Genomic DNA, 120542 nt, shown 5'->3' with positions numbered 1-120542 from the left:
AGGGCTCCAACTGAGCCCTCTAGTGGGCTTCAAAAATTCCACAAAACACCAGAGCCTTAATTTAATTAACACTCGGCCAGAGGCCTCTAAACCCTAATCCTCTCAACAAAAGGATCATTAAATAAATGAAGAGATTCAAGAGAGCAACGGTGCTCCCAGCCGCGGCAAGGCTGGCTGTGTGCTCCGGTGGGCACAGACCAGGGCCTGAAATTCAGCCAGATCCCCAGACCATGCAACAGCCCACTGAGGGTACAGGGACCTGCCTCACATAAGCACACAGTCGAGCACTCATGGCACAAGTTGGACTCAACAGTCACCCTGCCATGCCAGAGAATCACAGAATCATGGAATGGTTTGTGTTGGAAGAGACCTTAAAGCTCATCTCATTCCAACCCACTGCCCCAGGCAGGGACACTTTTCACTAGACCAGGTGGAAATTTGGGCACAAGCCCATACCCATCCTTTGGGATGCACCGTGATGCCAACAGTCCTGGTGCCATTATCTCCATCAAGACTAAAAACCCAAACTACTGAACCAAGAGAGCAGATGGAGCACCATTTATTTTTTAAGTGTTATTATCCAGCCTGGATGCAGGTAGAGAGCAGCTCTCCTTTCAAGCGGCAGCCTCAGTCCCTCAGCTCAAGGCTGGGAAAACACCTTCATCTTGCCCAGCCTTGCAAGCATGAACAGCAGGAGGGGCTCTCCTCACCAAGAAGTGAGGGTGTACCTTGGCAGAGGAATTCACAGCACACAGGGTGTAGTCAGGGAAAAGCCTTCACAGTCAAAGGCTCCCAGCCCACATACCTCACCCCAACATGACAGTAATGGAGATCTTGCCCTTTGCAGGTGGCTCTCTGGGAAAGTCACCTTCAGCTTCAGGGCCACACAGAGGATCCAGAGCCGCTCTGAGGAGCACATCCATGAGACAGCTCATTAGTGTGGTGAACAGGAGCAGAAGAGCTTAATTACAGGGCAGGAATCATTCCCACATAACCTACCCAAGAAAGGCAGGGTTTCTCCAGGGTTTGGATGCCAGCAGCAGCCTCCGCAGGGCTGTGCTGCCCCACAGGTCAGGTGTTCCTCAAAAGCGCCTGCAGCTAGTGTCACCTCTGCCCATGGTGAGCGGGATCCCAGCTGGGGCCGGAAATGGTCTGCAGAGCCTCAGGCTCCAAATGTGAGAAAACAAAATCAGGAAGAATTCAGGTGTTGCTCACCTATAGGCACCAGTCCCCTTATTTTGGTGCTGCATGTGAGCACCCCAGTCTCCAAAGCAGCTTTTGAGGCTCAAATCAAGCAGTTCACCAGGACAGACACAGCAGTAGCTGCTGGTGGGATACACCCCAGAGGCTGCCAAAACCTGGCAGGGTTTTTTGGATGACCAGGAGATGCTTTAGTGTACTATCTTTCCTCAGACCAACACAGCCTTCCCTGGTACCTCAGCCCTCTAGGGTGCCAGCCAAACTGGTCACAGACCCTCCATGTTTGGGACTGAATGCTGGACAGCATTCACAGAGGTTTCCATTTTTAGTCTTTGCCCCCATCTCCTCCGTGCATCTCCTCGAGATGCGCCTTCAGGGTAGAGTTGACACGTCATGCCTCCTTGCCCAAAGGTGCAGAACAACTGCTCCCAGAGCTAATGAGGATGTCTTGCTCAGACCCTGGGCAGTTTTCAGCATACCCAGAATAAGCAGTTCTCTCTATGTTCACCTCCTGGGAAAATCCGAAGAGCTCCCATCTCCCCAGCCTGGTAAAGAACACAGATGGTCACGGAGATTAAAGCATACAGAGAATTAACCACCCTATGCAAATGAGCTTCTTCATCCAGCCCAGCACTGCCAGGTGGTTTGAGGTCCAGCACTTGGATGTGATCATCATGGCTTGCTGAGCTCCAATAACAGCCTTGTATTTACTAGGACAGGGGTAAGGAAGCTGAGCAGGATGAAGACAATTTGTAGGGAGGGAAGGATGCAAACTGCCAGAGCCAGGCAGCTGCCAAAATCACATTCACTTCATGCTACAGCAGAAGAAAAAGCAGCAGCACCAAAAACAACCCTGATCAGCAGCACAGATCAATTCTGCACTTGTGTATCTTGTGTGCTCCCACTTAAAGGCAGCTTGGATGGACCAAGCAGCGCTGCAACCACAACGTGAGCCATCTGTAACTCTGGACGCTGCTCACACAGCACCAGGTGCCCACGGGATGGCAGAAGAAAAGCCATACCGGCTCCTGCTGCCTTTCCTAGAAGGCTGAAGTCTTGGCACCAGTTGAGGCATGGGATCTGTCAGCACAGCACTCTGGGATGGGGCCACATAACCTACCCAAGCAAGGCAGGGTTTCTCCAGGCTACCTCTCTGTGCTGCTACCAGCTGCACTTCAAACCCACCAGCAACAGGTTTAGGTCTTATTTCATTTTTACTCAAAACCATTTTACTTTAACACTTTAAAAAAATTCCAACGGGCGTGGACATATTGCTCAGCCAGTGCCCAGCTGCCAATGGATCCTCAGGGCCAAGTTTCAGGCCATGTCATGATACACATGACTGTGTTTGCTATTAAAAGCCTCCACTCTGCACCCAAGGAAATTCTTGAGCAGTGCTGACCCCATCTGCCAGCCTGTGAGCCTCTGAGCAGCCACGGATTGGCCGAGGCCAATCCCGGCCATATGGGAGGGGTTCACCTCCACGTCAGACACAGCACCTCCAGCACAACATCAACACAGACGCACAAAGTCACGTTATGGCTCAACGTGGCTCTGTGCTGGGCTAACATCTGCCCTTCCTCATTCCCACACTCAACGTTTGAGTTCACCCAGGGGCAGGGAGGCAACTCATGCTGTCCTGTCCAATACAAACCCTCAGCACAGACAGAGAGCTCCCTTCAAGTTCTGAAGCGCCTACAAGCAGCTTATCCATCTCCAAGGGGTTTTGGAGAGTGGATACAAAAATACAAGCCCTTGGATGGCTGGTACTATCCACTGAGCACCTAAACCACCACAGCAATCAGAGATCAGGTCACGGAGGTCACACACAACATGATACACAGCTGCCTTAACACCCCGGTGATGCTTTGAGGCAACAGTCCACCCCACCTCCCCCCACAAAGTTGAAATCAGTGCCAACACCAAGTTTTCCAGGCCCTAAGGCTCAGAGCTTCCCTGTAGCTTCCCTGCACTGCCTTGTTAGCAACACCTACCAGATTGCTATAAAGCCACTGCTGTCAACTCTGAAGGCCCCCAGCACGTGCCAAGCCTTATGTCCTCTCCTTAAATACAGCTCTGGTCAACTGTGGCCAGATGTAATTACCTACATAAAAGGCACTCAAAGCCACTTCTAATAAGAGGATGTATTCATACTGTTAGGCTGAGGTTCCACCTCCTCTGCTGCTTTCCAGGGCTCAAAAACTTGCCTCACAGTAAGTGGACCAGCAAGAACTTCACCCACTCCTTGTTACAAAATCTTCCTTTCCCAGGAATGGAAAGAAAAGTTAAGTTTCTCAATCATTTATACACAAACGAGCAGAGAACATTTTAACAGGATTTCTTCATTTAATTGAATAGTACATGGGGGCTTTATTTGTGTTGGCAAAGGGCTTTGGGGTGAGCAAATAGAGGAGCAAGGGCAGGCCCCATACACCAAAACACTTCTCAGGGGCCAGGAAACACATCCAGGTCAAGCCCACAGCCTTACACAGGCTGGGATGGGCCTGGGGTGGCTCCCACAGCATCAGTATCTTCCCAGAGGGGTTCCCAGCTGCCACAAATCACCAGGAAGTCTCCACCAGGGTTGACACAGCACAACAAGACACCCCAAGTTCTCATCACGTCTCTTCTCCTAAAATCTGCCAACGAGTGGCAATTTTAGAGCCTTCCCAGAGCCTCAGGGTCTGAGGGGTTGAGACAGCAAAAAGCTGTCCCGACGTGGCATTTGTGTCCTGACACAGGCTCCGAGCTGGGAGCCCAGATGGTGGTTGTGTGAGCCCTGCCCATGGCGCCCCATCCTCATCTGATAGTCCAGGCTTTCCTCGGGGGGAGGGGAGGCATCAGGAGGGGACTAGACAAAAACCATACTAATTGGATAGACAGAGAGTCCTGCAGCCCTACAAAGCTGCAAGCAGCTGCTCAGAACCTCTTGTGAACCACAAAAATAGTTTCATCTACAGAGAATGGATTAAATGCCACAAACACCCTTTTCTTCCCTCTGTGCAAAGAGCATTTTCCCCCACTGTGGTCCCAAAGCAAAATCCAGCCCTGCAGATCAAACCAGGAAATTTAGCAAACTTTGAGCATGAACAATAGCACAAGGATTTTCCAGACATTCAAGCTTGTTTGGCAAGTCCCAGATTATGTAAAGCGCTGCTCTGCCATTGTAGGGGGAAGCTGTGCCCTGTGCCAGAGCCAGCTGGCACCACATTGCCCACCCAGCACTGCCTGCATCAACAAGGGCAGCAGGGCTTTTGTGACTCCACAGACTCCTTCCCTGCACTTTCACTGCAGCAGCCACTGCCTTTCATTTTACACTGCATTGTTTTGTGATGAACCGTCTTCCCAGGGTCTCAGTTTTCCAACCCATCCTACCCAGCTGTTTGGTGGCCTGCACTAAGACTCCTGTTTGTGTCTACAGGGTGGCTTTAACATGGCTGTGCCCAGAGGTGAAGGATCCTTTCCATGGCTTAACTAATCCTTGGCTTTTCTGCCAACTGATTTATGCCAGAGGGCTGAAGCTCTTATCGCTGTGCACACATCCTCTGGGAAGACAATACAAGAGCCTGAACCCATTCCACATTCAGCACCCAGCTGGAAAAACCCCTGAGGCAGGAGGCAGGCAGGATGGTAGCCAGCATCCCTGGTACCGGCTCCAGGCAGGATCCATGTCCCCTGGCAATGGCCTCCCCGTGGTCCCAGTGCATTTACCTAATTAAGACTTAATGAAGTAGGGAGATCTATTGTGAGCCTGGCAGGGGAGCAGATGTGCCCCCTGAACCCAACCATTGTCAAGGAAAGTGCACTGCTGTCTCCAAGGTGAATCAGCAGGAAAAGCTCAGGGATGCTCAGCCCTGCAAATTCCAGACCCTGGAGCTTTCTCAGAGCAGGAATGGAAAATGCTCTGGTCATCAGCAGCCTCTAGTGGGGAGAGATGGGCAGCCGTGGCGGCTGCTTTGGCCAGACCCCACAGCCCCAGCCAGCCCACCCTGGCTGTTCCCACCAGCTCAGAATGGGATGGCATGACAAAGTCCCAATATGAGGGACCCAAACCATCATGGCCTCATTGGGATAACTGCTGTGTGAGACTGCTCATCCGCCGGGTGCTAGTCCCAGGCTAAATAGGGACAACCAACTGCAGGCCTTCCTGGGGAATCCCAGCTCAGAGCTCACTCAAATCACTGCATGAAGCAAAAGTCATAAAAAGGACAACCAAGACATCCCCTTCTTTCCTGGGCAGCTCAGTGAGAGACACCTCTGGGCTAATGATGGGCAAGTCTGCCCCCTTCCCAAATCACACCTCCAACCACAGCATGCAGCATGGCCAAGAGCCAATTATGACTCTAAACTTCCAGCCACAACAGCCTCAAACCTCTTCCTGCAGCTGTAAACACAAAGGTGAAACACTGCTCAGCAGAGACAGGATAATTCCTGCCCTCTGGGACAGGGATCACCTGCAACTTGCCTTCCCCTCTGGAGAATAGATGGGGAGGGAGCTCAGAAAAACCTTGCTATATATTAAATCAGTGACATAACTCCAAAGTGCCCTCCTTGGAAAATAGCTGATGTTTTGCCTTTTCTCTGAGAAATCATTTCCCCGCCATTGGCTCGGAAAGGACCATGCCAGCCTGGGGGGACATGCAGTGTGGAGCACTGCGGCTGCAGGCAATTCCAGCAGCTGCCAGGCTGCGCGTCAGGAAGAGGAAGCCTCATCCCAGCAGCACTGCTGCTGATGAGAAGGCACTTTCTCTCCTCAACAGGCCTCTTGGAAAGGCCTGAAATTGCTCCTAAGCACGAGGAAAAGCAAAGTGAAAAGACAGGAGAGGCCCACATCCACAGAAAATGTTGAGCACAACCATGGGAAGCAGTTTGATGCACAGATCAACTTTTAGCTTCTGCTGATTTGCCATAATCATCACCACAAGCAGAAGCAGCACATGCCTCACTTTGTCAGAGAAACTGAGGGGCTGCCAGCACCATGAACTGGAGGAGACCCACGTCTACACAGGCCCCAGAACTGGGAGAGGAACTGTACTCGTGGGGGGATGCAAATTGTTCCACAAGTTTCAGCTGCCTCCTCTCAGAGACAGGCATGGTACAGCTGCACCACCACAGGCACAGTGGCCATGAGCAGGGCAATGGCTCAGAGGCCAAACATAGAGCCTCGGTTCCATGTCACCCCAACTCTGGTGCAAGTTATTCCCACGGACTAACCAGGTTACTCTGGCAGAAACAGGACTCAAAAGAGACCTGACTCTGGCTCTCTCCTACAGCTGCCTTTGTGCTTCCACTAAGCCTCAGGAAGCGAGCACAGGGATGGGAACGTTCTGGGATGCACCTTGCAAGAACCCATCTTGCTCCCGTGCTCCAGGGCAACTTCTCTCCCAGGATGCAGCAGAGAATCCCTCCACCATCAACCTTTCCCAAGCTGGCCGTTTGCTCCAGCTCAGGTGTTCCCACTGCCAGGCAGTGGCAGAGCACGTGTGACACATGACAGTGCCGGGGCCGACGGTGCACCCCAAACCTCGGCCCTGCACACCTCACACAGCCTGACCTCAGGCAGGGCATGTGTGACTGACACCAGCCCCCATACTGTCCGACCCCTGGCTCAGCCTCACAGCCCCGCAACAGCCCGCCCCCCCACCCCGCTCACACAAACCGCAGAGCAAGTGCTGGTTTTCCCCATGCGGGAGCCTCGGCGTAAGTCAATCCTCGGGCGAGGAGGTGGCTGCCGGCAGCGCCGAGCCAAGGCACACCCCTCCATTGCAACACAGCCCTAAAGATAGTCACTGTCCCCCGCTGTCCCCTGCCATCCCAGCAGCCGCTCGGACCCGTCACCGGCACAGCCAACGGCACGGACTAACGAGCAGGTTCACCAGAGCAGGTTCACCAGCCTCTCGTCCCACCACGACTGCAGGAGGGCGAAATTAAGGAGAGGAAGAGATTGCAGGAACGTCCGGGCACGCCGCACACGCCTGTGGTTGCAACATCAGCGCAAAGTGTCCCCATCGAGGAGGGGACGTGAAGACATCGACACCCCCCCCCCCCCGGCATGGGGAAGTCGAAGGGAAGCTTCAGCGTGGCCCCGACCGGCGCCGGGACTGGGATCGACGGCAGGAGCAGCCCCCGCCGCCCCGCAGCTCGGCCACTGCCGCCGGCTTTGGGAACCGTCCCGGCGGGCGCAGACGGTATCTCGGGAAGAGATCGCGGCCACCCCGAAGCCACCGGCTGAGCTGCTGCATCTCTGGCACAGCCCCAGCAACACCGAATGCTCCAAGAAACAGAGCTGGACCCAAATGCCAAAGCGGGAGCTGCCACCTCCCAGAAAGGGACACCAGTGCTGCCGCCGTGAGTGTGGGGTGCAGGGGGGACCCCACTCCCTGAGGCTGCACCTGCCTTTTCCCCTCCACTGCACCAGAGGAAACAACAGTATGGGGGGAAACATCCCAGGGCTGGCCACTCCCCGTGAGGCAGGGCCCCATCCACATCCTGAGCATGAATCCACTGTGGGTGGCCCTCCAGCCCACATCCTCCCGGCAGCCCCAACTCAGAGTCTCTAGGACAGCCTTAGTACACCCCATTCCCCCCAGACCCAGCCTGACCCTACTGGAGATCTCCCCACTCCAGAGCACCTTACTTCTCTTCTGCCCCATGGGCTTCCAGAGAGGGCTGCAGGTGCTTCCCCAGTCTCCTCCAGCCCCTGAACATCCCCCATTTCTCCACCACCCCCTGCTTCACACCTCAGTCACCGCGGGTCCCCCACATCTAGACTGACATCCCCAGCCCCCCCAAACCCTTGAGCACCCTAAACTACCTCACATCCAGCTTGACCTCTACGCGTGCCCCTGGTTCCCGCAGCCTCAGATCCCCCCACATCCAGCCTGACCCTACCGGAGACCCCCTGCTTCATAGCACCCCATGCCCTCTGGCCCTCTGGCAAGCCCTCCACTCCATAAACAGCCTAAGCCCCCATGTGCCCCCACAGCACCACAACTCTTCCTACAACCCCGCAGCCCACGACCAGACTGACCCACCATGGGTCCCTCTAGGGAGCCCCAAATCCTCCAGAAACTACCTGAGCCCTATACCCCCCAAAGCACCCCAGGACTCCCGCACCCCATAACTTGCCTGACCCCTACAGCCCTCACCCTCCCCTCAAAACCTCTCTCGCCCCATAACAGGCTTGACACCCAAGGAACTTCACCTGCCCCCGCTCACCGGGGCCGCCACTCCGCTCCGCGCTGCCTCCACCTGCACCACCGGCCCCGCCCCCGCCCCTTGACGTCACCACAAGAGCCCCGCCCCCCTTTGGCCACGCCCGCTGGCTGCCGCCCCCGCCCGTCAGAGCGCGGAGTGGGCGGGGCCAGCGTGCGCCGCTGCAGTGGGCGGGGCTCGCAGGTGACAGACGGGGGGTGGGGCCAAGAGATTGCCTCCCTGCTCCCCCGTGACGTCATAGGCCCAAATAAGGAGAAGTTTTCCCCTCCCCCGGTTCCCCTCACGTCGTGGCAGAGGCCCAAACCCCCCAAAACCGGCAGAATGAGGGCTTTTGTAGATTTTTTGCTTATTTTCACAATTTCCCGAAGTTTTCTTAGGGAAAACTCCGTCCTTGCTGGGGGCTGGAGTAGCCGGGGGTGTCCCCATCCTGAGCCCACCGAAGGAGGCTGCAGCGTGGCCGGAGCCGGTAAGGGCGTCAGGGTCACTGCAGCGCCCCCAAACCCGACCCCATCCCTAGGGCCACGCCCGGGTTATCGGTGCCGCGCAGGCGGCGGCTGCGGAGATAAGGCGGAATAGGGCCCCCGCGAGGACGGGGACGGAGGTGGCGGAGATGGAACTCGGCCCCAGCACCGAAGGCCTTGCTGTCGTTTCGGTTGGCTTGGCGGTGGTGGCCTTGCGGTGGCACTGGGTGCTGGGACTGGGCCGGGGTACCCAGCGGGCACTCCTGGCGGGTGCTACCCGGGGTCACGCTCAGCACCCCAAGGGCACGCTACTGTACCCTGCCCTGGGGACGGGGTGTCCCCATGGGGCGGTTCCTAGTGCCATCTAATGGTCACCGCCCTGGAGACACTGGCGGGGACCGTCACTGTGTGTCCCCTGCTGCCTCTGCCAGGCCCTTTGCAGCCCCCAGAGCTGCACGGGCCGGATCCTGCCCCGAGCTCAGAACGGCTCAAGCGGGACAGGGGTTTGTTCCCCCTTTTGCACCCCTCCCTGGAAGTGCTAAGCCTTCCCCAGTGAGGCTGAAGATTTGGGAGCAGGAAGAACCTCTAGGCCCTGCAGAGTGGCAGAGGGGGGAGTCCCTGCTAATGTGATGAGAGGGGGATGAATCCATAAGCTGTTAAGCCACTGCAAAGCCCCTCGCGTTCTGGCCCTGTTATCACCGACTTCTGTTCGCATCTGCTCCCGGAGTTATTTTTAATCTGGTATTAAGGACTTGTGGGTCCTTCGGCAGGCAGAGGGGGGCTCTGCTTGTCCCCCCCTCCAAGCCGTGGAGGGAGGAGCTGTGTTTTGTGGGCTGCAGAGGTGTCTGTGAAACACTAACATCAATCCTGCTGCTCTTTGGGAACAGGAAGAAAAAAACCTGTCACCCCCTCCCCTCCAGTACCCAGGCATCAACTCTACAGAAGGTCCCAGTGCTGGGGAAAGGTCAGCAGAGGAACCAGGCAGGAGCCTCATACAAAGGGATCAGTTCAGAAATAAAAATAAATATTTATTAGCGTTGAGTAAAGTGCAACATCAGGATGGTTTGAGACTCAGCAACTGTACGAATGGCAGGAGAGAAGCCCAGAGAGGGGTAAAAGCCTGAGCAGGGCTGTGCCAACAGCATCCTGGGACTGTACAAAGGCCTTAAAAACAGAAACAATATCAGATAAATTACAGTTCAAATTGATTACAGGAGGGTGAAGACTCATGAGCTGCTGCAGGCTGAGAGAAAGAACAGAGGCTGAGATGGAACATGGGCCCTGAGTGTGTCAGCAGTCTGGAAATTCAGGGCAGCAGTTGGGGACAGCTGGGAATGTCCTTGGCATCAGGCTCTAATTTGGGGTAGGAAGATATGGTGAGGTGAAGCCTTGAGGCTATTGCTCCTCCCTGGCTGGAACAGAAATTCTTCATGATTTCCAATGGTGATAGGCAAGGATGACCTAAGAACCAGTATCAGGTGCTGTACCTGGATATTTCTGTTAAAAATCAGATTTTTTTTCCACACCTGACAAGACCTTCGCAGTCCCACAAAGTTGCCAACGTGCTGCTGAACATACCACTGGCACTGGCTGCTGGTGGCCTTTCCTGGAGATATGGGCTGGCAATGGGGTCCTCTCCTGGCAGAGAGACTCTGCCAGGTCTGTGGCCAGGAGGAAATCCCACTGCTGGAGACACCAGTGCCAACAGCTCGCCATGGCACTGCCCCAGTAACTCTAGATGGGATCTGCTCCATTTACAAATAGGAGGATTTCTCTTGCCAGTACCTTAAAATCGCCAGGGAGACTGGAGCTGAACAGTGTTCCTCCTACTTAGAAACATCCAGAGTAAAGACTCCAGAGCTGAAACAGTTGCAGTCTCACTGTGCATGTGTAAGTTTGTGGGGTCCAGTCCCTCTCCCACCCCAGAGCCATTTCTGACAAGATTAGGAAGAAATTCCTCCCTGTAAGGCTGGTGAGGCCCTGGCATACATTGCCCAGAGAAGCTGTGGCTGCCCCATCCCCATCCCTGGAAGTGTCTAAGGCCAGGTTGTACGGAGCTTGGGGCAGGCCTGGGTTAGTGGAAGGTGCCCCTATCCATGACAGGGGGTTGAAACAAGATGAGCTTAAAAGTGCCTTTCAACCCAAACCACTCCATGGTTCTATGAATGTTCATCAAGGCACTAAAAGCTGCCCAGAGCAGCACCTTCAGGGGACACACCTTGGTCTGGCAGCCTGGTCCACCCCCAGTTAATGCTGGAAGAATTCTCGGGGTCTGAATCAGGAATTGTGCTCTGGGCTGGAGACAGGTGGGAGCCACATGACTTTGAACCACCCTCTCTTCTGGCCAGCAGGAATATGGATCAAGTTTGCAGTTCAAGCCTGTTTCTGGTTTCTTCACTGACCTTTGCACCACTGTGGGTGGGGGTCAGGGGGCTGGAGCAGCTGCAGCTCCTCCCTCAGCTCGCTGGAAAAACCACAGGGACCACTGGTGTGAATGGTGCGGCTGTGGAAGGCACAGCCCCTCACAGAAGGGGAAGAGGCTGCATTGGCCAGGATGCAGCCACGAAAGCACTGCAGAGCCGTCCTGCACACCTCAGATCTGGCAAGGCAGAGCTATTGCTGTTCAATCTTGACGTGGTCTCCGATCATCCAATGGTGATACGTGGCCAGGAAGATGTCGTTGTCTCGGGGACAGTCGTAGTGGCAGGAGTACATCTTGATGAACATCATCTTCCTCTGGAAGAAGTCCCCCTCAGGGCAGCGGAACTCCACGTCCATAGTGCTGGTCAGGAATGGGGTGCAGCAGCGCTCGTCTGAGCAGCTGCCACAGAACCGGGGCCGGTAGGAGCGGGTGCTGGTGCATCCTGAAAACTCAAAGTGGAGACTCTGGCGCTTCTTTGGGGTCTGCACACACTTCTTCCCCTTCTAGGGAGAGAGCAGATTAATTACTATGGACATGACAGGAAAGATGTTCTGAGACCTGTGCTCTGACCCCATCACTGATCAATGGGACACAGAGGAGATGGTAGCACAGAGCCAGGATCCTATGAGCCAGGATCATTCCCAAGGCTGCCCCCAGAATTTGGGGTACTGTGTCCCCTCTCTTCCAGCACCATACCTCACCATACCTTGGTTTTCTCCATGGAGAAGTCACAGGGCCGGACCATGCAGAGCCGGGTCTCCTCCTCCAGGCGGCACTGGGGGTTGTTGTTGGTCACACGGGTGGAGATGCCCATTCCACAGCTCCGGGAGCATGTGCTTCACTCTGTGGTCTGCACCAGGCAGCTCTCCTGCAGGTTGTTCAGCTCTGGCCTGTGAGCTGGATCCTCCCTGAAAACTGAGCCATGGGGAAGAGACATAAGGTAAGGCTCAGGACTTTGGACAAAGAGTGTCAGCTCCATGGCTGCTCCCAACTCAGTTTAACACTTCAGGAACATCAGCAAAGGTCTGGCCCATCTCATGAGATGCTTGGCCTCTCAGCAGAAAGGGGATGCAGGTGGGCAGGGACCATTTCCTACATAGCCCAGCTCCAGACAGGTCTGCTGTGACACTTCAGGACACAGGAGCTTCCCCATAGCACCACTGAGGTTTCACTTTGTATTGGGTCTGGCTGAACTGGAGTTGATGTACCCAGAGCAGCCATTCCAACGCTGTGCTCTGCAGTGGGAGCTGGAAAGGTGGTGGTAACACACCAGTGTTTTTGGCTACTGCTGGGCAGGGTTGGCACACTATCAGTGATGTCTCTCCAACATTCCCCCCCCGATCAAGGGGATGGGAGTGGGCAAGATCCTGGGAGTGGACACAGCCAAGACAGCTGACCCAAATTCACCACAGGGATAATTACAGACTGTATGATGTCAGGTCAGATATAAAAGCTAAGAAAAGAGGAGGAAGAGGGGGAGGGGGAAATTGCTATTCACAATGTTTGCCTTCTGGTGCAACTGCTCCATGTGCTGAAGTCCTGCTTCCCAGGAAGTGGCTGGACACCACTTGATGATGGGAAGTAAAGAATAAAAGTATTTTTTTTCTCTTTGCTTGTGCACATGCAAACTTTCACTTTTGCTGTAGTAAACTGCCTTATCTCAACCTACAAGTCACTTTCCATTTATTTTCTCCCTCTTGTCCAGCTGGGAAGGGGAGTGATAGAGCAGCTGGGTGGGCTGGACCTAGTGTTTAGCTCTGGAACTCAACACTTGGTACTCACACCCATCATGATGATGTACAAAGCCACCCCCAGCCCCAAACCAGTCAGTGCTCCCCTCTTCCCCAGGAAACAGCTCCTGGCCCCATTCCACATGCCCCACTGACCTGTGGTGGCTGTTCCAAAGCGGTTATCCTCGCGGCCCTCCTCCTCACACACCCACTCCTCACAGCACTTGTTGTGGAATTTCACCCTCCGGGACGTGGGGCACTCTGGGGTCGGCAGGCGCAGGTCATCGGAGCAGAGCGGGATGCAGCCGATGGCCCCGTCCATGCAGATGCACTGCAGCTTGCATATAGGCTGGAAGCTCTCCCCGTTGAGGTAGATCTTGCCCAAGTCACACCCTCATGAGCTGGGAGAGGAAGAGGAGGAGAAGGCTGAAGCCCTGCCCTGGGGACACAGCTCCTGAGGAGGGACAGGACAAAGTCCATCCTCCCCTGCTTTACCATCCCAGTGCTGGATATGTCATATTTGCCTCCCTGGACCCAAGGCTATTCCTGACACTGATTTTTCAGAAGTGCTGGTCCTCCCAAAATTCTCTAGAAAAATTTCTTTTCCACCTGGATGAGCTACTAAGTATGATTTTTGTCTTTGGTTCCTCTAAAGAACCTGTTTCTCTGTCATAGTTCTTCCCAACCAGCTCAGAGTGACCGGTCAGTGGTGCTGTGCAAGACACATTCCTGACATGGCATGTGAGCATGGCTTTGCTCCTCAGTACTCCTGGGATACCAGTAGGCAACGCTCTTCTAAGAACAGCTGGTTCCCCCATGCAAGTTGTACCTACAAATGAACATGACACTTTGGGCTGATGACCTGTTTGGCCCCTCTATGATGCACAAATCTCTTCCTCCTCCCAGCCCCAATTTTTTCCAGTTCTCTCCCTTCTGATCTCTGGATCTCTCATCTCCAGACCTCCTACCAGTCTCTGCCTCCTTCCCAATAAAATTTTAATGGGCAAAAAAAAGGAAACGCAACAATATCTCACACAGAGCAGCAACCTTTACTCTGCAGACACAACAATGCTCCCAAGTTCTTATGACTGCATTAGCCAGAACTTTCCCAATGGAAGCTTTCCAACAGAGATCTCTGACCTGATTAAGATCAAGAATGTTTTCAAGAACAACCAACTGAACCATTTGATATGGAAGATTTCCTTTATGCTCAACCAAAATACTCATGGGATGGTATCCACAGAAGGAAGCATTTTGCTCTGGTAATTATTTTGATACTATAAAGATGAAGATGAAATATTTTGATACAATGTAAAGGGAAAGTTTTGGCAAATGAGTATTCTAAATAAGTAATGGAAAATTTTGAGGTTTTAAAAAAAGATACTTTTATATATATATATTTAATAATTTTTTTTCTCTCAGCCTGAAATTAAATGTTGACATCTCAAAATTTTCATGGGACAGAAACCTTGATTTTGGACAGTTTTCAGCAGCTGCTGTTTTCTGCAATCCTCAACCTTAAAAAAAAAAAAAAAATTAAAAATCCATGCAAACCTCTATGGGGAAGTTACCAAAAGGAAGGATTTTTGACTGCTTGTGAAGGCTTCCCAGGAAACCTCATCTGTTTTTCCCTAAGTCCTGCTTGCTCAGGGACACTGTTTCGGATAGAAAGTGTTTGAATCAAACAAGGAGTAAGAATCTCTTTCCATCTCATACCTATCCCTTGAGGAGAGACAAATCCTTCTGGACTGTTCCTATCAAGGCCTGCATCTCATCTTGCAACTCTTTACGATGTCATTGGGATAAAAATACTCCTGTTTCAAACTCTGACATTTCAAAATCCTCACTTTTTCCATCAAAGTGAAAGCCATCCATCCACCCTCCCTCTATACAACCATTCATACTTATTTTTAAATACTCTCTTTCATCCTGGTGAGGGTGAGCAGATCATGCTGTTCCCTCTCCTCCCTCCCCTCCCAAAGAATAGCAGCCGGCTCCAGGGGTTGATTGTGTTTTCCAAACTCAATCACTCTGTTGTGCCCTTCATTACCCTCCATGACCTCCCTTTCCCACTGACCCGGTCCCATTAAGGCTCCAAAAAGACAGCACCCGTTAAGTGATCCAGCTCTTTATTCCCTGGCTCTGCCTGGCACCACCCACGCCCAAACACCAAGCCCAGCCAAGGAGACTTTTGCCCTTTTCCTCAGAGGATATGGCACCACCGAAAGAGCTGCTCTGTAAAGCTCTACCAGCTCCCTGCACCCCCTATCACCTGTAGGACCCCTACTCTACAGTTACTACAGGACCCTCTCTACCTTTCTGATACTCTGAGGTCAGGAAGGAAAGGATCCCTCTGAAATATGTGGAATGTGATAATATTACAAAAATAAAAAATAAGTTTCCCTCTGATGGTCCCTTCCCATCTCTCCCAATATAGCCTACAGACTGGTCTCAACTGAGACACTTTTCCCTTGATACCTCAGCTCCTTTCTCCTTCTAGCATATCTGCTTATTTGGGTAAGTTTAAGTCAAAACATTGATCCTTCCTTTCCTCTGACTCACTCCTCCAGCTTCCTTCACTGCCTCAAAAATCCCTCCAAATCTTCCAACAGATCCATGTGGACATCATAAAAACATCACCCAAGGATGTTATGGCCTAAATCCTAAGCCCATTTTAGAAATAAATCCTGGCCTGTGTTCACTGCAGTTTTTGCTGTGAAAAGCTTAAGTTCTTATTAAATCAGGAAGGACAGTTGTGTTTGTAAGTCTGATTTCCTCCACAGCAGGATCTGGGACTCCCACTCCAAAATGTTTGGATCAAACCTGGATGTCTGGTGAATACAAAGCACCTTTATTAGAATGATTTCAAAGCTTCATGGAGAGATTTTGAAAGGGTGTCACCCACACTTCTGAGGAAATTGTTTCTGTGATTTTGATACCTTTCCTCCACAAACAGACACCTCATTCCCATTTGGAATGAGGCAGCATGCAGCTCACACCTGCTGGATGTCATCACACTTGTGTTTGCCTTATTAAGCTTCAATCCTCAGGTATCTCAATGTCTGCAAAAAGTACCAGGAGCTCACATGGCTTCCAAAAATCCCCAAAATTGGGGAATGAAAATGAAGCAACTTGTAAAAACGTCTTGAAGGAGTAAACATCAACAAGTTAGACTCAGTTAGACAAGGGGTAGTGATAAATGGGATATTGAGAAGAAATTCTTCCCTTTGAGGCTGTTGAGGCCCTGGCACAGGGTGCCCAGAAAAGCTGTGGCTACCACAATCCTAGAAGTGTCCAAGGCCAGGCTGGATGAGGCTTGGAGCAAACTGGGATAGTGGAAGGTGTCCCCACTCATGGCAGGGGGTGGCTCAAGAAGAGCTTTAAGATCCTTTCCAAACTAAACCATTCCATGATACTATGATTCTGTCTGGTGCTGGATCATTTCCAGAGACATCCAGTGCTGTGGCCAAACATTTCCCTAAGTACTCACAATAAACAACCAACTTTTAGGTCTTCCTGACTATTCTGAAAAGCTTGAATTTAAGAAAAAATTGTTGGCTCCTGTCAGAGATGGGGCAGAGGAGTCTTATTCTTAAACAAAGACCAAGGGGTTGCAGAAATACTTTATTTTCCTCTAGACCAAAATAATTTCTACTTGCTTCAGAGGAAACAACAAAAAAAAATTTTTTTTTCTCTTCTAGCTGAAAAGAGGAGTCAGGAGAGAAAGCAGTTTCTGTGTTTGCATTACCTGGCTCTGGAATTCTCATGTTCCACAGAGACAGAATGTGGTGAAGGATCTATTCAGCTCTTCCCACCCACATCTGGCTATGGCCAGAAATACACTTTGCCTCTTGCATGGAAGCAGCCAAGTGTAGAACACCCATCCCTGGCACAAGGCAGAGGGATTTGGGGTAGGATATTCCAAGGAAAAATATTTTCAGTAAGAGCTCAGACTGCCGATATTTGTCCAAAGGGTAGAAAATGCCCCCTGAGGATGTCACAGGACACAGGAGAGTCCCACAGCCTCACTCGTGCCTCACTGGAGCTGTGAGAAGCCAGCTGTGTGTGCCAGGGGATCTGCTGTTCCCAGGGCTGGCACTCATCTCCCAGCATGACACTGGGTGAAGTGCCAAGGAAATTCTGATGGGTTTTCTGGGGAGGCATCACGGAAAAAACACACAAGGACAGAACCTGCAGCTCTCACCTAAGCAGATCCCACTGCCTCTGTGGATTTTTGAGAAGTCACAGTAGAGTCCCTTGTGATGGTCACAGGGCCTGTGCAAGGAGCAGAGCTCACCCAGCTGCTGGGCGCACACCTTGCAGCAGCCGCAGGCATCCCACACGTGGCTGGTACCTGCGGGGCACTGCAGAGGTTGGGAGGGACACTGGCATGGGAACATGCACGCCTGTGGTTCTACCTGGAAGGCAACAAGCCATGGAGAGAATGAGTCTATTGCAAGGCAGCCAGACAGGGAGAGGGAAAACATGGCTCTGCTGAAAGCACAGATACTCCAGAAGAGAAGGGGAACAGCTCTGCTGCAGAGGGGTGTATGCAGCTCCCAAGTTCTCACAGGACTCATGTTTTCCTCATCCCTATTTCATCTGGAGCTCAAGGAAGGGAAAAAAAAATATGCCTCTTGGAAGCAGATCCAAAACAAACAGGACAAACAGTAGCTTAGAGTCCCCTGCATAGCTGACCCTCCCTGGAAGCAATAAAGTAGTAATCATTAACAGCAAGGAATTCCAGCTTTTACACGACAACCATCAAAGCCTCTGCACCAGCGTTAGACCCTGTGGAAGCTGAAAAAGCAATGCGCACAGCAACAGGACTTGCCCAAAGCCAGGCAGTGGGACTGTGGGGATGCTGAAAACCAGCCCAGAAGCTCACAAGTTTCATTTTGTCCCCTGCATCTCACACTTTCTTTCTTATTACGTGTGCCCTCTCCTTTCCATTTTCCAAGGAAAGCAGCATAACCAACCTTCCTTGGGACCTTGTGAGTGCACAGATGCCCCTCTTTGGCAGCACTTCACTGGACAGCCCTTGAAACCCACACTTGGCTTCATGACACTTCAGACACCGAACAGAGACCAGGCTACAGCTGAAGTAGGATTACCTGCTCTGGAAAACCCAGATGGGTCCAGCATCCCAGTCACTGAGTGTGTGCCATCCCTGTCCTGCACCAGCTCAGAGCAGGAACACCAGCTCAGCTCTGACTGTGCCCAGATTAGGGCAAGATGTAACACCCTGACTGTGAACAGTACAGAACGTGTGGTCTCTAGAGATCCCCTGAAACCTCCTCAGAAACATGAGTACCAGCTCCAGCCTGATTCACTGTTCAGATCCCACCCATCCAAATTCCCCCTTGCCTCATTCCATGTACTACTCCACTATTCTGGACATGGCTCAGCTCCCACCAAGGGCTGACACAACCCTGGCACATTGATGATGCCACCAAAACACTCTGGGATCCTTCACTGCTATGAGCAGGGTGGAGAGGGAAGCATACAATGACATTAGACCCCTCACAGCTCTGCTGTCACTCCAGGAAAGCAGCAGCTGAGCTGGTAATAGCCTTGATGGCAGCAGGGAAGGGGACACAAACCTGGAATAGGTTCAAAAAATATATCTTGTTATGGCTCTGTTTGCACTTGTCAGATCCCATCCAGCTGTCACTTGTGAAATAGCTTCCTTGAATATTGTGTCTGTCACCAATCAGAGTAGGAAAACCTTTCCAGCTGTTTTTACTGTTGCTCAGACTTTAGTTCACGTGGGGTCAGAATGTGCAACCTTCTTTGTACAGCTGTGTCACCAACACAGCACTGTGGGACTGGGATTGGGCTAAATATTCCCTCAAAGTCATGGAATATCTCAAGTCGGAAGGGACCCACAAGGATCATGAAGTATCGCCCCTGTCCCTGCACAGATACCCCAACAATCCCACCCTGTACCTGAGAGTGTTGTCCAAAGGCTCCTGGAGCTTTGGCAGCCTCGGGGCCATGCCCATTCCCTGGGGAGCCTGGGCAGTGCCAGCACCCTCCGGGGGAAGAACCTTCTAACATCCATCTAAACCACTCCTGAAAGTGCTCCAGCCATTCCCTCTGGTGGTCCCAAGGGGCGAGTCTCCCTGCTCAGCAGGAATCAGCATAATTCTCCTGGATAACTCCTAGCACTAAGTATTTTGGAAACAAGCCTCTCCAGCCTGCAGCCCAGCTGTTCCCAGCCGACTGTCCTGGAGCCACTCACCAGAACCTGCCATGTCCCAGGAATCAATTCCTAACTGCTGAAGTGCATTAAAAGAACTAAAAATACAGAAATCTTCCCTACTTTCTTCCAGCTCCAGCTGCTGGAGCTGCCAAGGAACGTGTTATTCAGTCCCAGATGAGTTGGAGTGGTGCGTGAGATCGCACAAGAGACAAATCATTCCTAACGTGGGATCTATATTAAGATGTAATCCATGCACTTAAGAAAAAATAACAATAACAAGCATTTTCCAATGCAGTGTCAGCCACAGGCCATAGAAAGAAACACTCCCAAAATAGTTCTCCTGCTGAAATGCAAACCAAACCAAGCTCTTTGGGGATAAGAGACTATAACAGCTTTAAACCCAACTGAGTTGTCTCATCCCTGGAAATGTCCCAAGACCAGGCTGGACAGGGCTTGGAGCAGCCTGGTCTAGTGGAAGGTGTCCCGGCCCATGACAAGGGGATAGAACTGGATGATCTTCCAGATCCCTTCCGACCCAAACCATTCCATGATTCTACAATTCTGTGTTTTTCTTTCCCACCCTCATTAATCATTGCTGGCACTAGTTATTTCCTTAATAACTCACCCACATAAACCAGCCCACCTGGTTTTACCTTCTGTTCACAGCAGCTTCACTTCCTCATTGTATCACAGCTGCTTTTCAGGAGGAGAACATCTGTTGTATCAAAGACCAGCTTGTGACCCTGCACCCACCTATGCTGTACCTCAGCTCCCCCAGCCATCAACTCAAAAACCCAATTCACCATGATTTTCAGAACCCTTTAAATACTCCCAGGTGCTCCCACCAGTCGGCTCAGATGTGTCTCCCTCCATTGCTCAGGAGGTGTTGGGGCTCCTGCTTGCTGGTTTTATTGCTGAGCAAAGTCAGCCCAAGCTGTTCATAACTTCTGCTGCTCTCCAAGGCCTGGAAGAGGAGGGAGTGAGCTGGAATGGGGTTTGGCTCACACACACCCAACAGCCAGAGCACTGAAAAACTGCCTGGCCAGGGAGGCTCTCAAGTGGGAAGAAGTCAATGTTCAACCAACTTCCTTGAGCCCTCCATTACTGAATATTCTTTTCAGAGAGGCTGAATAGTGGATTATATTGGTTTTGCATGGAGCACCCTTCACCCTGCATTCTTTCCAAGGACTGCTTCTTGTTCTTCTGCCCAAAGAACTACTGTAAAACTGCCCCAAATAACTCCACAAACTGTTCCCAAGAACTGTCAAGATTGGAATTCAGGGCTTTGTTGCAGACCCAAAGGTAACACAAAGCCCAACATTTCCACAAAACCTGCCACTGACCTGGGTCCAGAGGGATCCAACTCAGAGAATATTTCATTTTCTTCCGTCTGTGTCACTGTCAAGTAAGAAATGACACAGACTCACCAGAAGGTTGGTTTGCACAGCACCTCACTTTACTTTGAATTCTCTCTTTTTATACACTGTTCCAATACAGATAGATTAGATTGGTCAATAATCAATACATTACACCTGATTGGCTGATTAACAAAACACCTTTCTTATAAACAATCTTTGAGAAAAACAGGAAAACAGAGAGCAGGAAAACACCACCTACAGGTTGTTTATAATAATAAGCCATCACTGTTTATTTTCAACTCCCTAAAGTCTCACAGGCTGATTCTGGAAAAACTTATCTAGCTTTCTCACTCTCTGACCAGGCTGTCACATCTGTGCCTCTGCAGAAAGAGTTGCCCCAAAACTCACTTCTGCCTTCACTGGGCATACTCCCGACTTCAAGTTCACAACCTTGACCTGGCTTCTGTTGAGGTTTGCAGAGCATTTCTGTGAACTCTGAGAGCAGCAGAACAGAACCAGAGATCAAGGCCATGGATTTAAGAAGGTTCTAAAGCCTGGAATGTTGGCTCTCCTTGCTCCTGGCTTTTCTGACAGCTCTTGCATCCATCACAAACACTGTGTGTGAAGCTGTGGGACCTCCAGACCCCTGAGTGATGGCCAAGCCATGCCAGAAGTGTCAACACTCAGACCAGAGGATTCCCCTGCTCTGTTCCACTCCATTGTGTTCTCCACCTCTGACTCCCCAGAGCTGTCTGCTCAGCTGACAAGCCAGAACAAGCTCCCTCCCAACTGCCAGAACCAAACCCAGTTACCTGCAGGTAAGAAAAACTGAGAATGTTCTTCCTGCTTCAAATTTACATAAAACCTCTTCCCCTGCACCCTTTGGAAGGCATGAGTGCTGCAACATGAGCTCCCACCACTGCAACAGGTCTAGGGCACTGTCTGGATTTCTCATTCCTGACCAATGTCCACAGGAGCCCAGGGAACCAGCTAAGGGTTCCCTGGGAGCAAAACCAAAGAGGATGTTTTAAAATGTGTTTGGGCTCATGACTGCACTCAGAGGGCAGGAAAAGGTGAATTTTGAGCTGAGCTGGGTGTTTGCAAAGAGCTTCGGGAGCCAGGGGTTAATGCTGCAAGGCAGAAGTGATATAATAAACACTCAACTGGTTCTTTTAGTGCTCCAAGACTAAGCAGCCAAAACACAGCTATTCATCTTTCAAACTCCAAATTACTGCGGATAACCCCTGCTCTCCCTACATCTCAGGCTCTAAAGATGCCTTCCTACAGCTGCTGCAGTGCATTGTATAACAGCTCCTTTGGAGAGACAAGAACCAGGGACCCCCTTCACAGACAGGGCACAGGGATACAGACACCTGCCCAGGATAAACCTAAACACAACTCACAGTAATCCTGGAGCTATTCCCACCTCTGAACAACACAGGAGAGAGATTCAGGAGCAACAGGTCTCATTTTCTGTCTTAATCCACAAAGCATCACAGAATCATTAAGGTTGGAAAAGACATCAAAGGTCACTGAATCCAACCTAATGCTTAAAGAAAGTCAAAACTCACATTTCTGAGCATTTGACATTGAGGTTTAGGGAAAATCACCTGTCTCAGAGTGGTAACCAAGAGTCACAGCGGTGGGAGTACTTGTTATTGTTTATATGAGCTACGTGGTGCTGCCACAGCTGAGCCAGAGTAAGAATCAAGATGCCCACCCTAAATGGCAGCTGTTTCCCTTAGACTGCAGCCCAGTTCACATTCTTGGCAGGAAAAGGGCGGGCACACACTAAGTACTGCTAGGAGCAATCCAACAGACCTCACCAACCAGGAACTGATTGCCTCTCTCACCTCAACAAGCCCTGCAAGGGGCTCTGTGAACCCAGTTTCACTGAGCCAAAAAGGACTTACAGCAATTTAATGATGGCAGTGACATTCCTGATGCTGCTGACATGAGAACAGCACTCAAATGTCCTAAGATGAATCAGCTGCTCTCTCAAGAACTTGTATTAACAGGAAAATAGGCACAAATCCTGCTCTGGAGATGATGCAGTCTAATTTTCCCCTTGGGATCACTGCTTTTGGGAGCACATGGGTAGAGTCAGTGACAGCTGAGGAAGGATGGTGATGGTAAGGAATTGGGATATGAGACTGTTACTCTTTGCAATGACAAACTCACTGACTTCCCCTCTCTCTGCTCTCTTCTCTCACTTGTAGACCAGGGCCGATTTCTGGCTTCCAGGAGTAGGAGGAAACAAAACCCATTCCCATGTGCCAGGAGCACTGAGACCCGTGGATGACACATGTTACGGGGCAGCCCCCATGTGGTTTAGGTACCCCGGACGTTTGCATCACTCTGCTCCCAGCCCAGCTTCCCTCGGAAACTCGGGAGCAGGTGCCAGCTGGGAAGAATCTCTCAGCCCAAAGCCCTCGCATGCATTGAAGCAAGAAGCTGCAGTGCCGAGGCAGAGCTGCTGCAGGGCCGTACCTACCCAGCCAGGGGCGAGGAGGAGCAGGAACAGGGTCCGGGTCACTGTCCCCAAGTTGCCAGGCATCCCGAGTACTGCGAAGGGCAGGGATCCAGGCTGCCGGCTACTCCCTCCCTCTCCTTCGGAGTTTCCCGTCTCCTTGGAGCCAGCGGTACATCAGCTTCCCTTTAAATATCCTCTGGAAGAGGCGGGCCCCGCGCTGAGTGACAGGCTGGAACCGAGCCCAAATGGTGCAACAAAAAATGCCCAAATTCCAGGAAACACGAGTGGTTTCCTGTGGCTCCCGCGGTTAAGGGGCAGCCACCGCTGCCTGCAGCTTGGTTACTTTCCAAGTGGGTAAATGAAACCCCAGTAAAAGCAGGATTATTACTTTTAAATTTTTCCTCTTTTTACCACCGATTATGGAGCTTGGCAGAGTTTTCCTGACACAGACCCCCTTTTCCTACCTACAGCCGTTCCTTTTCGGCTGCAAGAGCTGAGGAGTGATGAAACGGAGATTTGTGGTGTTCAAAGTCTGAGCAGAAGGGAGGGATGGGTAGTTCGGTGCTGTCAGGTACATGTCTGGCTGAGCATCACCTGTCAGCTCCGGGGAATGAAAATTTCGTGATTGGAACTCCTGCATGAGAAGCTGCATATTTTACAAGGCAATGAAAAGCTCCTGGATGAAAGATTTTCATAAAGGGCAGAGGCATCCTGTGGCACTGGCAGTCACTCTTTTTTTCATAAAGAGCATTTCCCCGAAGTGCTTTGCGATGGATGCAGGATCACACACATCTTTATTTCAGGTCATGATCCTTTCTGTTTGCTGCTGAAATACAGCACCACCAGGCTTTTGCACAGCCAGCACGGCAGACCTTTAGAACATGAAAGAGTTGGTTTTTGTGTTAAAGAGTCGTTTTGTTTATTCCCGAAGAGCAAGCAGAGCACTGCCACGGAAGGAGGAGTGCAGCAGAGGGCACTCTTAGTCCTCGCTGGCCAGGGTGGGACAGAGCAGTTGGGTATTGGACAGGAGTCTCTGTACATATGGAGTGACTTGAGAAAGATGGAGCTGTTCCTTAGGGTCAGGAAGCTTTCCCGGGGCGGAGTGGTGCAAGGGATGGTACCTTCTTTGGGACAATACAAAGCCGGACCAGGAGCACAGGCACTGTGCAGTGCAGCCCCAGCATTTCCCTGTCCCAGCTGAGTGCTGGGAAACAAGACAGAAGATGGAAAGAAACACAGAGTGTGTAGTGGGTTATTTAAATTCCGCCTCTTTCCTTGCTGCCTCCGAGATAGGGCAGTTTAGCTGGGAATCGAGCCTTGCAATTCATCCAGGTCCTTTCAGGTTCCTGTGAGACACCGGATCAGCCTCCGTGCTCCCTTGTGTGTCCACTACTGGAAACAGAAAACTCTGATTCTTAATTAATTAGCATTTGGAAATCCCCTTAGTTTTGGGGCTGGAGAGCATTAGCACAGGGCAAACCACCCCAGATGCACCTTCTCTTCTTCCATGAGATGGGGGATTTCACAATCATGTCCATGACAGCCACCTCTGCTTGTGGCACACCAGACGATTATGTCTGCACACAAAAGATTTCAGGTTCTGGAGATGCCATAAACATCCACTGCCCTCAGGCACTTTGAAGCTCCAGGCAGTCTGGCTGGAGACACATTCCTTCTCCTTTTGGAGGGCCTGAACTATGTTGTCACCTAAAATTAGCTGCTCACATTTCCCAGAACATTCTCCTGCTGCTTGTAAACAAGACAGGGATGAAGTGCTGCACACTTCTGGTCTCATTTTCTCAAACTGCAAATTTTCTCAAACTCATTTTCTCAAACTCCAGCTGAATTCTGATCCCTCCAGGGCTCCTGAAGATGGGAAGATGGCATATTTGTGGCTTTTTAAAAGGACAGTGTATAATGTGTTGCTCAATCCATTCCTCCATCTGCTAGAATAAGACATCCCCCTTTGTGCATCGACAGGACAAGGAGGAATGGCTTTAAACTGTAAGAGGACAGGTTTAGATTAGATATTAGGAAGAAATCCTTCACTGTGAGGCTGGTGAGGCCCTGGCACAGGTTGCCCAGAGAAGCTATGGTTGCTCTATCCCTGGAAGTGTCCAAGACCAGGTTGGACAGGGCTTGGAGCACACTGGGATAGTGGATGGTGTCCCTACCATGGCAGGGAGTGGGACTGGATGAATTTAAAGTTCCCTTCGAACCCAAACCATCATTCTCTGATTCTATAAGAAGCAGCAGCTGCACCTCAAACTGTGATCTTCCAAATTCTGCTTTAACGTAAACCTGCTGTGTGACCTCGGATGAACTGTTCAGCCAAAATCCCAACATCACTCACTTGTCAGGAGTTCCATGGGGAATATTCAGCAGTAAGCCAGCGTTATGATGGCTGATTATGTTTTCAACCTACAACAAAAGTAAAGAATAATTTGATTATAAATCATCCTTTCCAAGCTTCTCATCATCATCATCATCCACCTGAATGCTTCCACCTTCCCAGGGCAGTAAAATGTACCAAATTCAGTCCTGTTCATCCTTCAATCCACCTCTTGGATTATAGGAGCAGGATGTGAAGAAGTATCAGCTGGAGATCCCTTGATTTTGGGAGCTCACTCCACTCATTGTGCAAGATTTTTGTAGGGTACTGTGACAACCAAAACTATCCCTCATGCTAGAACTGAGCTGCTAACCCTGCTGGACATGCCAAGAGGTAAAAGAAGAACATGATGGTTGAGTGACTCAGAATGATCAAAGGCAGGAAACACCCAAGTTAACACCAATTTTTACTCCTTCCTTTTGCCTGAGCTGCTTCAAGTGAAGGTATAAAGATGTCAACCCTGCTTAAAATCTCCCCCAAGCAAAGAATAGTGGGTGTTTAATACACCTTGTTACATTCTTCTGGGTTCAGTCACCATGCCCAACCAGCAGCTTCTCTGGATTTATAGTTATTTGAAAAGCAGATATTTAAATAATTGCTAAAAATCATGTCAGGCCAAAGAATAAAATGAAGGCAAGCATACACACAGGTTTTTGTCTCAGCAGGATCTCTCCCTATGTCCCTCTGCCTGCAGAAGCCAAAAGAAAAGCTGCTACAAGCAGCATGGTACAGAGAATTGTGCTCACCCAGTCCTCAGTGACTTCAGAGCTGTCTCCTGTCCCAAAGCTGCTTGGTCACCCCCAGAACACACAGGTGGCCTCCGGAGCCCTGCAGCAGGTTTGTATTCTCACAACTGGTCAGTTCTGGCAAAAGTTACCTCTGGAGTGGATTCCCATTTGGGACTCCTTTGACCTGATGATATAAAACTCTTTTATCCTGATGACACCAAACATGAACTAGGCCCAGCAGAGATGGTGAGATCCATCCTACTCAATTGTTGGAAACACTGGGGTTCCATTTCCTTGGTCATTACCCAGCCACTGCTGCCTGCTTGATGCATCCTGCTCCCACACTCAGGCTGGTCACAAGTGCCAGATCCAGGGCCATGGCGGGGTCCTTTCCCTGCTTTTTGTTCCAGTCTGAGGATACAATGCAATTTTTAAGTTGGGCTAGGGCCCTTTCACTTCTCTCCTGCTGGTACAGGGTTATGGGACTTAAGTGCCACTGGTGTTTTCTCCATCTGTGGTTTATTACTTGTAACAGAACAAAACCCACCAGGGTCTCTCAAGGGTCTGTGTTTGCTGCAAGGCTGAGAAGGAGTTCTGCTAGTCTCTCTGTCTTGGGGCAAGAGAGATAAACAGCCCTGGATATTTTTGGGCCTCAACAGGGTTCCCAGAGAATTAGCAGCTGAGAAGGGCTCTTCCAGACCTGAGTTTAAATTAGCACTGATTCAGGGTGTCTAGAAGGATATTTAGAGTCAGACTCATGCTGTCTAATTGATAGAAAATTAATTGAGGCATCTCCGTTTGTAGCCTAATCTCTCTGGTCTCCCTTTAATAAGTGAAGAAGAGCTGGGGCTCCTGAACAGTCTTCTGAGATTGCTGGCTCTGTTTTCCAAGTGCATCAGCTGTGGCACCACAGTAGTGGCTGCAAATTGTCAAAAGAAAGTGTCACAGAAATGCAGCACCAGAGCTCAGCAAAGGCTCAATTCATCACCTTGTCTAACTCCAACCTGGGTGGAATGGTTTCCCTTCCCTGTGGATGGAAAGGGCAGGAAAACAACCCCCTGCTCATTCCAGCACAGCCCTGTCATGATGAAATGCTGACTGCAGGAAAACACCTGCTGGCTCCAGCAGAGCTGGGATTCCCTCTACCTAGCCTGCCAGATACCCAGCCCCTAGACCACGCTGCTGTGCCCACAGCATAAGGGATATCAGGCAGGGGCCAAATTTTGTCCATGGTTGCAGAGTTGTCTTGTGAAATCCACAATTATATTAGTTCTGGGAGGAACTATTGTATTTGGGGATCAAGGGATGTGACACTTGGGCAGGGTGAGGTGGCTGCTGATGTTCTTGTAAATATTATATATATATAAACAATCCTAACATCATAAGTTCAGAAAGAGATGGTGCTCTGACAGAGCTGGCCAGCAAAAGCAGATGTTCTCTTCTAGGAACAAAAGAAATGCCACTCTGAAGCCTGATCCTGGTAGGATGCAAACCTCAGTTCTGCATTGTCAGAGTTACAGCCCAGAGCACCCAGGGGAAAGACACCAAACCCTATTTATCAAAACATGGGATCCTTGTTTCAGAACAGATGAACAGTGAGAAACTCAGCACTTCCAAGTACATCCATGCAAAAAGACTGCAGTATGACAGCAAGTGATCCCCTGAGACCCTTAACAACTGCAAAATTTGGACATTTCGATACAAATGTGAGTCACCATCATGGCCAGGAGCATTTGTGCCAAGGCACGGGCTTGCACAGAACTGCAGGAGAACAAGCCCTGGGAGGAAACAGCTGCACCCACCTGGGAAACAGATGCTTCCTCAGGTTTTTCCACTTAACTTACTGAGCGCTTAATTATCCTGAAGGAAAACTGCAGGGAGGGAGGGCGTGTTTGGGTGGACTTGGACGGGATCATTTAAGGAGGCTGCCGGTGCCACAGGACTCCTCTGAGCACAGCTCTGGTATCTGTGACTACTCTGTGTCTCAGGGGGGTTGGTCCTCAACACCTGCTCAGGTGAGGCACAGCAGGATGTGCTGGAGGTAACATTGCTTGGGAAAAAAGAAGGGACAAAGGGACCTGTCTCCAGTTATGGGCTATGAAATAACATTACTGGTTCTGCCTACAAATGCTGCTTTATCTCATCCCATTTTATGGACACTGGGATCTGCCACCTCCTGAAGAAGCTGCAGCTCTGCCGCAAGGACCAGGAGCCTTCTCTAGTGTCTGTGTCTACACAGCTCTACACAAAAAGGTGAAAGGGGAAATTCTCTTCTGGATCCCATCCCTCCAAAGACCTCTAGCATTACCTAAGATCTTAGCCTTAAAATCCGGGACTCAGACAAAACAGCTCTGACATAATTCTGTAACTCACACCAGCTGCACATCTCAGGAGCCTCAACAGGCAGGGACAAGTCCCTGAGCTCTGGCAGCCTGGGAGGACCTGGAGGGGTGGGTGGCCCACCAGGATTTGTGTAGCTTTCATTAGGGGTTTTAGATTCCAACAGGTGCCTGCCCACACCTTTCCCATTCAGGTTTTGGAATTATGCCAGCTCCTTACATGGAATTAGTGAATAATCTAAGTTGGAAGGACCCTTGGGTCATCTGGTCCTCCTGGAGCCCAAACCCAGCCCTGAGGATAGAGAAGAGAGGTAGATTTCAGAGACCAGGAGAGATGAACAGGTCAGTGGGGTCCCCAGCTCAGCCAGCTGCTGCTCTGCCAGTCTTTCCTGTACACAGGAATCACAGCACAGGAATCCTTGCTTAGCTTCCAGCCCCCCTGAAACAAAGAGCTGGCACCTTTGGAGTGGCAGGGACTTCTCCCAGCTGAAGGGATTGTTAACCATGGAATGTAACACAGACACGTCCAAAACCATGTGCAAACCTGCTGATTAAAGAGCAGCATCTTCCTCCAAAGGACATCACAAGCTGAGTTACTAAACCTTAAAAGTTATTTGGGAGATGTTAAGTGTGAGACTTTCACTTGACTGTTCTTAATTCTTTTTGTTGTGGTTGCAGACAGACATCTATGAGGCTGGTCTTTTTTTTTTTTTTTTTTCATTTGTTTCCTTACTAATAGATATTTTTGAAGTTTCACATCACAAATGTTTAAGAAAAGATAAGTTCCAAGCTCCATAAAGGACCTTGTTATAGCAATAATGGGATTTTACACACATTGATAACAAAACTGTCTCTGGCTGGAACCATCATTGCCTTCAGACAGACCAAACTCACACAAGCTGAGTTTGACTCTCCTCCAGAGAGGACTCTTCCTGCACAATTCCCCAGCTCACTTTCCCAGAAAGTTGTGTGGTGGTAGAAACCCCTATATATATTTAGAGGTGACAGTTTTATTAGGTGTAGTGGAAAGTTATTACAAATGCTGCATTTTTTTAATAATATTTATGTACAACAGTGTTACTGTTTCAAAACTGCTTAAAACACTTCAAGTTCAGAACCTCTATTTTCAGTACAGCTTTTGCCACACTGTCTTTTAAATTCCCAATCACTATAAAGCAACCACTGACACACTGCTCAAACTTTTGCAGTTTGGGCCACTCGAGTTCCGATATGAAATAACAGATATTTTCAAAACAGTTTTCCAAAACCTCTGTCTGTTATTTTTTCTGTTTTAAGGAAGTTATTTGAACCAATAATTTTCATCTTTATATTTTAAATAGTTTCCCCCTCAGACACATGATGTCATCTGGCAACAGAGGTGCATGAGATGGGTTTGAAGGCAGACTTTGGGTGAATAAGTCACTTGTTTTTTTCCCAACCTGATCCCTGCAATGTGGCCAGAAAGCTGTAGCTTGTTCCATTTCTTGGCCAAGCGAATAGTCTCAAATCACCTTTACTCCAATGCCTCTTCATGCACAGTCATTTCACAGTGTTCTCTCTGGTGTATTAGACTGGAAGTTGATGACCTGCCTGGTAGAGAGAGACAAGTCTGCAAGGTCAAGATGCTTTGGTAAAAAAGGAAGTTTTGGGGGATTTTCAGATTTTTACAAAATTGAGCCCAAGATTGCCTAACCTCACAAAAGGGGATGGGGGAGGTGAAAATTGTAGGGCTGGGCTCTGTTTCAAGGACATTAGGCAAAAAGGCTTTTCCTGCCAGGGCAGCTGTTGGTCACTTGGCACTCAGCACCTTCAGAACCCACAGAAATGTTCCTGGCTCTGGCATTAATTAATTGCTAGGCTCTGTATGTGTCCCCTGAATCATTCTGCCTGGATAGTGCAGCTACTGTTTTAGCTGTAGTGGAAAAACTGGTATTCTCCTGGCAGAATCTGGGCTTTCCCCAGGGCATGGGAGGAGATGAAGACCTTTCTCCTGCCCTTTCCTTGCAGAATGGAGAGGCAGCCAGGATCTGTCCTTCCTATTCCAGTCCCAGATAAATGAAATAATCATAAAAATGCATGTATGAAAGGTGAGAGGATGTGACGGAGGGTCGGGGCTCTACAGTGGTTGCATCATCCTTCCACATCCTTTACAGGATGTGGACATTCACTCCATAAATACCCTGGATTGTGGCTGGGCCTGGAGCTCATGCTGAGTTTAACAGACTCTGCTCAGTGAGCAGTGTGGATGGGGATGCACACACGCCGTTCCTCTCCTCTCCCTTCCCAGAGGGAAGCTGCTCTATGTTCTCCAGAGGCAGGGGTCTCTGTGGCTCTCCAGGGGCTAAATCACCATTTCAAAGCAGTGCTGATGTGTTTCAGGAAGAAGAGCAGAAAAAAATCATCCATTATCAGGAAATCTGGAGTTTCTTCAGGGGTGCTACAGGAACCTGAGGTCTGGACAGAGCTAAAAAACATAGATCAGAGGTAGGACCCAGGAGGGCCAAACCAGTTTACACCAGTTGAACATCTGACCTTGATTCCCTTTTGGCACTCAGGGTGATTTTGGAAATAATTCTTAGCATATGTCTGCACTGCAGACCCTCAGCTACCTCCAGCTCTGCACTGGATCTCGATTCCTTCAGGCAGTTGAGCTTATTTTGATCAAGGACCTGCTCTGCCTGAGGGCCCTGAGCCAGCAGAGAAGCTGCTATCAGCATTCCCAAAGCTCAGCTCTCTCATGTTAGACCATCTGGCTCTTCCATGTTCCCATGAGATGCACATGGAGCTGCTGTGCCTGTGGCAGGAGGAATCCTCAGTTACACCACAACAGGAACTCTCCCTCTGCCATTCCTCTGGCATTAATCCGCGCACTACCTCCAAGGGCTCCTTCTTTGTTTACAAACTAAACAAACACAAATTCTTGCATTACTGAGAATTTATGCTCAGCTCTGGGTCAAATTTTTCTTTCCAAGTAAATGTTTGTTTTGCTGAAGAAAAGGGGAGTGAACCTGTTCCACTCAAATGGGTGTAAATCAGGAGTAATTCCACTGAATCCCAAAGGCCAGGAGCAGGGAGAACCCAGCGTGAAGAGTGCATGCTGTCCATTTCCATGAGCACATGAAATCCACATTGTTCATTGCTTCTTTTATCCCCCATTGCTTTTGTTCTTTTCCCACCCTTGCACAGTCTCCCTGCCTGAAAGAATGTCATGACCATCAGAGCAGTTATTAATGGATGTTTGGGTGTTTTAGTAAATTATGTTCTCCAGATGCTAAAGATCTGAGAAGGCTTCAGATGCTTGCCTCTGCTCTCTGTCACACAACTATGAATTCCAAGTCACTCCACTTCCTTCACCAGACTCATGCCAGATGCAAGCAGAGGAACCAGATCAGCATCCAGCCTGGAGCTACTAAAAGTGAACTGGCCAATGGCATTTCTTAGGGAAAGGCTCTTCCAGTGATTAATGATAGACAAACAATAGAGGGGCCTTGGAACACATTTCTCTAAGTCACAGCAATTTTCACTTAAGCAACTGGGAAGTTTTTTAGCCCAAAACAAGAGAGAAAATTTTTTACTGTGTTGAGCCTACCCAGTTTATTTGTTTTTCTCTTTAAGAAGAAGCAGCTTTACTGCTTCTACTGCCGGAAGCAGTAGGGAAAGATCCTGTTCGCAACTTGGGCTTGACTTTCCCTGAACTAAAAGTCACTTGGGTTTAACTCAGCATGAGTCAGGAGAAAAGAATGGTTCCCATAGCCCCAGATCAGGAATTTGAGGATTCAGGATGTCCTTTAATAAAACTGTTGCTGCTCTCGGGTGTTCCAGAAGTGCAAGCAGAGTCAGAGGGGTTTTTCTACACCGGGATCAGGTGTGGCTTTGAGATCCACCTGACAACATAAGAGTTTTTGCTGTTGTGTACAGTGAGGTGCAACTGCATTTTACTTCCGTTTCAGCGGGCCATTTGTAACCCTGGTGGGAGTTTGGGGCCTGATGAGCACTGTTGGGAAAAAGTCTTGCAGGAAAGGCCTTGTGATCCTCTCAAAGGAGGGCTTAGAAGCAGATTTCCATGCAAAATGTTTATCTTTGCGCACTCAGGTTCTCACAATTGAGAAGAGCATTTGGCCAATGCTCTCAGGCATATGGTGTTGTTTTTGCAGTCGTCCTGTGCAGAGACAGGAGCTGGATCCATCCAACTCAGCCCATTCTATGATTCCATGAGCTGCAAGATCGCTTGCACACTTATCCTGACTAACTTAGGTTTGACACACAGTTAAGTCTCCTGTTTATGTCACTTCTGAAGTGAATTATAGATACTACCGTTGATCCAAATTTATGGGCAAAGTTACTTGATTCTTCAAATAGTTCCTAGATCCTGTTTACAAATTCTTGGATACTTTAGATCAGATGTGTCAGCAGGAGCCAGGACACCTTTCCTTTTTCTGGTAGTGCAAAGTAGTTATAAACCTGGTTTAGCTGGCCAGTTAAAGTGGATTTGCTGGTGCTTTGGAGTCGAAGTTGCTCAGAGAGTCAGAGTGTATCAGTGAATACTTGTCTGCATGTGGTAAATTTGAGATGGATCCTTACAAAAATGCATACTTTCCTCAGAGAGATGTTTTTGACACTTTATGGTCTCTTCTTTCTGTAAACATAGCTTGTTTTATTGAAAACAGCTGGATTTGCACCAGTGTCACAGAGATGATGGTCTGTGCTATCTTGTCCATACAATTGCAGGTGTCAAAGAGGATCATTAAAGGACTATTTCATTTGAAGGTATAAATTAGATGGGGGAAAACCCCTGCATTTTAGACACACATTAAATCTTTTATATCGGAATGTCTGGCCATGTTAAAATCTTTTTCATATGCCTTAGTGTTTCCTGGTGGACAGCCCCAGTGCACCTGTTGGGCTCATTAGCTCTCAGACATAGAGAATATTTGTGCTGGGAACAGTATTTATAACCCTCAGAGACAAACCAGAGCCAAGAGATTTCAAAACACAGTTTGTACTGAAGTGATAACTCTGCTCCCAGACAGCCCATGGCAGAGTTTTCTAACCACTTACTGGGATTACCAAGACAGCAGGCAATCCAAAGGGAAAAAAAAAAGTATTCTAGACTTTGTAGGCCAATCTTACTTTTGGTAAGGGTTCAGAAAGAATTACTTCCTTGAAGTGACAGATCTGTGGTGTTCCCTGACCAAGGCAAGATAACAAAGTTCCCATTCCTCTTTAATGAGAAGGAAATTTGTGCAGAGAGAGAAGAGGATGGACTGTTTCTAGTGCAGTCATTTATGGAAAGAGTTTAGGGAAGGTCCATGTGGGGGTTTCTAAAAGGTTTAAGTGCTGCAGTGTTTCATAGAATCATAGAATGTTCCAACCTGGAAGGGACCCCCAGGGATCATTGCACCTGCCTCTGCACAGACACCCAACAATCCCACCCTGTGCCTGAGAGGGGGGTTCAAAGGCTGCTGGAGTTGTGGCAGCCTCAGGGCCGTGACCGTTCCCTGAGGAGCCTGGTCAGTGCCCCAGCACCCTCTGGGGCAAGAACCTTTTCCTGATATCCAGCCTCTTGGAACCACTTTAGCCACTCAGGTCTTATCAATACAAACCTACAAAACAAGACAGAGAAGAAGATTTCCTGCAGAACCATTTCCCTGTATTTCCCTTGCCTTCTTTGAGATCTAGGGATTTCAAACCTTATGGCCTAAAGGAAAACTGGTTTCATATAAACAAATAGATATTTGTTTGGAGATCTCCTGGCAAGTTTTACAGTATCACAGGGTTTCTTAGGAAGTTTTTCAGTGCATGAGAGAACATAATTTCTTTCCTTGCAGAACAGCTGCAGCTATTTGACATTCTACTCCTCCAGGAGCAGTTCCTGCTACGCTAACACCATAGCTCTTGAATGATGGATTGCTGTGACCAGCACATCCAAATAAAGGGACCCTCCAGGTTTTCCCAGAAATATGAAATGGTCATTTTCATGAATGAGAAGACTCAGAAGATAAAATAACTATGCTACAGGGAATCAGGTACAGTCACTTCCATGAGACAATTCCCACTGAATATTCCTAGCTTGATTTTCAATCACATTAAACAGTCCGGTCACTTCCCCTTGGCCTTACATATTTTCCTTTTGGTGTTTCCTGACATGTTAGCTACACACGTGAGTTTTTAACTCAATTGTAACTTCTCAGGATTAGTAGGAATGGTATCAGATGGGAGCAGTCTGTTACTCCTTCATCAGGAGGGATGTGAGTTGCACCAAGCCTGGGACTAGAAGCCATGATGAAAATAGACAGATTATAAATTCCAACAAGGGATGCTGGAAAAGCCTCAAGAAGGAACAAAATAAGCAGAAGAGAAAAGTCTGGTTTGAGAAAGAGATCCAGCTCGTTGTGTTTGTGGAGCCCATGTGTGGGTCTGTATATTTTCACATGAGCACCTTTCACATGAGTCCAAGATTCATTCCCTCCTTCCAGATGCCCCATTCATAGGAAATTTCCATGCATACACGAATTCACAGCTTCCTGAAAAATGCTTTGCTGTGTCCCTGGGATGCCCCTCAATGATAAAAGATTTCGGAGCACGGCTAGAACATCTTGTCACTTCCCAGACTGGTCTGTAGTGTTTAGGTAAAACAGGAATGATATGGTTGCTTTCCATATTCTTGCTGAGAATTACATCCCAGGATTTTTATAGGTTTAGGCTTTGCTTAGCAGGTTCATTCTTTCCATGGGACAGCAATTGGCAGCATTGGATATGGACAGATCTGAAAGAGGTTTCCATATTCACTGAGGGAGAAAACAACACCATGCCCTTAAATTCAAGACTCTGACAGTTATTCCCACCTTCTGCCTCACTTTGATTTCTCCGAAAGGAAGGAAGTCCATGAATCCAAGGAAACAAGTATTTATTTCTTATCTACATGCCACGAGACTTGATAGCAATGCGCAGAAAGGAGCAGGAAGGGAGCACCTAACATGGCACAGCCTGACCTGACTTCTCCTTTCACTCCTTGAATCCCAAATTTCCTGCTCCTTTCACACACTGGAGCCACACTCAGTTCTTCAGTCTTGCCCTTCCTAGCCCCAGCCACCTCCCACAGCCATCACTGTGCCTGGATATGAGCCACCTTGTAACAATGTCCTGCTTTCAGAAGGGATAAAAGTAATTTTTCCAAGACACAGAGCCAAAGAGCTGAGCTCACAATGCAGCAAAATGAAAGAAATGCATTAAATGTGAGAGAGGCCAAGCCTGGTCCAGTGTCACTTTGATCATACCTTGCCTCTTTACCTCTCTGCAGCATTTCTCATTTTCACCGGTAGAAAAAAAAATTGGCCTTGTAACAAGCTGAGCTTTTGGTAAGTCCCTGCTCATGTTTGAGGATGTAAATAATTAGACCAGTGTTGAACATGTACCTATTCTGAACGCAGTCCCTTCCAGTTGCACCTCGCAAAGTTTAAAAGCCTGGCCAAGAATCCCCAGAGAAGCAGCTGTCTATCCCTGATCTCACCACACATAAAAGGATCTGCAGTGCAAAGGAGGAACTTGTTGGGGGCCACAGAGCCTGAGCATGGCCAAGCCAGAAGTACGGGGCAGTTCTGCTCAGTCTGCGTGTTTCCATCAGCACAGACAGGACAGATATTCCAGTGATTTCAGAGAACAGAGGGCTCTCTCTGAGCTGCTGTGTACTGTCATGTGTTTCCCTGCTGTCAGTGATTATCCATGGGATTCCCAACAAGGACCTACAGTCACTGACAACATTTGCTGCAGAGTTTCTAAAGGGGCCTGAGGACAAGCTGGTTTTAGTCTCTTGTTTATTTGAACAAGTTCATTGCTTGCCAGAAAAGTTCCCCTCTAAACCCCCCATGCTCTCCGGAGCCAGAAGGCAAGGCCCTTCCATCCCACACAGGCTGCTGTGTCCAGCCAGCTCCTTGGGAGGCAGTTCCTCCCTTCTCCCATGTGCTAAGAGCAGCACTGAGCTCAGACAAGAGATTTCACCCACCATCCGGGGTGGGGAACACCAGAAGGGCTATCTAGAAGCCTGGCAAACCCAGCATCCTGCTCCTGGCAGGAACATCTTGCCTGTGGCGTATCAGAGGGATGCCACATGCCCTTCCACAGTTGGATCTTGCTGGCTGCACAAGGCCTGATGCAGTCCATGAATAAAGGTTTCTTTTCCATGCAGCCAACTGAGTTCCTGCTGTCCAGTTGTGTCCCAAAACTCTCAGATACTGGTTTCAGATAGAGCCAAGGTGATGTGCTCAGAGTTGAACGAGCTCTGGAGATTCCACATGGACCAAAGAGAGCAAAAACCTGAATTCAAAGATGTTGCAGAATGTTGAAAAAGCCCCAGAACAAGGATCTGCTCAAAGGGTGGATGTTCAATACGGACCACACAGGACCTGTTCTGTCCTGAACTGTGGGATCACTGTTGTCACTCAGAGGCACTTCCAGGGCAGGATGGGGGGGTGTACTAGGCTGCCAGCCCTGTTCAGTTTGTGACAAGATCCAGCTCTCCTTCCACAGGGGAGTGAGGGGAGTGTAGGATAAGGCTGAGGTAGAAATCAAGGAGAGCATACAAGAATCTTTTTCACTCTGCTCCAAAGCTGCTCTGGTGCTCTTTGGTCTTCATTGCTGCAGTTACCAGCAAAGAAATTAGTTAAATAGCAATGGAGAAAATGTACCTCTGTGAAAAAACTCAAATGGTCATTTCATGGGTCTCAAGGAAACTCAAGAACCTTGTTTCCCTCTCATCTGCTCACCAGTTCAAAGTGGATCCTTTCACCCCCACAACTAAACTCTTCTAATTCAGAGGTTTAGCTGTGAGAACAGCCTATTTTGGAGATTTAGGGATGTCTTGAGGTGCTGAAGTTAACATCCAAATGTCTCCAACTCACTGAGCAAACACATGCAGTATTTGTGCAGTAATCCATAATTAGGGAGCACTGCTTTGCCCACACTCCATATGAGAAGGCTGGCTGCTGTTACATGTATTGCAGGAATATTTACAGTTCTAAGCCTTGTTACATTGGGTGGGACCTTAACTGCTATCAACACTTAACTGGGGATAAGCAACCAACAGATGGATCCAAAATCTGACCCCATAGGATCATGTGCCAGAGGATTTGATGCTGCCAGTTCATTTCCAGTGACTTCCCAGTCAGTCTCAGTGGCTACAGCATCAAGGCTGCCAGGCCAGAACAGGCTCTAGGGCTGTCAGGTTGACACAGCAGTTGAGAGTGAGCCAAAGGTCAGCAGCAATGTCAGGGGAAAGGAAACCTTGTTAGGGGTTGAGCTTGGTCCCAGGAGGGAGTAGAGTTGCTCTCTCAGGCATTACGGAATCAACAAGAAGAGGGATCCAGCCTGATCACGAGGAAAGAATGTCTCTGATCTCCCCTTCCCAAGTGTTACGACCCCACAGAGAGACAGGGAGGGTGAGCAAAGCCAGAGCACAGCCTAGGCACCACATTGAGAGAACTGGGGGTTCCAGACCAAGAGAGCAACCCCAGGTTTGTTCACATATTTCAGGGATACCTGCCTCTGCACTGGAAACCAGAGCACTTTGTTTTCAGGGTGACCATTCAGAGCTTGTGCTCTGCTGTGGCTGTTCTGCATGACAAACACAAACCCTACAGTAAGTGAAATTACATGTTGGGCTTGTTTTTAAAGGCATTAACATTTACAGAAAACTAGGAGGTCATACCAGTTCAGGCTAAATCTGAAAAGCAGAGAAAATAAATCAGACTGGGCTTTGTCCACATACTTTTCTATGAAGAATGTTTACAATACATACTACACTCCAGAATAAATCTGGGATAAACAAAGTTGAACTTCTAATCTTCTCAGTCCTTCTTCCTGTGGGGGGAAAAAAACCCAAACAAACCTTTTCAAGAGAGAACCAGCCCACCATCTATTCACTCCATCTAGTTTAACTCCTTGTGAGGATCAGTGCAGACATCGTGGAGGACAGACTGCTCCTCATCCTGTGCATTACTTGGCTGCATGGATGTTTCTCGACACTCCTTCCCTTGCTTTGCTAGGCAAAATAACACCTTTCTCCAAAGGCAGCAGAACAGCTTACCTGTGTGCCAGCTCCAAATCCCTTCTTGCAGGCACCAAGCACCAGCAACTCCAGCAACTTCAGCAGGAAGCAGGAGAAGATGGAATCATTAGTTTGCAGGAAGGGCTTAGCAGTTTTAAAACCAGAACTTCTATTCCCTGTGTGTGAATCCTTGTACTGCAGAGATTTTATGAGAACACCTTTTTAAGGTCCCCAGTAGCCACCAAAATGCTACCCTGATATTTCAGGGTGGAATATCAGATACATCTGATATTCCACCCTGGTTAATGACTGGCTCCTTTCCTAAATTAGCATACAGAGAGGTGCCATTTAAAGTATGAAAAGTCACACACTAATTTTTGAATTTGCAGGACTTAGAAAGTCATGCTCCTGAAATGTAGGGAACTTAGTATTTTCCAATTCCTACATCACCTTTTTTTGCCTGCAAACCCAGAGCCAGCCTGGGAGATTGCTGGCCATGGCAGAGCTTTATACCCAACAAAGACCAGCACTTTTACCCAGTGACCAAACACCAAAGACACAAGCTGTCTTCTTTGACACAAACACCAAACCACACACCTGTGCCTTGCAGCCAAGACTCACTTTGAGGTTCTTGTGTCTCAAAGAGAAGCACAAAGGAGCTCATTTTGGTCTGGTTGAGCCTCCAGTCACACAAACTCCTATATTTTCTCTCCTTGTCACCTTCTCGCTGTCTCCACAACTGCTTTTCTGCAGCTGAAATATGGATTAGAGAACTGACCTGAAATAAAAATAACCTAACAGGATGAAAAATCAAAAAGAAAGGGGATTTATTTTGTCCTGGTTTTCTTCTGGAATTGAGATCATTCCAAAAGCTAAGCCACCGCATAGCCACGCAAATGGTACAACAAGATGAGAGAGAGGAACAGTGGTGGTGCAGAAGGGATCAGTCACAGAAAGGAGAATTTAACTGGCTTCTGGAACACTCAGCCATAGCAAGGAGAACATAGCTGGGTTCTGGAAAAATCAGCTGTAACAAGGACAACATGACTGGGGTTCTGGAAATGCACTGCTGCTGTAAAGAAATACTTGTGAAACCAAATCCTGCCCCAGTTTGGAGCTATTTGTTTTTCACTGGAGTCTTGAGAGCCTTTCCACTGCTAACCGAGAGCCCGCCACACAGACAAACCCCACTTGGCTGCCCATTAGCAACAAAGAATCATTGTCCTGCAGGGCCACAACATTCTTGGGTCTGTCTCTGATTCTCTGAATAAAAACAACACAAAAATCTCAGTTTAATAACTTGGTTGACAGAAGAAGAAAAGCACAAACCTGTTATGCAACCCGTGCTATTAATAACCTTTAAAGACTCAGGCTGAGAACTGGGTAAGGCCCACAAGAAGGTGAGAGATGAGCTCCAGGTCTTTGTGGTTCAGGAGAATTTCCTGTCTTGTAAGTGCACATTTCCTCTGATCCAGGGAAGGAGGGATGGTGTCCAAGGCCATTCCTTTCACTCACCGACCGTGACATCAGCTGGAGGAAGGGATGGCTGAGCAGTTTTAATGCTAATACATGGTGACTTAGGAATTGAATGACTGGGAGAGATGAGCCAAGTTGGATTTGGGGCCTTGGGGATACTGGGGTAAGTGCAGTGAGGATGTGCAGATTAACTCTGCTCCTTTCCTGAGGGAGCTGTTCCAGCAGGACCCAGTCTGCACCCATCAGGGTCCATCCGTTGCATGAATGACCTGGGCTGACCGTTCTCCACCTGCCTCTGGAGAGCCACAGTGGAGACTGCAGGGGTCACACATAACTGCTGGGAGTGGGGAAATCCTGTGGAATGGGCCAAGGCAAATGCCAGGATCCCAGTGCAGGAGGAATCCTGTGATCCTTCTGTTTTCATGGCCCAGGGAGAAACCACTCCCTATCATGTTCTTTTCACTAGCAGACAGACCTCTGGAAATCAGACGGCCACACGTGGATTTAGGAGTCTGGGCAATCAGGTTGGTAAATGTTTAGTGCAGGGTTTTTCAAAAGCAGATAAAGCATGTCCTTGTTGAAAATCCCCCCTCCAGCAAGATGCTGTGGCAATGTTCTTTAATTAGTGCATACACTTTGTGAGGTGGGATTCTTTTCTTAGCCCTCATTTATGGCTGGGAAAGCCAAGGTGTGAATGAGGCAGCATTTCCTAAGGCTCCATTGTGTGCTAGTGCCCAAACCAGAAACAGATCCTTCTGCTTCTGACTCCCAGTTCCAGCTCTCCTTACCAGAAAATTCTGCTCCTCTATGGCACAGCCAGCTGTTTCCAATAATAAATCCAACCTGTTGCAAAGATCAAATCCATTTTTTCACTGCTTAACCCAAATAACCATTTAATTTTCAAAATACAGGTTTGGCTTTTCACTAGAAAAAGGATTTGTTTTTCATTATTCATCTGGTTTTTGATTTTTTTTCTCTCTCTCTCTCTTTTTAAAAGCCAAACATTCAATCACTCTGTTCAATATAGGGTTCTTAGGCCAGGAGCACTGCAACTATCATTACCCTATAAATCTTCATTATTCGTCCTATAAATACACTTCTGTATTTTTCATTTTGTTATTTTTATGACTAAAAATGGCACCTTTAGTAAAATTCAAAATGCTTTCCAGAATTAAGAACTCTGAATCAAATCCTGTAGTCCTGACTTCTGAGAAGAAACACTTTTTTAAAAAAATTGTACTATTCCTTGGTTTATGTGCAGAGCAATAACATTTAACTATAGCTTTCCAACACTGCTTTAATTATGCCAGTCTGGTGGTAAAGATAAGATTGTTTTGCTTAGACACAGTCAGATTGTCATAATGACATGTTACCTATTCCTATATGGGAATATGCTAAATCAGGATTAAAAAAAACATATATTTAAACTGTGCCCACTCAAGTTATGTCAGAACAAAAGACTTGTGAACAAGCTTTAATGTTTACAGGTACTTGTAGTGCATACAGTAATCACTGCTGGGCTAAAAATTAATACAAATGCACACAAAAATTACAAAAGTAACAGAATATTATTTCTAGCTTTTCTTTTTCCATACTTGTTTTCTTAACCTGGAAATTCAGATTCTATGGAGGCTGGAAGATTTTCAGACAAGTAGAAAGTAACTGAAAATAGTTTTATCACCAAATTTATGAGTGTAAAGACTGATCTGTTGAAAGGAGAAGCAAATGTTAATTAGATCCTTAAATTCTGTTTTTCATTCCTGATTCAGCACAAATGACTAACTAATTTTGCAGAGAAAGGATGCTTTTGTTGAAGAACTGAATCACACCAGACTCCCATTAAATCCCATCTTGTCCAAGAATCAGTAACTCCCTATAAATAGGAGAACAGGAGGGTTAAAATGGCTGAATCCATCTGGGATGGATCTTTTCTCTCTGCTCTGCTCTTGAACTTCATCCCATCAGATGGGGTTGGACACAATTTTTCAGTACAACAACAGGCAACAAGGGAGGCAGGAACATTAAACTAGGTGCTTTCATGGGTGTCTTTTGTTGTGTTTCCTCAGGTCCAGAGCCCTGTGCTGAGAAGGCTGGTGTAATTCTAAAAGCAACACCACTCCATGGAAAACCCAGGAGCTTTGGGGCTTCCAAACAATCAAAACCAATCAGGGAGATCAAAGTTCTTCACCCTGGGCCAGCTTCAGCATTGGTGGCCTGTCTTGGTTTGGAAAGCCAGGTGCCTGCTAAAGGAGACAGGAGCCTCCCCTGAAAGGGAGAATGCAAACCCTCCCCACCCCTCCGAATTGCTGTGAATTTTAAATTAAGGGGCTCTCAGGCAAAAAACATGGGAGCAGGAAATAACAGTTCTTTAATAGGGAAGGGATAAAAAATAAAAGGATAAAATAAAACAATGCAATACACCAGAACAACACTGACAGAGTCAGAACACAACCTGACACCCTGTGGGTCAGGGTGTTGGCAGCAGTCCAGTTGGAAAAGGGACTGCAGTCCTCCTGGAGGGTCAGGCGTGGTTCTGTTGGAGCAGGGCAGTCCTGTAGGAAAGGGGTGAATTCTTCCTCCGCAGATCCCTGGAAGTAGAAGCAGCTGCTGTTCCTCTGGGGAGTCCAGTGGAGAGGAGCCGTGCTGGTGTGTCAGAATCTCCAGATTATATCTGGGTAGGAATGCTTGGCTCCTCCCTCTGGGCAGAGCATCTCACAGTGGGATGTTACAGTTCTTATCAGCCATGTGGTGACATTCAATAGCCCCTTATCAGCAGATGCCCCTGTTGATTATGATCACTCAGAGAGAGAGATAAGGAGCATTGCCCACTTGACACCAGACAACTGCCAAACAGATGGCAATAGAATATATCTTGCCTTGCAATCTGGAACATGGCCCTATTGACCTCCCTGCCACACAAAAGAAGCAAATTATTAATTTTTCTGGATGCCTTTGATATGGACACTAACTCTCTTCCATCAAAGCCAAAGAATACCTGGAAAACCACTTCAGAGGATTTGAAATCATCTCAATATGTCTTCAATACAATGAACACTGCAATAGGAGAAAATAGGTTGAAATTTAAAAATAAAAAGTCCCACACAAAACCTTTGTTAAAAAGCCCAAGCCTCTGAAAACTTGTTGAGCTTTTAGCCTGAAAAAAGAGGGGAATTCAGTTTTTCAGCATTCACTAAGACAACAGCGAGATCAAGAAAAATTGTCCCACTGCATTAAACACTCCCAAAGCCTGATGGAAACTTTGCAAGAAGAAAGAAGTAAACTACAATTTGCTTCTGGAACCTCCAGCCAAAGAGTTCAGACAGCAAGGCTTTACCCCTTTAAACTTTAGAGAAATGTTTTCAAGATTCCCACCCTGATTCCCTAATCCATGTTTGTTGGAATCAAAGAAGCTATGTAAATGTGAGACTGATTTCTGTGGGGTTTTTTTTTCAGTGACAAACCACCTCTAAGAAAGCAGCTCTTGGCAAACTGGACTGTTGACAATCAAGAAAATATTCAAGTGTCTCTCTGTTCACTGAAGTAATCCATTCAGCTGGCCTCTTTGGAGAAGAACATTCCCCCATGGGCCCCCAAAATGGGTACTGCTCCATCAAATCCAGAGAATTTCAGGGATTTATTGCATTTTCTCTGCCCAGATAATCTTAGATCAGCATTACAGACTTTATATACCCTGCAGTGTGCAAAACCCACAGGTATTCCATTCTGGAAGAGGCGTGGGTATCATCTTATCTCCCCTCCTTTCCTCATTCCTTAGGACTGATTGGGGTTTTTTAAATATAAGGGTTAAATCCTTAGAAAATTCCCTTGAAATCATCTATCCAGTAATTGTAACTGTGATGGTCTCATTCACAGAAATGGTCAGTTTGGGAATTTATTCTGGTTTATTCTGTGTAGTCAGTTCCAGTGTTATGTCGTAAATGTGAAATTCCCTGAGTCCGTGGGAGATTTGCAGATGGCACTGGACATTACTGCAAGCCAGATCCTTGTGCACAGTTATACCACTCCCACCCATTCAAATTCCCTGTTTCCTAATGCCACTGAATCTCATCCCAAGCCCAGAGAAGCAATCTTTCCTCCCTCAAAGACATGATCCAGTTTCCACATGTATTACCTAGCACATGGACACCATTTTCAGGGGGTCTGCTATGGTAAAAAACCCCACAAAAACCCCCATGTGAAGACTCCTGTCTAATAAGGCAAAACCTAGAAAAACTTTCTTGAAATGTGTTTTGCTAGAAGTTCAGCACCTCCCCATCCTTTCTACAGCAGTCAGAGAACAGATTCAGCCTCTTACCTTTCACCACTGTCCTTAGCAAATCCTACCCTTAATCTTTGATTCCTGGATTAAATAAATCTGGTTTAAAAGCTTCATCCATAGCACCAGTTTTAGACCTCTGGTTGTTTTTTTGGGTCTTCTTTGTTCTCCAGTGTGTCTTTCTCTCTGTCAGTGCACCAAAGACTCCCAGAGTAGCACAATTAATCACCCTGTGCCTCACAGGACTTTCCTGCTAATATATGCTGGAATAAAAAGTCTTTTTTTTTTTTTTTTTAACAAAGCACCAACTGTTAAATTGTGATCCCCTAAAAACTCCACATCAATCTCTGCTGTATCACCACTGAGAAAATTCCCATTCCTACAGATCCACTCTGGTTTTCCTTGCTTGTCCAGGAGAACTTGATCTACCTGTTCCAGACTTACAGGAAGGCATGAACCAAAAATATATATTAATTCAACTGTGCAAGCTTCTGGAGAGAAAAAAGAGACAAGGGATAGGTCTCTGAGGAGCTTTCTTGGCACATCTCCAGCCCTGTCTGGGCAAGGATAGATTTGTAACTGCTCCAGAAACTCAGCCATGAGTCCCTCTAGTGTAATTTTTCTGATCAGTGATCATTTGTGGGGTCGTGCAAGACCCTTCCAGCCATCTCCACTTGATGCTGTGTTTCCAGCTTACTTTTAAGGTTGCAGATAGAGCCAAATGTCACATAACTGGGACCAGACCACACCATGCTTCTGCTCTGCCACCCCATGCTCAGCTTTGCTATGGCCTCATGACATGGGTGCCACACTCTACACAAGTCCAGATTTTAACTTACAGAGTGCAAAATACACACAGTGAAGAAAAAACTGAACACTCCACACACTGCTTGGAGCTTGGTTAAACTGGAACATAGAGAAAGTGCTTTTAACTGCATTTTACAGAAGGAATTAAGAGAAAAGAGGCCTGATTTAGCTCCTTAACTCCAGGCATCTTTTCGATGTGCTTCAATTAGATACCTAAAGTGAAGAGCAGCCCTTCTCCACACTCCTGCAGTGCTACACACTTACATGCACAGACACATGCACACAGGTGCCTACCTCAGTGTAAAGGGTGCAGCAGAGACATGTGCCAGCTTCTGCAGTGAAAACTCATCACCTGGTACTGCCATCTTCCATCCATGTTGTTTTCAGCACAGATGCCCTGATGAGTCCACTGTCTCAGCCTCCAGCTCTCCCTCTTTCTCTGCCAGCCTTGCACTGTGCGCTTCCCTGTGCTGGCTCCATTCAGACAAGGCCCTTGCATGACTTTCTGTGTTTCCTGTTGCCTTAGAATCAGTTTGAACAGACTGGGGCTTGTTTTCAGCAACATCAGAACTGTTGTACTGAGCCATTAGCTGAACAGTTTGGGATGTTCACTGGTGGGCTGGAAAAGCTTATTTATGTTCTTTATCTTAAAACATCATTATCATAAGATCCCACAGCTGATTGTGTATGGACTACAAACATTCCAACAGATATCCCAAGAACTACTACCAATCAAATATCCAGACCCAGGATTAAATCTGTTCCATGGGATCCTTATGGAGGATGTAAACAAACAAGCCCTGCCAGTTAGTAACTTATTCCTGTGAACACCCAGAACACTCTCATTTGACCAACTGGCCTCTCCATAAATTCTCTGAGGGTGAATTCCCTGTATTACCAGGAAAGAAAACACAAAACAGCCCTCTTTTTGACTCTACTCCTGGTGAATTACATCCACAATCTGAGATGGCCCTTGCTGAATCCTGGTGAGACACAGCAGACTATGATTTCATCCCTGTGGAGGATAGATGTGGTCTCCAAAGAATTCTCTCTGAGGAGTGAGTAAGGACATCCCTCAGTGAAGATATGAAGAGGATAAAAACTACAGAGGAATGGGGATTGACTGATGGTGTGGGAATAGGAAGGCAAAACCAGCAAGGGGAGTACATTTGCTCCTAGACAGGAAAACTGACAGCCCTAGGAATAAATTCCTCTGGCCCCACTTACTCAGGGATGTGCTCAGCTACTCCCCTCACTGAACTCCTTGTGTTGTTGCTCACAGTCATCCCACTCAGGAGCCACTGAAGCTGGAAATACATTCCTTTAAAGCAAAAAGAATGGACTGTCCTTGTCCTTCGATCTTGACTTTGCAGAGGATCTCATAAAACCCACAGATAAATATGAGCATGGGACTTCACAAAAATGACTGTATTTTTTCTTAAATAGAATCCAAGACAGGTCAACAAGTTTCTCCCACTGCACCTCGATTATATACAAGAGACTGGGTCTGGATAAGAAAGCTAGCAGGCACAAACACATCAATGAGCTTTCACTAAAACATCTTTCAAAAATACTACTGGCATCTAGAAATCAGTCAGACATTATTTTTACTTGCTGTGAGATCATGACAGGAACAGCAAATCATCAATAAATAAATAAACAAATGAGAATGTCAAGTCTACAATAAATTGTAATTCTACAGTGAAAAAGACCCCAGATCTCTACATCTCTTTAAGCAGCATTATCTTCATCATGAAAAAATGGATTTGATCAAATTTTAAGACATACCATCTCATGTAATAATGGAAAACAGATTTCATGGCATTTTTCCTTCTGGATTACTTCAATTACTTTCAGAATCTCAGAAGCTATTCTAAACTCAAAGTTTTGCTTTATGTTTTGTTTTGGTTTATTTTATTTATTATTTCAATTATCCCTGGCCAAATTAATCCCTGATCTCAGTCCACTGCATACAGTTGCCTAAGAAAAAGGACTGACTTGCACCTGCAAGACCAACAAAGGGAAGGTTCTAACACAGTAACATCCAGTACCGAAGGCACAAAACCCATTTAAGTCAGTTTCAAATTCAAGCTAAAACCAGCAAATTCAAATTAAAATCTCCCAGGCCAGATTCTCAAGATCAAAACCATTAATTTTAAAAGTTGAAAGCGGTCAGGGCCTCCTCCCATGAGGTACTGAGTGACTCTCAACACCAGTCAAAGTTACCAAGAGTTGAAAGAGCTATGAAGCCTCCAGGACTGGGGCCTCCAACAGGACACAGCTCCCAGAGACCAGTTAAATGTGGGCTCAGGGATCACTCCTCTAGTGGATTCCAGTAAACACTAGTTGGAATTTATTCAGCAGTTTTCAGGACCAAGTTCCTAGATCCAGAAATACCTGCTGTCCTAGCAAAGGGAACAAGGGACACATATGCTTTGGCTGCTAACTGCTGACACACACAGTACAGAGGAATACCCACATCTTCCTTTCATGGCCTCTTTGCCATTTCATAAATTTTTAAAAGGGGAATAAACACTTTTTCACATAATAACATGCTCCTGGCACTGTTTTTACTCTGTCACAAGTTTGAGTGCATAAACAGCAGTCACTTCAGATATAACACTGAATTTAAACTTGTCTTCTCCTGGTCCAACACAATCACATCCTTCTGCATTTTCATTGCCCAATATCCACGTCTATGGATTATCCTAGGAAAAGCATGTTTCGTGGTACTCAGTTGGAAGGAAAAAGCCAGAAAGGGATTATTAAAGACACTGGACTCACTTCATTAAATGACAAAGAACTACTGGCTTTTTAAAGTAATAATAGAGAATGAGCGACAGCTTTGTGGGCTCGGCAGAGCAGAGCTCCAAGTTAACCAGTGGATAAATTGCCATGTTGGGAACATAAAACCATTCTGGAAGCTGACATCTGAAAGGCAGACATAGCAGGGGCTTCAAAGGGGGTGAATTTGCAGGAGACCAGGTTGCCAGTGACACCAAGGCACAAGAAGTGCAACTTGACAACCCAAGGTCTTCGTTCAGCTGAGTTATCAACTGTGGGTCTTGCTGCCTTTCTGATTTCATGCTAGATTTTAGACTTTAGGGAGGAGCTTGGAGAAAAATGATCTGAGGGTGCTCTAAGGACTCAGAAGTCAGAAAATACATAAACTGTTAGTCTCACGTCTTGCACCCCCCAAGACTTTATATTCTAGAGCACCCAATACTGGCCGTGCTTCAGCATGATGAGAGATGCAGATCCTGCTCAGAATGAGGATGAAGGATTCTCACTGTCTCCTGCAGGAATGTAGGAAGGATCAAACGTGCCCTGCTCTGTCCGCAGGGGAAAGCAGAGCAAGGAATTCTCCGCTCCCCTCCCGGTGGGTTTCTGCCCTTAGTCATGGAAGAGGGATGTTGTGGGGCAAGATTTGAGTGAACGCTAACACATCACTTCGGAAGGAATTCTAGAATTGATTCCACCACACGAAGCTGCCCAATGCCAGCACCGGAAAACCTCCACCCGACACCGGCGGGCTCTTGCTGCCCTCTCCCGGGATACGACCGGCGGAGGCACCGCCCGGTTCGCCCGGAGCCCGAGCCACCGCGGCGAAAATAGCGCGGAGGCTTTGAAGTGTCCCTATCGCCAGGAGCTGGATTTATGGCGTGCAGCAGCGCCTGCACAACCACAGCCAGGGATTCAGCCCATGCGTGGCATTCCGCAACAGAGCAAAGGGCTTACCCGTGACGGGAGTTGCCGAAATTCCAACCGGCTCTCCGGATGCTGAAGATACCAACCAGTTCTCAGGCTCACTCGTCTCTGCTCCGTCGGTACGAGGGGGTTCATCTTCTCCAGGAATTGCCACCCTCGCTGTCAAAGGCCTGCGGAAGTAAACAAGAGAAGAGGATCACACCGTACCCAATCCAACCCGGCGTCTCGGGCTGATGATCCCGAGGATGGATCTTCTATCTGTATGAAGAGGCAGTTTGGCTGGGATTCAAAGCTTCTGATGCAGCTGCTGCCCCATTGGGTGGAGGGGAGCATGGTCTCTCACAAACCTCTTTACAACAAAAACACCCCACAACTCTTTGGCCTTTCAGCATTGTCAAAAACTGTCCAACTTTGTAAACCCTGTGCCATCACTGACAGCAGTGGTGCCTTGAAGAGATGACCAAAGTACTTGTCACAGGATAGAGCCGTGTCAGGGGAGCGTTAGGTTGGACAGCAGAAAAAGTTTCTTCCCCCAGATGGTGCTGGCACACTGAGCAGGCTCCCCAGGCAATGGTAACAACTGTAAGGCTGCCAGAGCTCCAGGAGCGTTTGGACAATGCTCTCAGGCACAGGGTAGGATTGTTCGAATGTCCTGTGCAGGGCTAAGTGTTGGTCTCGATGATCCCGGTGTGTCCCTCCCAACTCAGCATATTCTATGATTTTTTTCCAGATATCTGAATCTCCTGTCTCAGCTTAAGGCCATTTCCTCTTGCCCTCTCACCGCAGGCATTGTAGAAGAGACCGCTCCCCACCTCACTCCGGTCTCCCCCCAGGCAGCTGCAGTTGCCCCAAAGGCTCCCTAGGTCGCCCCAAACTCCCCTCTGCCCCCGGCTCCCTCCCGCGGCTGTCGCTCCTCCTGCCGCCAGGGGGCGCTGCGGCGGCAGGGGCGCCGCTCTCTCCGCCCGCCGGGGCCGCGGAGGAGGCGGCGGGTCCGACCCGGGCGGCGGCGGGAGGGACTGGGGGAGGGACCGAGGGACCGGGGCACCGGGGGTGGGACGGAAGGAGGGGCGGCGGCGGCGGCGGCGGCGGCGGCGGGGCCGGGCCGGGCCGGGCCGGGCCGGGCCGGGAGGTGGAACGTGCGGCCCCGCTGAAGCCGCCGCGGGGCCTGCGGGAGCAGCATGGCCGCCAGCCTGTGGATGGGGGACGTGAGTGTCCGGCCGGGACCGCGCGGCTTTGTACGGGGGGCGGCGGGGCTACGGGGGCACGCGGCCGGGCCGGGGCGGCGCGGGAGGCACTGACCGGCTGATACCGTCACTGACCTGCACCCGCACAATGACTGACACTCTCCCACCGACCTACTGACATCCTCTCATTGGCGGACACTCTCGCACTGACTGACACTCTCACACCAATTGATGCCGTCACTCTGGCACCGTCGCACTGACTGTCTGACACCATTACAGCAACTGACAGCTTTACTCTGACTAACACTCTAACACCCACACAACAACCGACAGACTGATAACCTCACAGTTCTGACACCCTCACTCTGACTGACACCTGACACCAGCTGACCCCTCTCCATGACCGACTGACCCCTTCACACCACTGACACAACCTCACAGCCCCTCACACATTCAGACACACCTGAACTCCCCAAGTGACACTCACGTCATACACTCATGTGCATGCTGACATGCTCCCACAGGCTGACACACACACTCACACATAAACCCCAGTTTGACAGGCACATTTGTGAGCAGTTACACACACATTCCCCCAGAGTGACCCTCATTGCCTGCCTTCAGCCAGGTCACAGCGACACTTACACCAGTGTCCCTGGTGGTCAGACACATGCCTGGGCACCAAAAAGTCTCACACTTCATACTCTTAAGAGGCACTGACTCCCCTACTCACAGCGTGTACGCTTGCATGCTTCAAGGATTTATCTGCTGTTTTACCTGCTCAGCTGCTATAGGCACTTACATGCTTACATTGTGCAAGGCATTTACACACACTCATGGCTGTGCTGCTCATTGTGCTCTTGTAGGCACATTTGTATGCACCTTTCCAAGATTATCCCTCACAACCTGCCCCCTACATGCTCACCCATGGGTGCACTTACACCCTCATAGGGATTTTGACTCTCCTACATGCATGCACATTCAAAGCACTTGCACTTCCTGGTAGGTCCCTCATTCCTGCCTCTGTGTGTACCTGGCAGAAAGAGCAGCCGTGTGAAGCACACCCACGGAGGCTTCTTCACCCAAGAGTGTCTTGATGCCCACTCATGTGCACACTATAGGTACACTCACAATGATGCACAGCCCACAGTGGCCCTTGTGTGCCCTTCACACACCCTCACTCTTGTGCCCCTGTGTCCTTCACACTCACTCCTGAACACACGCTTTCACACACGTGTGTACTCACCCCAGCATGTTGTGGTGCTCTGCCACCCAGCTGCCCTGCATGTGTATGTGTGCTCAGTGTGTTATGGTGCCTGCATTACTGCCACTGTGGTACACTGTGACACACACATGCGGTCCCACTGCTGCATGTAGTGTCCTTGCTGTCTGTCACACACTTGTACACACCTGTGTGCACTCCACTATGCATGTACAATGTCACAACTTCTCTGCCACCTGTTTCTTGGATGCACATCTTCCTTCAGCCTGTTTCTTGCAGCTCACACCAGCACAGTCCTGCTTGCACATGGTGTTCCTCATCTCACATGTACACACAGCTCAACACATCCCTTAGAATCCCACTGGGTACTTCTCTCCCACACACACTCAGCACACCCAGTTTGCCACGGTATAAGGGTGTCATCCTCTACCTGCCTCTGCTCATGCATGGAGACTCTGTGGAGTCTGTTCTTCCTTTTCCGCACAGAGAGGATTTTCTGCCACCTCTCTAAGATAAAGCCCATCTTCTTTTTCATCACTACTCTCACAAGCAGGTTGTGGCTCTTTGAGCCATATGGACATATCCAAGCAACTGGTTGTATTTACAAATACAGCTTTCCTGTACACACACAGAGCCAGGATCACCCTGCATGGCACATCTATGCAGAGTGGTGCTGCCTCTGCTCCTGGGACAAGTCAGTTCTGCTTCACACTCACCTCCACAGGGCATCTGCTGCCTTTGACACGTGCAAGTGCAGTATGGTCACCTTCTTTGCACAATCTGTCAGACACACAGGGTGGTGGAGCCACCTGGTACCTGACAGATACGCAAATACTTGAGGGTTGTAGGTTACCGTGAGCCACCTATCTTACACAGGTAAATACATGGAGCTATATATATTATATACATACATTTTTCAGCTCCATGTTACTTGTCACACACACCTCTCCCCATTTTAATTTTGGTTAGTTCCCTCTTCCAGTTTCTGTTATACACAGAGGTGCCCTGTTCACTCAGGCTCTTCATAGTATATTTGATCCAAATTCCCGCACCATTTCCTACTTGTCAGTACCTTACTCCACGCAGACACTTGCTCTCCAGCATGTTCACATGCACTCTTACCTGCACAGTGCGGTGCTTCCCTGTGACATGAACAGGGTCAGTGCTCCCATGGGCAGGACGAAGTGTAGAGCTGCTGTGGGATGAGATTCCAGGACTTCCCCTGAGTGTTGCCCAGGTATAACAGGGGTTGTGCGAGGCAGACACAGCTCTGCAGACCCCTGCCACAGCTCTACGGGGCAGTGTCACCTGCCACATGCCACCCGTGGTTGTGCCACACTGTGTATCCACAGTGCTGGCCCAGCCTTCGCTTGTACCTGGAGAAGGAGCCTGCCACCTTCTCCCCTGCTCCCTGTAGCAAATGCTCAGTTTGTTGCTGTATGTTTCTGAGTGGCTTTTGTCCTTCTGTGAAGCTCCCTTGTTCTCTGAAATTCATGCTGTCTCTTGGGTTCCACTTTGCAGACTGTTGAGCCTGGTTCATGCATGCCTGCTGGTTTTGAGTGGCATCGACCCTCTTAAATGAGTCTTCTTTTTGAAGTGTAAGGGTAAAATCCTTCTCAATAATGTTTTAACTGCTTAGAGGGACATTGACACATATATTCTCTTTTTTGTAGATGCCCTAATCTAACTTTCTTTCTTTTTTTGCTTTTCTAGCTGGAGCCCTATATGGATGAAAACTTTGTTTCGAGAGCCTTTGCCACCATGGGAGAGCTTGTACTGAGTGTAAAAATCATTCGAAACAGGTTGACAGGGTAACTGTTTCTGTTTGTTCTCCGAGTGCATTTGGACTGAAGCCTCACTGTGGTCTCTCCATATCAGAGTGAATTTTCCCTTTGAGTTTCTCACCATTGCTGCCACCAATATGTGAATATTGATGAGAGCAATGGAGAAGGCACTGCTGGCTTTTCAGCCTCCCCTCAACATAGTTTGGCCCGCATCCTGCAGTGCTCCAGCACTCAGTCAGAGCAGTGTATGTATCTCATTCCATCTCTCTGGGAATTACACCTCCCCAGGCTTTGGTCGCTAGTCTGTAGTGCAGCTATGTGATGCGGGCAGAGGTGGGAAGTCAGAGCAATCAGAGAGCCTTTAGAGTTCATTTGAAATAAAATGAGTGATTTATGCAGAATAAAGTAGTTTCATTCTTATTCATTATTCTTTCAAGTGTTGTAATTTCAGTTTTCAGTAGTTTAAACTTGGGTGGGCAAATTGATGGTCAATGAAAGTAGGAAGTAAACTGTAAGCTAAACCATTTTCTATGCACTTATGTTGACCTGACTTATGGTAAGTAGGGGCTATCCCTTGAGATCCAGCTTCTCTTTGGTAGCTAATATTTATACTCTAGAAAGAAGCTCTTCTATGTATTGCAACTATAGCAAATTTCTTACCAGTTATCTAAATGACAGCTTTCCTCATCAAATGTGTTTTAAGTTTATAACTTTTGTCTCTTCTCTTCTGTCTTGTATGTTCAGAATTCCAGCAGGCTATTGCTTTGTAGAATTTGCAGATCTAGCTACTGCAGAGAAATGTTTACACAAAATCAATGGAAAACCACTTCCTGGTGCTACACCGGTAGGTAAATGGGATCAGCCAGTTGAGAATCAAAACTTGGAAGGGAGAGATAGTGTAGAATGTGTATTTTTAATGATAATTCAATAGTTAGCAGATAATTCAGTAGTTAGCAAGCTGGGATTCATCTTTGCTTTAGAATTGGAGTTATGACTATAAAACTGCTAATGTTCTTGCTCAGAAAATTGTTGAGAAAAACCACTGATTTCTTTATGACTGTCTGGATAAAATTCAGGTGTAGAAGTGTTGTGGGGTGTGATGTTTTTTGTAACCATTGCTGCTGTTACCAAAGTTGGACTAATCAGAAACCTGAGAAGAACAAGGAAGAAATTGGACTGAGTATAGTGTATGTCTGCCCCAATTCTTCGATCTCTCTCCTTTTGTATAATCATGGAGTCACAGAGTGGTTTGGGTTGGAAGGGACATTAAAGCTTATCATGTTTCATCCCCTATCATGGGTAGGGACACCTTCCACTAGACCCAAGTTGCTCTAAACCCCATCCAACCAGGCTTTGAACACTTTTGGGGATGAGACAACCAGAGAATTTAGCTGTGTGTGTAGAGGATGAACTTGCAAGTTTACGCTGTCTTTTGAGTAACATTGCTTGGCAAGAGAAACATGACTTTTAATCTTGCATTGTTCTTGGCCCTTAGTAAACAGAAGTTACTCAAACCTCTTTAATGTGGAGAACAAGACAGAGTATTGAATAATTGCAGTGCATAACTAACATCTCTTCTACATAAAAGCTGGGTAGTTAGGGAGAAGAGGAGGAATAGACAGAGAGGCTAATTTTAGGATGTTGACTCGAATATGTGGTAGATTAAAATGGGACGGCTGACACAGCTCTCTGTTGTACCCACAGGAGTTGGCTGCAGTAAGCTGAGGTGACTGATTCATAAAGCAGCTCTAGAATCACCTCACTTATGTTGTGATATACAAAGTAAATGGATTCCTATTTCAGAGTAGTTAATACTTGGAGTAGGAGACTGAGAAGTTCAGATTGAGCTATTTAGTCAACATTCCTGAGAGGGTGACATGCCCTGTTAAAAGAAGTCGATGAGAGGCCTGGAGATATCTGTTTCACGTGTTGCTCATGATTAAGGCAAGCTGAGTGTCCTGGATGCCTTCTGTAGTCACTGGAGAGACAAAGAGAGCAAGGACTAAGATAATAATGGAAGTATGGTTTTGGGAATACCCATCTTTCTTCACAGTTTTGTTCAAAACACAGTGCTGTGTGAAGGGATGATTTGCATAACACATGGAGAGAACTACAGATGTCAGGCAGAGATCCAAAGCAGCCCAAATCAATGCACTCAGCAGGCAACTGCCCAGCTCATCCTTTGCATTTAGAGAATTTTGTTTACGTGACTTGAAAACATGACTGTGGCTCATGCTTTTATTTATTTTTAAATACTGAATCAGTCAAAGGAATAACAGAGAGCCAGGGTGCTGGTGGCGCTTCTCTTTTCCAAGCATTGGTGTTCCCAGTTCCCATCTGAGTGGAAGTACTCTCAGGTGTCTTGTTGATTTTACACCCAGAATATTGCAGTGAAGAGCAAGAGCCCCCCCAAAAAAGGATCTAAGTGCTTCAAAGTGGAATCTAAATGTTGTGTTAGCTTGTAAATAATCTACACAAAGTTGTGTAGTAATGTGCTCCAGAGAATGCAGGCATGCAAGGAACAGGATTATAGCCTAGAGTTAAGTCTGTGCTCTATTTCCCAAGAAGTATTTACCTGTTTTTAAGGGAAGGAAATCCATCATACAAGGGCTCTTCACTGTACTGAAAAAGTACCCTGATCTCTAGGGCATTTCTGATTGTGGTCCGAAATCCAGATTTTAGGATCTGAAATCCTGATCCTGAGATTAGCCCCTGATCTCTAAGAGCTGATTCAAAGATCTTGGTCTCCTTAGATCTTGGTCTAAACTTAGATGTAAGTTGGGTAAAAGTTGCTAAAAGTCTGGTAGGTGGGGGACAGAGAGTTCCAGATGTGCCAGAGGGCACAAACCTGGGCTGCTGGGAAAATTGTTTCAAAAATAAATTCAGACGCAAAATTTAAAGAGGGCTCCAGTGTCCAATGTAGTTCTTTCAGAAACCTTTAATTTTGAATCTTACTAAATGTCCAGAGCCAAGTATTTTGCCACACTTCCAGACTCAGGTTGATTCCATTTTCCAGTGTGTTGGATTCTGGTCTGCCAGTGTTTGTGTTAAATCACAAAAGTCCATCAATGGTACTGTCATTTAATTTTAAGACCTTAAAATTGGAAGAAATTTAACCTTTGTTATTACTACCTCTGTTTACATTTTGATTTTCATTATTATATCTGTACTGATGCTAAATAAAAACGTGTTTGTTACCTTATCTGGCTGGCATGAAGGCATTGAACATGTGTCAGCATTAAGTTTTATTAAATCAGCTTATTGTATTTTTCCCTAATTGCTTGAATTCACATGACAACACTTGAATGTATGGATTCATTTTTGCCTTGTTTCAGGCGAAGCGATTTAAATTGAATTATGCAACATATGGAAAACAGCCTGATAACAGGTAAGTGCTCAATATTTAAATATTAAGTTTTCCTGCTTAATGTCTCTCTATTAATTGCCTTGCAAAAAGTATTCAAAATATGTAAACCCAAAGTTCATCACTGCCAGTCTTTAGTAGAAGGAAGAGAGCTTAGACTCTTCTAAGTTTTGTGTTTTGCCCTGTGTGTGGCACAGCAGATTTCTCCAGTGTCCTTTAAGGTATTTAAACTTTGTAGCATCAAAGTATCTAATTCATATATTATAATTTAAGATCTATGTATTATAATTTAAGTTCTATGTATTGGAAATAGCATATCTATAAATGAGATATTTTTTCTTGCTGTTTTAGAAATCAGAAATATCCTGTGAGTAATAAGCATGGAAATAATCTTTAAATAAAAAGCGGTATTAAGTTGGTTGGTTGTGCTGCTTCAATTAACTTGAAAAAGCAGTGTCAATCAAAATTTTAGTTAAGCAGCTTAACTAGTGGCACTTTAAATTCTCCATTAAATGGTCTTTTAGTATCACCCTTCTCTGAGTTCAGATATTTAGGCTAAATGGTAACTGTCAGTGCTGCACTATACAGCATGTCATTCAGCGTGTCCCTTTTTTTTTTTTTTTTTTTTTTTGGTATGACTGTATTTAAGATGTTTTCTTTTGATTTCTTTAGTCCAGAATATTCCCTTTTTGTGGGAGACCTGACTCCTGACGTGGATGATGGAATGCTATATGAATTTTTTGTTAAAGTTTATCCATCATGTAGAGGTGGAAAAGTTGTTTTGGACCAGGCAGGAGTATCCAAGTAAGTTGTCTTTTATTCACTTTTTTTTTTTACTTCGCATATGGCAACAGGAAAAATAGAATACAGCAAGGGGAAAAAAATATTCTTTTGGATTAGATTTTAGTAATCTTAAAACGTAGTGGTTTTAGCCATTCAGTCTGCAGTTTGCTTGAGTTTTGACCATGGGTATTGTCACTTCTCTGTCAGTGTGAGGACCTTTGTGTGTTATTGCACAATGCTGAAAAATATCTTAAGCAATCTTGAAACACTCTCTTCCTAGACTATTGGGTGGAATTGTGCTTTACAAACTTTAGGCTATTGAGTGTATATTCCTGTGAGAGTTGTATGGGTTTTCTTTCAAATAGGTTTGGGCACACAGAGCTATAATTCACTGTCAGGTTCTCAGTAGCTGCCTTGTTTGTCTTTCCTGAAAATATCTTGCTAAAAACAGGTATCAAAAGGTTGGATTTCTTAAAGTAATTAAAACATTTTCTAAATAGCACAAAATTAAGCTGTGTTTTCCAGGGAGGGAGCAGTTGATGAGCATCCTTGTTTTCAAAGCAGAGCGTGGCTTCAGTGAAGCACAATTTTGTGATATAACACCTCTGAGAATGTTGGGATAAGATATAGGCTATGGCTGTAGGTCCTTCTACCTTCTCATATGTGGTTTCTTAATCTTAGACAGGTTGGTTTGAAAGATTCTCTGGAGGTCTCTGGTCCAGCTCCTAACAGGACTGCAGCGCTAGAGCATATCATTCATGGACTGTGTAGCCTGGAAAACCTCCCAGGATGGAGTTAATTCAATCTGTCTGGGCAGCCTGTTCCAGAGCTGCACTCCTCCCCAGTCATGAAGTTCCTCTTCATGTGCATCTTGAACCCCTTGCAGAGCTGCTCAGTCTCTCTAGCTCTTGGGTCCTCATGCTGTCATTGCTACCTCCCCTGGAACTGTCACTGCTGGGTTGGGCTCTGTGTGCCTTCTGCTCCTCCTCAGTGTAAACCTCACAGTTCCTGTTGTGCTGCACATGCTTCAGTCTCTGTCTATAGAACAGGTGTTGGTGCTGCAGGTTGGACTATTAGTTGGGTTTTGGGAACTGTGCATAGGTCCAGACCTCAAGGAAAGGTAGCTGCTGGGTAGCTTCCCAAGCTGTGGTAGCTTGGGAAGTGGGGGAGGAGCAGGGACTTAGAGTCCTGTTTCTGGGAAGAGCAAAGCTGTCTCCCCTGGCGGTGGCAGAATGTTGGTGCCAGGGGCTTTGTTGGGACTTGTGCAATTGCTCAAAGCTGAGGCATCTGCAGGTGTCAGTGTGGTGTGAGAGAGGAGCTTAGGGCTTGTGGACATTCCCAGTGAAGCCCTGGCCCTTCCAGCCAGGGCTAGTGGATCAGGAAGGCCTCCTCCCAGCACCTCTTGTCCAGACAGGAGAGGAGCTTGGAGCATGGTGCTGTGGTGCTGTGCCTACTTCTCTGCTTTCTGCTGAGGGTACAGCTTTTCCAAACTTCAGGGGCAGGACAGAAGGTCTCCAGGGAGGTCCTGGCCAGGAAGAAATTATTTCTTTCCTCACCAATGGTTTAGCCATTGGTGTGGAAAAGCTAAATGTGTGGAAGAGTTGGAAGAATCAGTGTCTGGAAGCCTTGGAAGAATCACTGTCTGCCTTGCAGCACCCAGCATCTGTTCCTGTACACTGCATCCATCTCTATCTGTCTCTATTTTGGAACTGCCAGTCTTCCCAGTTTCTCTTACACACTCCTGGTCCCATCTGAAAAGCTGGAGGAGTCTTTTGGCAGCTTAGAAACTTAGTTGGGTTTGTGTGTGAACACCTTAAACTGATTTAGAAGTTGACTTGCCCTATATTAATTTGCTATAGTCCTTTGGCAGAGGGCAAGTTAAATGAACGTAGGTCTGTGTAGAGTTTTGCTTGTGTTTAAGAATCTAGTTTGTATGTAGATAAGTCTAAGCTTTGATCTGGTCTTTTTGTGCGGAGGATACATCCATACCCGTGTGTGTACATATGTATATATATATATATATATAAGATATAGAAATATCTTGTGTGTGGAGCTTGTTGTGCAAGGTACTGCATTTTCTGGGGCATGAACTGCTCTGATATAGCTATCAGTGGGGACCTCCCATGAGTAGTAGGTGATGCTGCTTTCAAAATAGAACATAACCTGGTGTTTAGCAGTTCCCACAGGATAGATAATGCACTGTAAATTTACACCCTTGGTTACGGCTCGTTCTTTTCCCCAGGTAGACAAGCCCTTCCCTCCCAAACTTCTTCCTTTGCTTAGGTGGATTCCTCTTACCCTCCCACATCTAAGTCTTTGATCTTTCTGCCGCGTTAGGCAGCCCATCCCATGATGGGATCCTGGCACTGTCCTCTTGGATGCTGTTGCATTGCTTCTGACTCACTACAACATCAAAATCCCACACAAAGGACTGTTGGGGTTGGAGGGAGTTGGAGTTTTCTGTCTGGCTGACGTGCAGTGCTGCCACATCACATTGAAGGCTTGTTGCAGAGTCCAGGGGTTCTGGATTGATATAACAGTCTTTTCCAGCCAGGTCTTATAAGCTCTTCGAGATCTGTATCGCACCCGAGATAGCTCAGTCACCTCAGATGGCATAAAATTAGCAGGATGGCTTCTGTGGCAGTGTTGGAAATAGAAAAGTTTTAATAAAAGGCAAAATTACAAAGCTCTTTACAGAGAAAATCTGAGCCACGTGCAAGAGGCTCTTGCTCCTGGTAAAACACCTAACAATAGCAATTAGTTCCTTTGTTGTCTTCTTTTTCTAGTGAATTGATTTGGCAGGACTTTTTGGCTTCTGTCCTTTGGCTTCTATCCTTAAGTTTGAGATGAAGTCCCCCACGTCCTATGAGGTGTATTTTTACCTAATTGAGGAGAGAAACTTCTGGGCTTTTTTCCTTTTTAAGGAGACAAAGGATAATTTTGTCCCTCCGTCAACAGGGGGCACCTTCCTACACTGGATGGGATGTCCCCTTTCCAGCTGCGCTTTTGAGATTATCAGTATCCTCCCAGCAGAGATTTGGGGCTTTACCATGTGTCAGTTCACACATTTCAACACGGCTTGTGTCAGCTCACTTCCATTTCCCCAGAATCCACTGGCACAAGAACTACTTTACATTGACAAGCCCTTGAAAGTACTGCCAGAGATGGGATGTGTGGCTTCAGGCATTCTGGAAAAGCAACTGGAAGGCAGAATAATTTCATCTTTCCCAAAAGCAGGGACAACAACCCTAATGAACCTTTTTGTTCACTGTGTTTCCCAAACCAAATCAAACTTCACTGTAACTAATTTTTATAACGTGGCATTGCTCTTTGGGGTTGGTTTTTTGTGAGTTTTTCTGTGTCTCTGCAGAGGTTACGGGTTCGTGAAATTCACGGATGAACTGGAACAGAAGAGAGCACTTACAGAGTGTCAGGGAGCTGTGGGGTTGGGCTCTAAACCTGTACGCTTGAGTGTGGCTATACCAAAAGCGTGAGTAGAAGAACAGCTGGACCTTTATATGAAAAATCACATCTGCTTTTAAATGCCTTTTAGTGCTTTGGATACATGTCCTGGATGTCTCCATCACAAAATGAAAGAATGCCCATTAATATGGGGAGTATCAGAATGCCCAGGGGTTCAAAGAAATTATAATATTAGCTCAAGACTAAGCATTTTACACTGTTTTGAATTGTATATATATTATTAAATCAATACACATGTGCACACACTGTAGTTAAATATGATTGTTTTTTAAATGTATGTACCTTTGCATTAAATTGAAATAGTTTAAATCTTCTTAATGATGTCTGGATAGCAAAGCTCAACTACCTTGCTAATTCTATTATGATGTCTACTACATATAAGACTTTTGGGGCAGGGATTAACTTTTTTTTCTGTGTTTGTTCAGAACCTGATACAATGAGATCCTGGTCTGACTTGGGGCTCGTAGCACTAGGGTAATACGAATCATAGTAATTGCTCCCTATTTGAATAATATTTAGATTTTCAGTGACCTCATAAGACTTGGGGGGGAAAAGGAAGAGAAAAGCAGAAAAACTGGGTGCATTGTGGTGAGAAGATTGATGTTTCCTTCTTCCCACTTCTCACTAATTTCATCATTAGTAGAAATAGCTTTGTGTGTGACATACTTTCATTTCCAATGTCATCTCATTTCAAATCTTGATCGTTAGGTGGAATGGTGTTCCTTGGGAATGTTGCCACTTCATAAAGTGGCAAGGAATAGGAACTTTAGCCAGTTCTCGGGGTATTTAAGTTTATTTTTTGATTACTAGTAGTTTGTATTTCATGAACTTTCTCAAGTCAGTGCATTGAAGATCACCCAGTTCAGAGAGAAAGGGGACGAGTCCTTGCTTAGGTTCCTGTATGACAGTGGCAGAAGGCAAAGTGTTTTCCATTCTTACAAAAGAAAACTTGACGGTTTTTGCCAGGCTTTAAGTCCTTAACTCTTCATGTAAAGCAGGACTCAGTACTTTCTCTCAGAAAGTTGCAGATCACTTAACTTCATCCTCTTTACCAGACAGAAGAAGGGACTCCAGTATCTGGATTGTGGTTCAGGGTTGTTCTAAACTGAAGCTCATAGTCCTGAACTCTTCCCTTCCCAAAGCCAGGAAGTGATATCCAATTAGCTCATAAAGAATGAAAGTCATGTTTATTAATGAAGAGGAATATGAATACAGGAAAGGGTATTAAATTTAAACCACTTCTTTATGCAAATAATAAATATTGCTGCAGTAAATAGTGAATATATTTTAAAGATTGAAATTTGCTTGTTAGACTAAGCCTTGTCTCTTTACCACATTGTATCTTAAGCTATTTAACTGCTTTTCTCATACTTGTTCTGCGCTATTTTATTGCAATTTTTAAAAATGGTGTATTGCTATTTTATTGCTATTTTTATCCTGCTTTATTTTTTGAAGTAATCGTGTGAAACCAATGGAGTACAATCAGATGTACAACTATAATTACAACCAGTATTACCAACAGTATCACAACTACTACGCTCAGTGGGGGTACGACCAGAACACGGGCAGTTACAGCTACAGCTACCCCCAGTATGGCTACACACAGAGCACCATGCAGGTAGGGCAGCACAAAAACACCACAGAGCTTGAAAGGTGGGATGGGAGCATCTCATCTTCATCTCTGAGAATCACAGAATGTCCTGAGCTGGAAAGGACCCACAGGAACCATTGAGTCCAGCTCCTGGCCCTGCCCGGGACACCCCAACAATCCCACCCTGTGCCTGAGAGCCTTGTTCAAATGCTCCTGGAGCTGAGGCAGCCTTGGGACCGTGACCATTCCCTGGGGAGTCTGTTCAGTGCCCAAACTCCTTCTGGGGGAAGAATCTTTTCCGGATATCCAGCCTGACCTCCCCTGACACAGCTCCAGCCATTCCCTCAGGTCCTGTCCCTGGTCATGGAGAGCAGAAATCGGAGCTGTCCCTCAGGAGGAGCTGCAGACCCTAATGAGCTCTGTCCTCAGTCTGCTCTGCTCCAAACTGAACACAGCAAGAGATCTTAGTATATACCTCTTAATAATGAAGTCTTAATATCGCTACTATTTAGTGTTTAGGCCCTGGTGTGTCCTGTTGCATTATGGAGAATATATTGCTGAGGTAAAAAAAAGTCTGGAGGACACAAAGGGTCTCTTAGTACAGTTGTAATGGTAGAAGAGTACAGGTACAGGCAGTGCTCAGAGTGCCTTTGGAATCCTTCATAAACTTTGTTATAAAGGATAGAACACATCAGAACAGTCACCGCACTTCAACCCTGGAATTTCAAGAACTGCCTCTGATAGAAGTTTTGGGTAGGATCTTGCCCATGGAGTGTCAGGAATGGAATACAGGCTTAGGTGTGAAGAATTCTGTTGTAATAGCTCCAGTATAAAAGTCAGTCTGACAGTACTAACCAACAAGCAATGCTTGCAAAAGAAAAGATAATTATCCACTGTCCTAAGGGGTTTGTTTTTCCTTGTAGACATATGAAGAAGTTGGTGAGGATGCATTGGAAGGTATGTTTCTCAAATTGAAGTTGTCTGTATATTCTTCACTGCTTGGAGATAGACTTTCTCATATTGGCCCTAATTTCAATTTATAATATACCTTTATCTTCGAGTAAATCTGAGAAAATTTGTGGGTGACTATCACCTAGAACAGTTGCATCCTGGTTTTACTGTTGCTCCTCCTATTCTGAACCTGGTGAGGACCAAAACTGTTTGACTTTCCCAGCACTGAGATTTTAAACTTCTGTAGTACTGAAATTGTTACCCTTTCCTTACTAGGGTTTCTTTTCTGATATGCTACCAAGAAAAAAGTAGGTATTCTGGTTTTCTATAAAATCCTGACATTTAGAGCCCAGAATACTCCATTGTGCTTTTAATTTACAAGAAGGGGAATAATATTATTCACTCTGATAAAATATTTCAAGCAGTTGTTGCTCGAAATGGGTTACTAAACCAGATTGGGGGTTTAGATACCTGTACAAGTAGCTTTTATTTATTGATGCAAGAAACTATCATTTCATGCCAACCATGAGATTTCAAGATTTCTGTCTTGAGTGCAATATGCACTATGCAGTGTATCTTACTCTATTCTTAAAAAAACAAAAAATTAAAAATTACATAGCAACAGATCTACAGGATCCACAGGTATGCGTGATGATGTGTGTGGAAGCTGTTAAAAGCATTCTAGGAGAGCTTTCCTTTTGCTGAACCAAACACACCAGGACAAGAATTGGGATATCTCTGGATATTTCTTTTCCTGGTTGATTAAATGAAAGATTCCTACCTTTGTAGGAAACAGAATTAATGTGTTGTCATTGTATCATCCCTTTTCCTTAAATCTCTTCTCCTGTAATGTTTTACAACATGATGTAGCTAAAACCAAACATAGAATCCTGGAATGGTTTGAGTGGGAAGGAACTTCTAAAGCCATCTTTATCCACCCACTGCCATGGCCAGGGACGCCTTTGACTTGACCAGGTCATTCCAAGCCCTGTCCAACCTGGCCTTGGACACTTCAAGAAATGGGGCAACCATAGCTTCCCTGGTCAGCCTGTGCCAGGGCCTCGCCTCCCTCACAGGGAAGTTACAGGTTTACAAACATTTTGTTCCAGATGTGTTTTACAGTCTTTCCAATCATTCAGCTTTGTACTGAGAGTCATTCACTGACCTTTCTGATTGTGCTACTCTGATAACCTAAGCTTTGGGTTGCTGGTGTTGTCAGGTGAGCTTTACACCCTGCAGGGGTTTGGGGAGTCCATCACTGTGCATTCAGAGCAGCAGGATTGGACCTGGATGCTTGTTGTCCAGCTCCAAAATGCTTTCCTAACATTTGTTCCACATGTAAAATAGGGCTATGCTCACCATGATGCTGTGGTGCCACTGACACTCCCTTCATTCCTAACTGTGACTCCAGCTTTGAACTGCTGGAGGCTTTGTCAGATGAGCTCTGGTGACTGCTTGCAGCAGCGCAGGATGCTCCCATCCATCCATCTATCCATCCCTCCATCCATCCACCCATCCATCTTTTGTGACCTCACAGTGGAGGGAGCAGAAGGGAATGGGTGCCCCTGCCTGTTTCTGACCTTTCCATCAGGGCAAGTCCCTTCTGGCAGTGCAGGTGTGTGCACTGGGCTGTGAGGTGCAGGTGTGTGTTCCCTCCACTGGCTGTCCTGTGGGGCAATCACTGTTGTCAAAAGGGACATGTTTGGATGTATTAATTCCTTATCTCATTGCAGAGAAATTGAGTAGGACTGATCGGGTCAGGTTTATGATTGGGCAAGTGCTGGGAATGTTTGGTGACTCACAGATCACAGAATACTTGGGGTTGGAAGGACCTCTGGAGATCATCCAGTCCAATTCCCTGCTAATGCAGGCTTACCTAGAATATGGGACACAGGAACACATCCAGGTGGGTTTGGAAAGTCTCCAGAGAGGGAGACTCCACACACTCCCTGGGAAGCTGTTCCAGTGCTCTGCCACCCTCCATGAAAAGAACTTCTTGTTCATGTTGAAATGGTTGCTCCTTGTCTTGTCAGTGGGCACCGCTGAAAAGAGTCTGGCACTATCCTCTGACACCTGCCCTGGAGATATTGAGACTCCCCCCATGTTTGTTTTAATATAGCAACTTGTTTACAGGGTGGTTTTTTTTCTGAACACCTTTGATGTGTGACATATTTGTCTGCCTTTCCTCCCATAGATCCCACACCTCAGTTAGATGTCCATGAAGCAAACAAGCAGTTTATGGAACAGAGTGAAGAGCTCTATGATGCCTTGATGGACTGTCATTGGCAGCCTTTGGACACTGTCTCATCAGAGATCCCAGCCGTGTTATAGCCTCGTTGCTGAGGCGTGGTGTCTGTGAGACATCCTCCCAGTGCGCTCCAGACTGTTGCAGTGCCCCTGGATCCTGCAGTTGTGAGGGGTTGCCCTTTCCCCACCCAGGTCAAGTACTCGGAGTACAGGAGGACTGTGGCCTTTCCTGTAGAGAACAAGTCTTGTAGGAGCATCACGTAATCTTTATTCATGGTGAAAATTAGAACTGCGACAGTTTTATTCCTTTTGTCTTGAAATGAACTCTTAATACTTACTGGGATTTGTAATTTATAAACTTTCAACAAGATGGCACAGGAGAGACACTCTACTCCATCATACAATAAAAACGTTGGTCTTTTAAGTAAAATTACCCTTTGCAATTTGGTTCCTGCCCATCTTTCTGCTTTGCTGCCCATTCAGCTGTCTTAAGTCATTTGACCCAATGCTCATGAATGTGTTATTTCAAAAAAGATCATTGTTAAACACCACTAAAATGTCTCAAAATCTTTCCAGTGTCTGGGTAAGGTTGCTGTAACTTGAGCATGGGATGAAAGCTTGTGATGTGGTTAACTTAAGCTGTGATCTTGAGCTTGCAAGTTTGATATTCTTAAGCAATCAATCCAAAGAGCACTTTGAAGAGCAAAGGCAGAAAGGAGTGTTATAAAGCTTTTACCTGGTGGTATCTTGCACACCTGGCCTGCTTCTCCACCTGTGTATGAGAAAATAATTCCCCATGAACCAGCAGTTTAAAACAGTTTTTCCAGCAACCATATTTAAATGTTATTTTGTGTATCATACCTTTTTCTTTTTTTTTTTTTTTAATTGTGGACACACCTTGGGGTCTCATTGAGATGATGAGATTTTGTAGTGTCTTCCACTGTCCAGTCAGAGTGAAACTGAAGATGTTGCAGCAAAAACGGGTCAGAGCAATTGCCTTGATATATTGTGCAACAAATGGTTGTTAATCTGGAAAGCGGTTTTCTACAGGATGTTGTATAAACTGGATGGACAAGCAATATATTTAAGCTGATATGTTGCATTAGAGGTGAAAGTGAAAGTAATATATAGCACTTATATACATGTTATAAGCCCTTTTTCAGGCTTTTGTGCCTTAAACTCTTGGAGAAATAGGAACAGAGAAACTACCTGTAATAAATGTCTATCCAAGGAATAGTCTGGTAACTGAAATTGCTACTGCAGAGCATTTCATTGCCTCCCTGCCCATGTTGATGCAGAGATTTACCATAAAATTTAAATACTTTGATAAAGTTACTTCTGCTACACCTTTGTTTGTGTCCATAATTATGACCTATTTGTCAGTGTGTGGTCTTTTTTATCAACTGGAAGTGGGATGTGAGGGGAATGGTGATGTGACTGGAGTTAGGTTATTCCTAACGAGCGACTAGAGGAACTAGAGGATTGCTGGACTCCTGCGTTCTCATCTGCTGAAAATTTTCCTCGTGCTGTGCCCCTGACTGTGCTGCTGTCTCATCTTCAGCTGCTCTGAATGTAAGAAAAGGAATGTTCTCGGTGTATGCCAGGAGTTTCGGAAGGAGCAGAAGTGGAAGAGAGCAGAGCTTTATATCCTCTGATGTGGCTGCTCAGCTCAAGACACCCCCTCTTCTTGGGAAGTTCAGCAGAGTGGCACTGCAGAAATGATGTAAAGAAGGGCAGTTAAAACACTTCCTAGATCATTCTGTTACTGTGCTGCCCTGTGTGCCTGCCCTTCTCCTATTTTGGAGTTGTCTTTTCCTACCCCCCATGAATTTTGGCTTTTACAATGTGGCCATCCCATTTTCCTCCAGGGGGTGAAGCCACATTGATTTATCAATATAAATTTATTCTGCTGTTCTCATCGGCTGAGCATTGCTGTCTGTGGAGTATTCCCTAATGCCTGGATAAACTATATCTATACAAGTCTGTCTCTAGAGGAGAGAGAAGCAGGTTATGAGGGATCAGATAGCAACACTGTGGGAAAATCCTTTTGCTCTCTGCTTTTGTTTTGTGATGGAAAGAAAAATGGTAAATATTAATCCAGCCCATCCTAACCCCTAATTCCTGGGAGAGCTGGGCATGTACAGACCTTGTGCAGAAAAATTTGGGAGTGCAGAAGCCAGCAGAGATGACCTGCTGACTCCTGTTTACTGGTGCTGCAGAGCTTAAAATAGCTCCAGCTTTTGTTTCAAGAGAGAGGTTGATGCAAGGCTCTGGGCCTCATTCCCTGGAAGTATGAGCCAGGCTTTTGGGGTTGTCTGGGAGAATCTCAGCCAAGGTTGTTTGAAGCTGTTGAAACCTCTGCATTGTTTGGTTTTTTTTTTTTTTTTTTTTTTTTTTTTTTAATATTACTTACTCATCTCAACGTTCGTTTTCAGCTCACACTCACAGCCATTATTGCTGTGTCTTATATAGTCTTATATATAAGGAGAGACTTCTTTATGGAGATGCAAAACAGCCACCTCCTGGGTTTTGTAAGGTTTTCCTTTTGGAATCCCAGTTAAATAGACTGTGGGATTTTGTTTTTCCTGGATGTCTAGAGGAAAAGCCCAGATTAATCGCCATTTAGTGTCACACAGGATGACAGACAAGGACTCCATGTATTAAGGAAAATTCTGCTTTTTTCTCTATGTGCTAAAGGCAAGAAGTCCAAGGCAGATGATATCACAGCTCCTGAAAATTGCATCCATATCGGCAACAGAGATCAAGAAGCACTCTGCCCTTCAGCAGGCAGGGTTTATAGCAATTCCATAAACAACTCAAATATCCTTATTGTGTTCTTTGATGAAGATGAGATCATCCAATTTAGATGAAAGTGTAGGGACTCCGATTCTCATTTGAGTTATACAGACTGGGAATGTTCAGCAGAGCTGGAGGAACATGGGTGTTTTAGGGCACAGAGGGGTGATTTCCAAAGGCTGAGCTCTGAGGCTGCAGGGAGGGCTCTTGCCATTAGTCTGTGTTTAATTAAAAGCTTGACCCGCTTCCAAAGGGATGAGGAGTCTGGAAGCATTTCTTTTGCAAATGATAAGAGGGCTGAAAGGGGCTGACAATGATTTTTTTCTTTTCCATGTGAGTCTGACTAGAGAAAATTCCTGTTACTTGGATCAGTTTCTGGAGACAGGTTCATATCTCACATACTGAGACATACTCAACACCCTTAGGAATTTCACTAAATCTGTTTTGAGGAACAGAAGTAAATATTTGACTCTAATCTTCCTGTATTGGCTATCTCATTAGTGGCTTGTTAATCTTCAGTTTTTGCTAAACAAGATCTGAGAGAAATTTTTACATTCCTGCCTTGCTATCTCCCAGTGACCTTATAAAGCTTACTGGATACACCCATTTCTGGATTTAACTTGGGATTTGCTTAACCATCAAATTAATTCAGTGGCAGGATGGGGTGGGAATTTGAAATGCAGTAGCAGGAACTGATAGAGCTGCTTCAGGAAGTGTCACTGACAGAGCTCACTTTCCATTTTTCCTGGTTTGAGCATTTTTTTCAGAAAATATCTCATTTTTTTCTTCCTTAGGAGTTATTCCAAGTCAAAATGTTTTTTCCAAGTGCAGTCAGTTTTTTAAGTAGGTGTTTGGGGGCCTGCGCAGCACACACTCATTTTTCCCAGACACGTGGTGAGATTCTTGGGGTGTTCTGTGCAGTTCTGTTGGATTTGATGATCCATGTGAGTCCCTTCCAAATCAGGATGTCACATTATTCTATCATTCAAAGATCATGCTGACTCTGCTGTAAAATTTCCAGGGAAAAAGCAATGGTGGATGACACAATTGGTAGAGATTGAGAGCTGACCATGGCCAAGACTTCTTCGGCCCCTTGATGTGTCCCAGGGAGCCATGGGCACAACAATCCATCTGTATCACTAATGCACATCTGCTTTTCCTTACTGAGAGTTTTCACCTCTCTGTGCATTGTCTGCTCCCATCTGTCAGGCGCTGGGAACTGCAGCCTCTTCCAGCATGTGCTCTCTGTCCTGTGCTGTGGAAGAGGCTGGTGAGAGATTCTCGAGAGGTTTCATCAGGGCATTGCTGACCATGGACATGCAGTAGGATTTTTCTCTGCCCCTCTTGGATCTCCATCCATCTTGTCACGGCAGGCTGAGGTCTGCTGGGCATCCAGTACTTTTCATTGCTGCTCTTTGGGGATTCTCCCAGTTCACCATTTGGAAGAGTTTCTTCCCAAGCAGTCTTTCCCAAGGTTTGAATTTCTGGGGAAGGTTGATGTTTTTTCCTATAGTAATCTCCCAAGCTTTACTCTGGCCTAGGATTTGACATAATTTTTAGGCTCATGTTGTATCAGTGGCTGTGCCAAGGAAACTCCAGGGATTGCCTTGTGACTTGGCAGAGCAGCTGTGAGATCCATGTAGGAGGAGAATGGGAGCAGCTTGTACTTTGTCCCTGACAGCTTTGGCAAGGGCTGTCTTGGGGAGGGTTTGTCCATACAAACTTTGGAGCTTGTTCCCAGACTTGGCCTTTGTCCTGGTTTAAGAAAAAGTGAGCTTTTTGGGATGCTGTGGTCAAACTAATAGGTGCTCAGATTTGAATATTGGCACCTGGTGTGAACACTGAGGACATGGATATGCCTCTGAGAACACAGGGGGTTAAAAGCAGAGAATTCCCAGGGGGAAATTCTCTTGGTTCCAGGGGGTGAAAGAGGTCAGACCTGCCCTGCCCAGGTGCAGGCTGGGCGGGGGAGGGGAAGCCATGTGGCCGGGTGTGGTAGTCCAGGCCTTGGACAGAGAAGGGAGGTGAAGGCCCTGCAGGATGGAAGGGTGGAGGAATCCTGAGAGACATCGGGCAGCCCCCCAGAGAGAGAGAGAGAGAGAGAGAGACAGACAGACAGACAGACAGACAGAGAGAGCCTGTGCCTGTGCTTGTGCCACCTTGAAATCTGATATCACGTGTTGGCAGCCCCGCCAGCCGGGAAGGAGAAGGGGGTGCAGCGAGAAGGTGTCCAGCAGGGCACTCCTGGGAGTTCTGGGCAGGCAGAGCCTGAGATTTTAACCCTTTTCTTGAATGATGGAAACCTTACAAATACTGATCCTCCTGGATCTGAATGAGAAGAGAGATAGAAATAAAATAGGAGGAAATGGGCAAGTGTGATGAAAGTTCATGCAAGTGAAAGATGTCAGAAGAGTTGAGAAGAATCCTAGGTGGGAGGAGATGATGGAGCGGCCTTTGGCCAGACTTTTCTTGTACAGCCATGGGCAGAACCATTTTTCCTGTGACACGGAGACTGCCCTTAGGGGGAGGCAATGGCTTGGAGCCAAGAGAGTGCGGTTGTTATGTGAAGGAGTGGCGTGAACAGAGACAATGGGTGAGGAGGGTGGTGGTGCCCTCGATCTTCAGTAGAGAAGAAGATCTCTGTTCCTGAGACCCCTCGATCTTCAGTAGAGAAGAAGATCTCTGTTCCTGAGACCCCTCGGCCCCAGGGGGTGAATTTGGGGGGGACTGGTGTCCCGGCAGTGAGAGACTGTGCTTTTTTTGGAACTGGGCAAAGCATCCTTCAAAATGGGAACCCTAGAAGCAGCCCTGGTCCATGTGCAGTGGTGAGAGCACTGGGCATGGAAGGAAGAGGTCACGATGGCAGATGATCTCCGGGCAGCGCCACGTGGGACAGGGAAACACACAAGGTTTGAACTGTGTTTCCAGGGGAAGCCCATGGTACAAGAGAGACTCCTCTCTTCTTGATGAACTGAGAATTGATTATCTGAAGGGTAGTGATGAACTGAGAGTTGGTTATTTGAGGGGTGGTAACTGAATTGAGAATCCAAGGTTTTGTCTTACTGTGATGTATTGGAAATTTGGTGGGGGGGGAGGAAGAATGTTTTTAGAAAGTTTTCATTCTGGATTCTGTGTGTGTTTCTTTTTACACATAGTTGTAGGTTAATAAAGTTTCTTTCCTTTTATTCCTAAGCTAGAGCCTGCTTTCTGATCACATCTCACAGTAGACCCCAGAGAGAATGCATTTTCATAGGGGCACTGGCATTGCACCAGCATCAAACCATGACAGCCTTAAATGACTGAGGGTTTATTTTATTGCTGATCTGCCATGTTTGATGGAATTACCAGCTCAAAAGGCCATTACTGAACACTGGGAATTTTATCATCTGTTTGTTATATATATAGAGTTAATTCATGCTATTTGTATATATATATGTGTATAAAATATTGTAAAATTCCAACTCATGTCCTTGACCATGACTCTGGCTGGGAGCAGAGTCCTATTTCTATTCAATTAGTTCCCAGAAAACGCTAAAGATATCAAGTCCATTAGCTTAAGAATGAAGTCTTCCTGGACCATGAATGTCGACTTCCCAGAAATGCTTAAGCCTCTCAGGAAAACCGTCACCTGGAGCAGATTACATCTGTCATCTCCAACACTCGATTACATGTGATAGACAGACACTGGGACTGGCTTTTGCATCCATATGGACCCAGTGGCACATGTGAAAGAAGGCTATTCTGAAGAAGCTCAGACAGCCATCCAGACACCTGGACTGGCTTTTATATCTATATGGTCCCAGCTCTACATGTGAAGGGACACAAAGGACATTCTGTCATTCCAGCCCCAGGCAGAATACACGGGATATAAGCTGGCTGTATGAGACAGTCGAGGTGAACCACTGGGGAAATGCTGGCACTCTGCCAGTCGGATCCAGGTTCACCCAGTGCCAAATTCCAGAGTTGATGCTGTCTTGGCTGAGGGGGGTTTTTTAAAATTATATTTTGTTATTGATCTAATAAATCTTTGTTATTTTTTTTTAAATTTGACTGCAGATTCAATAATTTATAACATGTTCATTTGCTCAGAACAGATTAAAACATGACCATTCTTTTTCCCCTTTCTCCAGGACTTGGGCAGGAAAGCACTCTCAGGCATTTCGAGCTGATTTCCCACTATGGCTGTGCCTTCAGCATCAGCACCAGTAGTTGTTCCAGCACTTCCTTCCAGCCCATTGACAGGCGCTGCCATTTTAAATACTTTCCACGAATTATGAGTCATTAACCAGGAGCCTTACAGAGGTATTGTGTTGGCAAACAGACTTCTGTTTCCAAGAAGTATGTTTCCTTCTATTCCCCGAGGATGGAGTTTTCCCCCCACCCCGTTCCAAAAGGGAGGAAGGAGAAGGGGAAATGCAGCTACAGTTTTCAGCTTTTCAAAGAGCAAGCCCTGGTGTGGACCTTGCATGGAGAAGGTGAGAGAAATTGTACTGGTCCCACCCGGACTGGAGAGTCATTTAGATGGGGTGGGGGTGTGCAGCTGCTCCCAGTGCTAGTGGGGGTTGTGAATCATGGGATCATGAAATAGTTTGGGTTGGGAGAGGACTGAAAGCTCATCTCATTCTATCCGCTGCCATGGGCAGGAACACCTGCCACTAGAGCAGATTGTTCGGGAGTCTCGTTAATCCTTTGGGATGGGGTGGAGCGGGAGGCTGGAAGGGGAAAAGGCAGGAACGATGGTTGGGACTGTAGGCAGCGCGACCTACAACTCCCAGAAGCCTCTGCGGGAGAGCCCGGCACCAGCAGCCAATCGGAGCCCGCGCTGCCGCGCTATAAAAGATGACCGCGGACCAGCTTCCGTCTCTTTCGGCCATGGCGGCGAGGTGGGGAGGCTTCGCGGCGGCCCTCGGGGGGTATCCACCGCCATCCGTCGTCTCTGGGGCTCTCCCGCCGCTCGGCTCCGCCGCATCGGCGCCCTGTGGCCATCGCGTCCGGCGGCGGCGCTTCGGCGCTCTTCGAAGGCTGCGAAGGGCGGCGCGGCCTTGCTCCCGTCCTCCTCAGGCCGGGCCCGGCCCCGGGTGAGTGAGGGACCCCCGAGGCTGAGCTAATGCCCTGTCCCGGGACAGGCGGCCGCGGGTGGAAGAGCCACCCGGCCCTATCGAAGCTGCGTCTGTCGGTGCTGTGGTAGATGCAGTCAAAAAGGAGCCGAGAGCAAAGGGGTTTTCCTCGACGGTCGCCGCTCAGTTGAAACCTTCGTAACTGTCCGGCAACATTTTGGGAAAGTACATGGCCCGCCGTGGGCTGGGGGGGGTTACTGGTGCTGGAAGGAGGCGGCTGCCGCAAATCCCTGCCCCTGGGGTCCAGACTGATGCCCGGCGTGGGGGGAGGGGGAAGTAGTTTTCTGTAGTTTTATATTAACTTACTTCTCGTGCAATTTTCTTAAACCTCAAAACTCTCTTCTTCCCCAGCGGCATCCTGGCGTAGAAGGTGATCCCGGGACATGGGATGGCTGGTGACAGCCTCAGCTTTGGGCAGGTGAGATGGGCGATCCTGGTTCCAGAGTCCACTTTTGAGAGGCTGAGAATTGGTTGGTTTTTTGGCCTCCCTGGACCCGAGTAGTCCACCAGCGTTTCCTGCCCCTCTGCTATTGGGCAGTGCCAGCATGTGCTGTTCCAAGGCTGTGCATCCTCCACAGGGCTTGTCCTTGGGGCTGGGCCCTGCAAACTCCCTTAGTACTTGCTCCATCCAGGCGATGTATTGGTGAGATAAGGGCGGTTCCTCTCTCTGGGGACTGCTAGAGGCAGAACTGGGTGTCAGCCCTGATCCCAGAGCCAGTCATTCTGTCACAGACTTTACGGGATAAACTGTGTTACCCTGCATGTTAATCCAAGAGCTGTGGCTCGGTGCAGTAGCTGCAGGTCTCCAACAACATGCCAAAGCAATGGGAAGGTCTTTGACTGCTGGGCCTCTTCTGCCTGTGACTGTCACTCACCCATCCAATACATTTTTGGGAATTGGGCTGTTCCTTGCTTGGGTTCCAGGGTGAAAAGAGTCAAAGGCATGTCTACAAAAGTCTGCAGCCCACTGCTGATACTGGGGGTATGTTGTGATGTCTTCCAGGGGTCCTGGGTGTTCCAGAGCTCACCCATCTGATGGATAAACCCAGGTGAGAGGGTAGTACCCTTGTTTGATCTCCACAGCCCATCCCTCCAAATCCCTTTCCCATCAGATCTGAATACCGATCTTGTGGTCGAAAAAGGAGGAAGAGTAACATTCATGCTGGTCTTGGGCTCTCTGCAGGTGTGTTCTGTGCTGAGAGGGGCCACTAGGAAGACAGGCTGCGCTGGCCTCACTATTTTGGGAATTCTGGTTAGGAAGGAAACTCCTGGTCTGGAGAAGGGATAAACATGGGGCACAGGAGGCAGATGTGCCATGAGGAGGGTTCGGGGTGGGGGGGGGGGGGACTGGAAATTGTCGGGGATATCTGAGCTGTGGATTTTCAGTGATCCATTGGCTTCAGGTACTAAACTCGGGCTCTGTTTTTTCAGCAATAACTCTGGAAAAAGATTAAAACCTGTGAGCCCTGTCCAAGGGCTTCAGCTTGCTTCCTATAGGACCTGAGTTGTGGGAAAGCTGCAGTGTGGATCATGTGAGTGTCCTGTGGGAAACTCCTGGTGTTGGGGTGGGCAGTAAGTGTAAACTAGATACTTGGCTGTGAGGGTGAGGAGGCCCTGGTTTCCCAGAGAAGCTGTGGCTGCCCCATCCCTGAAGTGTCCAGGGCCAGGTTGGATGTGGCTTAGGCCATCTTAGTCTGGTGGACAGTATCCCTGCCCATCGCAGAGTGTGGAATGGAGTGAGCTTTTGAGGTGCCTTCTAACCCAAACCATTCTGGGATTGCGTGATCTGGAGTGGGGTCTGGAGGACAGGGGACAGTTCAAGCTGTGCTGGAAGTGGCCAGTTTTTTGCCTGAACTGTGCCAGGTGGGAATGATCAACCTTGTTTCAGAGGCTTTTCATTGGCCAGAGTTGTGCTCTGTGGTGCAGGGTGTGAGTGAGGTCAGTGGCAGTGCAGCCTGGTCCATGATGATTCCTGAGTCTGGAGACGGTTGGATGAGTCCTGCGGATATGGGGCTGAGGCCAGGCGTGAACTGCCCAAAACCACAGGGCAGGGAGGGGACATCCAGGGGTTCAGGAATGTGGATTGAATCTGACACAGTGCTGAGCCTGACTGCTCATCACTCAACTGGATTCTTTTTTTATCCCTTTTTTCAGTTCTAAGCAGAGGGTGAACTATCCCTGAGGGACTTGGTGCTGCAGTGCCAGACTGTTCTTTCCCAGCTCTCTCCTCCAAAAGTGGGAGCTCTGCAGAGCCAGATCCTGGCTCCTTCGTGAGCTATGAGCTCCACCGAGTGGGATCAGCCACTGCTGGGCTCCACTCACCTGAAGTGGAAAGAGATAAAACTGGTTTGGCTCCAAGTATTGCTGAGGCTCTGGTTCAGATGTTCCGCATGGAAGAACAGTCCGTTCCATGAAGCTTTCTCAGGAGGGGGTCTGGATATTAAATACTTGATTAGGGCAGAGAGCCAGTAATGCCAGGGTGGTGGGTTTGATCCCTGTACAGACCATTCACTTAAGAGCTGGCCTCAGTGATGCATGTGGGTCCCTTCCAGCTTGGAATATTCTGTGTGATAGGAGTTTGAATAAATGCAATTACTTCAAATCTTTGTGGAGTGTCCTGTGTTTGAGTTGCATTGGGATGGGGTGAGGCTGGGCTGGCTCTGAGCCACGGGGCATGAGGATCCCCTTTCAGTGGAGTTCACCAGTGCTCAGAGGTAAGTAGCTCTGCTTGCTGCAGCACCTGCTAGTGGGATGTCCCCCACAACCTTCCGGAGGGGTTGCTGGAATACAGGAACACTGTGGGCCTTCATGGAGGGGGTAGAGCGGCTCCTTGCAACCTTGGGGTGTTCCAACACCCTCAACTGGAGCCTTGGTGATTCTAGTTGCCTGTTTTCTCACCATGGAGAAAAATGGGCTGTGGGGAGCCACAAACTCTGAGTTGGAGCCACTCATATTTCTGTCCCCGGGTGGCTGGGCTGTGGCAAAGTCCCTGAACCTGAGGTAAATTTTTGTCCTGGAATGTTGGGCTGGTGCCCCTGACTCCTCTAGTCTCCTGCCTGTGGGTCTTGAGAGCCCCTTCCCTGTAAAGCATCTCCCAGGATCTTGCTCCTGGGGACAGTGCCTAGCTGTCCCTGTTGTCACCAAAGGCAGGCAGTGGAGACATGAGAGACTTCCAGCAGAGGTGGACATCCAGAGCTGGCATATGGCAACACTAAACAACATCCTGGCCACAACAAATGGAGACTACATGCCGATGTGATTAGAGCTGAAGCTGTGCTGCTGCTTGAGATGCTGTGGTTGAGATGCTGCGCCGTTGCTAGGGGTTGTGTGTTGGAGTTTGGTGGTTGGGAAACAGGTAAATGGATAAAAATTGTTTTAAAAAACAAGGGAATTAAAAAGGCAGGTAAATAAATTTGGTGGTTTTCTTTAGTGGTTCAAAGAACTATGCAGCAGCTCCAAAGCCTATTTTGTTATGTACACCTGGGAAGAATTAAACTTCTTTCCTCAGTGTTACAGGGAAGTATGAGGACGGAGATGGCAGCTGCCCCCTCCCTGGGACAGTTTGTTTGTCTGTCCAGGTGACTATGTGGCCAGAGCCGTCCTTGTCCCCAGGTGGGGTGGGGACAAGGGTGGAGACTTGTCCTGCCGCTGCTAGCACAGCAGGAACGCAGTGGTCGGGATCTGGTCAGCTCAGCCATGGAGACAGTGACAGATTCCCCCCAGGATCCTGACCCCAAGGGACACATCCAGTTCCGTGTCATCGTGCTGGGAGACGCAGCCGTGGGCAAGTCCTCACTGCTGCGCTGCTTCACTGATGGACCAGGCAGGGGTCCTGGTGAGGCAGCCATGCCAGGCCCCACCGTCGGCGTCGAGTTCTACAGCCGGACTATCCTGATCCCACCCACCGGCAAAGCCAAGCTGCAGCTCTGGGACACAGCTGGCCAGGAGCGGTTCAGGTGAGGTGGGTATGTGGACCCCAGCACCCCCCTGAGTCATCTTCCCACTCTGGGGTGTTTGTACATCCCCAGCTGGGTGTGCAGGGACAGACAGCAATGGCTCACTGGGATGGTCATACTTTAGGGGCCAGGGACACCTTGCGCTGAGCTTGCAGTGACACTGGAGCTGTTCTGGGGAGCAGCCAAGGGAGCAGGGTCGGGTGCTCATTGCCGTGCGCCGGTGGGCTGGGGCTGGATGGTTTCTTTCCTGATTGCATCAGGCTGGAGCCAGGAGCACCTGGGAGTGTGAGAGAGGCTCAAATGGGGCATGAAGGGCTGAAGACCAAAGTGCTGTGGCTGGAGCTGGGCTCCCAGGCCCTCCCCATCCCTGGGAACCTTTTGGGGACCCCAGGGTTGGCTTTGGTGGTGCCCTATTTCTGTCCAGTGCTGCCCCATCCCCACTGCATCTGGGGCATTTGCGGGGATAAACAGTACTGCAGAGTCCCTGAAAACCCCACAGGTCTCCTCTGGAGCCCCCCAGTCTGGGAAGATGGATGCTGAACAGAAAAGAGTGGTGTAAATGCCCAAGACAGGTCTCCCTTTCCCACTCCTGAGGTCTGACCTGTGACCCAAAAACCTCCCAAGCCCCATCCTAGGGTTGTTGGTGTTAGAGCTTCCCAGTATCCTTTGAAAACCTGCTGGGTATGCCCAGATCCATCACCAGGTCCTTCTACCGGAGTGCGGCGGGGGTGCTGCTGGTGTTTGACCTCACCAACCGGACATCTTTTGAACACATTCCTGAGTGGTATCACGAGGCTGCGGGGGACCAGCTGCCTGCCTTTGTCCTAGTGGGACACAAGTGTGACCTGGTGGGTGAGCGAGCTGTGTCAGCAGAGGAAGCTGGACGCCTCGCCACCACTCTGGGCATGGCATTCGTGGAGACCTCGGCCCTCAGCAACCTCAATGTGGAGTTGGCCTTCCAGACACTGGCTGGAGGTATCCAGCAGGCACTGGGCCGGGGGATCCTTGCCCCACACCAGGGATGTGATGGCATCAGGCTCATTCCCAATCAGAGTCACCGCCAGCCCCTGGCAGGGAGGGAGCCCCGGGAGCGCTGCCAGTGCTGATGGAGATGGGGGGATGTGGGACCCCCAGTTGTGGGGGTGCTTCTCTCTCCACCCAGCACCTGCAGCCCTTGGGTGATTATGGGGGTTAGGTCTCCCACCTGGGCTTGGGTTCATTTCAAACCTTAATTTGGGGGCTCTGAAAAAAAATAGTTCTCTGCTGTAGGAGTGTTTTTAATAAACCTAAGGCTTTTCCACACTAAATAAAGGCTGTGTCAAGCACTGCATCCCAGGCAGGGGCACAGCACTCAATCCATGGCATGGGGGATCGTCTGCTTTGCGGGGCATTACTGGTGGGGCAACAACTCCCCTTGTCTGGGACACTTTTCAGGGTGTCATGTCCATGGGAAAATGGGAGTAGGCACCCCTGAGTGCTTCCTGCTGGATGGAACCAAAATAAAGGGGACAAAAGGGCTCCAAAGGGGCCACGCAGCGCCAACGGTACTGGGAACGCCTCCTGGGTGGAGGAGCTCCCTGCCTGCCTGAACACGCTCCTGGCGTGGGGGTGGCAGGTCCTGGCAGGCAGCAGAGGCACCGATGGAGCCACGGTGGCAGTACCAGTTCCGGGTAATCATGCTGGGGGACTCGACAGTGGGGAAATCCTCGCTGTTGCGGCGCTACACCGAAGGTGTCTTCCTGGACGCTGTCAACCAGACGGTGGGGGTGGACTTCTACGTCCAATTCGTGGAGCTGGAGCCAGGACTGCAAGTGAAGCTGCAGTTCTGGGACACAGCCGGGCAGGAGAGGTTCAGGTGGGTCCATGGGGTCAGGAGGGATGGTGGAGATGGGTGTCCCCCTCCAGACTTGGGGTCGAGTGTTGTGATTCCAAGCCCAAGAAGGCTGTTGTTGTGGCTGTGTTCGTCTTGTCCGTTTGGGTGAGGAACCACCATGTCAAAAGCCAAGGGAAAGGAACCCTTGGGTCTGCCTTGTAAGTCCTTGCTCCAGCTCTAAAAGGGGTACAGTACTCCCCCAAGAACCCCCCTGCCACACCAGCTGCAGAGGGGCTGGCGAACAGCTGGGAACCCACTGAGGGCTGGGCAAAACATCTTCCTCAGCTGCTAGGCATGTCACACCTCACTGTGGAGCTGAATCTACCAGCCAGGCAGCTCCTGGGAATAGGAAAGCATGGGAGATGTGGCTGCAGGGGATGAGAGAGTGGCAGATCTGGGTTTGCAGGAATGGGAAAGTTCCAGGACTGTTGCAGCAGAGAGGGGAAAGTACTGGGGACATGGCAGCAGGGACAGAAGAGCTCCAGGACCATGACAGCAGGGATGGTGGAGCCCTGGGGACATGGCTGCAGACATGGGGCACTTGGGGGCTGTGGCTGCAGAAGACAGATGAGCTTTGGTGGCTGAGCACAGACAGAGCTGCCCCTGGAGCTCTTATGGACACAGCAAAAGGCTGATTCTCACTCCTCTCATGGTGCTTTGAATGCAAGGTGGGTGCTGCTTGCAGGAGCAGGTCCTAGCCAGGGCCACTCTGTAGGTAGGGACACAGGAAACCCCAGGGGCCTCTCACTCCCCTGCTCTTGGTGTCCCCACCCCAGGTCCGTGACTCGCTCCTACTACCGCAACTCGGCTGGGGGGATGCTGCTTTTTGACATCACCAACCGCACGTCCTTTGAGAGCATCCGGCAATGGCACCAGGAGGTGACTGACACGATCCAGCCCTTCCGCATGGTCTTCCTGCTGGTGGGGCACAAGAGTGACCTGGCTGGGCAGCGCCAGGTGGGCCAGAAGGAGGCAGAGAAGTTGGCAGCCTCACTGGGTGTCCAGTACGTGGAGACCTCAGCCAAAGATGCTTCCAATGTGGTCCAGGCCTTCCAGACGCTGACCTTGGCCATTTACCAAGCGCTGCAGACAGGGCAGCTGGTGGCCACTGAGGCATGGGATGGGGTGAAGAGCAGCATCCCACTGCCAGTACTGCCCAAGGCTCAGGCACTAGAGAAGGAGGAGAAGCAGAAGAGATGCTCGTGCTAGAGCTGAGGACACTGGCAAGGCAGGGACATGCTGGGCTCAGGAGGGGAAGTGGATATGGAGCAGCCAGGCACAGGCAGGGGTGGCACGGGAAGCGCATTGGGAGGGTGAAGTCCCCAGGTGGAACCCCACAGGCCTGCAGAGGTCAATGTCACCCCTTCCCCTATTCTCTCTTGTACTGAGATCCCTACCATAAAGCCCTAAATCTTTAAGTCTTTCCAAATAGAATTAAAAGTGACAAATTTATCGTGGAACTCAGATGATGTATCTGCCACTCTGGCTGAGTACACGCCTAATTGAGTCCAAAGCAAAAATAACCACATACCATTCTGAGGAAATGCCCACTTTCCCTTTCAGATTAATCTTCATACAATATAATTTGAAAAAAAACCCTTCTCTACAAGGCTGCAGAAAGGAGCTCCCCAGGCTCCTCATCCCACAGCAACATGAGGAGTCCTAGATGGTCATGGAATCACTTCATCCATGCTGGTATCCCTGGCAGATACTGGGAGCCTCCAGAGAGCTGGACAAGGAGGATGACCCCAGCTCTGCCTAGGGCTGCAGGAGCCTTCATGAGCCTTCCTGTCATGCAGGGGTTTGCAGTGCTGTCAACTCCTGCATCCCCACAACAGCCCCTGCAGCTTCCCTGAGGTCTGAGCAGAGCAGCAGGAACAGTCAGGGCATGTGGCCTTTTCAGTGTCCAGGCACAAACAGAATCAGGGGGACCATGACTTCCTGATTTGTCACAACACCCACCTCCCAACAGTCCAAATATCCCAGCAATGGGTTGGAGATGAGGGAAGTGACCTGGCAATCCTGACTGGCAGGTGAGGGACTGGCCAAATTCTTGTGATCTAGAAGGGTCTGGAGGGGAAGAAACCTCTGAAAGAGCAGCTGAGGGCACTTGGTTTGCTCACCCTGGAGGAAACAGGGGAGACGAGCATGTGCAGCTCCTCCCAAGTGACACCTCCAATCTCTGCTCCCTGTGACTAGAGACAGGATCTGAGGGAACAGCTAAAGCTGTGTCAGGGGAGCGATAGATTGCATATTAGGAAACAGTTCTTCCCTCAGAGGGTGCTCAGGCAATGACCAGGCTCCCCCGGGAATAGGCACAGCCCCAAGGCTGCCACAGCTCGAGAGAGCACTGGACAATGCTCTCAGCCATAGGGTGGGAGTGGTGGGGTGTCCTGGGCAGGCCAGGAGCTGGACTCAATAATCCTTGGGGATCTTTTCCAGCTCAGGATATTCCACGATTCTGCTACCTGTAAACTCTCAGGAGCTCTCCCACAGAACAGCACCACACACAGAGTCGAGGTGACAGGGACCCTCCCCCTACCATCCCTGCGCAATGCTGCCTGAAGAGCACAAGCCCCTACCAGCAGCTTAGAATCATTTCTTTATTCATGTAAAACAAATGCAAGTATTTATATAAACACTGACATTACAAAGTACTGGAGCAGGTAGGGGCAGGAAGGAGGAAACAAAAACCTCTACAGATGCTTCTAATACTGTCCCACACACGATCAAATGCTCTGTCCCTTGGATAATCACTTGTACAATAAACCACTTTCAAGTCACAAATAAAAGTCTGTTTGAGATATGTTGCACTCTGAGGAGGAACGAGAAGAGGGCATAGAATGTTTTGGCAGGTCTCCTCATCAAGTCAAGATATTGCTGCACCGTTAATAAAAAATAGATGCTTCTCTGTAAAGCATTAAAAAAATATCCCACAGGTGACATCATGGAGGCTTCAGTGGAGCGGCAGGTATCCCAAACTGCACTGGTGGTGTCTCCAGCTCTGTCCAGGGGCTATTTCTTGGTAGTTTTGCGGATCAGTGCCATTCTCTGCAACAAGAAAGGGAAAACCATGGGAAGCTGAGCAGCTCAGAGCAGGTGACTGCACAACCACCCACAGCAGAAACAAGGCATCCCAGGTGCTCCCAGGACACTGTCTGACTTGCTTCCACACAGGTCTTTCAGGTCTGTTTGAATCTTAATGCGGTTCCAGGCTGAAGAGGAGAAAGAAGTATCTGTGCTTCTCCAGTTGACAACCTGGGGCAGTGGAATCAAAGCCCATCTCAAGGTCCCCCTCTCTGCCCAGTGGGAGTTGCAGCATCACCCGTGAACCCACTGCAGGGCAGCTCCTTCTAGGCTTTGACCATGGCTTAAAAAACCAATGGTGCAAGGCAGTTTAAAAGCAAAATAAAGGGTGTTTTCAGTCCCTTTGCACAGAGATGGAGTTGCCAGGGCAGCCGAGAAGCACCTGTGTGCAGCTCCCAGCTGGTTTTAACCCTCCCAAGCTCCTCAGCACCAAGAGCTGCTGCTTCTCTTTGGGCAAAGCCAACATAGCTGAGGAGACACAGCAATCTCAGCCTGCTGCACAAACAGGTCAGGAGGGTCTGAAAGTAATTTCTGGTCTGATCAACTTGGAAGAGGCCACAAATTCACAGTGCCAGGAGGTTATGACCACCGTCCTCATATCAGCCTTCCATGTGATTCCTGGTGTTGTGAGGGCTCCTTACCTGTTTGTGAGCTTCTGTAGTGCAGGCCTTTTTGTAGGGCCTGATTTCTTCAGAACCAAAGCCTGGGATCCACATGTTCCACTGGCGCTCTGGAATTCACAGAATGGTTTCAGTTGGAAGAGATATTAAAGCTCATCCAGTTCCAACCCCTTGCCATGGGCAGGGATGCATTATCTACTCACACAGGCTTCCACCACAGCACCGCAACTGTGCCCTGACTCCAGGAGGAGCTGAGAGCTGGGGTTACAAGGGAAAAAACCAGATAAGAGTCACTCACCAAGGTGCAACTGGACATCTTTGACTTCCAGCGTGTTGGACTTGCGGTGCCGTGCGAGCTGGCAGGCGGCTGTCACCACACTCTCAATGAAGTCATCGGCAATCTGTAGCAGCATCTGCAATGGAACAAGGGCAACAATCAGTCTGGTCAGCACTGAGCAGTTGAAATTATGTGGGAAGATGAAAACAAGCCCTCAGAAGCTGGTATTTAGAATTACAGAATGTCCTTAATTGGGAGGAACCTGCAATGATCATCCAGGCCAGCTCCTGGCCCTGCACAGGTCACCCCAGCAATCCCCATCCTGTGCCTGAGAGCACTGTCCAAATGCTCTTTGAGTCTGGCTGCCTGGGGAGCTGGCATTGCCTGGGGAGCCTGGTCAGTGCCCAGCACCCTCTGGGGGGAGAACCTTGCCCTGATCTCCAGCCTGACCCTGCTCCAGCCATTCCCTGGCTACTATCCCTGCCACAGGGAGCAGAGGTCGGAGCTGCATCTTGGGAGGAGCTGTAGCCCCCCTTGAGCTCTGCCCTCAATCTCCTCTGCTCTAGCTGAATACACCAAGTGCCCTCAGCCGCTCCTCTTGTGGTCCCTCCTGATTCTTCCCCATCTTCAGTCTCCTTTGGGAGCCCTCTAATAGCTTTAGATCTTTCTTATATTGTGGTGTCCACAATTCCACTCAAAGGAGTGGATTTCATAGGTGTTTGCTGCAATTGCTGTTTTAAAAGCCTTTTTGGGACTGGGATGCAAAAAACCAGGGATGGCTGAAGGCGGCACAAGAAAACAGTGTTACATGAACCAAATGCTCCCTCCTTGGACAAAGAGCTACTGATCTGTGACAAATTACAAATTAACTCTTTCTGCAGTCCCTTCCACCGGTTGGAACCTACTTCTTCCACATCTTCATCCAGCTGCTCGTTCGGATCCACCTCACGCACCAGGTCTTGTAATTTCTTCTTGGTTAAAACCTGAGCATGTGGGAGGAGAGGAAGGATTTACTGCTCTGCTCCAGCAAAGAAGCTGCCCGTGGAGCACAGCCACAACCACAACCACCTCCTCCCCCATGCCGCCAGGGCAGAGTTACACTGTTGACACAGTCTATCAGCTCAGGAATGGCACAGATAAGAAATATCAGGTGTTAAGGAGTCATTTTCAAGCACCGGAGGTTGCTCTGGACAGCAACTGGAGTGCAGCAGCCAGAATAAATGTTTTCAGCATGAAAATGTGGCTGACAAGGAGTGGAAAGGCAAAGCTACAAGTGCTAAGGTGCAGACAGCAAGTGCAATCAGTGTATCAGAGACTAAAGTTGTGCCCAGGGCATATGGGAAGCCTTTCCATCGCTTTAGCACTTATCAGCTTTAGTGCTTCACATGGAAAATAGAGTTGTGGGAGTGCTGGGTTATTCCAGGGCAGTCAGACGTGGCAGGAGCAGAAACCACACTGGGCTGAACAACAGGATGCCGAGTCTTAAAAGATATGGATGGAAGTTGTCAACCTGGTCAGGTCAACCAGACACGTGGGAAATTCCTGCCCTTCCTCATTCCTTCCCTGCTGTGGCTGTTTTATGCTGGGGTTTAGTGCACTTCCTAAGAGTCTGGGTGCCAGCAAAGCCATCAGGCAACAATGCCGGGACATTCCCTGGGCAGCAGTTTGCTTTATGCGCATCAAAGGCTCCTGTGCCAGGTTGGGTTGGAAGGGACCTTAAAACTCATCCCATTTCACCCCCTGCTATGGACAGGGACACCTTCCACTATCCCAGGCTGCTCCAAGCCTCATGCAACCTGGCCTTGGACACTCTCAGGGATGGGGCAGCCACAGCTTCTCTGGGCAACCTGCACCTCACCACCCACTTCTCCCCATATTTTTCCCATCTAAACCCCACTTAAAAATAACTTCCCCTGTCACACTCCAATATACACTTTCCAAAGACTGGAAAAAGCTCTACACCTACAGCATCCAAACCCCATCCAGCCAGGAAGCACCTGGGAGAGAGGAACTCTGTGAGGAAGTTTTGTTCACTCAGTAAGTGAGTAAATTTAATAAACACTATATTTCTGCTGGTGATTTAAAGAAGGCGAATGAAGCCACAAGCAAATCTGTGATACTTGTGATGCCCAAGCATCATCCCTGTTGTCCCAAACTTGGGATGGAATTACCTGGTTGCTTTCAGGACTGAGCCGCCCTCCTCCACTGGGTGTTCCTGGCATCTTTGCCACAGTGGTGCTGTTGGCCATGGAGCTCTGGGGGGGGGTGCTGGCTGGTTCCGGCTTGATTGAGGAGAAGTTGGAGAGGTTGATCAAGGTAGAAGGGCCAAACTGGTTCATAATCTGTTGGGCTTTAGCTTTTAGACCATAAAGCTTGTCTAGGTCCTGCTTCCTCTTGGGGTTGTGGGGATCCAAACCAATCAACTGGAAAGGGAGGGAAAAGCCATGATTAGCGAACAGAAGGAATTCAGCAGGGTGAACAGGTCTTTGTCCAAATAAAACTGCAGTGTTCTGACAGGGCCTGCAGTTTATAGATCAGGAATCTCTGCTCACTACATGAAGGGAGAAGTGATGCTTAGTAGCAGAGAAAACATTCCCTGGTGTACAGAAAATTAAGTTTTCCAGCATCATAGTGGCTGCATGCTGGTGACAGCACTGACCCACCCACCCATTCATCCCTTGAGCTGAACCCCTCCACATCCAACCCCACACAGCCTTCCTGAACCCATTTTCCACAAAGAACAGACCACTCAGAGCAGATTTAACTGCAGGACATGGCTTGTTCCTGCTGCAGCAGCATGGAATCCCTCATCCCCACAATCCACAGCCCCAGAGAGAAAGCAGGACCCAGCCCCCCTGGGATCTCAGTTTTAGCAGCATCACGCTCACAGCCCGGCCTGCAGTGACCCCTCCAGTGGGACTGACAACATCGGTTCATTTTGAGTTCTGAGAACACGATCTGGTGCTCAGAGGGGGATGAACATATGTGTGCCCACACTGGGCAATTGACAGCCAGAGGAAATGGAGTGGGATTTATAGAGGTCCCAATGGTGAACTACAAGTGGATTGTGTGGTTACACAGATCCTCCAGGTGCTGAAGTTACTCAGGTTGTTGGTCATGGGGTGTACACTGACCAGCACCTCCTCTGTTTCTGCTCTAAGCCTCAGGCTCAATGAAGTTTTGCTCTGTCTTCAGTGCTCCATGACAGGAAATTCATCCAAACCCTGCACCTTCCACTACCACAACCACCATGGGCAGTATTGATGGTCTGCCACAGGAAAGAGAGTTTAAGGAACGGTTTTATGGCAAAGCCTCTCATCGCGGGGCCACAGATGGCTGAGAAGCTAAGGCTGAACTCACGAGAAGAGCTTGTTTAACCAGTTTTAGGGACATTCACACACAGTGTCTGCTCCCTGATCTACAAATAGCCATTTCCCTTCATGAAAGCAAGCCTAGTTAGTTTGGATTAATTCATATCAAAACCCACACAAGAAAGTACATGACAGAATTTAGAAGCTTTAGTACTTCACTCCAATGCACACTCATGCACCTGCGGACATGGAGCCCTCTGAGGGGAATTTATGTCCCTGACAGCCTTCTGCAGTGCCCTCGGCACGTTTCCAGCTCCATTTAAGTTGAATTAACAATGGAAAATCATTACGCTCACACCTTAAACCCCTCAGCTGGCACTTCTGGCTGAGAAGTCCGGCACAAGATCGAGAGGCACCTTCAGTCTCGGCTTTAGCGGGGGTTGATCTCAGGCTGTTCACCCCATGCCTCACTTCACGAATCCACAAAGCAGAAACTCCTACCCACTATGCAGGGAAGGAAGCACCGAAATCCTCAGACACAAAGCCCCAGTATCTTTGGGCAGAAGCACTTTAGCAGCTTAAAGTGATTTTGTTGGTTTATTCCCAGATCTCAGTGCACCCTTCACATGCCACTAAGATCCCTGAACACAAAACTAATGGGAGGAGCAGATTCCCAGGGTTAATTCCACATGACAGTCCCATTTACTTACGGCTATCTGAGTGTCTAAATCTTCAATTACATCAACAACTGCTGTGAGCCCAGTGAGTGGAGAAACCATAGCCCACACCCTTCCCAGAATGTCACCAGTCAGCATTACCTACTCTGGCATCCTCGTCTTCCACATAACTCTCATTCCTACAGAAACACCAGATATTTTTTGTATCACCAATTCTGTATAACACGGTTAGAGGAAACAGTTTCACAAACTGTCCTTGCTAGAGTGCCATAAATTGCACTGTCAGAAAAGATCACACAGTTGCTGCTGCAGAGAACATCATCCCACAAGATTCTGAAGAAAAATATGGTCAAAATCCATTTTTCTGCCAGGATACAGAGCATCCTGGTACCTGCTGATGTGCAGGTAAGTCCACATCCTCACAGCAGCAGCTCCCTCTAGGGCAAGAGGAGGTTTGGGTGCTGTGATTTGCACCACAAATTGTTCAGTTCTGTGACAGCACAGCATTAGAGACGTATCTAAAATCCACGTTAATGACAAACAGCACATTCACTGGAGTGCTCAGGGGGCTCCCACTTCCATTAACCATAGTGAATTTTACCAAATACCTAAATACAATCATAGAATCTCAGAATGGTTTGAATGGGAAGAAACTTTAACGTCATCTCATTCCATCCCCTGCCATGGGCAGGGACACCTTCCACAGTCCAAAGTGGCTACAAGCCCCGTCAAACCTGGCCTTGGGCACTTCCAGGGATGAAGTAGCCACAGTCTCCCTGGGCAACCTATGCCAGGGCCCCACCACACTCACAGGGAGGAATTCCTTCCTAGTATCACATCTATCCCTGCCCTATGGCAGTGGGAAGCCATTGTCCTTGTCCTTTCCCTCCAGGTCCTTGTCCAAAGTTCCTCTTCAGCTCCCCTGGAGACCTTTCAGGCGCTGAAAGGCGCTCTAAGAATCTCCCCGGGACCTTCTCTTCTCCAGGCTGGACTTCCCCAGCTCAAAGCGCTCACCCCACGGAGACAGCCGGGATGGGAACGAATCCCCCTCCCAGTCCAGAACGTCCCCGCCAGGAGTCGCGGGGCAGAGCGAAGGTCACCGACCGCCACCGGGACCGACTCGGCGCTCACTCTTGTGCTCCCTCCCAGATTTGCAACAGCCGATGTGGAATCCCCAGGTGGTCCGCGCAGCTCCCTCGAGCCCCCCGTACCTCCCCATGACCCGCGGGCAGTCCGAAGCCCCGCCGCCACCGCCGCCCGCCGACACTCGGCAGCGCTTCCGCTTCCGGCCGTCCCTGCCGCCAATGGGGAACGAGTCCCCCGCGCCCGCGCGCATCACCGCCAATCAGGAGCGAGTTCGCCCGCGCGCGCGTGCGCGCCACAGCGCTCCCGCCAAAAGCGCTCCTCCTCCCCGCACCGCCTCAGGAAAGAGGTGTGCCCAGCATGCCCTGCGCGATTTGCATAACCCTGGCCGGCTAAAAAGTGGGGAAAACGGCGCTTTTTTGAGGGAAAACCACAGAAATGGCGATAAGAAATGAGCTGAGGATGGATGAAAGAGTAGACACACCGACCGTCATGTTTAGTATCTGCGGTGTCTGTCGCCCTGTCCTACCGGTACACCGGCGCTTGCCCCTTTTGGTTGGGGAAGGAGTTCCCGTTCAAAAAGGGCTTCTGCCGTGCGTGGCACGGGGAGGGCCGCGCGCCACCCCCGCGGAATCGACATCAAGAGATTTCGGAAGCACAATTTTTGCGAGAGAGGGCTGCCGGTAACCGCCTGTTCCGGCACCCCGGTCATCGGTGAACGGCAGATAATGGGCTGCGGGCGGCGACAGCAGCTGCGAGAAGCTCGTGGTGCTCCGGCGCACTGTGTCGCGTCTCAACGTGGGTAGAGAGTGTGACCCCAAGGACGGCGGTAATGGTGGGACAAGAACTGCAACCCTCTGGCCCGGGTGCATTGGTTGCATCCACGGCCACCAGGCGGTGCAGAGCACTCCACTCCGTATCTGTTTTTCTATATATAAAGCATATATTTACATATGATTACTTTAAACAAGCCCACTGCGAGCACAGGGAAGGTCCTCCTTTACACGCCTTCCCCCCTGCCCAATACCGTGCTGCTGTCCTCCCCTCCTCACAAAGCTTCATGGTACACGTGCGCGAGGGGACAGTGCCTAGGCCACCCACGGGACCTCTCAGAATAGGGACTGCCAGTCCCCTCCACTGCAGCTGGCAGCTCCCCGGGCCGAAGGGCAGGGGTCTGGTACTGCACCGGGGAGCACCCGGCAGGTCCTGTGATGATGCAAGTGCTGCGGCGCATCCCAGCGGGCTCCGGCTCACTGAATGGCATGGCGTACTCAGGCTCTGGTGGCAGTGGCTCCGCGTACTCATTGTGCTTCCCTGGGACGTCATAGTGGTTCAGGACCAGTGGTAGAGTGTAGCCCTCTTCCAAGAGTGGCTTGAAGGTGGATGGACCTGTCTGGCTGCTGGGGTTCACCTGCACCAGGTCTGGCTCAGTGTACTCTGAAACAGGGAGGCTGCCATGTCAGGAGGGTGGGTGGTGGGGCAGAAGAGGTAAGTGAGGTTTGGTTGAAAAAACGAGCATGTTTGGACTTTCAGGGATAGAAAAACTGCCAAAACCCACCCAACACAAGGCACCTACCCATAGAGACCCCACATTCCTTTGCCACACCACAGAGAGGGGCTCCTGCTGTCCCCAGCCACCCTCCAGTGCCAACACCTGTAATTGAGGTGGACTACTACTACTAAATAATGTGTGGTGCTATTACAATAAATGATAATAATTAATTATAATAATTAAATGGGCATGTCTAATTTATCAGGGCCTTCTTGTTGCACAGGTCCACAATGCAGGTGGGGTCAGACCAGAATGGGGAAAGAGGTACAACTGGGAAGATTTGGCTCCAGCTCTGGGCTGAGGGACCAGTTCCTGCCCTGATGTCCCTGTTACCTGGCGAATGGGTCCAGCTGAGGTCCCCTGGTGTGGGGGCCATGGGGAAGGAGGCCAGGCTGGGGGCTGGCAGGCTCTGCAGGGAGCAGACCTGGCTCGACTCCAGCTTGGGGTACCCTGGGCAGGGAGAGGAAACCCTCGTTTGTCACAGACTGTCACCTGGATGTGCAGGTGCCCCTGGGGCATGGAACAAGTCCAAGCTTGGCAGCAGCATCAGTTAAACCAGCTGCACCCCAGGGCACACAGACTCCTGATTTTGGGGAGGAGTTGTGGACCTTTTACCTTTTGTGATCCCGCAGTTCAGCTCCACTGTTGACTTCCTGCCAAGGGGAGATGCAAGATGGGGCAAGAGGTCCCAGCTACCCTGTGCCCACCACCACCTATCTTCTCACACCCATTGCCTTAGGGGCTGCACCCCTTGGGACCTAGTGAGCAGCTAGATGAAGCTGCTGGAATTTGGGGAGGTGATGCTGTGTCCCCCAGGGTAAAGCAGGGGACAAGGCAGGACCAACCTCTTCCTGTAGCAGAGGAAAGCCATGAGCAGAAGGCAGGAGCAGAGAAGCACAAAGCCGCCAATAAGCAGCATCACCAGCAGTGTAGAGCCTAGGGAGGGAGGGCAGTGTCAGTGCCCTGGGCCCCCATCCCACCTCTTTGCACCCATGAGTGCTAGAAGCCCACCTGGGGCCACTAGTGGGGATGAAGCCTCAGTGGCACCTTGAACACCAAAAGACGATGCTGCACCCCAAGGACAGCCCCCCATGGCACCCACCTGCCTTCTTCGGGTCCAGGGTGATGCCAGGGATAGGGGTGCGGCTGGCTGGGTGTCTGGTGGCTTCAAGCACCTCCTTGGGGACACTGGGCACTACAGGACAGAGCAGAGACTGTGACTGTGGAACCACCACAGGGTGCACAGGGAGGTGAAGGTCCCAGAAGGATGTTTCAGATAAGGGGGTGTGAGCTCCTGTGGAGGGTCTCACCATAGGGACGGGGAATGCGGACTCGTGCCAGCTGGCAGCCCATCAGGGCCACCTTCAGGGCAACGCGCTGGTGCCAGCTCTGCGGTGTGACACGGATGTAGCGGGCGATGATGGGGGGGATAAAGGCATTAGAGACCTCCCCGTGGCTGTCAGCATTTCCTTCAAACACCTACCAGAGAGGGTGAAGAGGTGCCAGTGGCTAAATATCCACTGGCAGGGGGTCTCAGCCCAGGGATATTCTCCGCATGCCCACCTTGTCCTCCTGACCACTGCTGCCTCTGTAGGGTCTCCAATTCTTCCTGTCGCGGCTAGAGGAGACATGGTAGGACGTCACGTAGTAGTCGTGCTGCTCGGTGGAGCCCTTTGTGACGATGCCTGTGAATGCAGGAGGGAGTTCCCTGCTGTCACTTAGGGGTTGCGGGGCTGGGGAAGGGCTGCCCTCTACCCCACTGCCCTCTTCTCCCAGTTGGAATAGCCCCTATCTCTGAGATACTCAAGACCCAGCTGGGAAAGGACTGGGAGGGCAGGACATGTCACCAGGCAGAGGGGGATCCTTCTGACCCTGGGAGGGGATTTGGGTGGCAGATTCCAGTGTGGGATGCTCTGGTCTGCCTCCACAAACTGATAACCTCCAGCTCCGGCTGCAAGCTCTGCATTTATCCCTCCTCCAGCCTCTGGCCGGACAATGTTCCCATTTTCTTCGCTGCAGTCACTAGCCGCTGGCACACAAAGCCCCTGCTTTTGGCAGGCTCAGGCCACACAAAAGATGCTCATTGGCACCAGATGCAAGAGCATAATATTAACTTGTTCATCCCAGAAATGGCTGCAGATGAGGGGGGCAAAGGAACAAAAGGAGGACAGGAGCAGCCAGAGGGGCTGGTGTGCCCTGCATCCCTGTTTGCACCAGTAAAACCACGGCACAATGAACTCCAGTGTATCCTGGGAGTTATGGAGGTGCAACTGCCCTAGGCAGTTTTGTGGGGATCAGTGAACCTGGCACAGCAGGAGGACAGTGATCAGGGTAGCATGGGGACACAGGCAGCTGTTGTCCCCCTCGGATGGCCAACACTCACCTGTGACATTCCTTCGGGTGCCCAGGTCCAGCTCCAGCCAGGCAGACTTGGCACCAGGTTTGGCTGCCCAGGAGTGACCAGTGGTGCTAAGTGCTGCCCGTTCAGCCACCCAGGCTCGGTCCTGGCCCAGCACGTCCACCTCATGCCACCAGGACGAGGCATTGAAGGTGACCACCTCCAGCACATCATCACAGGCTGGGGACAGGAGACAGCACACTGGGAACCTGGAAACCCCAGCTAGGCACAGGGGAGTGGCAGCAAGTCTGACAGCAAAAATCCTGCCTTAATTTCAAGGGAAATGGGAAAAAAATACCTTTGTGGAATACAAGTCGCTTCTCAGAGAGAGATCCCCTATGTGGAAGAAAGCAGGGGGAGCATCAAACAGGGTAAAAACCTAGGGTCTCTGAAACTGAGGGGTGGCAGTTTCCCAGTGTCAGTGTGGTGGGTTCTGCAGCTCCATGTGGGGTGCAGCCCCAGCCACTCCTCACCCACCTTTTGGAGCGGAGCCCGTTGGCAAAGGCTGACTCATAGAGGGTGATCCCCTTCTCTCGGGACAGGGTGACCTGCCCACCCAGCTCATCCGCAATCACGCCAGCATGCACAGCTGCCTTGCACAGCACCGATGTCTGCAGGGAGTGGGGAGTAAGGGCAGCCCCCCACGGCAGGCCTGAGCACCCCGTGGGGCACCCCAAGGCCACACTCATCACCTCTGGGTTGCTGAGGGTGACAAGCAGTGGCCACACGTGCTGTGGGGATCATCCCTGGCAGGTGCACCATGGTGCCCACACTTACGTCCCGGTAGCCCTGGCTTGGGTTGCCCCAGATGTCCCCATGGATGTCCTTGCAGCCCGCAGGGCAGTACACACTGAAATGCATGGTAAGGGGTGGGTCAGGGCTCCCTCCCATCCAAACCCCCTCTTCATACCCACTCTGCTCCCCATCCCACCGGAGCTGTATGTCAGGAGAGGGATGGGGATGAAACCAGGACTGATGGGGACCCCTGCAGCAGAGGACACCAAAATGGGACCATTCCCCACCCCGACCACTCACCTGATGTGCTCCTGGGTGTAGTGGGTGCCTCGAACCAGGCAGGAGACCAGGTCTGCAAGGCAGGGACACCCCAGGGTGAGGGACCCCCACTGCCCCACAGCACACACCCACTTCTGCCTCAGGGCACTCCATTCCCCTTCCCAACTGAATCCTGCTCCTCATTTGGGTTCTGCCCTTCACACTCCCATGTCTGGAGGGACAGGGAGGGATGGCCCCTTGGTCCCTGCAGCCACTGGCCCCATGGTCCCTTGGTCTCTGCAGCCATTGGCCCCATGGCACAATCTATGCTGCCTGTGGCTCTGCCTGATATTGGGGTGCCATCTGACTTGGGGGTGCAGGGTTCTTAAAGGGGTCCCAGCTGGCTGTATGGCCTGCGGGTCTCCCATGTTTGCCCCCAGCCAGGGAGAACACAGAAGTTCGGGAGCTCAGGTCAACAGAAGCTCATCCTGGGGTCAGCAAGGAGCTTCCTTCACATCCCTGCATGAGCCAGGACACATCTGCATCCCATGGGATGCTCCGCCATACCTGGGTGCTGTGAGGTGGCATAGGACATGAGGAGGCCTCGTCCTGAGCGGTGGCTGGTGCTGTTGAACAGGACGGTCACAGTGCTGGAGTTTGTCACCAGGAGTGGGGCAGAAGGGACGGAGTTCCTGCAGTAGGGCCCTGCCAGCAGGGATGGCACCAAGGAGAGGATTTGGGGTCCCTGGGGACACGCTTCGACACCTAGACCCCAGGACTTCACCTCCCCTGGCTTGGCCCTCACCAGGGCCAGGGGGGCTCAGGCATTTGGGCTGTGCTCAGGGTGGTCCCAGAGTTGTTCCATATCCAGAGTGGCCCATCCTCACCAGAGTGCCGAAGGGTGGTCCCATGAAGTATGGACCCATGCCAGGCTGGTCCCATCTTGAAGACAGTTTCATGTTTTGGGATAGTCCCACACCCAGGGTTGGTCCCAGGCCAGGGCAACATCATGACAGGATGGTCCTATGCCCAGACTGATCCCAGCCCCAGGGTGGCTCCATTGCCGTCACTGGGCACCTGCCACCACATCCCCCACTGCAGGGACTGGTACACACGGCATCACCCCACAGGACCCCAAAATGGGAGCTGTGTCCTTGTCTCCTCCACACGCCCCCTTTCATAGGGGCTGCTGAAGCTGCCTCCTATACTGCACCCTCCCCCCATTTAATCCATATTAATTTGCAATTCTATCTGCCTGATTAAAACTTTGGCTTAACAGGCAGGCGGATTCCTTAGGGACATCTCTGGTTCCAGCTGGGGACAGAATGTGGCCCCAATCACCCCCTATCCCTCACATTGCTCTCCTCTATATCATGCCTATCACTTGGGCCTCTGGACACCCAGAGGTGTTTTGAGCAAATGCCATCATTTTCCTGGGGACAGGGAACTGTGCCCCTGTGCTCCTCTGGGGCTGCTGGTGACACCTCCCCCTGTGCCTCAGTTTCTCTACCCTGATCCACACTCTCATTCTGCCTAGGTCATATTGAACCAGGAGGTCAATCCTAGGGGACATGGGACACATGTGCATGCAGAGATGTCACATATGTGACAGAACTGAGATCTGCACAGTATGCAGATGAGATGCAGATGAGTATGCAGATTTCCCTTCCACTGGTTGCCAGATGGCAATGCTGCCCTGGGTTACTGGTGCCACCTCTGTATGGATCTTGGTGATACCCTGGGAGCTAAGGACCCCTCAGCTCAGCCCCAGAGGCTGCCATCCCCATGGAGACCCTGCCACATCCCAGCAGAATCAGGCCAGGGGCCAGACACCAGCTCTGAGTCAGGGAAGGAGCCTACAGCCTCTGCCTGCTCCAGCTGCTTCCCAGAAAACATCTGGAACTTCTCAAGGACCAGTGTCAGCCATGGGAGAAGTAGTGGAAGCTCTGTGTCATGCTGGCATGGCTCTGGTGGCACCCAAAGGGTCTGTGCGTGCCTGGCCACCTCCCCCAGCCCCCACAAGAGCATCAGCTGGGAGTCTCCCCCCGTTCCCACATTGCTGTACATCAGCATGGGGCCAGGACGTCTCTTAGCTTTGGGGACAATTATGTCTCTGAGGCCACAGCAGAGGGGATGGGGACCAGGGACCTTGCGTGCTGTCACCCCTTTGGGGACCAGCCCAGAAGGGTGAAAGCCCCAAAGAACAGGGAAAACTCCCAGTCCCATGAATCCAAGACAGTTCCTTTCCATCCTGCATTTCCCATCGCATCTCCTGTGCAGCCCCTGCCCCTCACCAGGGCTGCTCCTCCATCTCACCCCACCACTTGATGCTTCCCCCCACCCCCAAGCATTCATCATTCCTCAGCATTCATCATGTTCCCAGTGCTGCCAAATCCCTCCAAGACCATTAAATCTGTCTGGGAAAATCCTGGAAGTGTTCAGGCAGCGGCTGGGCCAACAAATTAATTATTAAGTGGCTGCATCTGGTCCCAGCTGGGCAGTTTCCCCTCAAGCTTCGCAATAATCATATCCTTGGGTACCCACCTCCTCAGATATCCCCATTCGCAAATATTACTCTCCTTCTATATCCTCCTCCTTGGATATCGACCCTTATCTTTGGGTATCCCCACCCTCACTATTTGGGTATCCCCTTCCTTGGATATTTCTCTTCTTTGGATAACCCACTGGTCAGATACCGGATACCCCTGATCCTCTGATGTTCCCCTCTTTGGAGACCCCCTTCTTGAATACCCCCCTCCTTGAATACTGCCCCACTTGGTTACCCCCCCTCCTTAGATATTCCCCCTCCTCATGATGAAATCAGCTAAACCCCCAGATTTTCCTGATATTCTCCCTATCCACAACATTGTATCACCCTTGCCTCAGTTCTCTCAGGACCCCCTTACCATAGGCAGCGCCGGTCTGGGGGTCAGCGAGCAGCAAGGAGCTGTGGGCACAGTGCTCTGAGGGCTCCAGATCCACATCCCCAAACGCCAGGAGTAGGGAGGTGCCTGGGGGGGCCTGGAGCCGCCAGCAACACATGGTGTGGTTGGGATACGTGCCTGGGTAGTTCTTGGAGCTCAGGGTGCCACTGTGAGGTGTCAGCAGCGTGTGGCCACAGCCGTTTCCTGCAGACACATCGGGGATAGTGCTCAGACAGGCTGTTCCCTGCCTCAGTTTCCCCCCTTGGTGAGGCCCCTAGAACAACCCCCCTGGGCACCTGCAGATGTTTTCCTCATCCAAAGCATCATTTTCTGGTGGCTTTTCTGGATGCTCCTGGCACTGGGAACTGTCCACAGGGGGATCCAGGGATGAAGCCGCCATAGTTTCCCCCACAGCCACCCAGCATGACCCTCTACCTCTAGCTCCTCTACATCCTCCAGTCCAACCCCAATTTGGGGGGGATATAAAAGGATTCAAGGAGAGAATATCCCCCCTCCATGGTGCTGTACAGCACTGAGCAGCCCCCAAGAGACCCTGACTGTAGCCTTGACCTTGAGGATAACCTTGGGCAGCTGCATCCCCATTGCATCCTTCCCAGGGTGATGCCAGACTCACCACAAAAGGGGCTTTTCTCTGGGCTCACTGCCCTGGGCATGAGGGAATATCCTGGAAATAAGCTGAAAGCACCAAGCATTGACACCTGGCCATAATTTCTGGGCAGAACTGGGCTGCAGGGAAAGGGGGAAAGCACCACTTAGCCCCACTGTGTGGGCCAGGCATTGTAGGGGTCCAGTGCTCAACACCTCCTCCTCACATTCCCCAAAAGCTGTTGCTCCTGCCAAGCATCATCCTGGCACAGCCAGAAAGAAAAAGGATGGTGGGCATAGAACTGCCCAGCCTTGGCTCTCCTCGCTGTCGCTGGGAGACAACACAAAGCACCAGCAAGGGAAAATCCTACAGGAATAAAAAATAGGGGGCTGGAGGTGAAAGATGCCAGCCCCGGCACAGAGTCCCCTCCTCCCCAGCCTGTGCGAAGGGCTTGTATCCAAACTGGGGAGAGGTTTATCCTGTGGGACTGGGAAAAATCACCAACTTTTCCCCTTTCTGGTCAGTGTCCGCTGACAGAACAGAGCTGGGAAGGAACAGGCTCTCCAAGAGTGGGGGCTGGAGGGGCAGTGGGAACCCCAGGGCTGCCAGGACAATAGCTCCCAGAAGGGATCCTCTGCTGGGGGAGAGAAATTTGGGGTATTTGGGGGGAGTTTTTAGCACAGAAAGTTGAAGCCACTGGGATCTGCATGGAAAACCCTCTATGGCCAGGACAGCTGGACATGTGAGCCCATCTGGGGAGTCTTGGATGGATCCCCCCAGCTCTATATCCCTACTGGTAGTACAGAGGAGCTGTGGGGAGCCATTCCGGGAAAAATCCATCCAAGGAAAGGAAATCTTTGTTAAAAACATCCTGAGTGTGACCAGCGCGTGTCGAGAGGGAATGCCAGAGATAAACTGAGAGCTGCAGGCACTCCTGGGAATTTGGCTCCAAAGATGATACCGAAGGGCCAGGAATAGCCAAGACAGAGTGCCATGGGGGACTTGCCTCCAGCCACAAAAACTTTACTCCCCTCCCAAAAAATGTGAAAACTGGATTTCCGGTGGGTAAGGGTGAACTCAGCCGGCCCCGCTGGGATCATTCCTGCCAGAGTTTTGTTTGTTTTCTCACAGGATGCAAGAAAGACACAACAGGGCGATGCTCCGACAAAAGCCCGACACATTCCTGCCTCTGTCATGCTGCTAGCCCCAGGAAAGCTCCCCCGCGTCCACTAGTGGGTTGGGGATCCGGTGAAAACCCGTTGCATGACATGCCCCAAACCACACTTTTTGACCGGGAACGTACTGGGATTCAGCCTCCAGTGATCCCAGCCTGTCCCCATGCCTCAGTTTCCCCTCCAGGATAATGCTTTGGATGACCCGTCGTTGTTTCCTCGCTCGTGGATGAGTTGGGGACGAGTGACACCGGGAAACAAGAACTTTGGGATCACGTTTGGGTGAACATTTCCTTGGGGTCGTCCTGGACCCCACGTCTACAAATCCTCCCGAGAGCGGCATTCCCGGGATGGAGGCCACTGCCCGGCTCTGCATGTAAACTCCAGCGATCATAACGCGTGGAGTAGGGGCTCCCCGGGAAAGCCCTGCAGGCGGGATGGAGCCGAACGCGGGACCCTCCAACCCCCGGCGTAGTCGCCACCGGGGGCAGGGACAGAGAGAGCTGGGGGGCTGCGGGGAAAATGGGCGGGTGCAGGACCGGCGTGATGCGGGGGTGGTGGGGGCAGGGATAGAGCTCGTCCCGTCCGGTACCGGAGCAGAAGGATACTGGGGACCCGGTCCCGGACCAGTAACACGACAGACGGACGGCGGGGACCCCCCCGGGTACCGGGACAGAGGGATGGCGAGGATCCCGTTTGGGTTTGGTACCGGAGCAAAGGGATGGCAGAGACCCTATCCCGAGTCGGTACAGGGACAGAGGGATGGCAGACATCCCGTTCAGGAAAGGAACCGCGGAAGGCGCACCACGACGACCCTGTGCCGGTGTGGTCTGCTCTGGTCACAGGGGAGAACCGTTCCCGGGAGCCCATCCTGATTCGACCCCGGTCCAGACACAGCGAAGAGCCTGTTCCGGACCGTCCCGGGGCAGAGGCGACCCCTTCCCAGTCCCCATACCACACCAAGTTCTGGTCCCATCCCGGCGAGCGAAGCAGAAGCTCCGGCGGTACCGGTGGGAGTGGGCTCCCGGTGCCGCGTCCCGGTGTGGGATGTCCCGCCGCCGGTGCTCCGCAATCAGCACTCACCGTCCTGTGCGCTGGCCGAGGGCAGCCCCAGAGAGCCAAGCAGGAGGCAGTGGCTGACCAGCGCCATCGCCCCCGGGGCCGCCTCGCCGCCCGCCCGCATCCTCCTCCCTCCGCTGCCACCCCGGGCCCGCCACAGCTCCGCAGCGCCGTCGCCCCGGCCACGCCCTTCTCCGGCCTGCCACGCCCATTGGCTGTCGCCGCCCGACCCCGCCTCACCATTGGTCGGCCTCGTTGTCAGTCGACCGGCACGCACGGCAGGGGCAGTGGGGGATTCGGCGGGCCGGCCTTGGGAGGTCCCGGTGATCCCACTGGGGCTGGCTTGGGGCGGGGCGGGAGATGCCCGGTAGCGCGTTCCACGACTCGCTGCTGTGACCGGAGGGGAGCGAACCTCGTCGTGACGCCCCCGCCGGCAACTCGTGGCTTGGGCTGGCGAGTGACGCCTCGAAGGCGATACTGCCGGCGGCCACCAGGGAGCAGCAAAACGCCGCGTGCTTCACCGGTCGGCCCCTTTAAGGCAGGCGGCGGCCGGAAGTGCTGGCGGCCGAGGCCGCGGCGGGCACTGCGCATGCGTTGCTGCTGCCCGGCCCGCCTCCCCCCTCCCCATCCCCCCGTTCCCCCGTCCCACAGCCCCCGGTTTCGGCCGCTAGCCGACGGTAAGGCCCAGCCAGCGCCGCGCTACGGGGGCCGGGAGGGGCCATGCGGCGCGAAGGGGCGGGGCAGGGCGGGAGGGGGCCTGGCCCCGCCGAGAGGGGAGGGAGGGGTCGCCGCCGTACGTGCCGCCGCCGCTGCCGCGAGGGCGGGCGTCGCGCGCGCGCCGCTGGGGGGGGAGGGGGAGGGGGAGGGGGGGCAGCGGGGGGTAGCCAGTGCCGTGGGGAGGGGGGCAGAGGCCACGCCCCCTCCCCCGGGCAGGCCACGCCCCTTCACCGCCTTGCGCGCCGCGGGGTGGTCCCGCGGGTCCTGTGTCACGTGACCTCTCGACCCCGGCGCGGGGGAGGCGGCGACCCCCGAGCCGCGGCCCGGAGACCCCGCGGGGGCCGAGGGGTTCCTATGTGTAGCTCCCCCCTTCTCACTTAAGGCCTCGGCGTGATCGCCGCCGCGATTTTTCCGTGTCCTATTGACCCCCCCGCGCCAGATACCTTGGCGAAGCTCTGCCGTCTCTCGAGAGGTCCCGGGTGGTTTTGTCTGTCACCCGGAGCGGGATGAGGCGCAGGAAACTGTGGGAGTCCCACGCCTGGAGCCGGGTGGGCGCGTGGCCCCTGTGTCGGCGGCTCCCCAGATTTGTCCTGGTGTATCCCAACCAGGGGATTCCGAAACCCTGGTCACTCGCTAGGAGATCCTGACCTGAAATCTCTGAGATTTACATGAGATATTGAGAAGAAATTGTTCCCTATGAGAGTGGTGAGGCCCTGGCAGAGGTTGCCCAGAGAAGCTGGCTGCCCCTGGATCCCTGGAAGTGTCCAAGGCCAGGCTGGATGGGGCTTGGACCAACCTGGTCGAGTGTCTCTGCCATGGCAGGAGGTGGGACAAGATGAGCTTTCAGGTTCCTTCTTACCTGAACCATTCCACGATTCTGAGACTGGCTTTTCCAGCAGCTTGTAGACCTCAGGCTTGCAGGGATGACCTCCAACCGCACACTGCAACCAAACCACCTCTGTGCCTTGTGCACAACCATAGGCACATCACCTGGGAGTGCAGCTTCTCTGGGACCCCCTGTCAGGTCTCCTGTGTTAGCACCACACCTTCTACTGGGAAGGATCATCCACAGTCATGTTCCTCCCTCGTGTAGTGAGGGATCAGAGCATGCCAGGGGTGGACCAGAGCATTCCAGAGGTGGCTGGAGGCACTGCTGTTCAGGGCTGGTGGGAGAAGCTCTGTGTTGAAAACACTCTCTTCCCAAAACCCATCAGTGTGGGTCTGTTCCTTGGTGCCAAGTTGGGGATTCAGAGCTGGAGAGACCTGCTGGCTCGGGAAGTTATGAGTGGGATGACACTGGGGGGGATCTGCCTCTGGGATCTGTTCCTAGCTCTCATGATCCACAGGGAGGAGAAAACCTTGCCAGGTTCATGTGAGAGATGGCGAATGCCGAGGTGAGCGTCCCTGTGGGTGATGTGGTGGTTGTACCAAGTGATGGGAATGAAGGGGAGAACCCGGAGGATACCAAAACCCAAGTGATCTTGCAGCTCCAGCCGGTGCAGCAAGGGTGAGTAGGATGGTACTACCTGCGAGGTGCGAGGTGGATTGGGGGGAGCTCTGTGGGTTTTCGTGGTTTGGATACAGAGTGCCACTGTGTTTTCCAGATCTGTGTCGGCTTTGCGCCACAAAGGGGAGAGAGAAAATACAACAGATTAAATCTTTTGTGTGTATGGTTGTCATGGGGCCTCTGAGGGCTGAAATTATCCTGCGATGCTGTGTTGGTGCAGTGCTCCCACATTGTGGAAGCAGTGCTGTCCCAGTCTCTCTCTTCCTTCTCCAGTCCCTGGGTTGGTTTTTGCCACACTGCAGCTGCTGGATGCAGTGATCTGTGTGTTCAGACCTTCATGTGCCTCTGCCAGCTCTCCACTAAAATAATCCTCTTCTAAAATAAAGTGGGGCTGGGATGTGGAGGGAATTTTGTAGCTCTGTGGCAGCTGCTGCAGAGAGTGGCTTCATCTTCACTCTGGATCAATCAGGATGGAAAAAAAATGGCTCTAGTTTGATAATATTTGCAGGGGCAGGATGGCTGTGGGCCTGGCAGTGGCTTCCCTTTGTGGTCATCTGTGTTGCAGTGTCACACAGGGCTGGAAGGGAAATCCTAGGACACTGGGCTCTGCTTCCTGTTGTCGAGGGTGACCAAAAGCAGAGGAAAAGGCACAGGGAAGACTGCAGAGCTGCCTCAGTGGCGCTGCCAGAGTGGAGGGTGGGATGACAACACTGGAATGCCTCTGCATCTGTCAGCCCTTTGGATTACTAGTGTTTTGTTTTATTAGCGTTCGCCAAAAATTTCCAGGTGATTGCAACTGTATCAGACAAAATTAATGTCCCTTGAGGACAGGCAAAAAGAAATTTACTGATTTTTTTAACCCTGTGCTGTGAATCCTAATTTCCCATGACTTATATAGTTTGTTTATGGATGGCTTCTTTCACCACAGGATTTACCAAGAGGGCTCCGAGGCCAGCACGGCTGTGGTGGCCGTGGAAACCCACACCATCCACAAGCTGGAAGAAGGGATTGGTGAGTTCTCACTTGGTGTGGATGAATCCCTTCCTGTGCAGGGACGGTTTTCTCCAGTTTGCTGGGCTTCTTTCTGGCTCTGCCCCTGCAGATGCTGATTCCCGGGCACAGATGTGAGTAAAGGGGCTGGGCTTACTCTGGAATAAGAGTCTGCTGTTACTGCTTGGTCTCAAAGTCCTGGAAGTGAGATTCTGGCTTTCCTTCAATTAATGGTAAGGGCTCCCATGGGGTCCAGGGGAGCCAGGATGTCACCCTAGTCCTAGTGTGCAGACACTGGCAGCAGGAATGATAGTGATGAGGATGTGGTGGCTGAAGCATCAGGCTCTGGTTGTGGGGTCTTTGCTGAACCAGCCGTCTGATGGTTTCGACTGGATGTTCATAAAAACTGGGCAGGTTGGCTCCAACTGCTCTCTCTCATCCTGAGCAGTGTGTGGAAAAAGGCTCCTGTCACCAGATGCTGTCAGTAGATCTTGACTAGAGCTCTGCTTCCTGTGTCGGTTTGGGTCTTTTGGCAGGATTAGCAGAAACTTTGCACATGAAGAGAATATATTATCAGTAAGTATCTGATATCGTTGCTAAAGAAATACCAGAGCTGCAAGAATCTGAGAGATATCTGTGCTTCAAATTTTAAACCATTTTGTTTCTACTAAGATTGTTCTCATTGGTGCCTCCCCCCTTAGAGATGTGTTGGATTTCTGATTTTTTGTTTCCTTATAGATGAGCTTCATTTGGAGCATTGTTATACCAAAAAGCAGATGCCAGTTGCTGTTAGAGTTAATCTGAACTAGCTCTGAGAAGATGGAGAGGACTGATCCTGAACTGGGATCTGCCCTTTTTTTTGGTTTCCCAAGTGCAGGTCTCATAACCTATGAGCTTTCAGCTCCCGCCTTGTGGGATTGGAGCCTCTTGGGTGGAAAGTTTCATTTTGAGCCATTCCTCCCTCAGACCCCAGCACCCTCGAAACGAGTGAGGAAATCGAGATCGCCTATCCCATCACCTGTGGGGAGAGCAAAGCCATCCTCCTCTGGAAGAAGTTTGTCTGTCCAGGAATTAATGTCAAGTGTGTGAAGGTAAAGGAGAAACTCACAGTGGATTCCTTTCTGCTCTTCATGTGTGCTGGTTGGGCTCCATAGGAATTCCTTAGTTTTTGTGTTTCATCCTGAGTCCTTGGATTGTTGGTGCCAAAGTTGTTTTTTGATGGGGAGAAGCATGGAAAGAGTGGATTAAGTAGGGAAGGATATCACCCACTTCATATTTCAGTGGTATTTGCCCTTGAGGAAGGACTGAAGGCAGGCAGGAGATATGTTTTGAGATCTGGCAGAGCTTTGCCTCGGTGTCCTGGTATTCCACTTCTGTCACTTCCTTGGTGAGCAGGTTGCATTGAGAAGGGAAATCTTGATGTTACCTTTTCCCACCTGAGAGCATGGCAGTTTGACAGCCCAGCCCCTTGTGCTCCTGCCCCTCAGCAGAAACTACTCAAGTCACTGGAGCAGGGCAGAACAGATGCTCAAGGGAAGACCTGTGTCAGCTGGATGCTGCTGGGCCATTGGATGTAAGAGAAACCTCCTGTAATGATCTCCAAAATGACCCTACATGTTCATAGGAGATTATTTGGTTCATATAAACCCTTCAGGGCTGTTTTTGGTTAGGGCTGTGAATGTCTATGGTTGGCAGGTCATCCCTACAGACATGCTTCCTAGAGCTCTGAGCGTTGCTGTGCCCAGGGGATCAAAGGTGGGAGGGATCTGAGAGGCAGCTCCTCTCTCTGGGTGGAAGTCGGGGCTCAGATGAGCTGTATTGGATGTCCCAATCCTTCCAAGTGATATTACCCTGTTTGCTGAGCTTTTGCTTGTCTTGTTGCCAGTTCAATGACCAACTGATTAGCCCGAAGCACTTTGTTCACCTGGCTGGGAAGTCTACCCTGAAGGATTGGAAGAGAGCCATTCGCCTTGGAGGAATCATGCTAAGGTATTTGACCCCTGTCCAGCATCAGGGCTCCAGCCCTGCAGCTGCAGGACCCCCAGCAGGCATTTTGTCTGCCTTGCAGTCCCCAGGAGGCCTCTTTAAGGCCCACAGTACCTGGCCAGCAGCCTGCAGAGATCCTGGCTCCATGATGTGAGGGTCAGGATCCCTTACCCTGGACAGAAGTGGCATTGTCTGGGGAACCTGGGGTGGAAGAGGACTAAAACAGTGTGTATGAAGCTGGGGGTCTCTTGTGTTTGCCATTTGAAAGCCTTGCAGGAGATTTTTTGGGTGCAAAGTGGCCCTGGGATCTCCCTTTCTCTTCCCTTCTCATGACTGTAGCATTCCCAGGTGGAATACTCCCTTTTTTCTCTAGGCTGAGATTTGAACTGAGCCTGATTTTATCCCCACTCCCTGCACAGGAAGATGATGGACTCAGGGCAGATTGACTTCTACCAACACGACAAAGTTTGCACCAACACCTGTCGAAGCACCAAGTTTGATCTCCTGATTAGCAGTGCCAGAGCACCAGTGCCAGGGCAGCAGAGTGTGGTGCAGACTCCAACCTCAGCTGATGGTAGGAAACCAGTTACCAATGCCATGGGAACTTCCCTCTGATGCTCCTCTCCTTCCTACACACACTTTACACCTTCTTCCTGGGCACATCTGGGCAGTCCCACCAGGAGATTGCTCTGGTTTCTGGGAAGGAAAATGCTTCTTGTGTCTGTTTGGAGAAGTCTTGGCAGCATCTGTCAGGGGGCTCTGTTCTGTGGGACTGGGAAGGTTGGAAAACAGCTGGCATCAAGAAGCTGCTTTCCAGAGATGCAGCCTTCATAGCCAGGAGAAGGATTGAGAGTCTTGCAGGAATCTTTGTTCTGGTATCATCATGGGAGCAAACACTTGTGAGAGCTTGCATAGCATTTTCCGATATATTTCCCATTTGTAAGTCTGTTACAAAGGCATGAGTTGGTCTCAGGAGTGAATTTAGAAATGCTGTCCTCCTTCAGAACATCCATGAACAGGGTGTGGTGGTCGGACATGATTTGATTGTCATTCCAGCTACAAGTTTTCAGTGATCCTGTGCTCTAGAGCAGATATTGATCTCTTTGCTGAGGTTAAGGGAGAAGACTATTTCCAACTGTACCCCATTGTTAAGCTGGGCGGGTTACATTTCTTTGAGCCCCTGGGTGGGTGACATGGCAGAGTTGTTCATAGGCTAAGGAGAATCTCCTGGAAAGCACCATAGCCAACTTACAGTGGCTGCACATTGGTAAGTCCCAGATTTGATCCAGAAACTTAGAATTGCGTCAGATCCATTTCCCTCTTATAAACCAGCTGGGACCCCAGCTCCATTACATGAGGGATTAGGGGTGCAGAGCTTCCTGCGGATGATGCGAGGGGAGAATGGTGGCTGGGTTGAGCCTTATTTGTTCCTTTCTTTATTCTGACCTCTTTCTGCTCCCTTGAGCCAGGACTCCACTGTGCAAGGCACATGGTTTTCCCTCCAGAAGCTCCAGAGCTTTTCATGGTCACAGTTCCAATGAGAAGCAGCAATATTTGCTTTTAATTGGTTTGGTTGAAAGAAGCCAAGCACAAACCTGACCCAAAGAGTGAAAGAGAGCCTGAGGAGGGCTGAGGGGTTGGGAAACAAAGCAAGGATTCAGGCTGTCAGAGGAAGCTGACAGGGGCTTTCTGGCAGGGAGCATCACCCAGATTGCGCTGTCGGAGGAGAGTATGGAGGAGGGGATAGAGTGGAACTCGGCTCTGACAGCTGCTGTCACCATGGCCACTGAGGAAGGCATGAAAAAGGACACGGATGAGATTTCAGGTAAGCTTAGGCTGCTTGTTGGGTGTTTTCTTCCCCCCTCCTCCCCTGTTACATTTTGGAAACCTAAATCTTGCAAAAAAATAAAGTTTGGGCAATGACAAAGCTGTCCCTCAGCCCCTTGGATCTCCAGCATTACCCAGGCATCCAGGCTTTCTGCCAATGACGCCCCTCACCACTGCGGGACTTTGGCCCTGGCCTCGCGGCTGATGGATAATCCCTCAGATCAGATATTACTGGTTGCAGTGAGGGGCTTTTCTGTTTAATTCAAAGGATGTGAAACACATCTGCCAGCCTGGAGCCAGGCTGGAACCAACAAAGAGCAGAGTCATGTTTGTTCCCTGTCAGCTCTGTTCTGTGTCTCTCTGGCCTTCCATCCCCTTGTATCAGTATGGAAGGTTAGCTAGAATTTCCTCAAATGATGATTTTAAGCTTTGCATCTTGCAAAAATGTGAAATGTTGCCTTGGAAGTCATGGACTTGCTTAAAAACCTATTCCTGATTTGCTGCCTGAGTCTGCTTTGCTTGGTTTGGGTTGGTTATTTTTTTCACCTGTCCTGTCCACCCCAATAGCCAAGCTACCTTGCAAAGGTAGTCACCTTGAAAAGATACATTTGCCTTAGAGGTTTAAGGTGGGAAAAATGCCAAATGCTTGTATATGTTGACTTTTCCTCCTCTTTTGTGCCAGAGGACACACTGATGTTCTGGAAAGGAATAGCTGATGTGGGGCTGATGGAAGAGGTGGTGTGCAACATCCAAAAGGAAATAGAAGAAGTCCTGAGAGGTGTGCAGCAGCGGTTGGGTCAGTCTCCCTTCCAGATGACAGGTAGGTTGTGAGGAAAAAGCCTCAAAAGGGCAGTTGCAGGCAAAAAAACCAAACAGTGCTAAGGGTCCATTCCACCATGTGAAGCTGGTGAGTCAGGTAGGGGAGCGAGTTCCCACTCAGTAGATCAGTTGTGGGAGCATAATCTGTGTTCTCAGCCTGCCCAGCTGTGAAGTGTCTTTGCTTCAAAGCACAAGGATACACCATTCCCTCCTGTTCCCTGAGCAAAGTGACCTTGGCAGCTTGCTCAGACCATCAGATAACTGTCCACAGCTCACAGCCCTGATGGAAGCTTTCCCAGAGTCACTTGGACTGGAGTTACTTGAAGACTTCTCTGTGACACTGCAGGCCTAAACGGGTCCTGCCCCCTCACTTCTTGTTCTGCTTTTACTGGTGCCAGAAAACCTGTTTTGGGGGCTGAACCAGATGAGGGAAATTATCTGGGTTAAAAATAAGTCCCCCTCCCCTTTTTAGGGTTATTTTTTGTCTTGTAACAGGCTCCCTAATCTGGTTTAGCACATGTGCCTGTGAGCACCTCTTGTTTATGCTCTTCCTGGGAGAACATACATGTAGCCACAAACTTCATTTTACCCAGGATATTTTTTTTTTCATTTTCTAATTTAACTTTGGGCTGGCGCATCTTTGTGTCTGATAGGTGTCAGGTTTTGAGAACTATGAGTGATTGAAGTCAGTGGATTATAACAGACATTTTGCACAGCTTTCAGTGGAGCTTGGCATGTTAATGACACTGTCAGGAGCATGGGGCTGATGGTTTGTAGGTGGAGAGCTCGTTTGTATCTCTGTGATTGCAAATTACACTTTCATTTGCAGCAATTAGGAGCTGCTTGAGCTCTGTCAAATATGCTTTATCATGTAAATGGAATGATTTAATCCTGGAATGTCAGAAGGATGAGGGAGTTGAGTTTCCTTTTTTTCAGCTAGCCCTTGTGAAAGAACAGAGAGAGTTTTAAAAGGTAGTAGAAAACTTTTGGTATAATAGGGGGCATCTTTTGAGTGCCCAAGTTTTAACATCCCTGTGCCCTTTCCTTGGAGATGCTGCAGTCCTGAACAACGTTGCCCATACATTTGGCTTAATGGACACAGTCAAGAAGGTACTGGACAACAGGAAAAACCAGACAGAGCAAGGAGAGGAACAGTTTCTTTACACACTGGCAGGTAAAGGGCCTAAGAGGAGTTCACATCCTGCTGCTACTCTTGGGAATGGACATGACTTTTTTTCCTCAATTAATTAGGGTTAGTGTTCAGTACAGGCTGCCCCAAAACAAGTGTCTTTTCTGTCCTATGACTTGAGTGAAATTTCCTCTCTCCCCTGTCTCACAGAGAGCAGTTGCTTGGGACGTTAGACAACTCAAAGTCTATGCCCTTTGCTGCAGTGGGGGTGCTGCAGGCATCAGTCCAATTCCCTCAGGACTAGGGACAGGACCTGCCAGCTCAGTGCTGTGCCATGATCACCTGAGCCATGGACAGTATTGTGCTGTACCCAGGTTAATAAGCCTCTCTGAGTTTGGGCTGCTGAGCTTTTGCTTGTCTTGGCTATCAGGGCTATCTTCTTGTCTTATAGTACTATTGGGTATCCTGCTCAGCTTTCTCTGAGCTGAAGCCACTGACTGACCTGGGATCCCCAGAGCTGCTCACTGGATGTGTCTCCCTTCCCACCACGTACTGTAGGATCTGTTGTTATCTGAGATGTCCTAGTCCCCTACTTCCCTGGATAAATGAGGTCACTATGCTACTTCTGGCTCCCAATATTCCCACTGATAAGCTGAGGGGGATGTTTCCTTCACCCCGGCATCCTGCTGGCTGTCCCCAGTGCAGGTGCTTGGCTCCGGGGGAGGTGACCCATCCAAGCTCAGGAAACAATTCCAACTGCCTGGGTGGGGGGGTTATCCATTCTCCCTTGCAGGTGGGTTTAGCTTGTGGGGAGCAGAAATGTCCATCTCCTTGTCAGTAGGAGTAGCCAACACGTATGGAATGTTACCTGTGTCTTACCCAGGCGCTGGCAGCTGGAACATTGACCAGGTCTATGTAGGTGGCAGGAGAACCTACCCTTTTCCTTCAGTGCCATTTGATCTCAAGGGAGAAGCCAAGATCAGGCTCACTGGGTGGTTGGGTGACCTGTCACAAACCGGGGGGAAAGGTTGGTTCTGGAGCCCCAGGAGCTCCTACTTACCCTGGCGTGACATGTTGCTTAACCGTTCCCTATGCAGACCTGGAGCGGCAGCTGGAAGAACAGAAGAAACTTGCCAGGGACCAGAAGACCAAGTCTCAAACCATCCAGAACGTGGTGCTGATGCCCATGAGCACTCCCAAGCCTCCCAAGAGACCCCGTCTGCAGCGCCCAGCCTCCGCTACCATCCTCAGCCCCTCCACCCCGATCCAGCAGCCTCAGTTCACTGTCATCTCCCCTATCACCATCGCGCCCGTTGGACAACAGTTCTCTGTGGGCAACATCCCAGTGGCAACCCTCAGCCAAGGCTCTAGCCCCGTGACTGTTCATACGTTGCCATCTGGCTCCCAGCTCTTCCGATATGCCACCGTGGTTTCATCCTCCAAGACCAGCTCCTCAGACACTGTCACCCTGCACCCATCCTCCAGCCTGGCACTGCTGAGCTCAGCAGCCATGCAGGACACCGGGGCCCTGGCCAATGTGGCGACCATGGTCAACCCTGTGGAACTAGTGGCCATGGAGTCTGGCATCACTTCCACCATCCAAGCTGTGGAAGGCACCTCGGACGATGGGCAGACCATCATAGAGATCGACCCGGCGCCGGATCCTGAGGCAGACACAGACGAATCAGAGGGCAAAGCTGTGATCCTGGAGACAGAGCTGAGGACTGAGGAGAAATTGGTGGGAGATGTAGAAAGCCATCAGCACCAGGTCCATAATGTGGAGATTGTGGTCTTGGAAGACTAGTGGGGAAGGCAAGCATCAGTTAGGGGAAGAGTTGGGAATTTGTTTTATTTCAGGCTTTTTTGTTAAGCATCTTTTCCGGCCACCCCATTGTTACCATGGATATTTTCATTGTACTGTATATTTTTTACATATATATATATATATATATATATATGTATGTAAAAAGTTTTTTTTTTTTTTTAAACAAAGCTGGAGAAACACACGAGACATGGATAAGGCTCTGTCTCCGTGGAGCACTGAACAATACCACCTGTGGCAGTGTCAAGGAGAGACTGGATCTCTGCTGGACAACCCAACCAGGAGGAACTAGCCATGCCTCAGTGCTTCTGCTCCAGGGCTGTCCTGGCCCAGAGACTTTATTTGAGAGACATTAACACTTGAGTGTGGATGTGGCTGTGAGAAGGGGTGACGGATTTGGGGTGGAACAGGTACCTCATTTGTATTTTTATTTTCCCCAGGGAAAGGGAATTCCGTCAGACCCTTCACTGTCACCTCAAATGGGATTTTTTATTCTTTTTCTTGCTTTGAGGAGGCCAACAGTACAATGAATTTACTGTCCATGTTCTCCTCCCCCACACAAATTGTTTTTATATCTCTATTTTTTTGTATTTGTTTGCTCTCTCCCTTCCCTTGTCCAGCTCCAAAGCCCTGGGACCTTCTCTCAGGGTCCCTGTATCCCAATCCCTCCTCTTCCCATGGCACTTTTCCCCCCTCCCTTTCCCTGCCTGGCAAGGCTCGGTGCTGCAAATGCCACTTGAAGACTCCGAGATCACTTCAGCCTTTTGTATAAGGCAAAAAATATCAACTCAAGCTCAAACCCAGATCCTCCCCCTTGGCTGCTCAGCACTCCAGGGACCTTTCAGGGTGTACAAAGCATGTTGTGCTGTTGCTTTCTGGGAGAGACAGATCAGGACAGCTTCTGTTTACACTGTGTGCTGAGGCTGCTCTGTGCTTGTTGCTTCTTGTTTGGTGGTTTCATTTTTGTATTATTTTTTCTTCTTTCTTCCTGTAATCTCTTGGCAGGGTTAGAACCAAGGCACGTTGCTGAAAAACAGTGCACCCTGTTGTTTTCCCAGTTTCCCTCTTTTTTTCCGGTGGTTGGAGATCCATTTGGGCTTTGCCACACTGGGAAAATGGAGGGGGAAAGCAATGGGTGGCTTCAGAGGTGCAGAGGTTTGGGAGGCTGGGAGGGTGGGAGCTGCTTGGCTGGAAATACTAAGCAAAGGAAACACAGTTGGGGAGGGTGGAGGGAGGGCAGGAAGATGTGTCTGGCTATTTTTTTGCATTAAAAGGAAAAACTGAGTCAAGCTCCAATGGATTTTTTCATTGGAGAGGTGAAAGGTGGTGCCTCCACTGCCTTGGGGTCAGCAGGGGATGGGCAGGGATTCCTGAACCTCGATTTTTGAGGGGTAGTCGCTGCTGCTCTGATCTTGGCCTCTGGGAAGTGTTTCCTGGCTTGGGGTGGAGGTGGGAACCAGCTGTGGGAGCCAGATCCCACGCTTAGCCTGGAGAAGAGAAGGTTCTGGGGAGACTATTAGAGCCCCCTCCAGTGCCTAAAGGGGCTCCAAAAGGGCTCGAGGGGAACTTTGACAAAGGGCCTGGAGGGACAGGACAAAGAGGAATGGCTTCCCACTGCCAGAGGGCAAGGTTAGATGGAGTTATGGGAAAGAGGGTGAGGAGGTTTTGGCACAGGGTGCCCAGAGAAACTGTGGCTGCCCCTGGATCCCTGGCAGTGTCCAAGGCCAGGTTGGATGGGGCTTGGAGGAGCCTGGGACAGTGGAAGGTGTCCCTGCCCATGGAAGGGAGTAGAACAAGATGAACTTTCAGGTCTCTTCCAACCCAAACCCATCTGGGATTCTGTGGTTTTGGATCAGGTGTCCACCTCCTTCCACATCCAGCCAGCTTCCTTCCATTCTCCTCTGGCTTCCTGAGGTCCTTGATTGAAGGGGAATGGGGACCTTTTGAGGACCCCCTTCCCCAATCCAGGCATACAGCAGATCCTGTCAGGTCCCTGCTGGAGCTGTATGTGTTTATTTCTTGGCCAGAAAGTGGGGTGACTCTGCGCTCCCTGATCGCTGTACGCCTACCCAGCACCTAGATAGCCCCCTTGACCTGGGTGGGGGTCCCATGGGACTGCGATGTTCCCTGGGTTCTCTGCACCCTGGAGACTGGGGACGGAGGGAGCTAAAATGTCGCGGCGCGACCGGATGAGGTTGGGCTGAGCCCGCAGCCGGGCCCCGAATATGCCATTTTCTGCCTTAAAACCTTAGCGAGGCCGCCTTGCCCTTTAAGAGGTCTCCCACTTCCAGTCGAATGGGGGCGCTGCTCCCACCGCTCCGGTCCTCCGCCGTCCCGGCATGCACTGCGCCTCGCCTCCTACCCCCCCCCCCCCCCCCCCCCCCTTCCCCCCTATTTCCCGCCATTGTGCAGGGCGCGCGCGGTGCCGCGTGACCGGGCGGGGGGAGCGCGAGGCGGCGGGCCCGGGCCATAGAGACGCGCGGCCGGTGGGGTGGGGTGGAGATGGTGGGATAGAGCGTCCCCCCGCCCTGCCGGCGGCCGCCCCGAGTCCGCCAGGGCCGCCCCGAGCCCGCCGGGCCCGGACAAAGCGCCGCTGCCTCCCGCCCCGCCCCGCCCCGCCTGCAGCCCCACCGCGGAGCCATGTCGGCTAGTAGCCTCCTGGAACCGGTAGGAGTACCCCCGCCGATACCGGGACGGCCCTGCTGGGCGAGGCCGCGGCTCTGGGCCTAACGGGTTGAACCCCGGGCCGGGCGGCGGCTGCGGCCTCACTTCTCTCCCGTCGCATGGCCGCGCTCCATTGTGATGCGGCTGGGTCGGGCCTGTCCCCGCAGGGCTGGACCCTGCCGGGTCGGATCTCTCCCCTCCCCGGGCCGGGTCTGTCCCTGCCGGGCCTTGGCTCCCCCCGCCGCGACGGGTCTGTTTATCCACCTCAGATCTGTCCTCCCCTCACTCGGCCGGGTCTGTTTACCCTTCCCAGCTCTGTCCTCCCGTCACTGGGCCGGGTCTGTATCCTCACCCGAGCCGGTCTGTTCCTCTGACTCACCGCTTTTCCTTTTTCTTTCCCCACGTCGCTGCTGTCGCGCCAGAGACCCAAGGGCCAAGGCAACAAAGGTGAGATCCCGGCGGGCCTGGTTGGGAGCGGGAGGATCCCTCTGCCGGGAGGGAAATAAACGTTGCGACCAGGCCTGGCTGCTGGACTGGGGATAGTCTGCAGGTGATGCCTGTGCGGTGGGAAAGTGTCTGAGTGTGTTGTGTTAGAATTGGCAGAAGTTCATTATATTCTAGGGTTTGGCTTTAAATACTTTAAGCTCATAATAATGGGAGCTTATTGCATAGGTTTTTCTAACTTTACACATCTCTTCTCAGTGCAAAACGGCTCTGTGCACCAGAAAGATGGGTTGAATGATGATGACTTTGAGCCCTACCTGAGTCCCCAGGCCCGCCCGGTGAGTACCTGTTGCAGGCAGGAGGACCAAGAACAGCAAGGTTTCCAGCTGCTCCAATGGAGGGAAGTTTCACCTCTTTGTATGTTCCCCATCTCCACTGATTGCATTTTGATGTTTGCCAGCTGCCTTAACTAATATTCTATCCTATATCTGCATTTCTGCTGGTAGAAAGCATTGACTGCTCTTAGATTGTGGTAGGTGAGGTAGGAAGGTTTTTAGCAGGTTTTGGAGAATTTCCTAGAGTTGGTGTCCAGCTTTTTTTTTTCGACATGACTGTCTCAAAGTCACCATTTCTGCTCTTTCAGTTTTAGTGTTGTGCCTGTGTTGGTTTCTGGCTCTTTACACCAGAGAAATGTGCTGAGTTGGGTTGTGAAGTTGCTTCACAGCAGGATACTGCACCTTTCAGAGGATCAGATCAACCTTCTTACCTCAACACCAAGTCAACTGATGATGCCTGTCAGGGGGATTTCTCTGTTTTTCATAAAAAAAAAACCCCAAATCCAGAGCCTACATGTGATACAAGTGTTGAGACTTTCTGAGAACTTTGGTTACAAGTTGAGCCAGTGACCAGTTTTGGAGCTTTGTGACCAGATCCTGGAAGTCAAACTTGCAGCTACTTTTCCTCTTCACTTTCTCTTAGAGTAACCCCACTGTTAACTGGTGTTTGCTTTCTGTAATGGGCTGCAGGGGAGTGACACAGAACAGATGGAGTTCAGCTGATTAGATGCACAAGTGAGTTCATAGATAAACATCTGTAATAGCACTGGAGCAGATAGGTTGTTCTCTTGCTTCTCTTTCCAGTTGTGATCAGTAAAAATAAGCTGTTCCAGTTTTCCTTTGCTGTAGTTTTGCCAATTTTTAGTTTTCAGTACATTATTTTTTTCATGTAAATGTGATGCGTGCTTTATTGGAACACATGGACAGGTTACTGTCTCAGTTAAATTTTCAGCAAGTATTTTCCGAGTTTTGTGCTAAAGATCTGAGGATAAATATTCTTTGTCTGTCAGCTGTTCATAATCTTCAGAATGTATCCTGTCTATCAATACAATTCACTGCATTCAACCCCCTGAAAAGTTACAAGCCTAAATTCAGCCTTCATAGGGTGAGAGAATGTTATTGCTTTCTCAAGTCTTGAATAAAAGCAGTTGCTTTCCTAGTAGCTGTCGTTTAATGCTGGTTTTTTCTTTCTCAGCTGTCAGCATCCCTAATTCCCAACTTCTTTCTGAATATGGATGTATTTCATACAAACTGTAGTTTTATTTCATTTTTGAAAGACAAAAGGATTTACTGTAATTTTGAAGCAACACAGTATTTTACTCTCTTTTACATGTTTTGATGAAGTGTTTCTGAATCTTTAATTTCTTTCAGTGTGTCTCTGGCTGGTAAAAATTCATTTTAAAAATAAGGAAGTGGTTCTGTGTGCCCCAGGAGGCAGAAACTGAGCCAGAGCAAGGTGAAACCACGAAGTTAACTTGGAATGGAACCTTTGAGTGACTCTCAGTTCCTTGTTGTGCTATGTAGAGTCCAAAACCTCCAGAGCTCGGTCTGGAGGGAAGCAAAAATACATAGGTATCCAGGGGTACACCTCTTTGGTGGAGTTGGGAAAGGCAGTTAAAGAATCTGCTCTGAAAAATTGAAGTAAATGAGTTTTGGAGTTGCTTCCCGAGCTCTCCGCGCACCCGTGAGGTAGCCATGTTGTAAAGTTTCACTGCTCCTTATTTTCCCCACCTGCTCTTTCAGGTATGACTGTTACTTTTCAGTTCTCACGAGGTTACTGTGTATTTTAAAGCTCAGATACAAAGTAAATGATTTTTTGACCCTTTAAAAACCAAAAGTTCAACCGCAAGGCTCACTAAGAACCTTGGTCTGAGGTGAAGAGAAACAGTGAATTTGAGGAAATAACTGCGAAGAGTCTTAGTCATGGAGAGAATGAGAAGCTGGTGTTGTTTTATTGGCATGGTAATCAGCAAGTGTGTCAGTTGTGCGGGGGCAGGGGAGCAGAGCGAGGTGCTGTGTTGTATAAACAGACCAGTGTTGGAGATGTTCAGGTGGAGAACAGCAGTGACTGTGTCTGCTCTGGGCTGTCTGTGCTCAACTCTTGAACTGCTCTGCTCCCTTCTTACTACCTGTATGCAGGTGCTTAGTATTCTACAGGTCATAGCTTAATACACCCTGTGTTAGATATGTCAAAGTTGAACGTAATTGACCCATGAGAAAATATTTTGAGGTGACCAGAAGAAAGTTTTCTTTTTTTTTTTTCTTTTTTTTTTTTCCCCTGACAGTGATGTGCTTTGAGTACTCCTGTGGAGAGAGGCTCTGCCTCAGGTTTAGGGATGGGCTAGCATGTTCCTGTTTCTTTAAAGCTGAGTTCAGGAGATAAAATGTTACTCTTATCATTGAGGCAATAAACTTATGAAGTGATTTTGCTGGCTCAAATTAGTAATAGGAAGTTTAAGTTTCATTTGTCTTACAAGTTAGTGTTGGTGCTTTTGGACATATTGAGTCCTGGGTTTAGCAGGATTGAGTTCCTCAGTTAGTAAAACCCTGGATGAGAGTGAGTTTTTTTACTAATTTGCTTTTGGGAGACGTTTGTGAAGTCAAAGGTTGAACAGAGCATCTCTTGAGTTTTCAGGCAGTACTACAGAAATCTTGTCTTTGAACACGTGGTGTTAAATAATTCCTATTAATTTCTGTAAAGTTGGGGGTTGGTTAGCCCCAAACCTGTTGCTCTCCTGTAAGTAGAAGGTAGTGGCAAACCAGCTATTTCTGGAGAGTGCCAGAGCCATCTTGAGAGACTCCCTGGATTTCAGTGTGGCATAAAATCCTCTGGGAGCTGTGCTTGGCACGTGAATATGGGATTCAATGAAAAATGGAGCAGAGCCTGCTGCAAGCCAAGCTTTTAGCTGGGAACTGAATGTACCTTTGATCTCATCTATACTGGGCTAGTGTCTTAGGGGCTGGGCAGCGCAAGGCTACTGTTCACAGGTTCAAATTACTCAGGATGATGCCCATTAGCAGGACTGAACCACTCCCCAGAGGGGACCTGGGTTTGAATGGGAAATGACAGATGTTTTTCATGTAAGCAAATCTTGGGGATGTCTGAGACTTTCCTAATTGTCAAATTAGATATTTGTTTTTTGTAACCTAAAGGCTACTTGGATGTTAAAAGGGAGATCAAGGCACAGAGGTGGGTTTTTTTTCCTCTCTGGATTTGAAGCCTGCTTGTGCTGGTGCTGTCACGGTACTGCAAAAGGCTTCTGTTGATTGCTTCCATTTTCAGGTAATTTTCAGTGTGTACCCACAGCACTGGAGGAGCTTGTGTTTTGAGGAATAGGCCTTAAATCCCTGTTTGTTTGCAATTGCTTGGAATATTGTAAAGTGTGGAACTTTAAATTGTAGGAATAAAGCTGTTTTCATGGCTAGTAAGTTTTAAGGAAAGCAATCAGGGACACCTGTGATTTTCACTGTGTGTTTCCACTGGATCCTTTTCTTTCTTATTCCCCTTCTCTCAGTATTCTTTCCCCAAATCCTCCCTGGAACCCCCTAATAAGCAGGAAGAATACTTGTTGGAAGTAGCTACTAGCAGAAGATGATATTTGGATGCAAGATATTGGATTTATAGCCTGAGCAGGAGCTCGGGGGATTCCCGGTGTCCAGTGTATGTCAGGAACACCACACACTCCCCTCTTGGCATGAGAAGCTTTGTCTTTAACCTTTCTGGCAATGGAACAGATTTTAGAGCCCTTCTAACAAAGGAGGGGTTCAAGGCTGGGCCTATTTCTCTGCCCAGCACTAAAGTAGGAAGCAGTAGGGCATGGGGAAATCTAAGGTGCCTTTACTCCTAGTCCCTTAAAATTGGTTCAACTCCTTCTAACAATTCAGTGCTTACATTTTTGTGGTTTTCTTTCAGAATAATGCATACACTGCAATGTCTGATTCCTACTTACCAAGCTACTTCAGTCCCTCCATTGGATTCTCCTACTCCTTAGGTGAAGCTGCCTGGTCCACAGGGGGAGACCCCCCCATGCCCTACCTGACCTCATATGGACAGCTGAGCAATGGGGAGCCTCACTTCCTTCCCGATGCCATGTTCGGGCAGCCAGGGGCTCTTGGCAGTACTCCATTCCTTGGGCAGCATGGCTTTAACTTCTTTCCTAGTGGGATTGACTTTTCAGCTTGGGGGAATAACAATTCTCAGGGACAATCCACTCAAAGCTCTGCTGGCTACAGCAGCAACTATGCCTATGCTCCCAGCTCACTGGGAGGGGCCATGATCGATGGGCAGTCAGCCTTTGCCAATGAGACCCTCAACAAGGCTCCTGGCATGAACGCTATTGATCAGGGCATGGCAGCCCTCAAGCTGGGCAGCACGGACGTGGCAAGCAGTGTCCCGAAAGTCATTGGCTCAGCCGTGGGGAGCGGATCTATCACCAGTAATATTGTGACCTCGAACAGTTTGCCTCCGGCAACGATTGCACCACCAAAGCCAACTTCATGGGCTGACATTGCCAGCAAACCTGCCAAGCAGCAGCCCAAGCTGAAGGCCAAGAATGGCATTGCAGGGCCAAGTCTTCCGCCGCCTCCCATAAAACATAACATGGATATCGGAACTTGGGATAACAAAGGGCCAGTGGCAAAAGCCCCGTCACAGACCTTGGTCCAGAATCTTGCTCAGCAGCCACCACAGGTGTCTCCACAGCCCCTGGGCCAACAGATCAGTAGTAGCCCACCGGTGACCCAGGCTCTGGGTGGTCAGCAGCCGCAGGCACTGCCAGCGCCAGCCCCACTGCCTGTGCCACCTGCACAGCCCACCCGTTGGGTCGCCCCTCGGAATCGTGGCAATGGCTTCGGCCAGAATGGAGTGGACGGTAACGGAGTGGGACAGGCTCAGGCCAGTTCTGGTTCTCCTTCTGAGCCGCACCCAGTCTTGGAGAAGTTGAGATCTGTTAACAACTACAACCCCAAGGATTTTGACTGGAACCCAAAGCACGGGCGGGTTTTCATCATTAAGAGTTACTCTGAGGACGATATCCACCGTTCCATTAAATACAACATCTGGTGCAGTACAGAGCATGGCAACAAGAGACTGGATGCAGCCTATCGCTCCATGAATGGGAAGGGCCCTGTATACTTACTGTTCAGTGTCAACGGTAGTGGTCACTTCTGCGGTGTAGCAGAAATGAAATCTGCTGTGGACTATAACACCTGTGCAGGTGTGTGGTCCCAGGACAAATGGAAGGGACGTTTCGATGTCAGGTGGATTTTTGTGAAGGACGTTCCCAACAGCCAGCTGCGACACATCCGCCTAGAGAACAACGAGAATAAACCAGTGACCAACTCCAGGGACACTCAGGAGGTGCCTCTGGAAAAGGCTAAGCAGGTGTTGAAAATTATTGCCACCTACAAGCACACCACCTCCATCTTTGATGACTTCTCACACTATGAGAAACGCCAAGAGGAGGAGGAAAGTGTTAAAAAGGTAACATGTTTGTGTGTCTTGTCTGAGTTCTGCAGGGCAAGAGGTGGTGGGTGCTGCCTTGCACTGGACAAACTCCGGGGTGTGGACTTGTGGGTATTAGCCTGCCTTTTGGCTATCTGCCTCCTCATACCTGGAACCCACACCCAAATAGTAGCCTGTCTTTGCGGGGAAGTATGCCCAGAGAAGCCACCAGGATGATTAGAGGGATTGAGCACCTCTCCTGTGAGGAAGGACTAAGAGAATTGGGATTGTTCAGCCAGGAGAAGAGAAGGCTTTGGGGTGACCTAATTGTGACCTTGTGGTGCCTGATGGAAGCCCACAGGAAAGATGAAATGAGACTATTTACAAGGGCCTGGAGAGACAGGACAAGGGGAATGGCCTTAAATGGAAAGAATAGATTTTGACTGGATGTTAGAAGAAAATGGTTCCATGTGAGGGTGGTGAGGCCCTGGCACAGGTTGCCTAGAGAAGCTGTGGCTGCCCCATCACTGGAAATGTCCAAAGCCAGGTTGGTTGGGGCTTGGAGCTGCCTGGTCTAGCAGAAGGTGTCCCTGCCCATGAGTTAGAATTAGATGGTCTTTAACATCTCTTCCAATCAAAACTGTTCCATGATTCTATGAAATAGGTGCCAGCACTTGGCAGAGCAGGGTGAGAAGCCTTGCCCAGGCCCTGCCTGCGATTGACTGTGTGTGGGTTATGCTGAATCTCAGCCTTTGCGGAATGCTGTGATGTAAACAAAATGTATTTCTGTGCCATTGTCAGCTCCTGGTTCGGAGCAGTTTGAAGCTGGAGACCGGCAAGGCATTTGGGAAGCTGTTAGAAACCAGAGCCGGGTCTTAGAATGGCTGCTAATCCAACCCCTGGCCACAGTGGGGTCAGCGTGACAGATGTCTCCCTCCACTTGTAAAACCTCCAGGAACAGCAGTTCCTGTCCCTCCCCAGGCAACCTATCCCTCTCCTTAATTATCCTTCCTGTAAGGAGGCTTTGTCTAATGCCCAGCCTAAATCTCCCTCACTGCGATTGAAGTCCATGCCTGCTTGTCCTGTGGACACAGTTGCTGTGTTCCTCCTTGCTCTCTTTGGGGCCATGATGGCCTGTCACTGGCATGGTACTGCCAGCAGTGTGGTACATGAGCTGAGCTCCCAACTTGCCTTGCAGCTGCTCTCAAATTTTCCTATCATCATCTACTCCTTAACAATGCATTAATTGAAAATCCTGCTCCAAATTCAGGAACCAGTGGACTTTGAATCTTACTTGGGTTCAGCTGTAGTAAAGTCACCTGGGGCTGCCCTTCCCCTCAATGTGGGTCTGGCTTCTGTTTGATCAAAATGATAATTATAAAAATTAGCATTAGCACAGCTGACGGGGAGTTTGCCAAGTTTCCTGATGATCTCTTTAGTTTGAACAATGGGGAATTTTTCCCCCAAGACTTGAAGAACAGAATCAGGAGCTGCAGCTGCTCACTGTGACAATGAATGCAGTTTTAAATTTTTTATATATATTTTACATGGAGCATTGTATAAATTATAATAATTAAGCACAAATGTGGTTACTTGCAGTGCTTAGCAAAAGTCTATAAGGGAGGAATAATAAATGGCAAGGTGTGAAGTTGTAAACTGGTGTTTTGTGAGACCTGATTGTTTTGTGTGATTTCACCTCCTAGAATTGTTTCACTTGTTGTCCAGCCTTTATCTTCCTGTGAGGGTGGGGAGGCTCTGGCACAGGTTGGCCCAGAGTGGCTGCCCCATCTATGGAAGTGTTCAAAACCAGGTTGGATGGAGTTGCCTGGTCTAGTGGAAGGTGTGCCTGCCCACAGCAAGGGGTGGAGCAGGATCATCTGTAAAGTACTTTCCAACCTAAGTCATTATGTGATTCT

General features: G+C 49.5%; 8 protein-coding genes and 1 long non-coding RNA gene across 14 annotated transcripts; 6 read left to right on the top strand and 3 right to left on the bottom strand.

Moving 5' to 3' along the window:
* Positions 1-11489: 11489 nt before the first annotated feature.
* On the bottom strand, positions 11490-23148 carry LOC311163535 (CCN family member 2-like; the record flags this gene model as incomplete). The annotated part of the gene is given in 7 exon segments (XM_084222466.1): positions 11490-11801; positions 12005-12136; positions 12140-12213; positions 13185-13412; positions 13415-13429; positions 17233-17446; positions 23086-23148. Coding segments are annotated over 7 exon segments (1038 nt in total).
* A 26748-nt stretch (positions 23149-49896) lies between these two features.
* TRNAU1AP (tRNA selenocysteine 1 associated protein 1) lies at positions 49897-66906 on the top strand. Of its 3 annotated transcripts, XM_084222620.1 has the most exons (10): positions 49897-50037; positions 52760-52836; positions 52952-53049; positions 53767-53866; positions 56358-56410; positions 57059-57190; positions 60540-60659; positions 62108-62270; positions 63167-63200; positions 65389-66900. In XM_084222620.1, the coding sequence occupies exons 3-10, from the start codon at positions 52964-52966 to the stop codon at positions 65523-65525; spliced, it is 825 nt and encodes a 274-aa protein (XP_084078746.1). In that variant the 5' UTR covers positions 49897-50037; positions 52760-52836; positions 52952-52963; the 3' UTR covers positions 65526-66900. The 3 variants fall into 3 exon arrangements, with proteins under 3 accessions (XP_084078746.1, XP_084078745.1, XP_084078747.1); XM_084222619.1 differs by lacking the exon at positions 52760-52836 and having other exon boundaries at positions 49906-50037; positions 65389-66901; XM_084222621.1 differs by lacking the exons at positions 52760-52836; positions 60540-60659 and having other exon boundaries at positions 49906-50037; positions 65389-66906.
* A 6204-nt stretch (positions 66907-73110) lies between these two features.
* Positions 73111-75966, top strand: LOC311163686. The gene is made up of 5 exons (XR_014616796.1): positions 73111-73315; positions 73706-73772; positions 74358-74403; positions 74786-74886; positions 75509-75966. It is a non-coding gene; the product is annotated as an uncharacterized lncRNA (long non-coding RNA).
* Positions 75967-77050: 1084 nt separating this feature from the next.
* LOC311163587 (ras-related protein Rab-42-like) lies at positions 77051-78416 on the top strand (the record flags this gene model as incomplete). The annotated part of the gene is made up of 2 exons (XM_084222563.1): positions 77051-77310; positions 78002-78416. 2 exons carry the CDS (start codon positions 77051-77053, stop codon positions 78414-78416), a joined length of 675 nt encoding a protein of 224 aa, XP_084078689.1.
* A 534-nt stretch (positions 78417-78950) lies between these two features.
* On the top strand, positions 78951-80392 carry LOC311163685 (ras-related protein Rab-39B-like; the record flags this gene model as incomplete). The annotated part of the gene is made up of 2 exons (XM_084222731.1): positions 78951-79165; positions 79960-80392. 2 exons carry the CDS (start codon positions 78951-78953, stop codon positions 80390-80392), a joined length of 648 nt encoding a protein of 215 aa, XP_084078857.1.
* A 1397-nt stretch (positions 80393-81789) lies between these two features.
* On the bottom strand, positions 81790-88422 carry TAF12 (TATA-box binding protein associated factor 12). 2 transcript variants are annotated; one of them, XM_084222679.1, is made up of 6 exons: positions 88367-88422; positions 85339-85590; positions 84073-84150; positions 83189-83303; positions 82912-83000; positions 81790-82234 (listed from the first exon to the last, which is right to left on the bottom strand). In XM_084222679.1, exons 2-6 carry the CDS (start codon positions 85504-85506, stop codon positions 82199-82201), a joined length of 486 nt encoding a protein of 161 aa, XP_084078805.1. In that variant the 5' UTR covers positions 85507-85590; positions 88367-88422; the 3' UTR covers positions 81790-82198. The 2 variants fall into 2 exon arrangements, with proteins under 2 accessions (XP_084078805.1, XP_084078806.1); XM_084222680.1 differs by lacking the exon at positions 88367-88422 and adding an exon at positions 86837-86967.
* An 817-nt stretch (positions 88423-89239) lies between these two features.
* Positions 89240-99073, bottom strand: LOC311163658 (discoidin, CUB and LCCL domain-containing protein 1-like). 2 transcript variants are annotated; one of them, XM_084222693.1, is made up of 16 exons: positions 98968-99073; positions 96088-96309; positions 93749-93886; positions 93224-93275; positions 92966-93038; positions 92666-92799; positions 92487-92524; positions 92174-92368; positions 91354-91475; positions 91101-91269; positions 90893-90985; positions 90636-90726; positions 90406-90443; positions 90124-90240; positions 89435-89675; positions 89240-89381 (listed from the first exon to the last, which is right to left on the bottom strand). In XM_084222693.1, the coding sequence occupies exons 1-16, from the start codon at positions 99065-99067 to the stop codon at positions 89348-89350; spliced, it is 1857 nt and encodes a 618-aa protein (XP_084078819.1). In that variant the 5' UTR covers positions 99068-99073; the 3' UTR covers positions 89240-89347. The 2 variants fall into 2 exon arrangements, with proteins under 2 accessions (XP_084078819.1, XP_084078818.1); XM_084222692.1 differs by having other exon boundaries at positions 89240-89675.
* A 454-nt stretch (positions 99074-99527) lies between these two features.
* GMEB1 (glucocorticoid modulatory element binding protein 1) lies at positions 99528-110754 on the top strand. 2 transcript variants are annotated; one of them, XM_084222724.1, is made up of 10 exons: positions 99528-99620; positions 101007-101167; positions 102096-102178; positions 103124-103248; positions 104043-104146; positions 104563-104717; positions 105840-105968; positions 106653-106790; positions 107841-107963; positions 109016-110754. In XM_084222724.1, exons 2-10 carry the CDS (start codon positions 101040-101042, stop codon positions 109720-109722), a joined length of 1692 nt encoding a protein of 563 aa, XP_084078850.1. In that variant the 5' UTR covers positions 99528-99620; positions 101007-101039; the 3' UTR covers positions 109723-110754. The 2 variants fall into 2 exon arrangements, with proteins under 2 accessions (XP_084078850.1, XP_084078851.1); XM_084222725.1 differs by lacking the exon at positions 107841-107963.
* Positions 110755-112139: 1385 nt separating this feature from the next.
* Positions 112140-119774, top strand: YTHDF2 (YTH N6-methyladenosine RNA binding protein F2; the record flags this gene model as incomplete). Its single annotated transcript, XM_084222733.1, has 5 exons — positions 112140-112407; positions 112827-112851; positions 113107-113186; positions 117097-118665; positions 119693-119774. Coding segments are annotated over exons 1-5 (1783 nt in total), but the record flags the coding sequence as incomplete, so codon positions are not given.
* Positions 119775-120542: the final 768 nt, after the last annotated feature.

Source organism: Fringilla coelebs (assembly GCF_963513975.1).
Source record: "Fringilla coelebs genome assembly, chromosome: 28".
NCBI lineage: Eukaryota > Metazoa > Chordata > Aves > Passeriformes > Fringillidae > Fringilla > Fringilla coelebs.
The sequence above is the reverse complement of the archived record's forward strand: the minus strand, read 5'-3'. Positions and strand labels throughout refer to the sequence as shown.

Excerpts from the sequence above, each read along its gene's own strand:
- TRNAU1AP (XM_084222619.1), top strand. The coding sequence starts at position 50,011 with ATGGCCGCCAGCCTGTGGATGGGGGAC. Across the intron at positions 53,050-53,766 it reads ATTCGAAACAGGTTGACAGG|AATTCCAGCAGGCTATTGCT; the intron begins GTAACTGTTTCT and ends TTGTATGTTCAG. Across the intron at positions 60,660-62,107 it reads AGTGTGGCTATACCAAAAGC|TAATCGTGTGAAACCAATGG; the intron begins GTGAGTAGAAGA and ends TATTTTTTGAAG.
- TAF12 (XM_084222679.1), bottom strand. The coding sequence starts at position 85,506 with ATGAACCAGTTTGGCCCTTCTACCTTGATCAACCTCTCCAACTTCTCC. Across the intron at positions 84,151-85,338 it reads TCAGTCCTGAAAGCAACCAG|GTTTTAACCAAGAAGAAATT; the intron begins GTAATTCCATCC and ends CCACATGCTCAG. Across the intron at positions 82,235-82,911 it reads CTACAGAAGCTCACAAACAG|AGAATGGCACTGATCCGCAA; the intron begins GTAAGGAGCCCT and ends TTCTTGTTGCAG.
- LOC311163658 (XM_084222692.1), bottom strand. The coding sequence starts at position 99,067 with ATGCGGGCGGGCGGCGAGGCGGCCCCGGGGGCGATGGCGCTGGTCAGC. Across the intron at positions 96,310-98,967 it reads CTCGGCCAGCGCACAGGACG|GAAACGGCTGTGGCCACACG; the intron begins GTGAGTGCTGAT and ends ATGTGTCTGCAG. Across the intron at positions 93,887-96,087 it reads CCAGACCGGCGCTGCCTATG|GGCCCTACTGCAGGAACTCC; the intron begins GTAAGGGGGTCC and ends CCCTGCTGGCAG.
- GMEB1 (XM_084222724.1), top strand. The coding sequence starts at position 101,040 with ATGGCGAATGCCGAGGTGAGCGTCCCTGTGGGTGATGTGGTGGTTGTA. Across the intron at positions 102,179-103,123 it reads CAAGCTGGAAGAAGGGATTG|ACCCCAGCACCCTCGAAACG; the intron begins GTGAGTTCTCAC and ends TTCCTCCCTCAG. Across the intron at positions 104,718-105,839 it reads GACTCCAACCTCAGCTGATG|GGAGCATCACCCAGATTGCG; the intron begins GTAGGAAACCAG and ends GCTTTCTGGCAG.